Source organism: Aedes albopictus, chromosome 3, assembly GCF_035046485.1.
Source record: "Aedes albopictus strain Foshan chromosome 3, AalbF5, whole genome shotgun sequence".
NCBI classification, from domain to species: Eukaryota; Metazoa; Arthropoda; class Insecta; order Diptera; family Culicidae; genus Aedes; species Aedes albopictus.
In genome coordinates, this window is record NC_085138.1 from 154827574 (window position 1) to 154971752 (window position 144179).

Sequence of the window (144179 nt, forward strand, 5' to 3'; positions counted from 1 at the left end):
GCGTGGGTTATATGATTCCTTGCCTAATTTGATGCTGTTTGAGCAAAAGTTTGGGTAACTGTGTTGTTGAAGTTGCAAGAAATAAATAATACAACAACACAGTTACCCAAACTTTTGCTCAAACAGCATTAAATTAGGCAAAAAATCATATAACCCAAGCTGTTTGCACCATTTTATTGCAGAAACGAAGAACTGATTATCTCACCATACAAAAATCCAGCTCACTACTTTCAATCTAGTACTTCACTGATTGCTTCCTATTAACAGTAACTGTTAATTACAAAATATGGGAAACTGTTGAAAGATAGAAATGTGCGAAAATCTTGGAATATTCTTACGAGTACTGAAAATGCTTGTGATTGCGCCACACACTTTAAATAGTTTTCCAAAGCAACACCCACTTTGAGCGCTGCATTTCGAGCGTGCGCTCGTGACTCGTGGAAGCCTCTCTCACCCTAATCGAATCCCATCAGCAGCTGGCTCCGTCATGTGAGATATTTTCCTTCTTTTCATTTGGAACAGCTCGTAGTTACTCGCGTAATCACCATCAGCAGTCAGCCACAGCAATTTTCTTAGTAGTGAAGGAGAACGGCCGACGAGCGGAGTTGCACCAACAGCAGCAGCAGCAGTAGCAGCAAGTGGATACACTTTTTCCTCCGGTGCGTATCGGTTCCAGACTTTTTCTTGGGACATTCCTTGGGATGTTTAGTGGGAGATTCTCCGGAATCAGAAAGCTAATCTGGCTGTTTTTCTCTGTTCTGAATATTTGCAGTTGAACATTTGTCATACAATCCCGCTGCCAAAATGGCCCTGAGCGACGCAGATGTCCAGAAGCAGGTAAGTGGCCATACGCCGGACCGTCGTCCCATCGAATCCGGGCACCGTGCCGTGGGTTGCATAATGCTAGATCCTTTCTTGGTGATAGGGGAAGGATGTGAAGGGATACCTTTTTACGCGACTGAGAAAAGACATTTTTCTCAAATCTGTTCGCAGAAACGTCAATCCGATAGTGAATGGGAGCCCCAAGGGCACGGGGCCAACATTTGGGTTGGACATTTTACGTTGTCGGATAGTTGGGAGGAAGGATCGTTTGTAGTCATCGATAGGAGGTGAATTTAGGGGGTGAAATTGATCGGAATCGGAAGTTTTCCTCTCGGTCGAGTCCCGAGGGGTCACGGGACCTGTCATGTGAAGCAAGTGGTATACGAGTGTTGTGTCGTCCGGAGGCCCCGTGAGTGATGTGTATGTGTGATTAAAAATTTTGTCTGCTTTGTGGAAAGATAAAAATGATTATTTTTGCATCGCGCTGTTCGACCTGGCATGGTTGGATGCTTATTTTTCCCCCGAGACGAGGAAAGGGACGACTCCTGCGCATATGCAAAAGGGAATCGATGATAGCCGATGATGGAACCGACCGTGGATGATTGCCACGATCTTGGCAGGAATGAAGAAGCAATAGGCATTGTGATGATCTTTGGTGAGTTAGGACTCGCCAACCGTGAATATTGAAAAAAGTGAAAACAAAAAGTGTCACATGACCACTAACCCGACGTCTCCACTAGACAGAAATGTCTTGCCATTTTGCTGGACAGATGTGTCATGACAGAAATGTTCTCTCGCTGTTTGCATGGAAAGCAGCGGTGTTGATCATTTCTGTTACGTTTTCTCTTTCTGGCAGCAAAATTGCAAGACATTTCTGTCTAGTGGAGACGTGGGGTAATGCCGAACATCAGCAGGCGGGTTGACTGAGCGACACACAGCGCCATCATGATGTTTTGTGAACTAAACGAACGAGGCTCGTTTCCAATGCACATGAAGTTTATTTTCATTTTTGTCTTGCATTGGTCAGAGAAAAAGTATGTGGTTGGCCTTTCTGAGTTTTTAAATACTCTTAAAAATATGAATGCAATTAAATTACGTTGGATAATTTGGTAATATGCATTCTTGTACTATGGTAGGAGGGATCAGTATTTTCTTACCACTTTAGACTGAGAGAGATTAAGCCTGAGTATAATAACATGAGCATAAGGAGAAAAAGCCTGTATATTGTATAAACTAAAGATCAAAAAAGTGACAATAATCTTCTCAGAAAGATCACATCCACCGTTCACATTCTTGCTTATTTGCTCATTTGTTGTCTGTTTCAGTAAAATCCCTCGCGACCCCCTGGATGAAGGCCGGCGACCCCCCTAGGGGGTCGCGACCCACAGTTTGGGAAACTATGGCTTAGGTGATACACGTGGGAAGATAATCTGGAATAGCATTTTATTGGCGGCATTCAAAATGATGATCGCTACAAAGTTCTCACTCATTAAAATGTCGCCTTTCTTGTAGAAGGTTCCTGACACACCTCCGGTAGCTGTTCGGTTTCCAAGATCTTGACTACTAACCGGTGTCAATTTGTTTTGTTATTTTAAGCAGGCATGCAAGTGTTCGTCGAAGTGCTCCTTTCACCTTTCGATCACCTCACGTTTGTGGGTCACATTTAGGCTTGCAGCCAGAAGCATACGTATATTATGTTTCCAGTTCAAAACCGAATTAGCGACATTTTTTCTTTTACTTCCGCTGCTTTTGCCTTGCGTTAAACACTATGTCGGAAGTGGGGCGCTGTATACAGTACCAGGTGTACAATACAGCGCCCCACTTCCGACATTGTGTTTAACGTAAGGCAAAAGCAGCGGAAGTAAAAGAAAAAATGTCGCTAATTCGGTTTTGAACTGGAAACATAATATCTTGAGCACAGCATTTCTTCGCAATCCGCCTTTTCCAGGCGTTATTTTTTCTCCCGAAAGATGCGGGTCTGCTGCTTCCGCTTCTGTAGGTATATATCACGCTACATTCTGTCGGGTTCCATGCTGCAGCATTACCGCTCGCGGTGCTCTCTCTTCTCTTTCAGTCTTGAGCACCCACGGTGGTGCAGAGGGCCGAGTTGAAAGATCTCCATCCTGGCCCTGGGTGATCTCGCGCCATCGCCTTGACATGTGACCAAGTGAAATTTCTGTTGACTCGCTTGATTTCGATGTTGAGGCTGCGCCGCCATGAGCCTTTGGGTCTGCCTCTGCTGCGATGTCCTGCTAGGTTCCAATCTAATGCTTATTTTCAGATTTCGTTTGCGCCCCTGCGTAGAGTGTGGCCAACCGACCTCCACGTTCGCTCCCGAATTTCTGTCGCTATCGGCTTTTGATGACATCGACGATGGAGATCCAATTGTGAGGCCACCATGTACGAATTATATTCCGCAGACATCTATTGATAAAGACCTGCAACAGTTTAGTGTTCTCCACTGTTACACACCAGGTTTCACTGGCATATAGCAGCACAAATTTCACGTTCGAGTTAAAAATTCGGATTTTATTTCGTCGACTGATGAAAAGCAGCCCTCGCATTCTTGATCCATGCACTCATGTCGATCTTGGTGCCGCCATCGGCCGCTCTTTGGCTACCAAGATATTGGAAGCTTTCAATATTCTCCACTGATTGCCCAGCTTCAGTGAAGCTGGAAGGGTTGACCGTGTTTACATCTAACGATTTGGTTTTGTTGACGTTGATGGTAAAACCTGCCGCTGAGGAGCATCGAGCTTGCTCTGCATATCAGAGCGCCGTTGATCTAGGAGAGCAACGTTATCAGCCAGTTCGAAGTCATTTAGGTGCTCCATGATAATGAGCTGCCACAGCACCTAGGGTATCGCGCCACTTGGGCGGAGGCTTCTATATTCGTCTGTTTTCCACTATAACTCAGTCAATTTCGAACCAATTGACTTGAAATGTTGTACACGGGTAGATACTATACCTATCTCACCACATTCCAAAAGTTGTGTCTGGTTCAAATTTGACTGAGTTACAGTGGAAAACAGACGAATATAGAAGCCACCGCCCAAGTGGCGCGATTCCATACCACGATCTCGTCGATTATGATGAGGAACAGTAGCGGTGATAGTGTACATCGTTGCCTCACTCCAGCAACGACCCGGATGGGATCGGACAAAACACCGCTGTGCAGTACTCTGCACGAAAATGCTCTCAACTGTTCTTCAATGAGATCGAAAATTTTTTCAAGGAGACCCTTGCTCCCGCGGGCTTCTCACATGTTTCCGTGATTGAAACGGCCGAAAGCTTTTTCGTCATCATTGAACGCCAGAGAGACTCTTGGAATTCATTGATTTGCTCCAGACAATGATGTTTTCGATCACCTGGCAACCATTTGACTCATTTGTCTATAACTCAGTCCAGAAGCACAATATTACAATGTGGTGTTCGGCAAACTTGTGGATTAGGGGGCATCCATTTAGTACGTCACGCGAAAAATGGGAATTTTCAACCCCCCCTCCCCCCTTCGTACTGGTTTTTCCTATACTTAATACATTGCTTGTCACACTTTTCGGAACCCCCACTCCCCCCCTCTAAGCGTGACGTACTTTATGGATACCCCCTTAGAGTTTTTCCTACAATGGATCATTGAAGCCGACTTTTCCGCTACTCACCGCATCAAAACAAAAGCGCCACCGTATATGGACGGTAACACAGTGACAGCAGTCGAGTTACGTCAAACACACAAGGCAACGGTGGCGCTATCTATTCATTTCATAGCGGCCGATTTAGTTATTTTAGTGATCCATTATCACTAAAGACGCCATATTCTAACTCAGATATTTACGGCATACCACATACTCATAGGGTAACCAATATAATTTGGACCCCCATATATTTTGGACCCACATAGCCGAGGCGGTAAACGCACGGGTATTCAGCATGACCATGCTGAGGGTGACGGGTTCGATTCCCGGTCGGTCCAGGATCTTTTCGTAAAGGAAATTTCCTTGACTTCCTTGGGCATATAGAGTATCTTCGTGCCTGCCACACGATATACACATGCAAAATGGTCATTGGCAGAGGAAGCTCTCAGTTAATAACTGTGGAAGTGCTCATAGAACACTAAGCTGAGAAGCAGGCTTTGTCCCAGTGAGGACGTTACGCCAAGAAGAAGAAGAAGATATTTTGGACCCCCTGTGTCCTTTGATCACAACTTACACAGGTTTTATGATGAGATGACGGAAATTTTAGGATCATTCGCTAAATAAGATCCCTCTGCACGGGAAGCAATTATTTCCTCACTGGAAATAGGGAATCGCGCTACTTGGGCGGTGGCTTCTATATTCGTCTGTTTTCCACTATAACTCAGTCAATTTTGAACCAATTAACACAATTTTTGGAATGCGGTGAGATAGGTATAGTATCTACCCGTGTACTAAATTTCAAGTCAATTGGTTCAAAATTGACTGAGTTATAGTGGAAAACAGACGAATATAGACGCCACCGCCCAAGTAGCGCGATACCCTATCCTTAATTGCCTTGAAATTATTTTTTGCCAATCTCGTCATCCGAGCGAGTGTCGCATCATGTTTACAAAAAGAGATTGCTGTGCTGAGGAAACTTGCAGATGTAAACAAAAACGTTTATCATTCTAGCGCATTAAATTCGCAAAGTTCGTCTAATCAGCCTTTGTCAATCAAGTTAATAGGATGTGATCCAGCATATTCAAGCGGCAAATTCTTCCAAAATAGTTTCAAACGAATTTAAACACCGGGTGTCCAAAATATATACTGAAGAGGGTCCAAAATATATTGGGGTGTCCAAAACAGTGAAAACCAATGTTTCAAAAATCAGTTATTTTCATCAAATTTTCAGCCAGAAATGACCTTGTTGTTATTTTTAACGGACAATAGAGACTTTTACGAACATACTAACATTATGTGTAAATACCCTCTGAATCTGTTTGATTTTGAATTAAATTCAAACCGCTGTCCTCTAGGGGTCCAAAATTCAACCGTTACCCTACTAAACGATCGGATTTTTGGATCTTTTAGTATGAGTAGGTCACTAGTGCTCTACATTAATCCACGAGTTTGCCGAACACTACATTGTAATATTGGACTTCTGAACTGAGTTATATACAAATGAGTCAAATGATTGCCAGGTGATCGAAAACATCCTTGGCTCCAGAATGATACGGAGCGTGAAAATATGGTCCACACAGGATCGTCTGGCACGGAATCCTGCTTGCTGCCGTCGGAGAGGTGCGTCAATCTTTTCCTGTATCCGGTTCAGGATCACTTTGCAGAGGACTTTGAGACCGATACACAGTAACATGATGCCCCGCTATCGCAAACAGTCCTTTTGGGTACCTTTACTAATGTCGAATTCGTTTATTTGCACCGCCTGCACCGCTTTGCCACCGGGTGTAGCAAACTTGCACCGAAACCGTTCGTTTATTCGCAGGTACTGTTCTGTTTTGACACCCGATTGGCACCGGTGCAAGAAAATGCTACACCCAGTTTGAGCGCGGTGTAGCACGTACAAAGCTAGTTTTACCAATACATGCATATCGCTGAACTTGTATCGTGATTTTGTTTTGGTAGGAATGATGATTTTCTCTTCGGCATTAGGTAAACAGTTTTCTTGGATATTCGTTTATTTTGAGATGTTTTAATTACCAAACAGCAAATCTGTGCGTTTATAAATTATTGAAACTTGATCGATGATTACCACGTATTTCAACTGCTGAGGAATCTTAAAACTTTATCGGTAACATGAAATTTCAAAGAGTTGATTCAACGTATATTTTTTCCATCACTTTTTTATTATTATTGCAAATATGTGGATTAATTTAATGATTTTAATCATTAGAATTTTCTGTCACAAGGTGATCTATGATGTATGAAAAAAATACGTAATAAAGATTTGATAAGCCCAGAATAAAATAAAAATCTATTTATTCAAATTGGACTGATATATTACTGAAGTAACATTTTGTAGGTAAAAACAGTTTCAAAAACCGAAAATTCTATTTTTTTTCTTACAACCAATATTGAAACTTTTGAATTACATTGAAAGTCAAACAAATGTCACTAAAGGGTTGTTAAAGCGTTTTTAATATGACTTACTTACCTTACCGGTCAGGCTAAGGCCGGGGTGGCCTCTGCTGTACATAGTAGCCGCCTCCATTCCACTCGGTCCATGGCTGTTTGTCTCCAGTTCCGCACTCTGCGCAGGGTCCGCAGATCGTCCTCTACTTGGTCGACCCACCTAGCTCGCTGCGCTCCACGTCTTCTTGTACCGGTCGGATGACTCTCGAGAACCATTTTAGTCGGGTTGCTATCCGACATCCTGATGACGTGACCCGCCCACCGTAGCCTCCCGATTTTCGCGGTATGGACGATGGTTGGTTCTCCCAGCAGCTGATGCAGCTCGTGGTTCATTCGCCTTCTCCAAGTCCCGTCTTCCATCTGCACTCCGCCGTAGATGGTACGCAACACCTTCCGTTCGAAAACTCCAAGGGCGCGTTGGTCCTCTACACGTAGGGTCCATGTTTCGTGCCCATAGAGGACGACCGAGTTGCGTTTCAATAACGTTATGTTTTAAAAAACATTTATTTATTTTCCTTTTTATGTTGTAGCTAAACGTTTTCTATTGAACTGCCTTTAAGAGGAAACAAACCATCATCGTTTAGCAAAAACTCAAAAGCAGTTTTCTCACTGAAATCTCAACCAATGTCAATGAAAATTTATCACTGCACTCTGACCACCATCTGGATAACAGTGAAATAGTTTTCAATTACGGTTATGAATGATGGTTATTTGAGCCTTAACATTTTTTGTGTTAAATTTGTGCACGTAGATCGTTTACAATTGTATGTTAGCATATTTTTTTATTGGACAACGGAAATTGTTAAATTCTAAAAAGTAGCTTTTAATTAAAAACTTTTGATATTACAAGAATTTGAAGAAGATAAATAATGTAGGAGTGTTAAAACATTGGATAACAATTTTCAAGTAACACTTATCATTACAAGTTTATCATGTACAAGAGGATTACTGAAAACTTTTAAAATTGTTCAATTGTATATAGAAAGTAAACAATAAAAATAAATAAAAATAATTTTGTTCATCACGGAAATCATGAAAACATTGATTATGTTTATTTTTGATATCCTTTATTGTTGTCATTGACGCGCTCACGCGCTCTTACTAATACCATCATAAGCTGTCAACAAATTGCACCGAAACCGTTCGTTTTTCCGGTGTCAATTGCTACACCGGTGCAGTGCACCGTCGGGAATAAACGAATTCGACATAAGACGCCTTGTACCCAGTCGGCCGGAAATGTTGCGGTTTCCCATATGTTGCAGAATAATTGATGCAGTAGTTGTGCGGACACTACGGAGTCAGCTTTGAGCATCTCAGCTGATATGCGATCGACCCCTGGGGCCCTGTTCGATTTCATGCTACGGATGGCTGTTTCTATCTCCTGCGCTGATGGAGCTTCGATGTTGACACGGGTAATGCGTCGAACCCTTGGCGGATCATGCTGAGGTGTTGATGACGTGGCGACGTGAAACATCGTAGGGAAGACGCATTTCGCCGGTGTTTGCGGCTTTTTCGCTTTCGTCGGCTTTGGCACCTCGTGTTTTCGCTCGCTCTATAGCGGCTTTGGCGTTCCTTTGCTGCTCTGTCTTACTCCAGGTATTAACTGTAATCACTGTTCTCTCCGGGTGCGTAGCTCACCTAAATTATTCTCGCCGGTGGCGATGAAGGCGTTCTTGAGGGCGCTCCATTGATATTATGCGCTTCCACCTTCCGAGATATCCGCCATACGGTTCTCTAGCTCCTCGACGAAGGACATTTTCACCGCAGCGTTTTCCAGTCGGCGTATGTTGAACCGGCGCCTGATTTTCTGCTCCTGTTGATGGATCCTAGCAATGCGCAGCTGGATCTCGACGATTAGGATAGCATGGTCGGACGCAATTTCGGTGCTACGTTTGTCCCGCACATCAAAAAGGCTCCATTTTCGGTGGATGCAGATGTGGCTTGGGGCACTGGTCGATGAGGAACGAGTGATCCCCCAATCACTATGCCATTGTTGCTAAAAAAAAAACTGCAAACAGCTCACCGTTCTCGCTCATTTTTCCAAGCCCATGGCGTCCGATGAAGTGCTCATAGTCCGGGTTTTCGGAAGCAATCTTCGCGTTGAAGGCGCCCTTGAGGATCTTGATATCACCTTTCAGAATTTTGTCCACGATAGCATTCAACTGAATTTGACGCCAATCTGTGTCTTATTCAACTCCTGAATTCCCATAGGGAGGCGGGCCCAAAAGCTGGCTGACAACCATCAATATGCCAGTCTCATCGGATCTTTGCTGTACGTGGCTGTAAACACTCGCCCGGATATTGCAGTAAGTGTTTCCATTCTGGGCAGATCAATGAGCGCACCGACACAGGCAGATTGGACCGAAGCAAAAAGAATACTCCACTACCTCAAGCAAACCATGGACCACGAACTCGTTTTGGGGAAAACCGATTCCAACCTGGTGATGTACGTGGATGCAGATGGGCAAGTGATGCAAAGACTCGTAAGTCCAACTCCGGGTACTTATTCCTGTTAGGCGGTGGACCAATATGCTGGGGATCACGAAAACAGACGTGTATTGCTTTTAGCAGTACGGAGGCAGTACGTGGCGGTTGCAGAAAGTTGCCAGGAACTGCTATAGATCGACCGGTTACTAGCGGACTTCTCTAATACAGCCAAGCCGATCATCATCCATGAAGACAACCAATCTTGTATTAAACAATTGGAGTCTGGACGTTCAACAAATTGTTCAAAACATGTGGATACCAAGTACCATTTCGTATACCAGCTCAAGGAAGATGGGATCGTCCGAATGGAGTACTGTTCCACTGAGGAGATGGTGGCCGACATGCTGACGAAACCCCTGACCAATGTGAAACTATCAATATTCAGGGAAGCAGCAGGAGTTCACCCGAGGAGAAGTGATGGAAGCTAAGCGGCGACTCTGATGAACTCTAAGGCGAAGCTTCCCGTCGAAGTGAAGTATAGCAACGCGGCTACTACAATTCCATCTTAATGCCTATGATTAGTTTTAGACATGTATATATGTCAGTCCTCTAGAATAAATTGTCCATTCTGCTTTTGACCACTACTGAAGAAGGAAGTTTCATTACAACCTACAGTCTTATTCAACTCCCGGAATCCCATAGGGAGAACTGGAGGAACATCGCCCAGGATGGACAATGATGGTGCTCTACTATACGCTTGGCATTGGAGTAAAGCTACTTTATAACCAACAAGTTATCATGGTAGGAAACGGCGCTGACCCAATTCCTACAATCATTTGAGAAAGGGAAAGTATGTTAGAGTGTGATCCTTGTTGCTAGTAAGTAGAGGCCTAGAGTGCTAGAGTACCTCTGTAAACCCACAACCACCATGGGAAGAGCATTTGTTACACCTCGGAATAATCTTATTCAGAGGATGTGAACCCAAGTAACAATTATACTTTTGTGGCAATCCTGAAGTAATTTCTAAGATAGAATAATAAAACCTAGCAATAAAGCTCTTTGTTCTGCAAATCTGAGATAAAATAGGTATAAAACAACCATAAGACTAATCTGGCCCACTCTTCAGGAGATCTTCAAAGCTGCTTTTGAAGACTGCTTTGAAACTCGTTGTATTTATGTACATGCGCTGATGATTGATTATGAGAACTTCATGAAACTATAACAAGAATATCTTGAGGCATGTTGATCTTTTAGCTGTCTTTCTCAAAAGTGTCAACAGTGCATAATAAATTAAATCTTTTACCTAAGCATTATGCAGATGCAAACAAGATTTGTTTCATGGATGAAATAATAATTGAACTGCGAATTAATTTTCATCAAATTGAAATGGCTAAAACATTTAAATTGCCTGACAGATCATTGATGACAGGGAATCGAAATTTTCCGTGCCATACCCACTTTTTCGTTGATATGCCACCCAAAACATACGAAAATTACAAAGCGCCTCAAAAATAACATCAATCATTAATATACGAAGACATAAATTTCATTTAAAAACAAAAGGCTACGCCACTTTTGCAATTCTTTCTAAGCATGGCTGCCGTTCCAAGCGAACAAAACTCATGCAGCCGCCATCAATTGTTATTACCTTTAATGCAAACCCCCTCAAAACAATGATGGAACCAAGTCACCTTGCATGAACGCTACAGCCTTTATTGAAGATTGTTTTTACTAGTTATGATCTTAAGGCAGATTTGTTCGTCTTAAATGAAACTTATTCGTTTTATACAAGAGTAACAGCCTTTGACAATTGTTTGTTTACGTTTTCGATGCTAGAAAGTTGTCTCTGTACATTTCGCGGTGTTTCGCGTCAAGATGTGCCAGTTCTATTTTGTTTCTCTGTATTTTTGCTATTAATAATGAAGTGCAACTTACTACAATTAAACTATTTGGCATGAGCTTGAGCAGAGTCACAGTAAGTACCCATTTCGTTTTCGATTCGCATAGCTATGGCCTGTGTGAGAAACTGATTGAAGGCAGGACGACAGCAGCCAGCTACTCGCATTTTTGATTGGCCGTAAAATCATTATTTCGTTGACATGATTACTTTTTAGCACAAGAATGGCTAAATTATCAGTGAGAAAACATGTTTATGTGTTAATATTTGCATGAGAACGCGGTTTTTCAACCAATTTGTTACATTCATTATTTGGATTGAAAAATAGTTCGTTGTCTTATCATTATTTCGCATAGTTCTTGTTCCAGAGTAATGGCTCTAGCTCAAGAATAGAAGGCTTCAAGAAGTTTTTAAAGGAGGATTAGCCAGATGAAATGCACTTGAATAAACGAAGCATGAACTTTTAATAAAATATGTTGATGTTATGTGTTGAAAATAACTTCAAATACACCTTAAAACTTATTATAAGATTTAATGCTCTTGTAAATTCAGTTGTTTTATGCGCGAATTTCAAAATTAACTTGAAGACAACTTAAAAACCGCAAACGAACGAAGATTGTTTTCTCTTGATAAAAACAACTACAAATGTTCCATGAATTGGTCATGCTGTGATAAAGCCTCCATAAAAATAATCAAATCTAAAAGGAATTCAAATTGTTACTTGGGAAGAGACGTGCTGATCGGAACGCTGTTTCATTGGCTAACGTATATATCGTCTCGAATCTACAGAGTAGAAGTGAGGTCAGTCGCAACCAAAAGGTGGTGCCAGGTTTGGGGAGTCAGCAACGCCAGTTATCACCGTGTTTTGGGTCAAACTCCAACGTTTTTATGGATCAGTTGATCGAGCGGAACATTCCCTGGTATGTCGGAGTAATGTTCAACGGTGGTTTAATTTGGGGATTAATAAAGTAGTTTTCAGATTACTCAAAACAAAGGTTGAGAATAAACTGATATATACCTCCAGGTTGGCGTTCGGGATATGTACCTCGGCTGAAACTGAATATGGGCCTCGGGGAAAGTAGCAAAATCGTACCTCCATATAGGAAGGATCTAGCTGCATGCATGTTTTAAAAAAAAATCTACAGAAACTCAAATTATAACAATTTGCTAATTTCCAACCTTTCTCATCACACAGATCAAGCACATGATGGCCTTCATCGAGCAGGAGGCCAACGAAAAGGCGGAAGAAATCGACGCCAAGGCCGAGGAGGAGTTCAACATCGAGAAGGGTCGCCTGGTGCAGCAGCAGCGCCTGAAGATCATGGAGTACTACGAGAAGAAGGAAAAGCAGGTCGAGCTGCAGAAGAAGATCCAGTCTTCGAACATGTTGAACCAGGCCCGTCTGAAGGTGCGTGTTTCATTCACTGGAAATATTGATTGTAATAATCGTTTCGTTCGATTTCTCTCGCGATGGTAGGTGCTCAAAGTACGTGAAGATCACGTAGGCAGCGTGCTCGAGGAATGCAGACGTCGGCTGGGAGAGGTCACCCGCGACCCAGCTCGCTACGGTGAGATTCTCTCCGCTCTCATCACTCAGGGACTGCTGCAGGTATGGATCGCCGTTCGCGTTATGCTTACCTTCCAAGCTAATGTGTGATCTTTTTTGTTCTTCCCTTGTGTAGCTCATGGAAGCCAACGTGGTCGTTCGTGGTCGCCAGGCCGATGCCCAGCTGATCCAGAACATCCTGCCATCGGCGGTGGAGGCTTACAAGAGCACTTCCGGAAAGGATGTCGTTGTCACCCTGGACACCGACTTCTATCTGCCAGCTGATGCCACCGGAGGAGTCGAACTTGTTACGCAGTCGTCTCGCATCAAGGTATGGTGGAGGATTTGATATAATTTATCAGTTTTTCTTGTTTTGTCACCACAATGTACTTTTTCGAAGATACTGGGAAAAGTAGTGATATTACTTACCTTCCTCTTTGCGTATCTTTGAGACCCTAAAGCTTTTAAGTCAACAGAATTACTGGTCACTTCCTTACGCATATCGAGGAAGGGAAGGAATGTTAGTGAGGCATCACTTATGTGTGGAGACAGTATAACAGATTACAATAACTACTCACCTTATTGAAACCATTCTCCCTCTCCCTCTCTGTTGCAGGTCTCCAACACCTTGGAGTCCCGGTTGGAGCTGATCGCCCAGCAGCTGATACCGGAGATCCGTAACGCTCTGTTCGGTCGTAACCTGAACCGCAAGTTTACCGACTAAGCAGAGCTTGCAGCAGCAGTTCGCTTTATGTTCGCTTCACCCACACACAGACGCCCCCCGTTTTTGTCTTTATATTTTCGCCATTTTTCGCTCCGAAGAATTTTCAGCTAACCTACAAGGAAAAAGAAAACAAAAAAAAAACACATGTTCAACGGTAAGATCTTTGAACTACTCTCATTCTCCACAACACACATTGTTATGTGACGTTATATATGGTCCAGGGTCAGTGTTCCACCAGACTTAAAGCTTATACAACAGTTTGGAATGCTAATTTAGGCGGCAATCGGGCCTCGAGGACTCCACGAGAAGGTCGCCTATGTGTCCCTGAGGATGACGCCTACTCAAAACCGTTTACTGTTGATCGTACCCCAGAACCACATCTGCTGGGATTCTTCGTGACCTATATGGCGACTTTCTCGAGGTGCTCGAGGCGATATTTTTTCGCTGATGACATCAACGAAAAAATTGAGTCTCGGTCCAAATGCCATCCTTTCATCTGGTGCCGATAGTAGGTTTCTGCAATTCTTGTAACTTCTTTTTTTGTTTTTGTGAGTTATTTTTCCTGATTTTTTCATTCAACTAGTTTGTATTCATTTGTTATCTTTTTAATTGAAAATACTTTTATTAGTGCTCTTGAGACAAGTTACAGAAAAAGAAATGTTGTTTAGTAAGGGTATTCAATTACGAAAATCGTGTTCGCATAAAACAATGTTATGGAAAAACAAATTGATCGTTTTACATTTAATACTATTTAGAGCAAAATCAAGGTGAAAACATTCCTTCGTCAGGTTTAAATTTGGCACGGTTGCAATACAAACAAAATGATTTCTTTATTTTCTACTAAGCAAGACTTCGGTTTGATTATGCTTCCATTCCTCTAATTCAGTGCGAAAACAGTGAATTTATTGAACTTCTCGTCATGTCGACACTGGAAAAAAATACTTTTTTTCAGTGTAATCGGTAGATTTCAGCATCTGTTAAAAGTAGTAAAGTGTTTTAAGACCTTCTGCCGCAGCATCTTGCTTTGCTTACACCAAATTTCCAAAACGGATAGGTCAAATACAATCACGATAATCGCCAAACGGATATTTGCTGAATGCTGAAGCAATGGCAAAGTATGAAACATTAAACTACTTTTCAGTTGTCGTATTAAAACAAACAAGTGTGTGTGTCGTTTAAAAAGATCCTCAATGTATCGGTGTGTTAGTGTCGACCAACAACACCATCTGTTGGTTTAAGGAAGGATGAAAAAAAACGTGAATTAAAGGATGGAACTGCACAAAACAATACAATCCATGTGATCAAACCGATTCTTCTCAATTGATTTTGCAATTTTCTGCTCCTTTCTCGTTTTCTTCTTTACACACAAAAAAACAAACAATAGAGAAATCAGTATTTGTTTCAATCAACGGCTTCTATCTTTTTTCTCGGATTCGGATAAGGAAATAGAAGCAAACAAAGTTTTAAATCATGAATTAATTAGACTTAAACTAAGATAATGCTAGCGACAAGGAAAGTATATAAAAGATAATATAATATATAGATATTGTTGTAATCGTAATGAATATAAATATTAGTTAAAATATGGAACTTAAAATTGAACAAAAAAACACTTGATCAATAATACATCATTAAAGGACAAAAGAAAAAACGTAGCTTATCAACAGCTGAAGCTATTCGAAGTCGTAGTTTGGGAGATGCTTTCCAACACAGAGTTTACAAACTATACCCACACACACACACTCATTCAGACCGGAACATTTCCTGTATAGCCGAACGTCGTCGGTCGTTTTAGGTATTTACACATTTCTGTCACAGGTAACACAAATGTCTACATCTAGCCACCAGTGTAAGCCACCAACGAACGAATCTGTAGAACCACCCTTCTGGTGATGAATTGAAATTGTTGATGAAATCGAACAAAATTCGAGTTTGACCTTTGAAAACTGACAACTTAGAAGAACCTATACTTTTCACACCCGCAAAAAAAAATCAACCACCATCAGAAAACAAAATGAACAACATATTTAATCGAGCTATTGTATGGAAGAATGAACCAGCTGTGTAACACTATGTAACAGGACAAACATCAATAAAAATAAAGAAAATCAGTGGTATGGGATAAAGAACCGATAGGCTGCGAGTTGTGTGTTGTGCTTTTCTGTTTCGCCGAAAAACCATGCTATGGCCACCAACGTCCTCTGAACCCTGTCTCTGTCGCTGGTTACAACAACGTCCCTTGATTTTGTTCCGATGGAACTTGAAAACAATGCTTCGAAACAGAACCAAGGTTGTAGATCGTATCTATTGAGTTGTTTAGTAGTTCTCTTTGACGCTGCCCCACTACACTTTCTTCTCAAACAAGAAGTAGTTTCTTGCACTTACCGTCTATGGGTATTCGGTTTACTAGAGGAAACTCCTGTGAACCGCAGTTCAACACACATTTCGTTGTTTCCCCTTTTGGTGAATTGGGACAAAGTTGTCCTTGCTCCAAGGGATCTTACAATTGCTTGTAATTTTCCATATTGGACATTTTCCACGAAATTGCCTTCCCGGGAAGAGTGGACATCTGGTTATCTGGAGAGAAGTTTTTCAGACGGCATCGTATGTTACACTGATGGCTCCTTTCTCGAAGGTCGAGCAGGTGCTGGTGTTTGTTCTCGTGAGCTAAGGCTGCATCAGTCTTATTCACTTCACACCAAAATTTTTGAAATGCTTCCAGCACGCCAAAAATCAGCAAAAGAAATTGCTGAATTTCAGCAACATTTTTGCTGAATTTCAGCACAACTTTGCTGATCAACTGTCAAAATTGCTGGATGGTTCAGCAAGTAGAAACATCATTGCTGATATTCAGTAATTTGTATTGCTGAATGCAATCAGCACGCCAAAAATCAGCAAAGTTTGCTGATTACCAGCAAAAATATTTTGCAGTGTTGGTAGACACTGCACCGTTTTTCAGGCCGAAATCTTTGCTCTTATGTGCGGATTGCAATCAGCAAAGTAATATACTTTTGTTCAGATAGCCAGACTGCTATTAAGGCACTTGCTTCGGCCAACTCCAGGTCGAAGATAGTTATCGCTTGTCGAACTCACATCGAGGAGCTGAATTCAGCAAATGCTGTTCACCTTGTATGGATATCTGGCCATTCTTCCATTGCTGGAAATGAATTGGCCAATGAGTTAGCTCACACTGGAGCATCACATGACTTCATTGGCCCTGAGCCAGCTATTCCGATATCGAAGTGTTGGGTAAAGCTTCAGATTCACACCTGGGCTGCTACTCAACACAGACAATACTGGAATAGTTTCGAGTCATGTCGTCAAACAAAATTGTATTGTACTGAGCCATCTCTAGGGGTGGCATAGTATCTAACAAATCTGTCAAAGCAGAATTGCAGCATGCTGGTCAAAGCACTGACTGGTCACTGTCGACTCAGCTATCACATGGCGAATATTCAGCAAGCTGATTCATTTGCATGTGATAGCTGTGAATCTGATTATGGAACTTCGTATCATTTAATATGTAACTGTCCAGTTTTTGCGCAACTGCGTTTCCGAGTACCTAATCGGAAAACACTTATTAAATGAAACTGACTTCAGAAACCTGAATCTTCAGGACGTTCTGCTGTTCTTGACCCGCTGTGGTAAAGAGCTATAGGCCTTCTGTACGCTTTATGCGTTATCACAGTGCCCTTCTCAGGGCGCTGTTTGAACCCATTCTGGTACGCTTATGTGTGTATGACGATCCTATTCCCTTACCTGTCCTTTCCCCTGTCCCATCCTTTTTTCCTTCCCTTCTCCCTCAGGTAAATGATGAATAGGCTCGTGTTCATGGCGATGGCACAAATTTCCCAAATGAAGCCGACCTACTGATACCTAATGTATAGCAGCCGTCTGGTCTGGTATAGAACCTGACCGCTTCGGTGAGTGTTTCGAATTAAGTCCAGAAATCAAATTGCCCCACACAACAAGACTGGGCAAAGGCGAAACGAGTTTTAAGAAACCTTCATTATCAACAAAAGACTACAAACTGAATCTCGGATCATCTGAATCTGAAGCTGGTTTGTCGATGCATGTTGATGAGAACAGGGCCGGAGACCGAACTCTGGTTACCTCGTGCATTTCGGCGGTGGGATCAAGAAAGCAGACATGCGTTTCATTGAGCTCCACGGAAGTAGAGTTCATTGTGTCAGCTGAAGGTTGTCAAGAACTCATTTGGATCAAGAATCTTCTAGAAGAAATGGGAGAAAAACTTCAATATCCTCCGATAAAGGTAAGTGAAGATAATTAAAATTGTATTAGGGGTAGGCGGGGTATAATGAGCAGGTGGGGCATAATGAGCACCTTGTATTTTCACTGTAAATTTCCAAATTTTCAAAGCAAATTGCTTGATTGTAGTTTAATTACCTCAAATCCAATGAATTGATGACGAAACATTTGTCAAAAAAGCCGTTTGCTTTGAAAAAATAGTCAAAATGCGTGAAGTGGTCATGTACTGGGGAAATATTATAAGAATCAGCTGACCTAAAATAAGGTTTTGGAATCAAAATAAGAACGTAATGGGTATCTATCAAATTTCTTGATGTTTACTGGGTCAATGAAATGTATTTGTAACACTTTCAAAATATTTGTATAATTATTTTGTTAAAAAAATATACTTTAAAAAGTTGATAGTAGGGTGGGGCAAAATGAGCAACTGATGGAAAAATGATGAAAATTTTTAACATTTTAAACAAACGATTTTCACTTTTGGTTTTCTCTGATACGATGCGTATAGTAAGATTTTATCATTAATTTTCAATTTATTATCTTTAAAAAATCAGTATCTGTAAATTATCACCGTTTAAAAATGCTTTAATAGTAAACTCCATGGAACCCCACCGTTCCCTACTAATTAAACCCCATAATCCCCTCAAATTCTTATTGGTTGTTGCCGGTATGCTTTATCATTGACAAGAACAGTCAGTTAATATTTCGACACTGATTTTTAATTTGGGCCTAACTGACATTTTCGAGTTCTCTTCATCGATCCTCTCTTTGTGTTTTCACAGAATGTATATTGAGTTTTCCAAAGATTTTATAGTTGAAATGCGAAGAAGACGACTACATGTTGTTATAGAAACAAAAAGAATAATGATTTTGTTTGTTTTGATCAAGTTATTAGCGAAAGAGAGAGTCGACGAAGAGAAATCGATCAAGTCAGTTAGGCCCTTATGAAGAATCATTGTCGATTTGATTGTGTACAAAACAGGGATTGATTATCCTGCCTCACCTAGGGTGCTCATTATGCCCCACCTCTAACACGCAATCCACGATTTTATACGTTTTTTAAAACATTAAATTTTGCAACATTTATAGCTATAGGGTGGAAGCTTCAGTTTTGGCCAGTCCGGAGTTTTGGCCATAGTGCGGTATTGAGCCTGTTGCGATCTAAATCGGCGTAAATTTATTTTTTACTAGTAGATCCTAATACAATATGATGATTACAGCTGTGAAAACCACACATTTTGATTAAAAACTGGAAGAAAAAAATATATTTCCTTAAAAAATCTGCTCCCATATATCTATTTTGGCCAGGGTGCTTCTAATTTGGCCACTCCCATCAGAAATACACGTGATTGGCCAAAATAGAAACCAAACTTAAGAATATGGCCAAAACTGCGGCAGAGCTTCTATTTTGGCCAGTGCCACTTTTAATACAAAAAACAAGTATTGGCATGATTTCTGCATTTTTCCTTCAAAATATAGATTGAAACCTTTCTTCTGACGCATTGGTTGTTTTCATAGGATTATTGGTTATTTTTATAAAAATTACTTCCCTTAGACTGGCCAAAACCGGTGCCCGCACCCTATTCGAAATTTCAACGATTAGTTTTTGTCAGATAAGGTTCAAATGAGGATTATACGTCAAAATTACACATTGATTGCGCTTAAGGCTCAATCATCCGTCATCATTTTTCAGAAAATAAAAAGCAGTTTTCTCGCTGCAAATCAAAACAAGGATCATGAAAATATATTCACTGCATTATATTCCTCATGTGGAGTAGTGAATATATTTTCATAGCATAAACTTTTGTTGTGAACGAAAAAACTGCTTTCAAATGTTTGATGATGACGATGATTTCAATGACGAAAAGTTCAACGTTAATTTACTGGATTTGGTGGCAAAATGCTTAAGCTGCTCATTATGCCCCGCCTACCCCTAAGTCGAGAGCGAAACAAGATACTTCTTCGTTCGGGACTTACAAGCAAAGAGTATAATTAACCTGCAATACTGTCCAACGGAGGAAATGCTGGCAGATATACTCACGAATGTGTTACAACGTGAACGTCTGGAGAAGCTACGTAGCTGCCTAGGAATAAAGCCCGATTCGTTCGGGGAGAAGTGTTGCGAAGTAACCGTCCGAATTGGAAGATAACGATAGTTATTATTACTTTATACGGCAGTTTCCTATTAATTATATGTACATTCCAACTGCTTACTCCTCTGTCATAGCAGTTCGACTACTTAACTGTCCTATATTGGCTATTGAACAGCTACTCAAAATCTCTCAAAATATGACAGCTATAGTGTAGCATTTGAAATGCAAAATTTTTGGGGTTTTCAAGCAAAAAATACTGTTCAGCACATCCCGTTTTGAAGCGATGAGTGGGAAAAAGATAAAAAAGGGAGAATTAGAAAAGCCAGCGGGGAAAAAGTATGGAATTTTCAACATAATTTTGTTTCCATTTTCGATAGACTGAAGGATAAGCATTTAATCAGCCGTATATTGGGCTAAACCCATACCTACGCGGCTGATTTTTATGTAATGGAAAAAAGCGCATTCTAGCTGCTTATTGGTTACCTACTTGCACATTTTCAAGAAAGCGCTCGCTCAAATGTAGGTTATGCCTGGGTACTTTCTTGGATTTTGAAGATGGTCCCTCCCTTATCACTATCCTATATGCAACTTTCTCTCAAGTGGATGACGATGTAGGCTCAAATAAATTGCGCGTCTCTAGGTTCGGCATTCTGATACCTGATCTGAGACTGTGAAAATCATGATAATATGGCCCCAATGTATAGATTATGTTGAATACCTGAGAAGCCATTGCCAATGGACAGTGATATCTGCGTTACTTAAAAGCCCACGACTGTTCTAACATTCTCTCGATTATTAACACGAACCACACTTACATTGGCCGCTGCTCCTGCAAGCCTCATCAAGCACTAGCCGTGGCCACCTTTTCCGGCTCGGCCTCAGCAGCCGTAACTTCTTTGCTGCTCTCCTCCTCCTTCGGAGCCGGTGGCTCATCGTCCACCCGGTAGGTAATGTAGGCCGGCGCCTTTGGCGGCATCCAGTCCGGAATGATCTTCTCATGCAGTCGCCAGACCCCGTACTCGTTCGATAAGTGTTTTTCAAACACCACGTACTCCAGGCAATCCTTTTCAACGAGTTCGCTCCCGTGCATCAATCGCCCAAAGCGATCGTAAATAACCAGCACCTGCTGGGTGTGGAAACGTACCGTAACCTGCCCGAAAATATTATCCTTACTGATGACATCCGTGCAACGGGCATGAACAACTCGCGGAGGTTCCAACGATTTGATGAATTTCCACCGAATGGTCTTATCGTTTACGTTATGCATCAACTCCGGGTAGGCCCTTTCCGTGACGATTTCCCGCAGCTTGTATTTACTCTTCTCCATCAGCAAGTTGTGCGCCTGAATGTAAATCTCCTGCGCTTGGGCGGCAAACTCCGGCGGTTCAAAATCATCATCGAAGCTTCGAATCTTCCGGACAGCCATCATCGATTTGGTTTTCTTTTCTAGCAGTTCAAACTTTTGCTTTGCACCCTCCTTTGATACGGCGGACATTTTTCCATCGCCCTCCGGAGGAATGTACGCTTCAAACACTCCGCCGGTACAGCTGATGTGAAACGGACGCTCCATCCACGGTCGCGGCGGTAGAATGCCCCGTTCCTTCATTCGGGTCTTCATCTGTTCCTGGCTGAATTCCTCCGCTTTTTCGTTCAGGTTCGGAATGTCTACCTTGACGTACTTCTCTTTACGCAATCGTTTCCACTTCGGGTCGAAATGTTTGGTGCGCCGGTGGCGGACTTGGCTCTGCTGTATGGCCGCATTCTGGAGACATGGAGCCAGAAAGCCTGCTCGTGGAAGCTGTTAATAAATAAGGACATTGTTTTACACTTATTTTGCTTGCAATAATATGATTTTACCTGTAGAAATTTTAATCCAACGCGGCCGATTGCCGAAATCGATGCCATGATTATGAATGCGAATTCCCGTGTTTTTCGAGCTTTGACAGTTCACCGTCGATGTTTTGGTTGCTGAAAAACGTCTAACAGCGAACCGGTTCGTGATCTAAATTAAGGATAGGGGTGGAACGGAAATATTTAATGCACGGAAAGCAAAATAGAATTGGAAAGTGATCCCCACAGTACACGCTAACCCTCAGTTACCCAGATTGGTGTCAAAGCGACCCAGATTGAGCAAAACTGCAGTTACTCTAATCTGAGTAAAGGCACCTTTACTCTAATCTGGGTTACCGATGTTGGTGGCAAAATCTGGGTAACCGGTACCCAGCTCCTCCTGGACCTTGATTTTGTTAATTTATTTCCAATTTAGATTTTTGATAAAAAGCTCCCAATTCCCGTGTGCTGTTCACTTACCTGATGCAGGAAAATAGTTCCCTGGAAGAATTTAACTGTTTTCCCGTCATTTATCTTCATATTTTTCGAGGAAACACCCATAATTGCCAGCGTTCGCCTGACCGCTACCATATTCTCAAGCCGGAAAGTGACAAAGTGCCGATTACCCAGATCTTTACCCAGATTCAACCTATCTGGGTTTTCGGGTTACCCGGATTTTGACAACTGCTAACAACATGAAAATCCGGGTAGAAACGACCCAGGCGATGGGTAGTTTCAGGTTAGCGTGTAGTGAAAAGAAATATTTCATATTCACCATCGATCCACGGTTGTTTGTGAACCATTAATGGGTGAAAAAACACCCATTTTCTCTAGAACTGCCTCTCCCCATTTAATGGGTAAAGGCTGTTTACCCATTAACGGGTAAAGATGGTTTATGTCAAATGATGGGTATTTATTTACCCATTATTGAAAACCAAATCTCTCAGCGAAATGGGTAAAAATTTACCCATTTTTATTCATGCAATGGGGAGGAAATCCAAAATATATTGTTAGCATGTTAGTAATGGCTCATTAGATAATATTAAAGAATAAATAAATTCTATCTTTATTCACTCTTCACTGAAATATTACATAATAAGTTATTTTAACACTGAATTTTATTTGTCTGTATGAGTTCCATCAGCGGGGTACGCTTTCTTCCGGAACTCTCCGGATTTTCGGGCATTATCCGACGACAACTTTCTTCTTCATTCTCTGGGGCTCGGCTCCTTGTGTGTCTTCTTAAATTTGATCAAAATCGGCTTCCTTATTCCAATGAAAAGGCTCACCGCGTTTCCCTGCCTGGTGCGAAGTAGGAAGATTGTGTAGTTAATTATGTTGCGATACGTGTCTGGAATGTGAAACCAAAGAATCTGTTAACATTCATGGACTTTTGCACTTACATAATTGATACATACCGGTGGTGATAATCAAAAAAGTTTTTAGTTTAAATAAAACAGCACAGCAGCACTATTGAAGATTTCCTCCTCCTTGCGATTCCCACTCCGATACAAATTTATTTCCAACTATTTGTTCACCCATCAACGGGTGAAAAAACACCCATTTAAATGCCAAATAGGACTACAAAAAGCGGGTATTTTTTTACTCAGTTTACATTTTCAATTTTACTCCTTTTGTGACAGAAACATGTTTTATTCCAAAATGGGTATTTTTTTACCCATCAATGGGTTTTCGCAAACAACCGTGAAGCTATTTCTGGAGCAACATTTGAAAAGGGCATACAAGCATTGGTAAACAATGACTTCACACGTCGCTCCTGAGCCCCCCTCAGCTTATTCACAAAAACTAAGACCGTTATCCACTTATCCGCGAACGGTAATGGCGGCGGCGGGCATAATCAACCGATTCGAATTTTGACGTTTCTTGGGGATCGCAATCGGTTGGCGCCACCGAACGGTGGGTGAAGGGGTGAGGAGGAGAATGAAACTGTTTTGACTTTCCCCCAAGAAACGTCAACATCCGAATCGGTTAGTTATGCCCGCCGCCGCCATTACCGGTCGCGGATAAGTGGATTAGATAGAGCAAACATCGATCTTTCGAATAATGCCCAAGTAACCATTAAGCCGTAAAAATGGCATTATGTCGGCTCTATAGTCGAATGTAGAACCTGGCTAACAGAGCTAATTGGTTCTATATCCTCTTATAGAGCTGCTCAAAAGCCACTTTTGGCGAATTATTCGGCTGATATACGGCCAACTTTGAAATATCGTACCAAGTCTCTGGAGCGAAAGTTGTCAAAAGTGAGACAAGAAAACAAGAAAAAAAATTGTTTATCCTCTGTTCTTTTCTAACTTCCTTCGCTTCCATTAAAGTTGCTTTTTTGCTACTTCATCCAGATTCTAGCTGTTGTCCTCCGAGTTCCTGATCAAGTCCAAATCCGTTGCCTTTCTCATCTGCTCCACCAATGCACCATGGGAATGGTGTGATCAAACTAGTATTTAAAGCATGAAAAACAAAATAGTTTGGGCATTTCGAGGGTTGAAAATGATACGGGATGAGGATGATTCAGTGGTAAGGTTGGTGGTGACGAACACAGGAATTGATGCAGGAGAAGCAATGTTTATATAAATGGTCGGGAAACGTCCCGCATAGAAATTTACAGTTTGTCTTAGATTCCAAACAGTAAAATTCTTCTAACTGTTAATGTTGACATATCACAGACTGTTCTTTTCATGTTGAACAATGCAAAGCCTGATGCTTTGTATTATAAAAAATGGTTTAAGCAATTCATATCAAACTGTTACAATATATCATAGAGTACAATCACTGTTAAATTATACGGAAATAAAAACATGTCATGTACTGTTGAAAAACAGCGGCACCTTTTGACAAACGGTCGATTGGCTTGCTTACGCTTTTCACATACACACGCGTTCATTACTATACATAACAATTTTTGAACAATTTGTCAAATGGTTGCACGCATTGGTATTTGTGTGCAAAACGTGAAACGAAAATTTTGGCAGCTTCGTTTGTTTTTTTTTTAGTTGCTCTATTTATTTTTGGGGTAAGAAGTCCTGCAGCCTTGTCCTTGGATCCAGAACCGCGTGTAGTACCGGAACCCGATCGTTATTTGCCGCAACTCGGTGATCACCCGCGCAACGGAACCCAGCAACAATCGCAGTTCTACGGCAACGACGGCAGCTCCTCCTGTAAGGCAGATTCAGCTGCCAGAAGCACTCCGAGAGGCATATCAGGATTCAGCAACATCCTTCCTTTCACTGGACACTGGCACTGGGGGTGATGGAACGGGTGGACTTGTGGGTGAGTCATAACACCATCCACCGCAAGCTGCATCTTCATACTACCCAAAAGTTGCAGAGTTGCAGATGATTGGCCAGGCTAACTGAAGCCACTCGAGGTCTGTACGGCACAACTGACCATGCTTCCTACCAACCGTACAACATCAACACGGCGAAAAGTGCTGCCTGAAAGTAGATTGCTGGAAATATGGATCTGGTCAGTCGCTGTTATTAATAGCCAAATCCTTACAGATGGAATAGAATCCGGATGGGCTACGTGTGGCAGTCGAGCTGGATTTAGATGATGGCGTTGGAATGGATAATGCAAATTCAGGTAATATTTTCTTCCTCAGTCCTCTTTATTTTACTGATAATCCATGAACATTTCCAGATATTCAAGATGCCTGCGTGCGTGTGCATTCGATTGAAATGAGAAAGATTTAACGAGTGACACCGGTGCAGAAACTCATGACGACACCGGTACCGAATTCTGGCTCGGTTTTGTTCTGCCGACCATTACCGAACCGAAATCCCCAGGTGGACGAACTTCGACGCCCTTGTATAGCATCATCACACCGCAAATCAGCAGTAAATAAAATGTAATTAAAAGCGCAATATTGGAGTTTTATTGCTCAAAAAATATTACAAACGCAACAGAACCGATAACAACACGGTACAACTGTATGAGAACTGTATACCATAAGACTTTGGAACTATGTTGCAATATAAAGTAATTATCACGCATACTGTATATTTTATTTCGATTTTATATGTCAACTGAACTAGAACTGTTTGCTTAACTGTGAACTGAGCAAAAAATGGACAGTATATTGACCTTCTGGCAAACTGTAAACGGAAAATTTTGTTCGAGAAAATTGGCGATTTTTTATTGTAACATAACTTAACCGCCTATTCCACATACTGTTATTTGCTCGATAACCATCTGTCACACTGTTAAAACCGTTCATGGTACTGTTGATATATTGTTGCTTCGGATGTTATACGGTACTATTGAGATACTGTAATAAACAGTTGTGAACAGTATGATAAACAGTACTAGTACGGTTCATAGTTATGCGGGGTTTCACAGGAAGAGGGAAACGAGCTGGAGTTTGTCTTGATTAAAAAAAAATGGAATAATCAAGATAACCGAATTCCATTATCTATTTAACAACACCATTCCGATAAACATGCCAACAACAAAAATAATCCCGTTTCGTCAATCCCGTCCGACATGGATGTTTAAAATGTATTGATCATGACCGACTCGAGTCTGTTTTGGTCGAAATCTATTTGGATTGATTTAAACGTCATGTGCTCCAAGCCCTGTGACAGCACTGACAAACTTCTTTACAGCTTGTAGGCTTTATATAGGCTTACAGGGCTTAATTTAGTTCTTACTGGTTATAGTAAGCATTAGGAATGCTTATATAGAGCTACTTAGCACTGAAAAGCTGTTTAATGGCCGTTATAATGCTCAGAACAGTGCTTAGTGGTTACCTGGGTTCGACCTGGGTGGTGTTCATTTGCGTGGGCGGGCTGCTGTTATGCCCTACGGAGCGTTTTAGAAAAAAGACACAAGACCTTTTGGGCCCTTTTCAAATGTTGCTCCAGATTTTACGAGACGTGCTACCGATGGGCCGCTCATTGTTATTGTTTACATTTGATGTTTTTGTTTTCACGAAAAGTAGCATAACATGTGGTGAGCGCCAATCAGATTTTTGCTGACAGAAATGTTTTGATTTCTAATGTGGCATGTATCAATCCCCCGAGGTGCATGATATCACTAGCAGATAAAAAAAACCTCCCCACGGTCTACGGATATTGATTATAGTGGGCGGATTGACGCATTTTTGCAGATGAATGAACTCCGTTTATTTGATGGGCCTGTGCAAGGGGTAGTCACTCTACACACTTCATTTGTGCCGACGTTTTTTTAATGTGCCTACCAGTGTGCTTTGGTGTGCTCTAGTGTGCCTAGGTGATGAGGTGCCGAGGATCATGCACTGAACTGAAAACATGATAAACTTATCTCAGCAAACATTGAATCCAAGGAAAAAAATGTCCATTGTCATGAAAATCGCTTCCGCAAGTTTTTCTGGTTATTTATATTTTGGATTTCTTAATTAAAATTATTTATTTTATATTTTAGGTTTAGAAGCGGAGCATATATCTACAGCATGATGCCCATAGATTGATTCCTCAATAATATACGTATGGAAACTGCCAAAATCGTCACTTTCTTTTACGGATTTGCCCAAATCTGTTGTTCTCATGCCACGACAGTCCGGTTAAATACCGTAGTCCTAGGGCGTACTTATCGGGTGGAAAGAACTTGAGTATTTTCGGTAGTTTTGATTAATTTCTCATGATGGATTTTGTCGGCCAAATTTTCTGTAAGCCGTGTAATTCAGTTCAGTTGGAAATATTTTTAAGTTTAATTTCGATCCCCATGACCTACATGTCAAAGAGAACAAAACTGGCGAAACTTAAGGTCTCGTACGTTGAACAAAGTACGAAATACGGAACAGGTTTCTATGACAGATGTTGAGTTACTACTTTTACTATGACCCTAAAGGGTAGTAGGGGTAACGGGTAAAGACATGTAAAGATAGAACAGATGGTGGTCCTTCGAGGTGAACCTTAAACCTGATGATGAAATGATATTGTATTTCGGGGTTTAGACTTGATTGGTATTACGAATAAATGTTCTCTAAATTCAAAAAATCCCGACCATCGTTTCTGAGATCAATACGATTTAATTCTTGAAATTAAGGACACATCAGGGGTTGATCAAACAAAGGCTCTTGTGGGAGTTACGAGCCTCTCGTGGGGATCAAGTGTAATGCTGCTACGACGTAGTCTCCATATGATGGCCGATTGACAAATTCATATCACCAAACCATTAAAAAAGACAACAGTCCGTAATGTGGATTTACGTTTTTGAACCTAAAACATGAAGTAATTTAAAATGGCCAATGGAAATGAAAAAAAAGACAAATTCTTGCCGAAACGATTTTTACGTTTTGACAGCTGGACATTTTTTCCTGGTTTCAAAGTTTGCTGAGATGGTTTTCTCATAATTTCAGTTCAATGTTAATCTGTGCCAGCCGGTGCCTCTGGTGTGCCCTATGTGCCCAAGGCACACTGTGTAGAGTGACTACCCCTTGGGCCTGTGTCACATGTTATGCTAGCGAAAATGTAAATAAATGGTGTTGAGAGTGTACTGTTGCACTGCTCCACATCAGCGCGCCCCTCGGTGCGCCACGCATAGAGAATTCATCTCCACCCGACTGCAGACCCCATCGAGCCGACGCCGACGCCGCCGACATCGACAGCGAGTCTCTGTACCGTTATTTTTCACTGCATAACCAAGTACGACATCGTCGCGTTCAAACGTGTTTTTCATTCGCTAAATAAAGTTTATATCGAAAGTATTCTCGCGGGTGTTTTTCATTTCGCGCTTCCTATCCCGATTCCCGCACGCTGTTCTCTGCTGCCGTTTTGTCCACCTGCGCCATCAGGTTATGGTCCCGGCTGTGGAACGGAATAGAAAGTGCGAAAAGTGTTCCGGCCAAGAAGGCCGAAGGGCGTAAGCCAGTGATTATCCGCTCCCGGTGAACATTTTGTGGTTGGAGCGAGGACTGAACCGCGAAAGAGCGAAGAAGAAGAAAAGTGTTTTTCTGAAAAGTGGACGATAGAACGAAAACAAAAACAATGAGTGATGCCAAGTTCCAGATCCCAAAATTAAACGGGACAAATTGGCAAACGTGGTGTCATCGAGGACGACGCCCCGGACGCCGACGAAGTGGATGAGGACGAATTCGCCGAGTGGAAGGCCGCCGATCGGAAGGCGCGGGCCACGCTGGTGCTCCTGCTGGAGGACAGCCAGCTAGCGCTGGTGAAAGGCAAGTCGACCGCCAGGGGTGTATTCGAGGCGCTTCGGAATTTTCACCAGAAAACTTCCCGCTCGGTCCGTGTGAGTTTGCTAAAGAAGCTTTGCTCGACCAATCTCCCGGAGAATGGTGATCTCGAGCAGCATCTGATGACGATTGACGAAACCCTCGATCGTCTCACCGCTGCCGGAACGGACCTGGACAAGGACACGCAAATTTGCATGCTGCTCCGCAGTTTGCCCCCGTCGTTCGACAGCATCGTTTCAGCGCTCGATTCCCGATCGGACGACGACATCTCCCTGGACGTTGTGAAGGCGAAGCTGATGGATGAATACCATCGTCGGCTCGAGCGAGGGGATGTGAAGGTCAAGCCGGAGAAAGCGATGCGGTCAACGGAAACCAAGCCAAACAGTGGTAAGGAGACGCGTGTATGCCACCACTGTAAGAAGCCCGGCCATCTCCGCCGGAATTGTCGGAAGCTGATTGCCTCCAAGGTGGGAGGTGAAGGTAACTCCAGGAATGTGCCGAAAAACGAAGGAGCCAAAGCCGCCCACAGCGACAGCCGCAGCGTAGCGTTCACTGTCGGAGAAAAGTGTTCGTCGTGGGTCATCGACAGCGGGGCGAGTGCCCACATGACCGGCGATAGGTCGTTTTTCGAGGAGCTGCGGGAATTTCCCGGCGGCTGGATCACAGTAGCGGACGGCAAGAAGGTACAAATCCAAGGTGAAGGAAGCGGAGTGCTGATGGGCGTCGATGCCGACAACAAGACGGTGCGGATCACCATGGGGGACGTCAAGTACGTGCCAGGGCTGTCCACCAGCCTGATATCCGTCGGCAAGCTGGCGCAGAAGCAGCTGACGGTGTGTTTCGACGAAACGAGTTGCCGGGTGGTTGATGCTACCGGCGATATTGTTGCCATGGGCGGTCGGTGTGGCAGCCTGTACTACCTGCGATGCGGTGAGTCTTCGTTGAAGGTGAGTGATGGCCATCTGGTGAACTGCCAACATCAGTGGCATCGCCGGCTGGGCCACCGCGACTGGGCGGCCATCGAGCGACTCAACAAAGAGCAGCTGGCAAGCGGCGTACAGGTGAGTGACTGTAACCTTAAATTAGTATGCGAGTGCTGCTTGGAGGGCAAGTCTGCCCGTAGTCCCTTTCCTCCGGTAACTGACCGGAAGTCTTCAGCCGTCCTGGATATCGTGCACACAGACTTGTGTGGCCCGATGAAGCACACGACGCCGAGCGGCAATCGGTACGTGATGCACATTGTGGACGACTACAGCAGATTCACCGTGACGTATCTGCTACGAAACAAGAGCGATGCTGCGCAGAACCTGAAGGACTATGTTCGCTGGACCGAGAACATTTTTGGCCGCAAACCGAAGGTTATCCGTTCGGACGGTGGCGGCGAATTTGACAACGGCGAACTTCGTAGATTCTACAAGGAGGAAGGCATCAAACCGCAATTCACCACGCCCTACACGCCCCAGCAGAATGGAGTGGCCGAACGGAAGAACCGTTCCATTACGGAGATGGCCACCTGCATGCTGCTGGACGCTGACCTCGACAAGCGTTATTGGGGCGAAGCGGTGTTGACAGCGACCTATCTCCAGAACCGTTTGCCCTCCAGGTCTGTACCCAAGACACCGCACGAGCTTTGGTGGGGCCGCAAGCCGGATTTGAGTCATCTTCGGGTGTTCGGTTCCCACGCCTACGTGCATGTTCCGGATGTCAAGCGCAGCAAAATGGACGGAAAAGCAACGAAGCTGGTGTTCGTCGGTTATTCGATCGAGCACAAGGGTTACCGTTTTCTAGATCCGGAAACGGACCTCATCACCATTAGCCGAGACGCAAAGTTCTTGGAACTCGGGAATGGTACGTCTTCCGTCGAGATACCGATAGTTCCGTCGGATCCTGGCAAGCGACCGACGGCGGACAGCGAAATCAAGCTGATACCCTTCAAGGAGGAGGTGAAGGAGCATCCGGCCAGTGACAACTCAGAGGCTAACGACTCTTTCGAATCTGCGAATGACGAAGCTGTGGAGGACGTCCGACGATCCCGTCGGGAAACGCGCGGTAAGGCCCCGCGACGCTTCGATGATTATGTTCTGGATTATGACGCTGGAATCGCTGCTTGTGCCATGGAAGAGCCGGCGACATTCCGTGAAGCTGTGCAGAGCCCGCAATGGCGGCGAGCAATGAACGATGAAATAGAATCCCATGATCAGTGCGGAACCTGGGAGCTCGTTCCGTTGCCACCTGGGAGAAAGACGGTAGGTTCGAAGTGGGTTTATCGTCTGAAGCGGAACGAGCATGGTGAGGTGGTGAAACATAAGGCACGAATAGTCGCCCAGGGGTTCTCCCAACGTCCTGGCGTTGACTTTCAGCAGACGTTTGCTCCGGTTACGTGCCATGCTACCCTGCGTACGTTCCTGACTGTAGCGGCCAAGAGAGGGTTGATCGTCCAGCACTTCGACGTTAAAACCGCTTATCTCTACGGATCGCTTGAAGAGGAAGTATACATGCGCCAGCCTGTTGGATACGAAGCAAAGGGAAAGGAGGAGCTGGTGTGCCGGCTCAGGCGCAGCATATACGGCCTGCGACAGTCGGCAAGATGCTGGCACCGTAAGCTGAAGGAAACCCTGACGAAGTACGGATTCAAGCCGGCAGAATCGGACCCGTGCCTCTACATTAAGCAAACAGCAACGGCTACAATCTTCCTGTTGGTCTACGTTGATGACCTGCTCATCGCATCATCGAAAGAAGAAGAGATTGCAAAGCTGTTCCAGAGTCTGCAGCAGGAATTCCAGATGACTCGCCTGGGTCAAGTGCGCCATTTCCTTGGCCTGGAAGTAGAGCACGACAGCGGTCGGTACAAGATACGTCTCGGAACCTATATCGACAATTTGATCAAGAAGCACGGCATGGCGGATGCGAAGACAGCGAGATCCCCGATGGACGTCGGCTACCTAAAGGCCGAGGATACAAGCCAGCCTTTGGAGGATGTAACGAGATACCGGAGCCTAGTAGGAGCGCTTCTCTACCTAGGTGTTGTGGCTAGACCGGATATCGTGGCGAGTACGGCGATTCTGGGGCGGAAGTTCTGTTCGCCCACTGAGAAAGACTGGAGCGCAGCAAAGCGATTGTTGCGTTATCTGAAGGGGACTCGAGACTACAGCGTACAGTTAGGAGGAGATTCGAAGGAGAGCCTGATCGGTTACTTCGATTCCGATTGGGCAGGAGATACTGGCACCAGAAGATCGACTTCGGGGTTCGTGTTCCTGTTCGCCGGCGGAACCATTTCTTGGGCGAGCCGAAGGCAATCCAGCGTCACCCTATCGACCATGGAGGCCGAATACGTGGCGCTCAGCGAGGCCTGCCAAGAGGCCATCTGGCTGAGGCAGCTGCTTCGTGAGTTCGGCGAGGGACAAGTGAAGCCTACAACGATTATGGAAGACAACCAGTCCTGTCTAACGTTCGTGGAAAGCGAGAGGCAGAGCCGCCGATCAAAGCATATTGACACGAAGCAGCGGTTCGTGTACGAGCTGTGCGTTGCGAAGGAGATAACCCTACAGTACTGCCCGACTGAGGAGATGCTGGCGGACGTATTCACAAAGCCGCTGGGTCCATTGAAGCATAAGAGGTGTTGCGAGCTGCTGCGATTGGGAGACCCCCAGTGAAGCATTTACACAGTAAGGAGGAGTGTTGAGAGTGTACTGTTGCACTGCTCCACATCAGCGCGCCCCTCGGTGCGCCACGCATAGAGAATTCATCTCCACCCGACTGCAGACCCCATCGAGCCGACGCCGACGCCGCCGACATCGACAGCGAGTCTCTGTACCGTTATTTTTCACTGCATAACCAAGTACGACATCGTCGCGTTCAAACGTGTTTTTCATTCGCTAAATAAAGTTTATATCGAAAGTATTCTCGCGGGTGTTTTTCATTTCGCGCTTCCTATCCCGATTCCCGCACGCTGTTCTCTGCTGCCGTTTTGTCCACCTGCGCCATCAAATGGGCCCAGCGGTTGGACTTCAAAACTGGAAAACATTCAAAAAACAGATGATTTGAAACGTCTCATAAAATGCCTTATTCAAGTCCACGGAGTGGACTTACCTTAGGGTCTTCTTTTTCATCGGATTACTTTTTCTTTTTGTGGGTACACCGTTTACACAAAACAAATGTATTCTAATTAATTTTCTTTGTAATTTTTCACTAGCGTTATAACGGTCACGTGTTTTCGGCCGCTCACTGGATATATGATCCAGCTCACCACCCACCGGAAAATGAAAAGAAAACTGCACTGTCAGAATTATTCCCGCATCTTAGTGTTCTTACACAGAGAACATAGAGACACGCAAAGACAACTTCTTTTGAGTGTTGTTCTTCTTCTTCGCCCGACTTTGTTTTCATAATTTTGCTGGCGTGCTCGATAGGTAGCCGATTTGACAGTTCGATAGGTACACTGAAATAAATTTTGTTGTGGAAACTACCGATTCCATAGTAAAATTACTAACCGTACCTATGATTCTCAACCGACAACAATTTCCAGTTAATTCCACTAAAACACTGTCAACTCAACTAGCAGTGCAGTTAACATTACCAAAAATAATCTTAATTTAACAAATGAGCATTGTATTTTTAACCACACTGTGTTGTAAAATTCGTGTCCTGGAAAAATTAACAATGTTTTGTTGTTGAGACGACTATGGTTTTAGTTGAATTTACTACAATGCATTGTAATTTCAAGCATATTTCAGTTACCTTAACAGATTTTGTTGTCGGTTGAGAATCATAGGTACGGTTAGTAATTTTACTATGGAATTGGTAGTTTCCACAACAAAATTTATATTTATATATGTGTTATAAACAGACTGTAAGAGAACAGACATCCAAGCTAGAACAAATTTCATTCAGAAAGCTGTGTAAGGATTTGAATCTTCACTTGAGTAAGGTTGCAAACCAACACACGATGAAAACAGTAATACCCCAGACAGACATGTGATACGAGTGTGATTCCTGTACAACGGTACGCAGTGTCAAGAAAATTCTAACAAGACTGACTTGAACTGAGAGAATTTTCAGTATGGCACTCATTTCAAGCGCAATTGTACAGTGATTCTTGTATCACATGTGTGTCATAAGTATAACGCCGCCAAACACCGTATATTGCCACAGTCAGTGGTGAATTAAAACATTTCAAGTGGTGAATTAAATTTGTATTAGAAATTAACCGATGGCAGCGCTACGATGTTGCCACTTGTTTTGCCGATTTCAAATGGCCGTTAAATTCCTTACACAGTTTCGGAACTGGACTTGGATGTCTGTTCTCTGTGGTTCAAATGGCATTCACCGTTGAAAGTTTCTTACAGGAATCGCTAAAGAAGTTTCTTGAGCAATTCCCTTGGCAATTCCTTTCGAACACGAAACTGGGCTTAAATGACAATCCAAATGGAAGTCAGTTCCTGCCAGAAATCATTCAAGAAGTTTCTTGAGCGATTCCTTCTGACCACGAAACTGGGCTTAAGTAGGCCTTTTCAGTTGACAGATCCACGCAGATCCGTTTATAGTGCCGTTTGTAATTCAGAAGGTATTTCTCAGCCTAGTTTAAATGACATTCACCGTAGAAATCTGCCAGGAATCGCTCAGGAAGTTTCTTGCGTGATTCCTTTCAAACACGACACTGGACTTATGCCACTGTTAACAACTGTTGCACAAAGGCGCAAACGCTGAACTATCATTTTCATAGGAGAACTGTCAAAGGACCCCGAAATCAGCTGTTTTAAACGTCTTCTAATAAGGCTGTTTTGGCCGAAGGAACAACGTTTCTCCCAGTGTGGTGAAACGTTTCACAGATAAGGCCATAAATTCACCACTTCTGCAGAAAAATTTCATTCCCGACAAAATTTGCAAGCAAATTAGATCTCATTCACACCGATCGACACACCCCTGACTACTTCCGTCCGGTTGCGCCAGTGTGCGTCCGGTTATTTGAACCGTTTTGTGTTCATACGAGCCCGGTTCACCAACCCATCGAAAGAAATTCACACACATCCGTAAAAACACACGCACACACCCTCTCGACTTCCAATTCCGCCTTCGTGTGACTGGGCTGGTGACTGCGCCATCTTCTACCAACGTCGTCGTTGGTCGGTCGGTCGTCCATTCATTCATCGCGTGTGGTGTCAAGCAAACGGTTGTGTCGCGTGTGGAACTCTCCCCTGATAAATTCTTTCTGGTACATATACCTGATCAATTTTTTTCTGTGTGGTGTTTTAATTCGCGGATTTGTTCTGGGTTTGGCTTTGATTGTGGCGAAGAAAACGTGCGAAAATGTCGGTCGGATGGAAATACGGTCGATTTCGTAATCGCGGGAGGCTTTTTGAGCCCGAAAAATGACGGCGGAAGTCACCATACTTGAAGTGATGGGCAACGACAAGGACAGCTCCCACAGTGGATGACGAATCGGATTACAGCACAAAGGGATTTTCCATCGGAACGGATTGGTCATCGCTTTTTGTGTGTGAAGAAAATGCGTGCTCGCGTCGGATGTTTCCCCGAAATGTTCGGTGTGAAAGTTCCGTTTCGAAGGTTCCATCGTGGCACGGGAAAATCGGGCAAAAGGAATAAGAAGTGGAAGAATCGCCCGTTTGGGCGATCGCATGCTCTTCCGATTTCTTTTTTTTTCTCGTCACGATGGCGACGGACGATGGGATCGTTTCGCAGTGAACGGTTTTTTTTTGTCGATTTCGGTTCGGTTGTACGCGGCGGCGGCGGGTAGGCGCGGTGAAACGGTTGAATGTGTGCGTGCGATGGCCCTCGGTGTGAGTGTGTTGGTGCGAACCGGTTCGATTGTTTTGTTTGTGATGTTTGTCAGTACAGTGGGCTGTCAGCAGCGCGCACACAGCGGAACTTTTTGTAGTGATAAAAGAAGAGGGAGAAATTCTCTGGGTATAACATAGGTGGAGCGGAGCAGTAGGAAAGTGGAATAACGGCACGACCGCGACGACGACGACGACAGATTCCACGTTTTTCGGGCGCCCCGTTTTGACGTGTTCGGTTATTCGCGAAAGGAAGTTTCACCCGTGTTCGTCGCACTTCGCGGAATTTTAGTCTAGTTTTTGCCCAAACAGATCCGCATTTCTTTACTAGTCGAAGCATAGCATTTCTTACCGTTGGAAATTAATTTAAATTTTTCTTTTGTTTTCGTTTAGTGCTACCAAAATTGTGATATTTTAGTTTTTTTTATTTGAGTTAAGTTTATTTTTGTACCGAATCCGGAAGCCAATAGAAAGCGTTACATTTTAAGTTTTACTTGAATTCGGTCCGGTGTATTTTGAGGAAACCCAGTTACTAAGTAAGATTTCGTTTAAAATTTATTTTTCCCTCTAGTGTTAAGTCGATCGCCGCCTAAAGTGTCGTAGTTATAAATTTGCTTATTTCAGCTTCATTTGGGTGCCCTTATCCTCTTTGTGCTGTGGTGCGTACTGATGGGACAGCAGCACATGCTGTCCTTCGTAGAAGTTGGTCACCATTTTATTTGCGTTTTACTTTCGTGTCTTATTTTTCCCCCTTTGTAGCTCGCTCGCTCTCAGGCAGCTGTGCACCGTTGGAAGTTGCTTTTTGTCTATAAAATCGGAAAACCCACGGGTACTTTAACGCGGGGTGACCATCTATGGGGATGGTTTGAAGGTTTAGCAAACACACGTGCGCTCCAGGAGCCGAACAAAGCCGTTGCTCGGTGATTTATTATTTACTTGCGTTCATTGCATTGTGGGTGCAGATATTGCCGCCGCCAGTTACTAACTTCCGCGTGTCGATTGTTGAACTAGCCGATCGTGAGGAAGTCGACTTCCGATCGTGTGAAGGTCAGTTGTCTTGATCGTGCATATAGGGGGAATCGGTTTAATGTGAGCCGTACTGCAGTAACACAGAGCAGAAAATCAGAACCTTTCAAATGTGCATTAATTCCTTTGAGTGGCAGCTAACAACATTGGGTGCAGTCGCCGTGATGTATGCAAAACGCGTATTTCAGGGTCCACAGTCGTGAACACCCTTGGGGCAAAATGCGCCGTATCTACAAGCGTTTGAATCTGCAGTAACAGATCTGAAAATCAGAACCTTTCAAATGTGTATTATTTCCTATTATCCGCAGCCCACGTCCTGTGGACGCCGTGATGCATGCAACACTCAAACCACATAATTTCTTGGCGTACTGCATTTGGCGGCGCATTTTTTCTCCGTCCTAAGGGTGAGAAGGCGAGACTATGGCAAGAAGTGCCAAAAACAGGTTCTCCTGGTCAAATGATCCCAGGCTTTATCTTTCCAACGATTTTTCAAAAATCATTTTCCTCTACTAAGTTATTTATTTATTGTCAATCAAACGTAGACCAACTTGACTGACTTTTGGGTGACTGACTTGAGAGCCCGATTAGCTTGTGGTCCCGCAGTTGTGAATCAGCTGGCAATGAAAAAGTACAGGCTGGTCGATCGCCAATGTTAGCGTGGCGCTCTGAAATTAAAATTCTACACTGAACAAAAACGCCATCCTGCTTTGTCAGACTATCCAGTCCAAATTATCAAAATCACGAATCAATCGAATGTAAACCAACCTAAATTCGAATGACGATCATCTCATCCGTGTATGAGTCGATCGGTGCACGCTGTGTGCATTTAACTATATGGGAGCTCTTTGGAAAGTGGTACCCCTAGGGTTATCCTCACCCCGGCCTTCGCTTAAAACCCCTGTTTATAAAGCATATCGGTAACATTTTAAGTTATCCACTAGAAAACAAGGTTGGCCGATCATTAGTTTGACTTAATTAGATGACATCATACAGTCGATTAACCGTTTGGTTTCCGGCTTAGTAGTCCATGTCGGGGTGGATTTTCTTTCAGCGAGGGCAACAGACATGAACGTTCATTATATAGAAGATAGACGTCCAAGATGAAAAGTGAACTTACTGTATTTTGATATTCTTTCGGAATTTTCTAACGCACAATCGCCGATTTGCCTGTTGCCGTTGGAATTGCCCCAATGTGTGAGCCCTTCCAGCCCAAACAAGTATACTTTCTACGCTTCCGATTGTGACGGGTTGGAAATTTCGCCTGGTTGGGCAAACAATCTTCTGTTTGTGTTAGTATGCTTAAATTTGCAAACTCAAACATAAATAGCAACCAAGTCCGTCTTGGAACTCTCGAGCAACGAGCGATGGTCATGAATGTGTCCACGCCGTGGAGTGCATCATTACAACTTCGGCGAGGCCAGCCAGCAAAGTAGGTAGCCTTCGTTAAAATTTACGACGACTTTGGACTCAACCTTAATGGCATTAAATATTGGCGTCCGTTTATGGTGGGTACCTGCTGCCAAGTTTAACTACTTCAACTTGATAAACATTCGTCGACACTTACCCGTGTCTTTCCTTTGATCTCTTCTCTAGACGCTTAGGAGGAGTGCTTAGTACGCTCAGTCACATCGGTCGTCGAGTGTGTCCACTCGGGTGCGATGATGCGTCATCACCGCTTTCTGCTCTTTATGTCCGGCTTATTTGGCCGCATCCAGTCAGTGAAACGATGACTTTTGCTATAATAGTGTCTTGTTGGCATTAATGACAGAGCTACGTGCGAATTGCAACGTGTGAATTTCATCATTAGCAACAAGCAGCTCAGACGGAGGAAGTGGAAAAGGGCTTAAAATTTTGACAGTAAATCAACCACTGGTTGAATACTTGTCATGATTGTCGAATGATGTTCATGTATTTCCATGGTAAAATGATGAAAAAGTACGCTTCGTATTTCCATCTTCCGAGGCGTAGTTCTTAACTGATAATGTCTTCCTTAAATATGTAATATCAATGAGTTCGGAAAATCATACCTGTTAGACCCATATTTTAAATTACGACTTCGGCTTCGGCATTTTCTGAACATATGATAATCGTCACGAGATAAATGAAGCCATGGAGCTTTAAGTCTTGGCATAGCAATGTGTTGAACAGTGGGAAAAGATACGATATGATACGCAAATAAATTCAATATTTCAGCTATTGTGTTGTCCATAAACAAAGTAGACTCATTTTTCATCACCTCAATCATCATCATAGAAAGAATTTAATGAAATTTTGTCAACAATTTTACATGGTTTATAAACAATCTCTTCATAGCAATGGGGCACGTTCGGTGTAGTACTAGATTTGCATTAACGAGTAGAATTTCTATAAGGTGAGAAAGTAAGTTTTCAGATTCTGCCATGAAATGGTGGCAAAAGCGTGGGTAATTATGATTCCTTGCCTAATTTGATGCTGTTTGCCGTGACGCATGCAACACTCAAACCACATAACTTTTTGGTGTACTGCTTTTGGCGCCGCATTTTCTCTCCGTCCTATGGTGAAACGGCGAGACTATGGCAAGAAGTGCAAAAAACAGGTTCTCCTGTCTAAATGATCCCAGGTTTTATCTTTCCAACGATTTTTCAAAAATTATTTTCCTCTACAAAGTTATTTGACTTGACTTTTGAGTGCTGGTAACTAAAATGGCCATTTTTGTGCGTATCATGGCTAAAATCGAGTCAATCTTTAGGGTGCGCGTGTTAGCCCGATTAGTTTGCGGTCCCGCAGTTGTGAATCAGCTGGCAATAAAACAGTAGGGTGGGGCGGGGCAAGATGGGTCACGGGGCAAGATGGGTCAGTGCCATTTTTGGGCGCATTACTCATGTTTTGTTTAGATTAATAATTTTGTTAGATGACCAGCATGAATATACAAAAGTTTGGGGCATTGATTGAAAAATTATTCACTCTCATTGGAAATAAAAAATAAAATGGTTTTTAGCCATTTTTCTTATGCGATACATTCCATATAATCTCCATATAAACGGCCGCGGGGCAAGATGGGTCACCTTCAATTTTGAACGTATTTTTGGAGCATTCAAAAGTTATTTATTTTTTATTACAAGACTATCTCATAAATGACTTCAAACAAGCGGAATGAACACTCAAAATTATAACATAAAATTATGATAAGTTTTTAGTGAAAACATCGATTTTCAAGACGCCTTAGGACCACTCAAATCGTAAAGTTTTTAATATTCCAAATAAATCTATAAAATGTTTACTAGTAGCTCTTGTTTATTCAGTATGGATATGGAGCATATATGAATGCGGAACAAATCTTATATTTTGACGTTTTTCGTTGAGAAAATGTGAATTACTTAAAAGGTGACCCATCTTGCCCCGCACTTTTTTCACGGTGCAAAATCGATCACTTTTTAAAACTGCTCGTTTAACATCATATTTTGTATTTAATGAACTTTTTATCGACTTTTAGCATAGCTAACTAGTGTATTAAAGAGTAGCGGTCGAATACAAACCAATACGATTTGTATTTACAAAGTTATGGTGATCCATCCTTATGCGACCCATCTTGCCCCGCCCCACCCTATACAGGCTGGTCGATCGCCAATGTTTAGCGTGGCGCTCTGAAATTAAAATTCTACACTGAACGAAAACGCCATCCTGCTTTGTCAGACCATCCAGTCCAAATTATCAAAATCACGAATGTAAACCAACCTAAAATCGAATGATGATCATCTCATCCGTGTATGAGTCGATCGGTGCACGCTGTGTGCATTTAACTATATGGGAGCTCTTTGGAAAGTGGTATCCATAGGGTTATCCTCACCCCGGCCTTCGCTTAAGGTGGAACATCAAGAAATCCCATTGAAATTTTGCATACAAACTTTAGAGGCACAAATCTGACGAACGAAGCTTCGAACAAAGCCACACTTGTTTATCCTGGCTTTACTCACTTGCAAAAAGAGGCAGCTTTTCCAAATCGGGCACATTTGTTTACGCATTTTCAAGACTGGTGCTTTTGAAAACGTGAGTAGGGGTCCAAGTCGGCCATTGTGGCAGCCATATTTGTATTCTCGAAAGTTTCTCCTTAAAACCCCTGTTTATGAAGCATATAGGTAACATTTTAAGTTATCCATCGCTAGAAAACAAGGTTGGTCGATCATTAGTTTGACTTAATTTTTTCATATGACTCATCCAATTTTTGGATGACATCATACAGTCGATTAACCGTTTGGTTTCCGGCTTAGTAGTCCATGTTAGGGTGGATTTTCTTTCAGCGAGGGCAATAGACATTAACGTTCATTGTATATAGAAGATAGACGTCCAAGATGAAAAGTGAACTTACTGTATTTACCTTTTTGAAATTCTTTCGGAATTTTCTAACGCACAACCGCCAATTTGCCTGTTGCCGTTGGAATTTCTCCAATGGAGCCCTACCAGCCCAAACAAGTATACTTTCTACGCTTCCGATTGTGACGGGTTGGATATTTCGCCTGGCTGGGCAAACCATCTTCTGTTTGTGTTTGTGTGCTTAAATTTGCAAACTTAAACATAAATAGAAACCAAGTCCGTCTTGAACACTCCCGAGCAACGAGTGATGGTCATGAATGTGTCCAAGCCGCGGAGTGCATCATTACAACTTCGGCGAGGACAGCTAGCTAGTAGGTAGCCTTCGTTAAAATTTACGACGACTTTGGACTCAACCTTAAGGACAGACTTGTTAAAATCCCAAAATGGCCGCCACAATGGCCGACTTTGGCACCTACTCACGATTTCGAGGGCACAAATCTCTTCGTAAACAAAACCTGATCTTCTTATTTTAAGCTTATTACAAGTGAGCAAGAACATAATAATGAATTTCTTTGTTGTGTAACGCTTGCTTCTTGAGATTTGTGCGTTTGAAGTTTTGATGCAATGTTGAAGCGGGATGTCAAGACGTTTGTCCTTAATGGCATTAAATATTGGCGTCCGTTTATGATGGGTACCTCTGCTGCCAAGTTTAACTACTTCAACTTGATAAACATTCGTCGACAATTTACCCGTGTCTTTCCTTTGATCTCCTCTCTGGACGCTTAGGGGTGCTTAGAGTGAACAGTCACATCGGTCGTCGAGTGTGTCCACTCGGGTGCGATGATGTGTCATCATCGCTTTCTGTTCTTTACGTCCGGCTTATTTGGCCGCATTCAGTCAGTGGAACGATGACGTGTCTTTTGCTATAATAGTGTCTTGTTGGCATTAATGACAAAGCTACGTGCGGATTGCAACGTGTGAATTTCGTCATTAACAACAAGCAGCTCAGACGGAGGAAGTGGAAAAGGGCTTAAAATTTTGACAGTAAATCAACCACTGGTTGAATACTTGTCATAATTGTCAAATGATTCCATGGTAGAATGATGAAAAAGTACGCTTCGTATTTCCATCTTTCGAGGCGTAGTTCTTAACTGATAATGTCTTCTTTAAATATGTAATATCAATGAGTTCGGAAAGTCATACCTATTAGACCCATATTTTAAATAGGAGTAATGACGACTTCGGCATTTTCTGAACATATGATCATCGTCACGAGATAAATGAAGCCATGGAGCTTAAAGTCTTGGCATAGCAATGTGTTGAACAGTGGGAAAAGATACGATATGAAACGCAAATAAATTCAATATTTCAGCTATACTGCCGTGAATCGCATATCTGTCCCATTAGCATAGGAAATCCAGCAAAGATGGGACTGATATGCGATTCACGGCAGTATAGTGTTGTCCATAAACAAAGTAGACTCATTTTTCATCACCTCAATCATCATCATAGAAAGAATTTAATGAAATTTTGTCAACAATTTTACATGGTTTATAAACAATCTCTTCATAGCAATGGGGCACGTTCGGTGTAGTACTAGATTTGCATTAACGAGTAGAATTTCTATAAGGTGAGAAAGTAAGTTTTCAGATTCTGCCATGAAATGGTGGCAAAAGCGTGGGTAATAGGAGGCAATCTGTGAAGAACTAGATTGAAAGTAGTGAGCTGGATTTTTGTATGGTGAGATGATCAATTCTCCTTTTCTGCAATGAAATGGTGCAAACAGCGTGGGTATTATGATTTCTTGACTAATTATATGCTGTTTCGAGCAAAAGTTTGGGTAACTGTGTTGTTGAAGTTGCATGAAATAAATAATACAACAACAAAGTTACCCAAACTTTTGCTCAAACAGCATCAAATTAGCCAAGAAATCATATAACCCACGCTGTTTTCACCAATTCATTGCAGAAATGAAGAATTGAACATCTCACCATACAAAAATCCAGCTCACTACTTTCAATCTAGTACTTCACTGATTGCCTCCTATTATGATTCCTTGCCTAATTTGATGCTGTTTGAGCAAAACTTTGGGGAACAGTGTTGTCGATTTCTTGCAACTTATAAACAACACAGTTGTCCAAAGTTTTGTTCAAGCTTCATCAAATTGGCAAGGAATCATAATACCCACGCCTTTCTCACCATTTTATTGCAGAAACGGAGAATTTACCTTCTCACCAAACAAAAATTCAGCTCATTACTACATACAAATCTAGTACTACATCGAACGTACCCCATTGTAGTGATACTACTAATGACAGTCGTGGTCCACGGATTGAACATCCAAACCAGTTCCTTGCGTGGTTGTCCCCATTTTCCAGTCGGGAAACTGTCAGAGCAAACCAAAAGGCCTGTGCTTAGCTATGTTATGCGAGCGATTCGACCCCGCTCGGTTGTAACACGCAGCCTCGCCACAAAAGATCATCATCATCACGCCATCAATCATCAGAGTAACAACAGTGATCGGTATTGATCAACAGATTTGCAACGGAATCATTTGGTTTCAGACTGAGTGTCGAACAAGTGTGCGATCGTATCATTTCCTTCAGTGTACCTAGTGCAACAATAGGGCATGTCCGGTAGAGACACAAATCTCCCATTTGCTGGAGAATGTGCCGCCTGAGCCAATGTTCTGATGCCTGGCTCTGATGTACTAGATTTAAAGTAATAAGTTGGATTTGTGTATGACGAGTTGATAAATTATCAATAGGACAGATCGATGAAGTACTAGATTTGTAATGAGCTGAATTTTAGTATGGTGAGAAGGTCAATTTTCCTTTTCTGCAATGAAATGTGCAAAAAGCGTGGGTATTATGATTCCTTGCCTAATTTGATGCTGTTTGAGCAAAACTTTAGGCAACGGTGTTGTTGTTTTCTCCATTTCTTGCAACATAAACAACATAGTTATCCAAATTTTTGCTCAAACAGCATCAAGTTGGGTAAGGAATCATAATACCCACGTTTTTTGTATCATTTCATTACAGAAAAGAAGAATAGGAAGCAATCAGTGAAGTACTAGATTGAAAGTAGTGAGCTGGATTTTTGTATGGTGAGATGATCAATTCTCCATTTCTGCAATGCAATGGTGCAAACAGCGTGGGTTATATGATTTATTGACTAATTTGATGCTGTTTGAGCAAAAGTTTGGGTACTGTGTTGTTGAAGTTGCAAGAAATAAATAATACAACAATGCAGTTACCCAAACTTTTGCTCAAACAGCATCAAATTAGTCAAGAAATCATATAACCCACGCTGTTTGCGCCATTTCATTGCAGAAATGGAGAATTGATCATCTCACCATACAAAAATCCAGCTCACTACTTTCAATCTAGTACTTCACTGATTGCTTCCTATTGACCTTCTCACCATACTAAAATTCAGACTATTACTACACATCTAGTACTACACCGATCGTGTCCCATTGGACACAATCAGCGAAGTACTAGATTTGTAATAACGAGCTGAATTGTTGTATAATGAGAAGGTAAATTCTCCGTTTCTGCAATGAAATGGTGCTAAAAGCGTGGGTTTTGTTTTCTTGTCTAATTTAATGCTGTTTGAGCAAAACTTTGGGCAACATTTCTTGCAACATAAACAATACAGTTACCGAAAGTTTTGCTCAAACAGCATCAAATTAGACAAGAAATCATAATACCCACACTTTTTGTGCCATTTCATTGCCGAAACGGTGAATTTAGCTTCATTAATACAAAAATTAGCTTATTACTACAACTCTAGTACTTCACCGAACGTGTTCTATAGGGCAGATCGATGAAGTACTAGATGTGTAGTAATGAGCTGAATTTTAGTATGGTGAGAAGGTCAATAGGAAGCAATCAGTGAAGTACTAAATTGAAAGTAGTGAGCTGGATTTTTGTATGGTGAGATGATCAATTCTCCATTTCTGCAATAAAACGGTGCAAACAGCGTGGGTTATACGATTTCTTGCCTAATTTGATGATGTTCGAGCAAAAGTTTGAGTAACTGTGTTGTTCAAGTTGCAAGAAATAAATAATACAACAACACAGTTACCCAAACTTTTGCTCAAACAGCATCAAATTAGCGAAGAAATCATATAACCCACGCTGTTTGCACCGTTTTATTGCAGAAATGGAGAATTGATCATCTCACCATAAAAAAATCCAGCTCACTACTATCAACCTAGTACTTCACTGATTGCTTCCTATTCTCCGTTTCTGCAATTAAATGGTGCAAAAAGCGTGGGTATTATGATTCCTTGCCTAACTTGATGCTGTTTGAGCAAAACTTTGGGTAACAGTGTTGTTGTTTTCTCTATTTCTTGCAACATAAACAACATAGTTATCCAAGGTTCTGCTCAAACAGCATCAAATTAGGCAAGGAATCATTATACCCACGCTTTTTGCACCATTCCATTGCAGAAACGTAGAATTAACTTTCTCACCATACAAAAATTCAGCCCATTACTACAAATCTAGTACTACACCGAACGTGCCCCATTGCAGAATGGAGAATTTATTAACTCATCATGTACAATTATCCAGCTTATTACTTCAACTCCTGTAACTCATAAATCATGCCCTATTACCTCGCTCATCTAGTAGATAGATCCTTCGCATATCTAAGGTTTTTTTTAATTCTAGCCAAGTTAGTACATCAAAAGTCAGTATCGTTGCAAATCTATTAATCAACACTGTTACATCTCCCACCATGCCACAGAACAAACCGGAAACCCTCCTAGAAATCAACAAAACCCAATGACAGTCGTGGTCCACGGATTGAACATCCCAAACCAGTTCCTTGCGTGGTTATCCCCATTTTCCAGTCGGGAAACTGTCAGATCAAACCTAAAAAAAGACCTGTGCTTAGCTATGTTATGCGAGCGATCCTATCCCGCTCGGTTGTAACACGCAGCCTCGCCACATTGTTCCAATCTCTCCGGTTATCATCAGCAGACCTTGGTCGCAATCGGTCGTTGTTTCAAGTTTGTTCTGTGCCGCATGGTCAGGGATTATTTATCTGAGTTTTACGATTGTTTAACGTGAATCGTGTGGCGCCCGCGCCAAGGTGACACACAAAAATTATCTTATAATAATGCACACGAAGAGGATTGGGGCCAATGAAGCTGATGACGCGCGACATAAGTCATACAAAATAATAGGCGGAATTACGGTGCAACCTTTCTTGGTTCGTTTTTCTTTTTGTCCTGTTATTTTTGAATATTGATTATATCCTTCACACGAAAACACGATGGCAATGTGTGTGTGTGTGTGTCTGACGAAAGTTGTACACGCCGCCATCAATTAGAAACTGATTTTAGTTTCCGTTTAAGTGCGTTTACTAATGCGAAGTTTTGTTTTTCGTTTTATTTTTCTTCCTTCTCATCGGTTTCCATCGGACGACGCACGTTGGCTCCGTATCGACAAGCAGTAATTTGTTGTATGAGTCAGAAAGCCGAAAGACCAGTACTATCAGGTCAACGCATCAAGACCAGGAAAAGGGGTAAGTTTTTGTAACGTTTTATTGACCTAAAAAGATTGCAAAATCATGTTTTCAAAGACTTCTTAATTTACGTAGTTAGCCTCCAAACTTGCATGCAAATTACTATGTAAATCTTGATTTTCGATTGTGTATTGCAAATTTGGAAGAAAATTCAATGTTTTTATGTCTTCCGATTGGAAATTGACTGATCTTTTGATAGGTTTGTCTCACAACGCCCCTAAATGTTAGCCGCTCAGGATTTGTAGTTAGCCTCCGAAGAACCTTACAACAGCAAATAAATATAGATTTGTTCGAGTTAGACGTTTCTACACCACCCGAAACCTAATTCATGGTTATCCGAACCCAAAGGATTTAGATATTCAATAGGACAGATCGGTGAAGTACTAGATTTGTAGTAATGAGCTGAATTTTAGTATGGTGAGAAGGTCAATTCTTCGTTTATGCAATAAAATTGTGCAAAAGCGTGGGTATGGGGCACGTTCGGTGTAGTACTAGATTTGTAGTAATGAGCTGAATTTTAGTATGGTGAGAAGGTCAATTCTCCGTTTCTGCAATGAAATGGTGCAAAAAGCGTGGGTATTATGATTCCTTGCCTAATTTGATGCTGTTTGAGCAAAACTTTGGATAACTATGTTGTTTATGTTGCAAGAAATGGAGAAAACAACAACATAGTTATCCAAAGTTTTGCTCAAACAGCATCAAATTATACAAGGAATCATAATACCCACGCTTTTTGCACCATTTCATTGCAGAAACGGAGAATTAACCTTCTCACCATACCAAAATTCAGCTCATTACTACAAATCTAGTACTTCACCTATCTGTCCTATTATGAATCCTTGCCTAATTTGATGCTGTTTGAGCAAAACTTTGGACAACAGTGTTTTTGTTTTCTCCATTTCTTGCAACATTAACAACATAGTTATCCAAAGTTTTGCTCAAACAGCATCAAATTAGGATAGAAATCATAATACCCACGCTTTTTGCACCATTTCATTGCAGAAACAGAGAATGGACCTTCTCACCATACTAAAATTCAGCTCATTACTACAAATCTAGTACTACACCGAACGTGCCCCATAGGACACAATCGGTGAAGTACTAGAATTGGAATGATGAGCTGAATTTTTGTATGATGAGAAGGTCAATTCTCCGTTTCTGCAATGAAATGGTTCAAAAAGCATGGGTATTTATGATTCCTTGCCTAATTAGATGCTGTTTGAGCAAAACTTTGAGTAATTGTGTTGTTTTCTCCGATTCTCTTGCAGCATAAACAATACAGTTGTTACCCAAAGTTTTGTTCAAACAGCATCAAAATCGGCAAGGAATCATAATACCCACGTTTTTTGAACCATTTCATTGCAGAAACGGAGACTTGACCTTCTCACCATACAAAAATTCAGCTCATCGCTTCAATTCTAGTACTTTATCTATTGTGTATAGGACGCAATCAGTGAAGTACTTGATTTGAAGTAGTGAGCTGAATTTTTGATTGGTGAGATGATTAATTCTCCATTTTTGCAATAAAATGGTGCAAGCCACGTAGGTATTATGATTTCCAGTCTAATGTGATGCTATTTGAGCAAAAGTTTGGTAACTGTGTTGTATTATTTATTTCTTGCAACTTTCACAAAACAGTTATCCAAACTTTTGCTCAAATAGCTTCAAATTAGCCAAGAATTCATAATATCCACTCTGCTTTCACCGTTTCATTGCAAAGATGGAGAATTTATCATCTCACCATACAACCAGCTCACTACTTCCAATCTAGTACTTCACTGATTGCGCCATGTACAAAAACAAGACGCTTTAACCCAGATAGACGGCAGAAGGACATTGCATCAAAACACATTCGTAAAACTCAACTCGTCCGGAGACGACAGACAGCCATAACCCGGTTCATTGCCAATGGATCACTAAAATAACTAAAACGGCCGCTATGAAATGAACAGATAGCGCCACCGTAGCCTTGTGTGTTTGACGTAACTCGACTGCTGTCACTGTGTTACCGTCCATATACGGTGGCGCTTTTGTTTTGATGCGATGAGTAGCGGAGAAGTTGGCTTCAATGATCCATTCCATCAATAATTTATTGAAACCATCGACAAAAATACCACCACTTGCATACATGGTAGTCGTCATTAAACGTGAGCTGGTGTTTCGAGGAGACTGTTGATGTTCACTGACTGGCGGCATCGCCTGGTGAGATGGGGGTGCTGAACGCGATCAAGTAAGGACGAGCAAATATACTCGCGAGGGACTTCTCCGTATAGCTAAATCAGCACCCACCATCAGGCAATGTAATAGTGGGGCGCGCACTACCATATGTTTGTGTAGTACTCGCCGCAGCTGAGCAATAATATCGCGGTATAGGAAGAGGGGGTAACCACGTGACCTTGTTTCGCAAATCCAATCAATGGCAATAACACGATGACGATGACGACGACAACGACTGCGACTGGGACGAACGGGTTGAAGGCGATTAAAACGGTGTCATTGGCAATCGTCGGAATAGAGGCCACCACACCACTTGGCTTCTGTTTCTGGTTGTTGCCAGAAAGAGCATCGACTCTATCCATATCCGACTAGTATGCTACAGCGATCCTATCTGTAGTAGCACTGTAAGTTATGGTACATTGAAGTAGGTGAGTTGGAGGTGTTGTTTATTCTGCTCGCCGGTACCTCAAGGTGACAGTAAACATCTTCCTCATCACAGTAGAAAAAAAAAACAAACAAACGACACCTTAACGAGAGACTAAATACTGTAACTAATGACTCTAATCCATTCGTGGCATTTCGCTAGCTATGAGTCGAGATCCCCAAAATCAGCATATTCTACCGTTGCTTTCTGCGATCCCTAGAAAGAAACGTTTTCACCATGCTGAGATCGAACGCCATCTTCTAGCACCCACCAATTCTCGACTGATCAAGGGGAAAATGGTTTTAAAGATAGAAGAACACTGGACCGAAAATTCTTGGCTCAAAGCTAGCGAAAAACTGCAAACTGGATTGGCGAAATGTGACTACCGTACAGCATATTCTACCGGGCTGCCCTGTGATCCCTGGGGCATCACGTTTTCACCATGCTGAGAGCAAAAGCATCTTGTCACCCGCCACTGGCAAAAAATGAAGCATTTTGCTTGTGGCTGAATAACTCGATGAACATTAACTTTTGTAGTAGCATTGATTGGACTTGCGAAACAATGAGGCAACGTGCGTAATAACCTTGGACGGAATTGTTGAACTCGTACCACATACCTACAACTATCCTGAACCAACGACAATCTATCCAGGCAAAACAAAAACTGCAACTCTGATCCATTCGTGACATTTCGCTAGTTGTGTTGCGGGTTTGTTCATCGGCTTTTTTCGGTGAAAATGATTAAAATTCAGCATTTCCCGAACGTTTCGACCCAGTAGTAGTGATAAAACTAATATCTTAGATGAATTATCTAGAACAGACACTCGTCTAATAGCTGAAACATTTTATATAAAAATCAAAGGGGACGACAACACTGTAAATTTACAAAGAGACTCTGTTAAGTTCAGGTCCGCATACAACGGCCTGATCGAAAAACTAAAAACACAAAACACTAGCACCAATATAACACCGAACGAATGAACAGAAGTAAACAAAAAAAGCAATGGTTATATTTCTGCCCCATAGCATGTAAGTTGTTGATAATATTTTATATAAATTACTGATTAAATAAACATTTAAGGAACCGCTGAGGATGACCGAAAACAGTAGTAGGTCGAAACGTTCGGGAAATGCTGAATTTTAATCATTTTCACCGAAAAAAGCCGATGAACAAACCCGCAACATAATCAACAACGGTGATGATCCATATAGAACATTTCGCTAGTTATGAGTTGATATAAGAATATTCCAGACAGTAGAACAATAGACCGACAACTCCAGATTCATAGCTAGCAAAAAACGGCGAACTGGATTGGTAGAGAAACTTGAACAGCATATTCTACCGGGGTGCCCTGTGATCCCTGGGGCATCACGTTTTCACCATGCTGAGAGCAAAAGCATCTTGTCACCCGCCACTGGCAAAAAATGAAGCATTTTGCTTGTGGCTGAATAACTCGATGTACAATGACCTAGACAAGACTACAGAGAATCGTTGATTGGACTTACGAAATAATGATACAAAGCGCTCAAACCTCTCTTACGCATGGTTGTCCTGGAACATCATCACTGTAGCTTTGATGACAGGATAAGTTACAAACATGTTAAGTTGACTATTTTTTGCAGCATTTACTTAGGATCTTTTGTTTTGGGTATAAAGGCGAATACTTAGTGTTGCTTATATCCTTGGACAGACTAGTGATACGTGGAGCCTGGAGTTCATAGTCACAAATGTGTTGAGAATTAGACAAATTTAAATGAAGAAATCTCGAAAAAAAATACGTTCTGGTGGGATTTGAACTCACGTCACCTCAATTCGCTAGATAGCTCGCGTTATCCAACTTTGCCACAGAACAGGTAACGATTCTTCGAAGTAAATTCTCTTCTCAACTCTCCATTTCTTTAGGTTTTTAGATGTTAGGGTATAAATCAAACAATTCGCTTGTATTTTTTTTTTTTTTGTAAAAAAAAAAGTTAATATACAGGGAGTTTTCGAAAAAAAATATCCTACGTAAATTGCAGAAGCAAATTCTGAAGCAATTTCACATTGACCAAGTCAATTTTGAGGAGAATCTAGGGTATGTGTGCCATCAGTAATCTCACGCTCCCATATTCATCCTATTCGAAAACAAGCAATTACGGCACCGATTGATTCCGTTCTTTTTGTTTTCATGGGTGCTCACTTCTAACAAAAAATACAAAAATAAGAAACAAAACAAATAGCGCCTCAATCCTTCGTTTTTTGTAGGATGAAAATGGGAGCCACATGCTTAATAAAGGAACCAATACCCTATATAGGAAACCTTGAAACATTTCAACATTGGCCTTCTGATATTTGCTCAGAGGCTACAGTAGTTGTTCATCCAGTGAATCCATTGGGAGTTCTTCCAAAGTCTAACTGTGAAGGTTTGTTAAGGCATTTTCCCAGCAATAGGACAGATTGGTGAAGTACTAGATTTGTAGTAATGAGCTGAATTTTAGTATGGTGAGAAGGTCAATTCTCCGTTTCTGCAATGAAATGGTGCGAAAAGCGTGGGTATTATGATTCCTTGCCTAGTTTGATGCTGTTTGAGCAAAACTTTGGGTAACAGTGTTGATGTTTTCTCAATTTCTTGCAACATAAACAACATAGTTATCCAAAGTTTTGCTCAAACAGCATCAAATTAAGCAAGGAATCATAATACCCACGCTTTTTGCACCATTTCATTGCAGAAACGGAGAATTGACCTTCTCACCATACTAAAATTCAGCTCATTACTACAAATCTAGTACTACACCGAGCGTGCCCCATTCCGCCATGCATTTGTAGGGGAAAAGCGGGTAACACCGTCAGGGTGGGTAAGCCCGTCACCCCAATGATTTTACCAGAAAACAGTGATTTAGTAGCTTTTTGGCCACACGCCTCATTTGTTTTTACCATTTTTACTCTTTCGAGACAAATGATACCAAAATTGACCTGTCATACACGAAGAAAATAAACAAAACAAACGCACGCGTCATTGTACCAACGGCGGATGTAATATTTCCTCGGTAGAATTTAGCTTCTGAAATACAAAAGAAGTGCAAAAAATAACTTTCATCAATCATGTATTCTCATCTGTACTATTCTTTAGTGCCAAGATTCATTGAATGGTCAGTTTCAATAATTATTCAGAAATTACGGTGTAATTTAAGAAAAGTGGCCTTTTCGGGTAAGCCCGTCACTCATCGGCGGGGGTAACACCGTCATGCTCTTCGGATGACCGGATGTTTGTTGAACTGGCTAGGCATTTCTATTAGATGCCACGCAACTCAATTTGATGACCAACCAGGGAAATTTCTATAGGCGTCGCTCATAAATGACGTAGCATTTTATGGGGGGGATGAGTTGGAGTCCCAAATTATGCTACTAGCTATGTACGTATTGGAAAGTAGACTACGAGGGGTAGAAAGGGGTGTAAAAAATCGTCAAAAAATGCTACGTCATTTTTGGACGACCCCATATGGGTTTCTCCTGGAATTCCTGCGGGTTTGTTTTCTAAGGCTTCTTTCAGTATATCCTACGATTTATCCAACTAAATCTACTAGGATTTCTCCAGGAGTTCCTGCTTGGACTCTTCCTGTTCCTTTCTGGACCTTCTAAGGGCATAATTTGTGGATTATTTTTTCAGCGATTGCATATTCACTAGTGCCGCCTAGTGGCAGAATTCTGAACCACGTGTCCCGTTTTATGTAAGTCTATGTCATACTGATCAACTTTGCCGAAGACACCAAATCATTGGATTCTGAGATATGAACATTGGAAAATTTACATGCCCATTAGCGCCGGCTAGTGGAGGAATTTCGAACTTTGTAACTCATCATCTGTAAGTTATTAGCGTATCCAATATTTTTTTCGAAGACACTATTTCTAATTATCAGGGTCTTGAGCTGTCGCACATCGTAACGTTTGCTTGACAACCTAATGGTTCTTGTAGTGCAATTTAGTATCAAACTGTTGGTGGCGCCTCTGGCGGCCAAGTTACCAACTAATTATATGAACCTAAGTTCTAAATGGTAGATCTTTTCAAACCCTAAAACTTTGCCGAAGAAAGTATTGCGCTCTCTGTTAACACACCCGGGATAATTGGCCACACCCCCATAAGCCCAAATCCCATAAGCTTAGTCCCCTATTAGGCGAATTCCAATTGCGCCCCCGACCATTGATTTTACAAGAGTATCGACTGTAGAATGATTGGTAAACCATCACTGCACTTCAAAAATGTATTGAAAATATTTTAAAATTGAAATCTTCAAAAGTATTACTATAAAAATATATATGACGGACTTACCCCATAGGGGTGACGGTCTTACCCGCACTGAATTAAAAACATGAATATTTATTATGGTTGTGTTATGTGCATTGTTCGCCAGAGTTAACATAATTTGACAATTCCAATGCACAAGTCTTATAAAAAACTAATGAATCAAATAAACTGCGTACTGAAAATATCAATTTTTGCCCTACATTTATTTCGAAAAATCCAAATGCTTAAGGTGACGGGGTTACCCCTTCCTCCCCTACAGTACTTTCTGCATGATGCATGATTTTTCCTTGACAAACATTCTTTCTAGAAAGCCTCAGTGAACTTTTCCAGACATTACTTGAACATATCTCAAAGTTCTAAGATTTTTTCCAAAGTAGATATTCTACAATGTCGTGGACGTGCAACCATTCTTACTGACAGTTATTTCACTCTCCCATCAGTCACCGCCTGGTTTACTACCAGTCGTCTAATCTACCACGTCTCTTTTTGTGGTATAAGAGACGTCTCTACTAAAAAAAATTCTAGCAGCATATTTGGATGTCCTGTTTCACTCCCACAACAAGAAATGTTTCATCCATCTAGTTTCATCTAAAATGAACGGAAGTTTCGCCAAACAATACGAGCCGACTCTAGAGTTGTTATTGAAACTTTGTAGCTTCGATTGAGGTCTTCCCGACGTCTCCACTAGACAGAAATGTCTTGCCATTTTGCTGCCAGAAAGAGAAAACGTTACAGAAATGATCAACACCGCTGCTTTCCATGCAAACTGCGAGAGAACATTTCCGTCATGACACATCTGTCCAGCAAAATGGCAAGACATTTCTGTCTTGTGGGGACGTCGGGTTAGTCCCATTGATATATCCATAGCTGCATTGCAATATCGTGTTGAAAACATGTGTAATCAACTCCCGTTACCATAGATACAAATTTGGAATTGTAATTGTCCAGATTTGACCCAAACATTTTAATTTAGAAACATATTCTGTTCCAACTTAGATGTAATGTAAAGTCCTGTAGATGACGAAGCAATAGAATATGTAGTCTTAAAACTGGCGAGACATGTTTCATGTATGAAGACCTGCTACAACGATAAGCCTGCAATCTCTTCAGTTATATTGCAGTGAGGTTAAAGCTCTTATCACCTTCCGCATGGTAATAGCGAAGTTATTCGTGTCGTATCTTTGTAACCTTGCTCGTGCCATGGGTTGATGGATTGTACATCTTCTTATCGATTTACCCAAATTAGGATTGTACGCTACATCCACTTGTAGCCAGATCACCTTGAACGGTACATATTTTCGGCCAAGTTATTTCTGACGAAAAGTGTGTCGCCCTTCGCCTGTTTTGACGTAGGACTACGTCTCTGTTTTCTATACCCGGTGTCATTTCAAAATTTATGAAACCAAGAGCGTTACGTTTGAGTGAAAGATTTTAAACGCTCACAGTACCTTTCCCAATGAACGAAATGATAAACAAATCCCGTTATCCGAGAGATGAAACTCCCGCGTTCAATTTGAAATATTCGGTGAACCTAAAAATCATTGATAAATAGTTGAAAAGTTGTTTTAAAGTTAGACATTGAAATCGCTGAAATCTATAAATATGGGTAGCGGACAAATTTTCTCGTTCAGTATACCAACGCTCTCTGATTGGTGCGCATCGTGGGGGGCAACTACGATGCAGGAAGGAATGCGATCATGCGAGAGCTGATCGTCAGTTCCATTTCGACCACCGTCGAGGTGACACCTCGAGCTGGGCAGCGGCACATCGACACAGCGACGACACTTGGCTATCGTACTGATAGCACCAGGAATCTCATTCACAACAGCAAGCGGCGGGCCAGTTTTCGATTGCGTCTAGCGTTGAGCGCGGAGAAAACCAACACGAATTGCGTGGCATTGTAAATTCATCAAAATCGTTCATTATTTAAACGGTTCTTTTCAGGACCATCGAAAAAGATTTCTCAAGAGTTAATTGGATGAATTTCCACTCTCGATCGAGAAAGGTGTAGTGCAAAGCAAGGACAGAGCGGCGTTTCTCAGCAAAAGCAAAGCCGGTCATTAATCGCATGCACGGCAGCAAGCGGCGGGCCAGTCTTCGGTGGCGTTCAGCATTTAGTGCGGAGAAAACAAACACGCATAGTGGCATAGTGAATTCATTTAATTTTCTTCCTAAAATTATTCATTATCCAAACGGTCCTTTTAAGGACCATCGAAAATGATTTTTCAAGAGCTGTGAATCGGATAATTCCATTCCAACGAACGGGAAAAGTGTAGTACAACCGAAAAGTGAATGATTTTGAATGCTTGGGGACTCAGCCAGCAACAATTATGACGTCTAATTGTTCCACCCGGACTTTGGCAACGCATTATCATATCCGGACCATTTTGCGTGAAAAATGTTTCAATTCTAACATTTTCCGAATTAAAATGATCTGAATCATCTAATATTTTGGTTACATTATCCGTTCAATGGAAATTTTCTCATTTCTCGGTTGATTAATCGTTTGATGCGTCTGGAGCATAAGAGGCGGGTCATGCAAACGAAATTAACTGAAAAGCCAGCCGAATGGGAGGAGCTTCATCTGCCAATCTAGGGGTATAAAAGCAGTTTTCTCTGTTTTCTTTCGTCATTTTCGTTGGATCAGTCAAGGAGGTTGGAGGTGGATGTCACCTCCAGCAAGGCAGCAGCACAACAACCTAGCGACTACTCTCGGCTATCGTGCTGATGATAGCACTTGGAATCGCATCCATGGCAGCGGCGGTGGGCCAATTTTCGACGGCGTCCAGCATTCTCCGCACTCCGCAGCGAAAACCAACACGCATTGCATGGCATGGTGAATGCATCAAAATCGTCCATTATTCAAACCGGTCCTTTTCAGGACCATCGAAAATGATTCCTCAAGAGTTAATTGGATAATTTCCAACATCGATCGAGATGCAACCAACCAGTGCAACCAAAAAGCAAAAGACAGAGCAGCGTTGCCAGCAATAGTGAAACTGGTCATTATTCAGGCCAAACATTTCAATAGGTCCTATCTGCATATGAGAGACTCTCTTTGTTCACTTTCTCTTTCAATTATTGCAATGTAACGGTACACTTTTCAACTATTTTTGCAGTACAAATCAAAAGACGATTGTTTTGACCATCGTTCAATGCAAGGAGACAATCATAATACAAATAAACAGCTGAGATATTAACGAAAGAGAGGGAATCCAAAGAGAGCCTCTCTTCTGCAGATTGGACCTTTAGACATGTTTGGCCTGTATTGTAATCCACGGCGGTCCAGTTTTCGGTGGCGTTTATCATTCAGCACGGAGAAAACCAACACGCATTGCGTGACATGGTGAATTCATGCCATTTCGTTCCTAAAATCGTCAATTAATCAAACGGTCGTGTTCAGGACCACCGTTAATTATTCTTTAAGAGTTTGTGAATCAGCTAATTTCGTTCCATCGAACGAGAAAAGTGTGGTGCAATTGAGAAGTGAAAGATTGAATACTTTGTGGCGCAGCAATAGTGATGAAGCCGGCCACTAATGGCCTAATGGTTCCACCCGGAATTTAACAACGCATTATTCTATCCGAACTATTTTGCGTGAAACATTGTTTAATTAAAATTAAGTTTAAACATTTTTCGAAAATGTTCGAAGGTGAATATATCGTCGGTTTCCTGCAATAGGGGCACAACTCAAAATTTGTCATTTTTGAGATTTTGATGGCAAATGATGAAAAACTATGTAAAATTTCATCTCACAAAGACCCGTTCCAAAATTCGTTGTGAAACGCGAGATTTGGGCATTTTCACCAATTTTCCGCAGTAAGGGCACAACTCAAAATCAGTCAACTTTTTCAATAGTCGTTGAAAAATAGTTGTCAAAAATTCATGAAACAGATAGTCCTTCAGCCCCTTTCAATGATACAACAATCAAAATTTGTTTACTTTTGTCAAATGATGAGAGAAATAAGTGAATTTGCAGGAGGTGCTTCATGATTGCCAATTTTCAAACGCTTATTCTGAAAATTCACATTTTTTTAGTTGTGCCCCTATTGCAGGAAACCGACGATATGACGGAGCCACACGTAGAATTTTCTAGAGCACAAATCTGAAGAACCGAATGTCGGTTTGCGCTTAAAAGTTGATCGTTTTGTTACCCGCTGGTGGTGAATTGATTAGTTGCTTGATGCGTCTGGAGCATTCGGGGCGGGTCATGCAAACGAAATAAACTGGAAAGCCAGCCAAATGGGAGGAGCCTAATCTACTAATCAAGGGGAATAAAAGCAGTGACCTCTTTTTTCTTCCGTCATTTTCGTTGGATCAGTCAAAGGGAATGGATGTCACCTCCGTAGCTGCGCACCAATCCTGCGATGACTCTCGGCTATTTAGCTGATAGAACCAGGAATCTCATCCACGGCAGTAAGCGATGGCAGTTTTCGATGGCTTCCAGCATTCAGTGCGGATAATTTTCAATTGTCTTGCCGAAATCTCCTGTTATTTAAAAGGTCCTTTTCAGGACCAGTGAAAATTATTCCTCCAGAGTTATGAATCGGATAATTAAAAGCGATAGACTGAAAACTTAGCAACAGTATAGCCGGCCTCTAATTGTTCTTCGCGTAACTATACAACGTATTGTTGAATCTAGAATATTTCACGAAACTGCAATCAAAATTATCTAAAATTTCGTTAACAGCAATTGAGTTGTGTCAAATACACATGGCTACTGTTTGGGAAGCTATGGCTTAACGCCTTTCAATAATGTAATCATTCTTTCCTTTCGACGAAAATTCTTTCAAACAACGGTTGAACATTTATCTTCAAAATAAAATAATACTCAACCCTCAAGTGATGGCCTACCGCGCGAGTTACGGAAGGTTTAACTAATTAACATCTTATGAATGCGTTCAGTGAAATGGATCACATAGGTAACAACTTTAATCAACACATCACTCCGCTGATTTGAATTTTGCCAGCATACATTGTGTAGGACTTTTATGTGATAAATCCGTTGTGCATTTATTTACGAAGGTCGGACAACAATGACACGAAAAATCAGCTGATTTAAGACTTCAAATTAAAGGGCCCATTTGAATATATAAAAGTCGGAACCTCATTCCAGCCTTTGTCCTACGTCAGCATTGCGGTTATGTCTCAGACATTACCCACCCCTAGTTTTTCGTTTTGTCACTCTCGTCCGTTCGGTGACGTCCTCGGAACAACAGCCAACAACCAGTAAAATGCGTAGTATCGAAGACTTACTCGCTTCTGACACCCACACACAATCTGCCATTCGCAGAAGACACGTGGACCGAACGGAAAAGTGGGATTCGTTCGAAGTTGTTTCTTCTTTCTAAGCACTCACGTGGTGCTGACAGACTCTGCTTTCAATCGTTGCTAGCAAGCTCTGTTGTAGGACGGTGCTACCTACCTACTTGCATTGAGGTCACCACTTCTGTCTCTGTCTGCACCAGCTGCTGCAGTAACGATGATAGCATAATTTCACTATTCTTGGCTCGTTTGTCACTCCATCACAGATGAGATGAGTTGCGTTGCGGCGGATGCGACAAGCGAGGATGATGACAGCGGGAAAAAATCCATTGTTTCCATTTTCCACGTTGGTCGGTCGGTCGGTGGTAGATTGGTTGGGTGCTGCTGAATTATGACGCAATTGGTTGGTTGAACGATGGAGTGGGAGGTGATATCTTCCAGCGCGCAAACTGCATCTCCAGAGGCTGCTTTTGGTCCTTTATTTCTTCTTCAAGCCATGTGACGATTGTTCACATGGCTAATAGGAACATGCATAGGCATAAGAAAAGTATCCGTGTTCTGTGATGTAAATGGTAAAGTTCATCCGTTCAGATGAGATTTCCAAGCGAAAACTTTCAACTGCTTGAGTATGTATAGTATCGTTCAAGGTTTTATTGCTCTGCTCTATAAATTATTCACGATACTGTTCAAGTATCATATGGCTTATAGTCTAGATACATTCAACGCTCTTTTTTTTCGTTTTACTTTTACGAATAACAAATGATTTATGTCAATACAGCCACAAGATGTGTTTTCACGAGTGAAAATATATCATTAATGGTTACGATAAAATTTTAAAACTTTGAGAACGATTGTCTCTATCGTCAGTATGATTTGTGGTATCATTAGTTTATAATCCATGAATAATTTGAATAGGTTTGCCCTTAAAATTGTTGAACAATACTGTAGTTTTCAACTGTGCAGTAAATTAATCGTAATTACAACGTTATTTATTCATTCATTTATCAATAATCACACATGGTTTTGCAGTTTTATTATAAACCTTACAATAATGTTAAGTCTTAAGCAGCTCTTCGTGTTACTAATTTCATGTTCCCGTTTTCTTTCCCCTTTTCCCTCGGTAACAGATGAGAGAGAGAAAAATGACCCCACGGGATTCCGTGACGCGGTCATTGCAGGTCTTGAAGCAGCTGATGATCTAGAGCAAATTTCCAAGTTTCTTGATAGTGCTGGCAATAAGCTCGACTACCGTCGCTACGGAGAAGTATTATTCGATATTCTGATTGCTGGAGGATTACTTGGTAAGTTTTACGCGAGCGACGGTGCTGTAATATGTGCGTGCAGATTTTGACGTAGATTTTCTCTCCTGTCAACAGTTCCCGGAGGTTCTATCTCACAAGATGGCGAGAAACCACGTACCGATCGCTGTCTATTCGCAGCACCGGAAGACATGGAATCGATGCGGAACCATGAGCAGGTAAGATTAGTTCCATCTGTAGGAAAGATCATTTTGCACATAATATGCTAGAGCCAGCTAATGCGATACCCAAATTTTCTGGTGTGGACAAGTGTGCAAAAGTAAATCGGAATCCTCTTGCTTGACACCAATCCCCAACCTTTGCGATGGGTTTGGTTCCTTTCTCGGATTCCAACATTCACTTCCTCAAAACTGCTGAAATTCTGATCCCCAACTAACGCCGCACTCTTGACCGTGTTCCAATTTCACAGATTTTCACTCGGCTCATGCGTCGATACAAGTACCTCGAGAAAATGTTTGAAGAGGAAATGAAGAAGGTCCTGATCTTCATCAAGGGTTTTACTCCACTGGAAAGGATCAAGCTTGCGCGTATGACGGCTCTCTGGATTGGTAAGTGTTACGTTTTCTGCTTCTTTGTTGAACAAACAAGATTAGGCACCTGGATCCCCGGATATTTGAAAATTTCCACAAATTGAAGGTTTTACACGTAAACAAGAGTGCCAATAGTAAAATTATTCTAGTTTTTTGCTTACATCATTTCTCTTCCCCCTTTGAACGAGGTTGGAAATGGGATTTGATGTCAATGAGAACTAGAACAGTTCTTCATTTTGACGTTGCTAAAATGACAAGACTTCATGTCATTTTTAGCTTCTTTGAGAAACCTGTAATTTTACATCCAACTCTTCCCCTTTCTCCCAAACAGCCAACAATTCCGTGCCGCCGCACGTGTTGCTCGTCCTGAACAACGAGCACCTGACCAAGGATGGCCTGGCGCTCGAGTTTCTGCTGGAGGTGTTCGTCACCTTCAAGCAGGAAAAGGGTACGGCCCCGCTGGTAGCGACACTACGCAAGGGTGGCCTCGATAACCGTCTGCTGGACTTCCTGCCCATCAACAAGCGCAGCGAGGAGCACCTGAAGACCGTTTTCATCGAGAAGGATCTGGCGGATATCTTCAAGCTTCACAAGGCTCAGGCGAGCCAGGAGGCGAAGCGCGAGTTGACGCAGGTAGGTTCACGTCTTTGGAACTCTCGTTTATTGTTGCTTTGATGGGAAGAGGAAATAACGTTTGTTGGACGTCTAGCAGTTGCGCCACGTAATTCATCAAGCAAGGATGTTCACTTCAATTAACTTGTAATTAATTGTATATGGATAATCGGCTCCGTTATGCCTAGTGCGCCTGAGCCTATAAAAAAATGAAAAGTAAAAAAAAAGTTCCATCTCGTCAGACCATCGCAACTACGTCCACGTCAAGGACGTTTATATACGCTGTAGAAAGCCTAGATAGGAGCTATAATTGAGATCATATCGAAAAAAATAAGACCAAACAACTTTTAGTCAGAAAAATCAATGTTCAAACAAAAATGTCTAGACGTTATTTCCCTCCACATCATCATCACCCTTACGCACCTAATTAGAGCCTATCGGATTTGGCTTTACCCGTCCGCCGATAGGTGTCGTCTGTGTGCAATAGTAAATCGGTGGTATTTTTAGTGCAACGCGTTTTTCCTTTTTCCATCTCGGAGAACGGGGAAACGTGTGGCAGTCTCCCGAAGGCGGCAGACTGCGAGATCTGATGCCACTGGCGCAGGTTTTCTTCTGTCGGATGCAGGAGATTTAAAAATATCACCAACAACAGCATGATAAGGCAGGCAGATGACCACGAACGCGAATGGGAAATATGTGTGCAAAACAAACAAAAGTCAAACGACGACGATATCGTCTGTCTTTTCACTTTTGTTGTTGTTTTTTCGTGAATCTCAGTCGCGCTCAAGTTGAATGCTTAGCTGAAATAGAGGAAACTCTATGCCACCAAGCGCCAAGAATTACAAAGCAAGGATTGCCAATTATGCCGAATGTGAAACGCATGCAGACGTCAGCAAGCGAACGCGTGACAAGACTGATGGGGTTCTTCAATGTGAGCCGAGCACAATGCTAGCGCGTGCTCGGTGTTGTAATCAACGGCACAGCCATAATGACAATCTCAAAGAGGTTGTTTCCTCGGCAAAGACGCCAAGTCTCGAGTAAACAACTTTTTTGGTCTTGTCAATCATAAGTGAACGGTGATTACACACTGTAATGCCATGACCGATTTCCATCGAAGCTGGTATTTCGCTGTAGATTGTACGGTCCCCTATTAAGCAGGACAAACGCACCACCACCCGTGCCTTGTTCAGTCCGGTGACCTAGAGAAAATTGTTCCTGTCATAGTGCCTGTCGGGAGATTCCCCTTTCCCGTGCAGGTCTCTAATGGTTCAGACAAATGCCACTCCCTCACATGGAAAACCCCCAAGAAGTTTTGCACAAACGTGGCACTTTAGTAGAACTGGTTGCTCATCCTTACCATATGGAGCGATCAGCGTGGAATCTGGTGCCAGATCAATGTAAAGTCAAACTGTTTCAGTGGATGATCCCTCTGTCAGCACGACAGAGACATGGAGCATTCACCAGCCTAAAGTTTGATACAAATGCTTTCACATTCTCGAAAAAACTGCAATCTTTGCTAGGGAATTCAACGCCGTTCCAGAATTTTGGTTTGCACGTCAAGGTCCCATTGTGACAGATGCGCTTTTGCTAATTCTGGAAGAGAAATCACTAGATCATACTGAATTCAACGGTCCAATTGTACCGTTGAATGCATCAAGATTTAGGACAGCTTTCACTGGTTGAACTCTTGAACTACCTAAGAAAGCGACTTTTTTCCGACTCACCAAACTAATTCATAACAACGTTTTTTATTCAACCTCTTCCACAGCTACTGATCGATGACATCAATGACAACAAGACAACAAAAGATATTATTGCCGACGTCAAGGACATGGCGACAAAATCAAACATTCCTGAACATGAAGTTATCGGTCTCGTAAGTATTGAATCACACTACATTGCGCTCTACACTAGTTTCAAACGGCACCTAGACAAATCCGTGATTGGAGATTCCGCAACTCCAGGATGGTTCAAATGGCTGCTAGAGCAAATTCGGCCGCCGCGAAGGACGTGTTGTGCACTACTCGCCGCAGGACTTGGGTTCTGTGGCCTGTACCACAACACCGGCATGGAGATTCCAACTCAAGCCGGAACGGTCCTTCGGGTTGCTACATGTTCGCTCATAAAATGGCGAAGGTTTACTACCAAGAAACTGATCGCAGCCGTTTTGAGATTACAAAGTATTGTGTTAGCAGTGTTGCCAGTTTTCTTGTTACATAATCTTCGCCTGCTTCTAGTCGTGCCGTAAATGCCGACCACTTATGTATTGCTCTGAGCACTAAACGCTCAAAATCGACTGCATTGTGCTGATAAATAGTTAATGGAAAGCTTCAATGAAGCAGTATATAATCGATGTGTCAATATACTGCCAAATTAAAGCCGATAAAATGCTAATAAATCGTGAAATAGCTCTGTTTTAGCACTAAGGGTCAATTTTCCAAGTGCTTACTGTTCAGGATGATTACCCTACAATCATATTTTACTCTTTTTCGCACAGATCTGGGGCACCATAATGTCACTAGCCGAATGGAACAAAAAGGAGGAACTGGTCGCCGAGCAAGCGATGAAACATCTGCGCAACTACACGCAGCTGTTCGGTGCCTTCTCCACCACACAGAAGGCGGAGATGGCCCTGCTGCTCAAGGTGCAGGAGTTCTGCTACGAAAACATGAACTTCATGAAGGCGTTCCAGAAGATCGTGCTGATGTTCTACAAAAGTGAGTTTGTTTTTTCTTTGTCCCGGTAACAACGACAACTAATTTCGATTTGTTTTTTTTTTTTCTTTCCATCAGCCGAGGTTGTTTCCGAGGATTCCATCCTCAAGTGGTACAAGGAGGGACACTCAAACAAGGGCAAGATGCACTTCTTGGATCAGATGAAGCAATTCATCGAATGGCTGCAAAATGCCGAAGAAGGTAGGTTTTGCGCTGGATAGTAGAATTAGAAGGGGTGCATGGGTGGCATCACGTAAACCCCGGATCTTGAGCCGTATCAACTGCTGCTTTCCGGTCGTAAGCTGATGCTAGACAAAGCTTTGCGATTCTGTTTCACCGCCAGTACAGCTGCAATCGTGCTTACTGGTGGTTAAAGGAGTCGATACACAAATCTGACAAAATACTGTAAAATGTGAATCTTGGTTGATTATGAGGGTATGATATGTGATTGATATTGAGCCAGCGTTGCAAGTATCAGCTTCATTAGTTTCGTCGGAAAACCATATTCTGGCATCTTTACGTCAACAAGTTGTATTCTGTAATTTGCTCAGGATACCCTGCAGGGTAAACATTTGGACTTTCGTTGACTCACGAAAACCAGCTTGGTATTTGCCAGTGTTTCTCCAAGTGGTCTTATGTCTGTAGAACAGCACACGTAACATTCCCACCTTAAACATTTTAGGGGTAAAAAAAATTTCACCGGAAATCTTCTCACTTCTAGCAGCTTATTGTTTTTAGCCACCTTTTGTGTCAGAAAATTTTCTTCCTGATCATTGTACATGGCAGGTACAGGCGCAGTGTTGTACCTCGCATCATTGAAAATTGCATGAATCCTCCGCATAGCGTTCCGATCCATATATTTTATTGTGCACAATTCTGTATGTTATCCTTTCATGAATTCACGAAATTTGTGAAAGCAGTTTCTTTTCCTTTTCTAAAATCACGATAGCCTGGTTATAAAGAAATGTCATATCTCATATAAACTATTCTATTCTATTCTATTCTAGTGCTTGCACAGCCAGTATTGAAAAGCATCCTGGAAATATCAAAACTTCTTTTGATATTTTCTTGTCAGCATTAATATTTGCAGCAATGTCATATCTCATATAAACTGATTCAATAATGGAAACTATTGTGCATCATTAGGCAAACACAGTCGATGCGGAAACATTCTCGTTAGGCTGTCTTAAAACTGATGCAAAAGTGATCTGATAACACTGGTTTGACCATTGAGCTCACCCCTGGATGGTACTCAATGACTAATTGGGTTATCACAGATTGTATTTAATTATTATTGCACTCTTAGTTATATCTTATCAGTCCTATAGAGCTATTACTCATAATGTTTTCTTGTTATTATTATTTTTTTTTTCTTGCAGAAACCGAATCTGAAGAGGAAGATTAAGTTATGCCCTAGAAATAAAAAAAAAAACTAAAAATGACGTTTCATCGTTGAACGACGATGGGAGAGTATATCACAGACACTGGACAAACACCCATACATAAAACACACATTATATTAGCAAATGAAATGCAACATATTTATTCTATACACCAATAATAGTTCTCACGTAAAACTATACAGAGACAAAGAGGAGTTCAACACACACACCGAAGACCTCAAATGGAACCCTCTCGCGAGATTTTGAGACCCTCATATAGATCATCGAAACCAACACGCGCGATTGTGCAAGTGAAAAAAAGGGACAGAAAGCAGAGATTCTAGATAGCGGAGTAAAACATTCGAGAAGATTAAGCAACAACAGGAAAGCCCTTAAGAATTAGTTCATCTCTAAATTAATATATAAAGAAAACAGGAAGCTAAACGGTAAACACAAATTTATACAAAACAAGAAACGTAATAAAAAAACTGCTACAAATCAACCAAATCAGGAAAATATGTGACCATTCACTCAAGAGAAAACAAATTCTCCCAAGTCGAACGAAAAAGAAATCGCACATCACAAGAGGAAAACAATTAAAAAGAAACACCCCCCAAAACACGCGAGCAATCCCGGTTTACCCTTCCTCCAGTTTGGAAGAAAGGTTGCTCCACTCACGACAATGCATCCCTTGCCGAAACAATTCTAAACTAGAACCACTCAACCACGTGCGGTAGTCATTTTTTTGCTACTAGCTGCAGGTTCCGCGAAACGTGAATCACCTTTCGTTTCGTGTGTTGAACGATAACAAATACACTCACCACAGCGCAATTGAAATATAAACTCGTGTTTCAATTAAGAAAAACTAGGGGTGGGTAATGTCTGAGACATAACCGCAATGTTGACGTAGGACAAAGGCTGGAATGAGGTTCCGACTTTTATATATCAAAATAGGCCCTTCATTTGAAGTCTTAAATCAGCAGATTTTTCGGGACATTGTTGTCCGACCTTCGTAAATAAATGCTTCCAGATCGATGGATTAAAATTATCCGATTCACAACTCTTGAGAAATCATTTTCGGTATTTCTGAAAAAGACAGTTTAGGTAATGGACGATTTTAGAAAGAAAATTATACATAAATTCATCATGGCACGCTATGTGTGTTGGTTTTCTCTGCTCTGCCATCAAAAATTGACCCGCCACTTGCTGCCGTGGATGAGAATAATAATATCTTGCTTTACTTTTGCTGAGCAATGTAGCTCTCAATATCCTAGCACTCAATCTTTCACTTTTTGATTGCACTAAACTTTTATCGATTGAGGAGGAATATAATCCAATTCATTACCCTTGATTAATGGAATGATATTTTTGGTGGTTCTGAAAAGGATCATTTGAATAATGGATGGTTTTGATGAATTTTCAATGTCACGCAATGCGTGTTGGTTTTATCCGTGCTCAATGCTAGGTGCCGTCGAAAACTGGCCTGCTGCTTGTTGCCGTGGTCTGAGGATGAGATTCCTGATGCTATCAGCCGAGAATCGACGCAGTTGATGTGCTGCTGCTCAGCGGTGGAGGTGACCACCTCCACCCTCCTAGACTGATCCAATGAAAATGACGAAAGACATCAGAGGGAACAGCTTTTATAACTTTAGATTTGCAGATGCAGCTCCTCCCATTCGGCTGGCTTTCCAGTTTATTTCGTTTGCATGACCCGTCCCGTATGCAACGGACACTGGAAACAATCAATCAACCAAGAAATGAGAAAATTTTCATAGAACGAGTAAACATTGGAAGATCCAGATTATTTCAATTCGAAAAATATTAGAAATAAACAGTGTTTTACGAAACATGGTCCTGATACGGTAATCCGTTGCTCAATTCAGTGTGGAATCTTAAGTGGCCGGCTTCATCATTGTTTCTAAGCAACCAAGCATTCAATTTTTCACATCTCGGTTACACCACACTTTTCGCGATTGATGGAATTAATTATCTGATTTACAACTCTATAATAATATAATTATCGGTGGCCCTGAAAAGGACCGTTTCATTTATTGGCGATTTAAGGAAGGAAATGGCATGAATCCATTCAACAAATGCGAATTGAATGAATCCACCATGCCACAAATGCATGTTAGTTTTTTTCGCACTAAATGTAAGATTCCACCAGAAACTGACCCGCTGCTTGCTGCCGTCGATGAGACTCCTGGTGCTATCAGCACAATAGCCGTGTGCCACTGCCCAGCTGTGGAGGTGACGTCCACCCTCCTTGACTGATTCAAGAAAAATGATGAAAGAAAATTGAGGGAACAGTTTTTATACCCCTAGATAATCAGTTCAAGCTCCTCCCATTTGACTGGCATTCCAGTTTATTTCGTTTGCATGCCCCGCCCCGCATGCACCAGACGCTTGAAACGGTTAATCAAACGAGAAATTTTCTCTTATGTAAAATTTTTCATTTAACGAATGAAGTAACCAAAATATTAGATGATTTAGAGCGTTTTAATTTGAATATATTTAGAATTTAACAATATAAAATCAGAGGGGTGTGTACAAGACACAACCGCATGACGTAAACTACGTAAAGCAGTTTGTTATGAACGACAAAGGACTACTGTGCAATTTATTTGAATCAATAATAGAATTTGTAGTGGCTAATAGTTTTGAAAATCGTTAATTTTAACAAGGTATATTCTGCAAGATTCTGGTGAATTCTAAGGATTTGTGTTGGGAATATTTATAACAAAGTTTGAAGCATAAGCAAAGCCTGAAGAAATTCCTTTATAACTATACACTGTACACTCAAGAAGGAAGCATACTCACCAGATTCGGTGACACGGCCAGATGATAAGACAAGCTGTTGCATTTAGTTTAGGAGTAGGTTTCAAAATTCGTCGGTTTTGACACTAATGTGACCAGCGTCACTTTGTCAGAAAATCTACCGTTTACTCTTTCTTAAAACTGCTCTCAAAAGGGCTGTTTGAACAAGAATTTGTTAAAAATATTGCATGTGTCATCAATAATTTCGTTGTTCTGCCAGCAAATGTCAGAACAGCGACATTGATAGGCTTTGTAAGAATAATTGGTTTGATAGCCTCAATTTTCAAACACTTGTTATGATGAAAAGGAATGCAATAGTGCAAAGGGCGCACAAAAGAAATGTTGCCTTTTCTGCGACAAGATGCGGTTTGATTTCCACAGAATGCTTTTGATGTAGTTGGTTTCAAATTCTTGGCGGTAGCAACTTTCTCGGAAAATTCACCGTACCCTCTTTCAGAAAATTGTTGGCCCTCTAAAGAACTGTTCGAACCAATTTTACAGAAAATTGAGCTCCTATACGGCAAAACGCCAAATGCTTTCGAATAATTATCTCATTGAATATTTGTATAATTTCGATAAATCATGCAAATGTTTAGGCAAAATTGTAAAGATTTACGAAATTTGCGAAAACTTACACACATTGAAATATGGCAACACTAAGTAATACATTTCATCAAAATAAAATTTTCTTCATCATCTGAAAAGAAGAAAATGTTGTCAAAATTGCCAATCAACTAGCACAGTTTAAACAAATTTGTATTGAATATCTCATGGTTGCGACGGAGCTCTATTCAATTTTCACACAGCGCTCATAGTGATTGGGATTTCGTCCTAAGAAAATTATTCTTTCACTCTTTTCGGACATTTTCGTAGCCCTTACAAGGGCTGTTTTACTACAAGCGCGATTCAGCGGTGTAATTTTGTTGGCTTCTGCAAAGCTGCCCGGACGCCCGATAAAACCAGAATGAAGAAAGTTTTCGCTCCTGCCGCACCATAGATCTGATCCGGTGTGAACTGGTTAGCAGCCCCACTGGTACAGCGTACCTACTGAAGGGAGAAGCAAACGGAGAAGTCTTCCGATGCGTTCCCCTCGAGGTGTGATTCACACCGTGTGAAAGAATGATGAAAGATAAGAAGAAGTTTGTGTGACCCGGCGTCTTTCTTGGAAAATAATTCGATTCTCTCTTGTGGAAAACATTTACGAAGCCCTTAGAAGGGCTGTTTAAATCTATATGCTTATGCTGAACAATAACAATTATTGTTCAATTATTGCGTACATGAGGTAAAATCCGGTAGTTATGACAATCAAATCCAGAACGGCAGCGTTTGCTTTGCGTGACGGGACAGCAAGCCCTCGCTGCTGCCGTGTCGTGTCAGTTTTGCCGTGCACCAGTGTGAACCGGTTGGTGGTGGCTCCAGTAGCGACGATGCGAAGGTGAACACACAAGAGCGCAACCACCGACCGACCACCACCGCGCTTGGCTTGCCAAAGCATACTGAAGGGAAAAGCAAACGGAGAAACTAGCTAGCTGTCCTCTGATGCGTTCCCCTCGAGGTGTCACGAAAGAATGATGGAAGATGAGAAGAAGACAATAACTTATATACTAGACGGCTGGACGGCAAAGAGGTTCAAATTCCCCTCTCGCACGTGATTGGTTAGATGAAAGAGGGGTGAAAATTAGTGATGCCATACAGATTTTTGCACAATGCATACCAATTGCTTTCGAATTATAATTATCTCATTGAACTTTTGCAAATCGATCAGCACAATTATAATGTTTAACAAATAATTTCTATAAATCATGCAAATTTTTCGGCAAAATTGTAAAGAACATTTAAGAATTTTGCGAAGACTTACACACATTGAAATATGGCAACACTGAGTAATACATTTCATCAAAATGAAAATTTCTTCATCATCTGAGTTGAAGAAAATGTTTCCCAATTACCAAACAACTAGCACAGTTTTCGCACATTAAATTTTGAATTGGATATCTCATTGTTGCGACAAAGCGCAGTTCAATTTTCACACAGCGCTCATAGTGATTGACACTTATGTGTCCCGGGCTTTCCTCCTGAGAAAATTATTTGGTTCACTTCCGTGGGACATTTTCGTAGCCTTTACAATGGCTGTTTTAATTTACTTGCAGTATTACTGCAAGCGCGTTTCATGATTATGTTAATTCCGATGTTGGCTTGTGCTGCCCGGACGCCCGATGAAGAAAATTTTAGCAGAGATCCGATCCGGTGTGAACTGGCTGGCGGCCCACTGGTACCGCGCACAGCGTTGCCATGACGACTAGCATCAGTCAGCCGACGACCACCGCGCACGCATAGACAAAACATGCCGAAATTATTCGGTTCACTCCCGTGGGACATTTTCGTAGCCCTTTCAAGGGCTGTTTTAATTTACTTGCAGTATTACTACAAGCGCGTTCCATAATTGTATTAATTCCGATGTTGGCTTGCGCTGCCCAGACGCCCGATGAAGCCAGAATGAAGAAAATTTTCGCAGAGCTGATCCGGTCTAGTTTGGCGGCCCCACTGGTACCGCGCACGGCGACGCGACGACGACTGGTAAAGCGAGTGGCAACAGCCGACGGCGACGACCACCACGCTCGGCTAGCCAAAGCATAACTGAAGGGAGAAGCAAACGGAGAAACTGGCTAGCAGTCCTCCGATGCGTTCCCCTCTAGGTGTCGCGGAAGAATGATGGAAGATGAGAAGAAGACAATAACTTATATACTGAGCGACCAAGCCCAAAAATGTGCTCGCACGTGATTGGTTGAATTAAATGAAAACATGGGTTCACAATTTCCAAATTTTCAATAGTTTAGAATTGAAAATAGTAACTTTTGTGTATTGTAGAAAATTGTTGTGCAGTTTTCCCATCGATTCGAGCTGTAATCCGGAAAATCGATCGATTACTTTTTGAGTTATTAGCGTTTGAAATCTGTTGCAATTTCGTGACGGTCGCAAAATTTAGATTTTTATTTTGCACCCGGTACCGTGGTACAGTACCGTACCTTCCCCATAGACGTAGTTTACGTCAATACGTGGCCGACATCCTCATTGTTGCTGAGCCGAAAAGCATTCATTCTTTCACTTTTCGGTTGCACCACACTTTTCCGGATCGATGGAATGAAATAATTTTTCGATTTATAGGACTGTTTGAAAAATGGACGATATTAGACAGAAAATGACATGAATTCATCATGTCACGCAATGCACCTATTTCGCCACGCAAAATGCTAGGCTACCGAAGTCTGACCCACTGCTTGGTGCGCTGGATCAAATTAATGAGTCGACCATCACTTTTGCTGAAAACCGGAGCTGTCTTTCACTTTTGATTGCACTAAGCTTTTCTCGATCGATGGAGGTTCAATCATAACTCTGTTAGAAAGATTTTCTGTGGTCCTGAAAAGGACCCTTTGTATAATGTACGATTTTGATGATCTCACCATGCCACGAAATGCGTGTTGGTTTTCTTCGCGTTGAATTCTGGATGCTCTCCAAAATTAACCGGCAGCTTGCTGCCGTGGATGAGATTCCTGGCCGAGGAGAAAGTCGTCACTGGGTTGGTGTGTGCTTCTGCCGGACTGGAGGTGACACCAACTTCCTTGACTGATGCAACGAAAATGACGAAAGAAAACAAAGGGCACAGCTTGTATACCCCTAGATTAGCAGATGAAGCTCCTCCCATTTGGCTGGCTTCCAATTTATTTCGTTTGCATGACCCGCCCCGCATGCACCAGATGCTTGAAACGGTTAATCAACCAAGAAATGAGAAAAGTTTCATTGACCGAAAAAAGTAACCAAAATATTGGAAGATTTAGATCATTTTAACTCGAAAAATGCTTTAATTAAATAATGATTCACGAAAAATGGTCCGGATAGGATAAAGCGTTGCTAAATTCGCATGAAACCATTAGTGGCCGGCATCAGTATTGTTGCAGGGCCACCAAGCATTCAATCTTTCACTTTTCGGTTGCACACTTTTCCCGTTCGAAATAATTATCTGATTCACAACTCTTGAGTAATAGTTTTCGATGGTCCCGAAAAGAACCGTTTGAATATTGGTCGATTTTAGACAGAAATTGACATGGATTCATCATGCCACGCAATGCGTGTTGGATTTCTCCGTGCTGTTTGCTGGACGCCGTCGAAAATTGGCCCGCCGCTTGCTGTCGTGGGTGCGATTCCGGATTTTGCTGTTGCCTCTGCCACCACCGTCGATCAATCGGATGTTGAAACACTTCCTTGGTCTGCCGCGTTGGACGGTTAGAAGGTGAATGTGCAACAGCACCGTTGCCGAAAACCACCGCCACTGAGTCGACACGGCCGTCAAAGAAGAATGAGCGAAAACGCAAACGAAGAAAATGGTCAGCTCTCGTTCGATGCGTTCACCTCGAGACGACAAAGACAAATGAGGGAAGATGCGAAGAAGCAGTAGCTTTTATATTCGACGGGAGCCTGCAAAATGTGCTCGATCGTGATTGGCTGGAATAAACATGGGTTCACTTTTCCCAATTTTTCAATAGTTTGTTATTGAAAAACAGCTAATGTTATTATTGGACATAATTGGTGTAAAGATTTGCAATCGATCGGTGCCAAAATTTTGAAAATTCAACAAGAAATGGCTGAGTTATTAAAGCTCAAAATCTCCACTTTAAACGTAACGCGGCCGATTTCTGAAAATTCAGAATGACACCCGGTATAGAAAAGAGAGACGTAGTCCTACGTCAAAAAAGATAACATAAAATACCGAAATCACTTGATATAAACAGCGACGCAAAACAGAGTTTGGAGTCTTCCACTTTTTTGCTACATAAAAGAAATTAGAAACCAAGTGAAATAAAATGATACCATTAAAGAAACCGCAGAAGAACCTAAATGACCCGTAAGACCAGCAGCAAGACTTACTCAAGACACATTCGATGGTGACGATGAGAGCGAACAAAAAGAAAACAAGATTGAAGAAATCGAGACAGTTAATTGAACATGATGAAAATCTCACGACACAGTTGGACTAGAATTGCTAAATAAATTATTTAACGTAATCTAATCGGGTTCGAATGGTGGCTTTTCTTCTGAAAGAAATTCTTGTCGGGAGTTTGTTCGGTAGCGTTGACACTCCGTCGTATTTTGTCGGCACTATAATATGTACAGGATTAATCGATTCCGCTCAATTGTTCACCGTAGCTTCTGGAAGTCCACTGAAACCTCAAAGTCCGTCCAAAATCATGACGTATTTACTGTCAATCTACGCATAGATCGCCCAGATCGCCTTCCTAGCTCTTTAACCCTTTGGGTACGGATGGGTCATATGTGCCCAGCCGAGAAAATCGACCGTAACAAACGTGTTCTAGACCGGCGAGGTTGCATCCAGATAGGTGAAAATTCCGTCTCCAAAGGGTTAAGCAGTATTCGCGGAGTTATGCAATTTATGGACACCACCAGTATACCGACCTAGGAATCGCCTTGGCATTGCGGCATCGCATGCACGGTTTAGGATTTCGACTAGGTTGTCGCTAGACAGATCGTCGATGTTACCCTCCATAAGCAATCGCTGCACAAACGCCGGCTTATCGAAGCGCTAGGTCAGCCATTCTCGATGGATGTTCAATGACCCTCGGTTGCGGCCGTCTACATCCGTGTTTCACCCTGTATCGAATCGCCAGATGGTCATTGCGCGTATGACGATAGTCGACCTGGGCTCCAGAAGGTCACATCGATGATGGACTCTGCACCATTCCTATTGTAGGTTTTTTGTCGCCTCCTTTGGAGAACTCTTGAATCACGGTTGAAAAAAGGTATCGAGAAAAGCCAAGGCTAAATCATCTCGCAGGTGCGAGAAAAGCGACGCGCTGGTCTTCAAGGTTGAGAAGATTACATACAGGGGATACTCAAAATAACTGGGACAGGTAAAATTTTCACTTTTCAAAAAATGTTCAAATCGCTGTAACTTTTCGAAAAAGGCATCAAATATTCTAAAATTTTTACTGTAAGTTCATCAACTAGTTGTGTATCAGTGGTCAAAATTTGGAAAAGATCTGGTCATTCTACACAAAGTTATAAAGATTCTAGAAAAAGGTATAATTATCCGATTGCCAGTGTTACGTCCTGGAGTTCGAGGTGGCCGGGAGACATAGCAGTCTATTGAAACTCCCAGGCGTAGCGAATAACAGATTAAAACATACTTTATTACACTATAAAATACATTTACAAGACGACACGTATGTACGACACGGCGACTACATTACTTCTATTCTATCTATCTGCGATTGTGCATCGAACGAAGGCATAACGAAATGCTATCGTCGAGCACGCAGAACGACGAGAGCATGAGAGCCAATCCAGTGGTTCTCAACATCTCCCCCCTCTAATTGGTTTGGCGGTAAACCATTACAGCGGTCTTCTGGCGCAGGAAGAGCGATGATGGTGGACAGTGGTGAAAGCGTGGCCGGTGATCATGTTATCGAAGAGGACTGTGGTGCGCACACGCAGTTTGACTCTCACTCCACCATGGTTGATCATCCACTCAAAGACGTCGCTGAACACTGAGGCACGTCCACGTGCCAAATCCATTCGATGCCCATGTCGATCTACAAAGTACTGCACGAACATTGAATCCGATTTAACGCTGATCGGCGGGTGCTTATCGGAAACAATTTCTGCTCCCCGAAGTGATCCGACATTGCACGACTTGAACACCTCTGCTGCACACTCGTTCTGCTGAGCGTGTTCGAAAACTTCACTACTGCCATCGGGTTGTGCAGGTATGGCAATACAGTTTTTTTATTTCTTGCTTCTGGTGCTGTTGCTCCTCACAATGAAGCGTCGACACTGGAATAATCAGCTGATCCACTCGTGGCTGCCGCGGTTGCACTTCATTTATTACCGCCGCCGTAGTGTCGACATCATTTGAATACGAAGCCTTGTGTTGTGTTCCCTCTTGTTGTGTGCTGGCCGGGGAAGACTCGTATGTTGGCTGTGGTACTCGAGCAGCCCAACATAGAGAAAACATCAACTGCGTCTGCTGGTTGATTGTTTTCATCCGCTCCACATAAGCTTGATATTGGAGCTCCATCAGCCGATTCATACTATCAAAGTATTTCTCGCTGGCTTCTCGCATCTGCCGAAACTGCCCATCGAGGTATTCTTCTCGATCGAGTGGAAACCGGCCTGACGATGATGGCGGCGGTGGTGCTTGTACCGCTGACTGCCCATCATGTGATAGCGAATCAATGGGCCATTCATTGATTCCAGCTGGGGTTTGATGCGAGGGTTGATTGTTGCACTGGTGCTGCTGCTGAGGACGCATTTCCACGGGCACTGATGGGAATGGAGCATTTTGGTTCTGGTATACTGGCCTCAGAACCGGCGAGTGTTGCCACTGATCCACCTGATGCTGGTGCAGATCCTGTCCAGCCATTGAAGCCGAATGCTGGCGCTGTGCTTGATCACTCCGCCCGATGTCCATCGTGTCGCCGTCGCCCATCTTCTCCTCCGCGGAAAACTTAACGCGTCGCGGTTCCTCACTGCACGCACGGATTTCTCGTCGCCACTGTTACGACCTGGAGTTCGAGGTGGCCGGGAGACATAGCAGTCTATTGAAACTCCCAGGCGTAGCGAATAACAGATTAAAACATACTTTATTACACTATAAAATACATTTACAAGACGACACGTATGTACGACACGGCGACTACATTACTTCTATTCTATCTATCTGCGATTGTGCATCGAACGAAGGCATAACGAAATGCTATCGTCGAGCACGCAGAACGACGAGAGCATGAGAGCCAATCCAGTGGTTCTCAACAGCCAGTTTTGAGCTGTTATATCTCCGGATTCAATGATCCTAATGCAATGAAATTTTGATCATTTATGACGTATATAATGAGCTATTAAAAACATTTGACTAAACTTAAAATTCTTCACACGAAAGAAAATTATTTCGATTAGATTTTTTTTTCTAATGTAACACCAATTTGTCTAAAACTTCATCATCGTTTCAAAATTCGAGATAGTAATTATAGTTCAATAAAATTCCCTCTAATTGAATTGAATATATTTATGTTTCAAAGGAAAGCAATCAAATAGCCTTCATTAAATTGAAAAAGTAATGGGATGCATATAAAAAATAGATAAATTTACTGAAAAAACATGGAATAAATGAAATTGCCATAACTTTTTTCCGAGGTGTTGAAGGCCATACGGGGCGAAAATCGTCTCTCGTCACTGGGCGCGAATTTAAAACACATAAGGCGCCACCTGGACTAAGGAGGTGATTAATTACTTACCTTACCGATCAAACTAAGGCCTGAGTGTCCTCTGCTGTACGTAGGAGTCGTCTCCATTCTACTCGGCCCATGACTATGCGTCTCCAGTTCCGCACTCTGCGAAGGGTGCTTCAACTGATGCTGCAGGCAAGGACACAAGTCGTCGGTGGGCTCCGATAGAAGTTAATTCTGCAGGAAGTGCGGTGTAGAATGTCACATCGCCAGGTACTCAGAACCAATATGCCTGATTTGCACGGCAAACGAAAGTCACGCCTCTTGGGTCACACACAAGGAGCGGGCCAAAATATTCGCGTGGAGAACAAAATAGCCGACGATAAGGCCAGGTAAGGTACATAGCTGAGCCTGAACCACTGTAAAGCCCACCACAAGTTGATACGGAAATCGACTAGTTCTCGTCTATGCAAGAGATTGGCTATCAAGCATGGGATTGAGTCTCGTGGTCATCGGAGAAGACTTCAAAGCCTAAGCCACAGACAAACAGACGTAACACTTCGAACATTTTTCGATTCAAATCATAGTCACGAAAACCTATTCGCCCAATGCTAAAAGGCCTATGTTTGGCCGACCACCAACTAGGTGGCGGTAGTGAGCAAACGTCAAACTCGAACAAAAATGATGCGAGCGCCACGGTTGGGCAGTTGGCCAACTATCAAATTTTGAAAAAGACCGTTAAATCGGTGTACGATGTGAATTATCAGAGTGTTACGTCTGTTTGTCTGTGCCTAAGCGGTCGAATAGGGTATCAGAAGGCCGGCTCCAGAGGCACGTTATCTTCCATTTGGGACATTTGTGCCATCGCCATACATATAGGCCTATTTCATCATTTACCTGAGGGAATGGGACAAGGGATGGAATGGGATTATCAATTTCAATTCAATTCAACATTTATTTCTATCTTAACAAATACAATTAGTGATTTACATTCAACAATTGAGATATGGAACTCCTTACAGCAATGACATAGAACAAAAACTTATTCAAAGACAACTAATCAACAACTAACAAAAATTCGACGAAAAAGGAAAAATTTGGAAAAAAAAAACCTTTAAATTAGCTTAGGAAAATTGATAGAAAGAAAAGCTTAAATCTAATATCACATGTCTAAACGGCCAGCTCTTGTAGAAGAGGATTAACAGATGAGGCGCAGCTCTGCAGGAATTTAGGAATAAGTCTCCGGAACCAGTTGTCGATTTTCTCCACTCCAGCAAGCCGATGTACTTCTTCAGTCGGGTGGAAAGGACTCAGGTCCAGCATCATTTTCAGCAAACGATTTTGTTTGACTTGGATTTTATTCCGGTGCGATTGTGCACAATCGTACCGGACAGGAAATCCATACGCAACCGTAGGCCGAAAAACGGTTTTGTACAGAAGGACCTTCAGGTTGCGATCCAGTCGAGATCGCCTTTTGACGAGCGGAACAGATGGAATGGGATTAGGAAAGGGAAAGGTGATGAAATAGGAAGGGGTGCCCTAGAAGAGGGAATGAATGCATAAGCGCAAGGAGAGCTCATAGCCCATACCACAACGGGTTGAATCAGTGCCCTGAAAACGACATTGTAAAACGCATAAGCGTAAAGAGAGCCTATAGCTCATTGGAGGTAGCTTGTGACGTCTTGCAACTTTCAATATGACATTGAAAGGCACATCATCGAAAGCATCCTCAATATTCAAGAAATCACTCAAGCAAAAACTACGTTTGAGTGAGTACTTTCTTGAAAACGTATACAACTTTGTGTAAAAGAGTCACTGTGGACATCCCAAATTGGGACGCATGTGAGTTCACATGAAAAGGCATATCAGCCAGACGAACATCACAGATGTGATAATCGACAATGCGTTTCAAGCATTTCAGAAAGAACGAGGTAACCAGATGAATCTGGAACTCATTCCTTCTTTATACAACGCACGCACCCTTTCGGGATAAAACTATGGAGTAATTTTACGCCATGAAAATACCCAATAGCAAACTACAAGAGTTCCAAACATGTTTGAAATACTCAAATCCTTTTGGAGAAAAATAGGACAAACCCCCATTTGCACCTGGAGATTTGAAGTAAGCAGAGCTTTTTAGGGCCCACTAAGTCGATTATATAGCTATAATTCTCAAGCGAAAACTAGATACAGAATAATGATTTATCCGAAGATATATTGGACTTGAACAGATCAGAGTTGCAATGAACACAGGAATACCTCTTGCAGTCCGCACAGACCGCAGAGGACAAGCTTCTTTTAAAACAATAGTTATGGTATACCATAATGGAGGGCATTGTAGGTACAAAATCACAGTGAAACTCTCTTAGAGTAGCAATGGAAGCGAGTTATCCATAAAATGTGGTTGCAACCAATTAGTACAGGTTCCCTAGTTTGTTGAGCAGGGTCGCCTGAATACGCACATTTTGCGAAAGAACACTCAAAAGTGCAAAGGTCACATGGAGATTTTATACCTACAGGAGTAAAATGTCTTTTTGTGTCCCACGCTAATGTACATCACCATCGTCGGTCCTTAACCACTAAAGGCGGGGTTGATTGTAATCACTACATATCAAAACCTGGTCATCATAGGATGCGCGATAACAAAGTTCACGAACAGAGCGGAGGCAACGTGTTCCTCGATCAAATTCACGTTACGACTGCGCTCGGGTGGGATGTATATAGAGAAGAGAGAGAAAAAGTAGTTAGAAAGCTACAAAGCATGAGGAAAGGGACGTGTCAGGGATTGAACCCAGGACCTTCTGCATATGAATCAGAAGCGGTAGCCACCAGGCCACCTAGCCCGTCTTCGTGGCATTTAACCCTCTAATACCCAAATTTTTGAATTTGATCTAAATATCATTTTTCGTCATCTAAAATTGATTTAAACATGTTTTGGAAGGTGATTCTTTTTAATTCTCGATTTCGTGAATTCAGTTTTTGATTTTTCTAATTTTTATTTTTGAACATCCCCACACTTTTATATTTTTCCTGGAAGCCTATTTGGGGTACGGATTTTTTGAGATGAAAACATTTTGAGATTTTACGATAATTGTTGAAATATTTTTATTTTTAATTTTTTTCATAGAAAATTTTATTTTCCGTGTAATTTTAAGGAAAATAATTTTAGAGTGTATTCGATTCCCTTAAACTATTAAACTAGGGTAGAATGATTTGGGAAAAATTTAAAATATGTTAATTGTAGCGATTAAATACAAAATAAGCAATGACTTCTAAAAGGTGACTAAAACATCAATTTTTCAATGATTTTTTAAAAAATGTAAATACGCTTTGAAATACACCAAAAAACATTTTGAGATATACAAAACAGGCCTAAATATCAGCCAAAAATATAAAAATTTTGATTTTCCACGAAACAAAAATTACAAAAATGCTCAAACTATACCCCGTCTAAAGGCGGGGTTGGGTATTAGAGGGTTAACTGCAAATAATTCCAGGAAAAGTAAAATTTCTCATAGAAAACAAAAAGAAATAGAATATTTTCTACTGATTTTATTTCAAGTGCTAAAACTACATTATCAAGCCGAAAAAAAATACGATGGTGTGGTTAAAATCAAACAGGCCTATTATGCGAGTCGTTTGAGAAGAAAATTTTCCACTCGTTACAGCACAACCAACTCGCAGACTAAACCTGATTAACAGTTCAGCGCCATTGTTGACTTAGCTGAAACTGCTACGGGGTTTTCTACATAATTCAAAGAGAACTTTACTTTAAATAGGCCAAACGAACAAAGTTTCAGCTAAGATCCAAGAACAACACTGAGAATGTTACTTATTCACTAGTAATTACAATAAATCGGTATTCTTTGAAAAGATTTTGATTGCCTCTGCGGACATGACGCAACTACAAACAGCGAGAACAAGGTTGAAGCTTAATCAGAATTGTTTTAACAATAATTATAACTGATGATGGTTTAACATTTCCCGGAATGCCATTTCTCGCAAGAGGATTTTTTTGCTTAATTATGTTGAGAAATTTCTATTAGTGTTTGACTAACTGATTATGGTGGAACCGTGGAACGCAGTATCGATCCGAGAAATGACATCCCAGTCAATGTGAACCCACCTTACAAACGCATGTGTTAGTCACATATTACTTACAATTCTTGGTATGGATATAATTTTTTACCTTACAACTATCACAATTATAGATTTGGAACAAGATGAGCGCACAATCAATCATTAACGTGGCACACGCTGTCTCCATTCGGTCGTCCCCAGTATTTTTGTCGGAGAAAACGCCGCCCACGAACTAACAGAGAGGCAGCAATCGATCAGTCAGAGTAGCCGCAGCCGCAGACATTCCGCATGGCCTGCAGCAGCAGAAAGGTCGCCAGCGGAAAGCCAATTCGTCGCTATTTCAGCTTCTTCTGTTCGTTCCCCTTGTTCACCAGATCGGTCACAACGTTGTCCAGTTTGGTGCTGAAAGCCTCGAATGCAAAGCGCTGCTGGACGCGCTTCCGGCCCATCTCGCCCATCCGTTCGCAGTTCCGGTCGTCCTTGACGCATTTGGCCATGGCAGCGGCGAAACTTTCTGGGAGCGGATCGCACAGATATCCCGTTTGGTCGTGGATGATGGTTTCCGTGGGTCCTCCGCTGTTAGCTGCGATGACCGGCTTGGCCAGGTACATTCCCTCCAGCGGAACTATGCCGAAGTGTTCGTTTTCCGGGGTGTAGACCAGGACTTGGGCCCGCTGAAGCAGGAAGAGTTTCTCCCGATCGGTCGGCGAGCGGAGGAATTTTATCTTACTGCGGAGGCCCATGTCCTCGGCTAGGTCTTCCAGCTCGTCGAAATGTTCGACGTTCTCCAGGACGCGGTCGTCGTATCCGCCGGCCACTATGAGCAACAGTTTGTTCCATTCGTGGGGCGAGATCAGCTTTTGAAGCTTCTCAAAAGCTAGGAGGGCGAGTGGAAGGTTTTTCTTTCTCTCGTATCGGTTTATGGACAGGAAAACGAAGCTATCCGGAGGGATTCCTGCGATATGGTCCTGTTCCTCCAGAACGGTGTCGTCAAAGTATTTGGTGTTCAGGGAAGGGTACAGAATGTCCGGGTCCACCGAGATTCGTTTGAACGTTTCCTTGAACACCCGGCTGGTGAATTTGCTGTTGACCAGGATTCCGTCGGCTTGTCCGGTCGTGGCTTCTTCCAGGAAGTTCAACGGCATCCGGTAGTACTTCTTTAGCAAGCTGCCCGGCTTGGAGAGCAACTGATCCGGATAGTGGCAGTAGAATAGCACCTTCGGATTGGGTCGGGCCAACCGCAGGATTGGAATTCCCAGGGAGATCAGATCGCAAAACACCACATCGAAGCGTTCCTTCTTCGAGAGGAAAAAGGTAAAGTAGAACGCCGCATAGACCATTCTGACGTAAGCGCAAAGTGCGTAACACCGGCCGAAAATATCTCTTGGAATCCAGTCGCCTACCGTCTTGACGGCCAGTTTTCCATCCCTCGTTTCCTCGAAGCAGTGGTCCGGATCGTGGTGGTTGGTCAGGAAGCTGACCGTGTGGCCTTTGTTTTGCAGGGCGAGGGCCGCATCAACTACCAGCCGCTCGGCACCGCCGATACCCAGGTCCGGGTGGACGAAGAGAATGCGTACCATGTCCTGTTTAGGGAAATGGCATTGAAATCGTGTGATTTTTTGGGGGAAAACAAAACCAACTTACCTTTAATCCTTGTTGCTTTTCACCAAAATTGGAAAATCGGAAGTGAATCTACGATTTACGTGCAATGAACGAAGAATCTCCTGCGCGGATGCTGCATACGCAAAATTAGAGGTACGTGGGAGTGCCAGCAAAACAAGAGGAGATCTGTCAGAGGAGCGATCAAAACAGAATAGTGGTTTCGCAGCGCGGCGTCACGAACACTAATGCAAATCTACTGGTTGAAAATATGCCCATTTGATTTTGCCGGGAACAGCTGATTTTTGTTTACTATTTTCAACCAGTAACTCAGGTTGTGTTCGTGTAATGTAACGTGTACGTACACGCAACACCACTAAAAGCAGAAACCACTATGATAAAAGCACGCCTCAGTGGCAAATTTCAATTACTGCGTGAACGAGTGCTGACGTTCAGATCAAAATAATTTTGTCAAATTATTTGTTAAAATTCATTAGTGATATAAAATTCATGGACCCCTCGTTCGAAAAACAATCACAAGTTTTTGTTTTTATCGTGACAACGGTGATTAATTTTGTGCAAACTCCCAGCAATTTTTGCGATTTTCTCGTGCATTTGCGATTGAAATCGCCCAAAAATGGAATCCAAAGACGACGACTACTGGAACGACTCGGCCAACAAATCGTTCAACTTTGACGAGGATGACGTGAGTTGATTTTTGTATTTTTAAACTTCCCTCGAATCATCCACAAAATTTCTCACTGTTCTAACAGGTGGCCATTCTGGAGCTGCCCACTGGGGCCGGTAACCGCCGCAGCCTGTTTGGAGAGGATACGGCCTCGGAAGCCAACTTTGCCAGCGTCCAAAGTGAACTGCCGCTGCACATGATCATCTCGGAGGCCGATCTCACGTCCATCCTGGAGGATCAGTCCCGAAACGAGATGCCTCTTCTGTCGCCGAAAGGGATCAGCGTGGAGGAGGAAGTGAAATTGCTTCGCAAGAAGCTGCAGGAATTTAGTTTTGCTCCGTCGGCGGCGTCCGTCGTGGCGAAGCTTATTTTGGGTAAATGTTGCTCCCTGGAAATGTTCCGCTCGCTGCAGGAAAAGGAAGCCCTCCTGGACGAGGCCGTGGCCTGTGGCAATGGGAATGGGATATTGAAAGTGGTTCTCTTTTTGGAGAAGACTTTGAAGAAAAAGCTGCTGTATCGATTGCTTCAAACGAGGCCGGAGGCGGTTAATCATTATGTGAATTATATGGCACTGAGGCTGCAGGTCACCGAATGTACGGACCTATTAACGTAAGATAGTATTAAATCCGGTGTTTGTCTGTAATAAGTTGATGTTCTTGTTTCAGGTACCTCGGAAGACATCACGAAGCCAGCGTATGTGATTGTTACAAAAAGCTGAACTATATTTTAATGTTGGTTTAAATCTTTTCAGTTACTTCAATTTTCCATCTATGTACGAAGCACATCGAACATCGAATTCAAACGACAACGGTTGAAAAAGATCTACTCGGACTACTTTTCTCAACCAGGAGCAAATAGCTTCTACGCTCAACTAGTCGCCAATTACATCAATTTACTAGGTAGGTATACTGAGAGCTTATATTGAACATGTAAAACAGTATTTGGCTTTTGTTTGCAATTATCGCCTTGTCCGTCTGATGGAAAAGCTAGGAACGCCGTTATGCTTGTTCTACGAACTTAACCACAAGACTTTTATCAAACCTGCATTCCCATTTCAGAGCTCCAGGTAGTGGAACAACACTCGAACAGCTCAACAGCCGGCTCCATTCTAGACCGATCCGTGCTGGAAACCCTGTACTACATCTGCGGCCGCCACAAATGGGGAGATACCTCCCACCAACACAGCAACGAGAACCCCTTCAAACTGGCCGAAGCCCACCAGGTGGCGCAGTCGCAGTTCGAGTGGGTGGCCCTGAACGAGCGAGCCAAGCGCCAGGCGTGGATGGACTTCGATCACATATTCGAGAAGAAGGCGTGGCTCAATCTCACAAAGCAGAAATCTCTCAACATTCACATTCCCATCGATCGGACAATCCTAAGGCTGTTCGCGCTGCACGCACCGGATCCGGTGCTGAACAACTTTCTCGACAAAGTGGAAGATCCTCAGCGAAGGCTTGCCCTGGCACGGCGAGTCAACGCCCGGAGAGGGATTGTGGATGCACTGGTGGCCTTGAAGGATCGCCCGGAGTTGGAAAACTTTGCACGGTCGCTCGAGGGCGGAACCGAGGAGAGGTACTACGCGGACAAAGCTTTGAAGTCATTGGTGAGTAGTCGTTTTGGAAGGCTGGGTGATCGATGATTCAATCGTTTTTTGACTTTTTAGAACAACAAGTGGAAAAGTGATGCCATCAAGTTGATCAAATAATTTGCCTTCTTGAAGTATTAATAGTTTCGGATTTTTTTTAATAATCATGGCATTTTCCGCTTCCACCGTAACTTATATATCACGTCCCTTTAAGTCAGGAAGTCGAACTTTTCTACTGCAGTATATATTGTTGGATGTACCTAATATGGTATTCGTCAACTGCGAGTTGTTCCGCCTACCAGCATCTACTTCAGCATTGGCTTTCGCGTTTCAGGCTGAACCATACCACTGTTCCGTCAGAGGAACAGCTTAAGACCGGTAGCTCGATAGGAAGGTGGAGAACACTAGCCTTCAAAAAAGCTGTGGCTTCACTGGGGAGGAAAAGGCGGTTTTATAAAACTACTAAACTAGATAGGTTCCTATACATATTTCACTTCTGTACAGGTCTACACTCGTAATCGTAACAGTAGCCATATCTGCTATACTGATTAACGTTGCATATTCAACCGCACTTACTGAACCAAACTGAAGTCTACTATATATTTTTATGAACCTTTGGTACGTTAAGGGTCGTCCAAACTGTCCTGAAGTTTAGTTCTTGGCAGAAACACTGAATTGTAACATTACACATCCAACTGTAATCTGTAATCCCCCTGGAATTTGATGAGTCATCCCAAGATAGTTTTGAGTTATTCCAGATCATCCAAACTACTTCATAGACCTTAGCTTCAGGTCTCCACTTGTGATTATAGCTTTTGCCACTACGTTAAGTAGTGTTACATAATCCACTGTATTTAGCAAAGTACATTCGAGTCGACTATCGGAATCAAAACAAAGAGTTCATTCGAGAGCTAAGTGAGAATTCTCGATTGCTCTCACTCCACTCGTGGAATGAGCACAAATAATTGTTGTTATATATTCCCGGGATAGTATTAGCACAGAGAAACAGACGTCACACTCCACTCGCTTCCCATCGATCACCTTTTTAACGCCCAAGTAACCACAAGCATTATATCATAACATTAATTCAATCGTATTATAGTTTAGCTAATGCAAGATAACTTTTATTTTACATCTGCCAAGTAATGAAGCGTTTAATCTACATTATGAAAGCATTGAAGCATTACGAGATTTTGACAGTTCTGTAAAGTTCTATGGCAGTTGTTTATTGCTTCATTGCATTACCATGATAAAAGTTTTATAACAATCAATAATGCAAGCATTTATTACTTTATATATGCCTTTACTAAAGCTTCTATCGAGTAGTGTACGGTAGTTCGGCAGCAGCAAAGTTTCGCGCGCTCGCTTTGCTAGATTTTTGCGATTTTTTTTTTCTTCTCTGTGGGGCACCGACGACGGGACGCCAAGCAGTCAGTAGTGTGCGGTAGGGTAGGACGGGGCAAGATGACCACCCGGGGCAAGATGAGCACCCCTCCGTTTTACTACTTTTATGATGAATTTTGCCCAAACAACTTCATAACCCGTTAGAATAATGATCATCCTGTTTGTAAACCTGATAAAAGGTACTTCATAATGAACGAATTATGCAATATTGTCAAATAAGTCGATAGCATGGAATTTAGCATTTTCTTATAAGAAATCATCAGAATAAAATAAGGTTTTTATGTCAGAATCAAATTTTTACCATAATTCTAGTTATCAGCCAACATTACTAGCTTACTGCAAAGCATTTTAATTTACATTAGAAAATATTTTCTAAAAACAAACATTAAAATTTATTCAATTTTAGTTATTTACCTATAGTGGGGCAAGATGAGCACGCCTGATGGTAATATAGAAAATATTTTGAAATTATTGTAATCCACTCAATAGTGCCGAACATAGGTTTCCGTAACCTCTGCAACTATTTGGCTGAGTAAATTTCTAAAAATAAGCAACCTAATAATCGTTTATTGTTTTCGGGTCATTTTGTATAAAGTATTATAAAACCGCATTTTTTTCAATAATCGAAAAAAAAATGATAATTTTAGAACGTGATACCATAGCTATACACAAGGTTCACTATATCAATCAGTGTATGACCAATTTATTGTTAAAATATTGGGATTTTAATGAAGTGCTCTTCTTGCCCCGTAGGGGTGCTCGTCTTGCCCCGTAGCATGTTCGAACTGACCTTAAATCATCTTTTTTGTTTAGTCAAATAAATCATCCTTATTGTGAATTTTTAACCCTCTCATGTTTATGGGTGATAGAAAACAAGATATAGAAGAGAACTACTGAGAGGTACTTTGAAAAATTGTGTTAACTTTCAATAAACTCAACGTGATCCTTAGGGTGCTCATCTTGCCCCGCCCTACCCTAGTTCGGCAGCAGCAAAGCTTCGCGCGCTGGCTTTGCTAGATTTTTGCGATTTTTTTTTCTCTTCTCTCTGCGGGGCTCCGACGACGGGACGAGTGTGCGCACGCCGTGGTTCGAGTCGGTTCCGAATTTTTCGCTTCCCATCGGCGCTAGTTTCCAATACACTTTTAGTTGATAATAAATATTTTCTTTCATTTTTTTGCATTTACACAAAAGAGTGGAAGTGCTAGTTCGGGTTCGCCGGTCGAGAAAAAATCCGGGCGCCGACAAGTGAGTCGCGTTCAGTGTATTTCTGTGTGGAATAGACTAAAGGTTTCTGCTCCCTAGTGGAGTGGAGACGCGCGATAGAATTTTCTTTTTGGCTAGATTTTGCGTCGAAAAGTGGTCGGTTGTTAACGGCGGTATGTGTATATTGATCCATTGTCAAATCATATCACCAACCATAGGTGACTCCCGGACTGACAATGTACCTTACCCTACTAACAAAAAATTCCTTCCTGAGACAAACGTGGAGATGCAGCGAGTCGCGGTCTTTTTAACAACGTTTGTCTTACTAACATTCCCTTCCATCCTCGATGACCGTAAGGACGTGGCCGGCGCCGTTATTGACCTTATTAAAGTTGAGAGCTCTCGACCTATGTACATTTCCTCCGGATAATGCCAGGACATCAACATATGAAAAGTTTTTCAATACTGCAGAAAATATTATTAGTGGCTTACCCCCGGAAGTAAAAGTACATATTTATGGCGATTTTAATCAGCGTGACATTGACTTTATTGCAGATATTGACAATGAGAGCATTTTGCTCCCAATTGTTGGTGAAAACGAAACGCTTCAGTTCATTTGTGATAAATCAGCAAGCCTTGGGCTTAATCATATTAATCATGTGAGAAATCAGCAAGATTGTTTTTTAGATTTATTAATGACAAATATTGATGAAGATTTTTGTGTGGCAGAATCACTGACCCCATTATGGAAAAATGAAGTTTTTCACACAGCTCTTGAGTTTTCTATATTCGTATATGCCAACAACAGACCTGATGATTGTGAATTTGAAGAAGTTTTTGACTATCGTTCTGCTAACTATGAAAGTTTGAGGAAAAAACTTAGTGATATTGATTGGCAAACACTATCGAGAAATGAAGACAATATCGATGTTGCAGTTGACATATTCTACGAGAAAATGTTTGAGATAATACAGACTGAAGTACCATTAAAAAAGAAAAGACGTCATGGCAACTCAAAACATCCTGTATGGTTCAATAAAGAAATAAAAATTAAAAAAATCGCAAGCAGAAAGCTCATAAAATTTATAAGAAAAATAGCAACAATGAAAATTTATCAAACTATTTAAATATTTGCGATCAATTAAATCTGGCCATTAATTTTGCGTTCGAAGAATACAATACAAAAACGGAGCTCGAAATAAAGTCATGCCCAAAAAATTTTTATCATGTCGTGAATGGCAAACTAAAATCAGACAACTTTCCTTCGGAAATGCAACTTGACGAAAAAACAGATGACAACGCGGAAAAAATCTGCAAACTTTTTGCAACCTTTTTCCAAGAAGTTTATACCACTTTTTCGGAAGAAGATCGAAAGCGTGAATACTTTTCATTAATTCCAGAATATTCAAGAGACATTCGCGTTGATCAAGTTAAAGTACATGAAATTACAGACGCTCTCAACAATTTAGATGCCTCTAAAGGACCTGGACCTGACGGGATCCCACCTTTATTTTTGAAGTCTTTGTCATTGGAATTGACGGCGCCATTATTTTGGCTTTTCAACACTTCACTTAAAACAGGTAATTTTCCATCAACATGGAAAAAGTCTTTCTTAATACCCATATTCAAAAGCGGCAAGAAATCTGACGTGCGTAACTACCGAGGTATCGCTATTATTTCATGCATTCCCAAATTGTTCGAAGCAATAATTAATGGAAATTTATTTCAGCAAATCAAAAACAGGATAACTCATAATCAACATGGCTTCTTCAAAGGGCGTTCCACCAGTACAAATCTGGTGGAATTCATTAACTACTCATTGAATGCCATGGATAATGGGAAATACGTAGAGGCTATCTATACAGATTTCAGTAAAGCTTTTGACCGTATCGATATACCCATGCTACTCTTTAAATTGGAAAAAATAGGGTTCGAACCAGGTCTTCTTAAATGGGTTGAATCATACCTCACGAATCGTCAACAAATAGTTAAATTCAAAAGTGCTAAATCAAGTCCAATACATGTAACTTCAGGAGTTCCTCAAGGATCTCATTTAGGCCCACTTTTGTTTATCTTGTATGTCAATGATGTTTCTTTTATACTTAGTAAGACTAATATTCTCATATATGCTGACGACATGAAACTGTACTTCGAAATAAGAAACAATGAAGATTTTATGTTATTCCAAAATGAAATAAATGTATTTTACACATGGTGTCAGAAAAGCCTATTGAAACTTAATGTAAAAAAATGTAACTCCATTTGCATTAGCAGGAAGTTAAACACGCCAAACACAACAGTTTTGTTGGGAGGTCAACCAGTACAAAAATGTGAAAGAATAAGAGACCTTGGTGTACTAGTAGATTCTAAAGTGACATTTATAGATCATTATAATACAATCATTAACAAGGCCAATAAGATGCTTGGGTTCATAAAACGTTTTAGTTACAATTTCCACGACCCATACACAATAAAAACATTATATATTTCCTATGTTCGTTCAATACTAGAATATTGTTGTATAGTATGGTCGCCATTTTCAGATAATCACGTCAGCCGAATAGAATCTGTTTTTATTATTCGCTCTTCGCAAACTAGGTTGGAGATGTGGGCAGCCTCTGCCACCTTATGAAGCACGGTGCAAGCTGTTAGATATCCAAACATTAAAAGAACGTCGAAAATTCGCCATGATTTCATTTATAAATGACGTCGTATCCAACCGAGTTGATTCACAGGAAATTTTATCAAAATTGAATTTTTATGCACCTACTCGTCAATTACGGAATCGCAGCATTTTTTCTACTAATCACTATCGTACTAATTATGCCATGTTTGGACCTATAAATCAAATGATGAGGTTATATAATGAACAATGTGAGTCCATTGACTTCGGTATGTCGAAAGCTAAGCTTAAGAGACAATTGAATGTAATTCGTTACTAAAAAAATAATGTTAGGTTAAGAAAACATAGTTGTAACAAATGGTCTACATATAATTGACGACGAATAAATAAATAAATTGAGAATAGTAAGCTAGTCCCAAGCCCTATTCATTGGTTCCTTGTGCAATTTCGATTGCTCTGGTCAATCACGGAGTAGCAACTACGAATTATGCGGTCATCTATGCTCATGCTATGCTCATGCCTTTACTAAAGCTTCTATCGTTGTAAACAGAAAAATACCCCTCAGTTCGAAAAAAAAAACTGTAAAACATTTTTAGAAACAGAACCATTCGGAACAAAAGAAAAACAAACCAAAACTTCATGGATTGCTGCGTAGCACTTAGATTATCATGCTCAGATGTTGCTGTTTGAAAATTTATATTATGTATGGTTTCTGGTTGGGATATGAAAACAATCAGATGCTGAGGGAACAAAAATTATGTGGGGTATTGGTTTCCTTATTTAACATATCACCCCGATTTCATAAAATGAAGGATTAAAGCGCTGTTTGTATTGTTTCTTATTTAGATAACTGATGGCATTCAGATCCCAGCACATTGTTTTAGAGTTGCTGAAAACACAACTCAATAAGGCACGAGCTAAGTATACGTTACCTTATGTTGCACATTTTTTCAGGTGCAAAATACATGGCATCGTAGCACACAGCGTTAGCGCGTCCGAATTTCGTCGTGGTCCAGTTTCAGCAGCCTAGGTTCAATTCCCGAAATACAATAAAAAACATCAAAGTGAGAGTATCGGAACAAGTATGAGAAGATAAAAATAGATAGAAAAATGAAAAACATACACTCGCTGCGCTGGCGTCGTTTTTGCTCCTGTTTGACGTTTTCTCATTACTGCCACCTAGCACAGTACGTTTAGCATTGGGCAGTTATGTTTCATGCGACGTATGCATTTCAAACGGAATCGCTCAAGTAATTTCCGTTCACCCAACTAACATTTATTGTGAATGTAAACGTCAACAAAGCGTCCTCAATACGGCTTGATGCTGAGTTACTGTGTTGTACATATGGACGGAAGCTTCTATGCAAGCCCTATACCAATGAATCTGGCGAACTTAATCCACTTGTACATGCTGTGCGATCAGCTTCTATGCCACCTAGTCATAGCTCTTTTCTCGGCTCCTATGTAACCCCTAACTGAATAACATCTTGAGAAGGCGCTTTTTCAGCATTTTCGCAGTTGTTAAATAATAGTTTTACGGCATCCCCAAATTAAACGATTAAATATAATTAGGTTATGGATACCATGACGCAATACATGTGGAACTGGAATTATCACTTTTAAAATTGAATAATTAAAGTACTTGCCGCTACTTGAAATCGAACTCCCGATCTCCATATCCACTGGTCCCGATGATGTCCTCGCTGCCACACTGCTATATATAAATAACATAGAAAATAGCCCGTTTTGTTTTACTCCAGACAAGGCTTCATAATTGTGCCACAAGAAACCTTACCCAACTTCATCTTGCTGCAAAAGCTTGTGAAACGTCAAACGCAATAATGTTTACATTGAACAAGCTGTGTAGTTGCGCCGACAGATTCTTCTTCACAGCTTCTAGCTGAAAGAGTGTTCTTTAAACGGCTACGAAGCGCTGCTGTTCTGTGTTTTGGCAACATTACAAAACGTACTGTATAAAAGCAGCTGTTGTAGTGGCTGGGACTCTTACTCGATTTGTGTGAAGAATTAGCAATAAGTTAAAATTCACAAATACAAAGAAATTAAAAAAAAAAAAAAAAAAAAAAAAAATCTTACTCGATTTACACATCTTCCGGCAAATCATCCGGCATTGAATTAAAGTGCAATAAAAGCAACCCAAATAATTTCACAGCACAGACATGGATAGCTGTAAAGAATTTGTGTAGTAGCCATATATCCCGCTTAAAGTTTGTTTTGACAATAATGTTTATATCCGACAAAGCCGTGTTGGTAAACCAACGATTTCTTTATCACAGCTTCTAGCCGTAATGAAATCGCATAACGGCCTTTAAAGCGCTGCTGGTTTGGGGATTTGTCAGTATAACGAATTGTACTGTATAGTAGCAGCTGTTTTGTTAGTGGGGACTCCTATTCGATGTGTTCAAGTTTTCACATCTTCCGGGAAATCTCCCGGAGTTGGAATAGAGTGGAGTAAAGGCAGCACCAGTGACAAGCAATGGATTTCTGAAAACCGAGTTTGGTAGCTGTATGGTGCTTGTTTTGCAGTCGTGTATTAGCCTATGATTTATATTTGACTAGCTTTCCTTTTATTCAGCGTTGACTGCTTTTACTCGATGGTTACACAACAGAAAGCAAATGACTGAAGCTTATAGCGCTGAAAATGTTAGTTGGGCAGTGCATTATTTTTCCGTGACCGGAATGGTCAAGAAATTTAGCACAGCAAGCCCCATTTGATGTAACGTTTCGTTTCAGCTCCGTACTAGGATCCGGAATAAAGCGACGCTTTCTCATTTCTTGAGCAATTCCTTGCCTGAATTTTACAAGCATCAATATAGGCCAAGAAATTTCTTGCGATCAGCGTAACCCATTAACAGCGATGTTTTTCAATGAAATTTGTACTAATGCCTGGTTTAGACTGTTCAACTGAGATGAGCATCTGATTTGCAAACTTCTCAAACATGTTCAATCCAACGACGTGTTTAGACTTGTTGTAACCCGTCTGCAAGTGTACCTCAAATGAGAGCCAGTGCAAGTAGAGAGTACACGATCTGAATAAATAAAGATAACGAGTCGTATCGTAACAGCTGACTGAACAGCATGTCTTTTACTGTCGCTCCCGTCCTCCCTATAGTTGCCTTCGTCTTAGACCATTTTGATGGTTACTTCAAGACTGAGAAAATGACTTGAGTGTTCACTTGCAAGATCTTGAATGCATCTCAGTTGAAGCAAGTGTTAACATTGTTCAACTCTTGCGGTTCGTAAGCAAACTGAATTGAATTCAGCTCATTTGACAGATGACTTAAATTCAACTCACATGAATCGCGGGTTCAGACGGGGCAAGCGAGATGATTTCATTTGACTTGAACCGAAAAGTTCAACATGTTCAACATTCGTTCAAGTCAAGTTAGTTGCTCAAGTGAGATGAATGGTGGTGTTTACACATTCAATTCACATTCAATTGGGCACTTTCCATTGACTTGAATCAAGTCACTTGCACCATGTAAACCAGGCATAAGGGTTACGTCTGTTTCTCTGTGGTATTAGTATGGGTTATCCTTACTGTTCTTATAGGGCTTAGTTTTGGTGAAAACAACCACAAACCACTATAACATGACTTACCTTACTTTACTTAGCCTGATCTAAGGCCGGGGTGGCCTCTGCTGTACATAGTAGCCGTCTCCATTCCACTCGGTCCATGGCTGTTTGTCTCCAGTTCCGAGGTGATTTCGTTTTAGATAGTCACGTTACACAACCAAATAGGATCCATACCCATAGACCTCTTAACTCTTTAGGGTCACTTCATGATAGTTTTGTGATAATTTAGGTCATCCAATCTTTCATGGACTGCACAGCTTTATTTCTACATTTGCAATGCTAGCCTGTTTCACTGAATATCGCAGTTTAACAAAGTACATGATGACAAAGGGCTCCAGGGAAGAAACACCGCGTTCGCCTATCCGAATTTCTATCGACGGTGATGGAATCGAGGCGGTTGAAGAATTCGTGTACTTGGGCTCACTGATGACCGCCGACAACGACACCAGCAGATAAATTCAGAGGCGCATTGTGGCAGGAAATTGAGCATACTTTGGACTCCGCAGAACTCTACGATTGAAGCACGAAGCATGGACTCTACGTGCAGTGGGCTAACGCGCCCATGGGGTTTTCGAACGGAAGGTGCCGCGTACCATCTACGGCGGAGTGCAGATGGAAGACGGGAATTGGAGAAGGCGAATGAACCACGAAGCATCAGCTGTTGCGAGAATCAACCATCGTCAACACCGCGAAAATCGGGAGGCTAGAGTGGGTGAGTCAAGTCATCAGGATGTCGGATAGCAACCCGACTAAAATGGTTCTCGAGAGTCATCCGACCGGTACAAGAAGACGTGGTGAGCAGCGAGCTAGGTGGGTCGATCAAGTGGAGCACGATCTGCGGACCCTTCGCAGAGTGCGGAACTGGAGACACGCAGCTATGGACCGAACAGAGTGGAGACGACTTCTATATGTACAGCAGAGGTCACTCAGGTCTTTGTCTGACCGGTATGCTAAGGTTATGAACCATATTTACTAATACTCTTCAAAGACTAATAGGCATTGTTCTGTTTCTAGCTGTAGGCTCCATGTAATATATTGCAGGGCAGTGTGTACGATTTTGAATATCCCGAAGTTATGGCATAGTCTCTGATTGTATTCTGTGAGCTCCAGTAAGTACAATAGATTATACAACATAACTCTATATAGTTAAAACAGAAACTTCAATTGCTGTAGAGGCTAGATTTTAAACATCATAATACCCCATGATGATGATGACTTCAGCTGATCTGATGTTGTCCATTGAACATTTAGAAGATTTGCTGGACATGATAGATTCCATATTGTAGCTTTGTAAAAACAAATTTATTGGACATACACCCGTAGACTTTGGGAACAAAGCTCAAGAATAGTTTGGAAGACCTAGGATATCCCGACTGATCTGATTCTGTCTTTTGAACTTTCAGAAGACTAACTGGACATGATAGAATACAAATCGTAGCTTAGTATAATGAAGTTACCGTTACATCCGTAGACTTTAGTATCTATTACTCAAGAACTACAGTTTGGATGACCTAGGATATCCAGAAAAAATATTCTGCATCATATTCCACCCTTTTTATGTTGTTGAGCACTAAAACCCAGAGGCGCCTCGTCCACATGTTCGACCTGTTCTTGGAACGGGTATAGGCTGAGAATAAAACTCGCAAAATAATCTTTAAGTAGATAATATTATACAAAAAGAATAAACTAAATTTAAAACTCCCACCACACATACCCCATAACAACTTGCACACAAGGCGCTAACATCGTTCCCAGTTTATGAAGAACGAAAGACGACTCCAAGTCATCCACCGGCAGAAACCAACAAGAGCATGCGAGAGCCAGCCCTGCGCAGCTCTCTCTTGCTCGACTCTTCGAAACTACATGCCACCGGTTCCCCGATTCATGCGAACGATGGATGCTGTTCCCAAACCAACAGTTTTCTCACTTTTTTTGCCTCCGAACGGCAGTGTTCATTCGAATTCATTTCATTTTACTCTGTCGCTCATACGTTCCCTACTCGTCTAGAACCAGCAGCAGCGTTGTCAACGTTTCTTCCCATTTTTCACTTCCCGCCTGCTTCTCACGCGAACACGCACGCTAAGCGCAACCGGCTAAAGTCTTTAAAATCATGTTGAAAATTTACAGTTTTAGAATGCTAAAAAATGTATGTTGTATCGTTGTTGGAAATTAAAGGATTATTTAACAATATCTACAAAAATGGAATAACGAACATTGATTGCACAGTATTTATATAAATACTTTGCCAGCTATGCTTACCGATCAGGTTCTCAAATGTGTGTAAATGATTGTTAGCATGCTGGTCGGTATACTCTTTAGAGAAAAAAGCGATGGATACCAGAGGCACACAGCTAAACGCAAAGAGCTTCTTCAGTGGAAAGTTTACATGTGTGTAGCAAAACCAGAAATGAATGAAAGTTTAGACTGTGGTTTCTCGGTTTGTCGTTCTACGTAGGCTGAGAACAACTTGCGCAGCTAGAGCACATTTTGGCACACCCAATGTCGTGCGCGCTTGTTATGCATTACATCCAGCGTGGATGAAGCTGGGGGCCGAATGTTCTCTAGCTCGTTGGCAACGGTTTCTAAATTTTAACTTCGAGGCCATTACGTGCTAAAACAATTTATAGAGGTGGAAATTTCTAACATTTGCGGAAAAGAGAGCATGTTGGACATGATTGAAAAAAAAAAACAAGTATCGTCGGTGTGTGAAGAACGTTAGAAAATGACTTCCACCGAAAATGGATTTTTCTAAAAGTATGTTAGATACCAAACTTCGGAAGTCGCTCAAAGGCGCATCTGAATGCGAATCGCATCTTTATTCACGATGAAAATGCGAAAGATATTTTTCAGAAAATGGTTAACAAACAAGAAGATAAAAATCAGCTTATGTTAAAAACCACAATACTAAAACAAAAAAAAAAACAGCAAGCATAAATAGTATAAAATAACTCTAATGTGTTTTCATTTAGTAAAATAGTAATCTGTAGAACAGGTCAGTCTGCTAGTCACGAGACGCCTCTGCTAAAACCACTGAAATACGTAGGGAAAACTCTCTAATATCGCTATAAATAAATCCGGCTTCAAAGGGTTAAGTCATTATTGCTCAATATTTAATATATCATAATTTTATTGCAGGTACCATAATAACGTTTATGTTGAATAATTGAAAGTTTTGTTTGTTTTACAACTACACATCTCATCCCTTTAACTTGTGAGTAGATTTTTGATTTCCCTCACGATTGTCTCGTCACAAACCAGCAGTCCTTCGCCATCAGCTGCATTTCCTCCCATCGAAATAGAGCCTCCTTTGGGGCCCTTTCTCAGCGAGCGAGCTGAAGCATGAACTGCTCGGCATCCAGTTTTTTGAACTATCTCTTGTACGTTCCTCGGAGAAACACCCGACCCAGGCATTACCGTTAGTTGCATACGTTCGCTCTGAAATAGAAGATTATTGATTGGGATATCAAAATTAGTGCTATTCGCCAGCAAGCCGGACTTACCTCTGAAACAAATTTGACCATTTCCGTGAGATTCTGGATTCCTTCCATGGCCGTACCCTCCAGTCCACTGCTCAGCAGCGTCGTGAATCCCAACGATGCCACCAGCTCCGAGTTTTCCAACATCTTGCTCCGGTCCGTACAGTCGAACGCCCTGTGGAATGTGACCGGCTTTTTGTGCTTCGACGCTTCCGCCACCACCAACCCGCAGTGCTCCCGGTGCACATTTCCGGTCTCATCCAGCGCTCCAAACACGAATCCATCGGCTCCATTCTGCGCCAGCAGTTCCAAATCGTGTAGCATGATCCGCATTTCGGGTTCACTGTAGCAGAAGTCGCTTCCCCGGCGACATCGCACCATAGCATATAGCTTTACCTCCCGATGTTGAACGACATTCTCCAGGGTGAATCTACGTATCTCGCGAAGCAATCCCACGGATGGTGTTAGGCCACCTTCGCTCAGCGCGGCGCACAATTCCAGGCGATCTGCTCCACCGCGGATTGCTGCCACGGCTGAAGCGAACGAATCGATACAGATTTCCAGCAGTGGGGAGGACATGGTCGGGCAGTAATTATTTTAAAGATTATTATGAAAATCCAGGTGAAAATAAAGCAAGCATATATTCTATACATATATGTAGGTAGATGTGCAAGCTATGTCGTCGGCTATGAAAACAGAAAGTTGATAACGAGTGTGTCATGTATAAATATCGTCGCTTCAGTAACATATTGTCCTATGCGTTCATTTTGTCTGGAAGACAAGATTATTTTACTTAATTTATTTTACAAATTTTACCTACACGACCGTTCAAGTATATATGGCTGATGTCGCAGGCATTTTTTCTCAGCCACGGAACCATTAGTTCATGATATATTTTTTCCATCTCCTCTGCACGTATAGTCCATGTTTCGTGCCCATAGAGAACTACCGGTCTAAATCAGCGTTTTGTAGATAGTTAACTTCGTGTGATGGGAAACTTTGTTCGATCGTAGAGTTCTACGAAATCCATAGTAAGCTCGATTTCCTGCCACAAAGCTTCTCTGAATTCCATTGGGCCAGCCAGCACCAACCAACCCACCTCCCCCCCCCTCCAAGAATTTTTAATGACAATATATGGGAATAAGAAAAAATCTGTAAACCACTGTCTTAATGACAAACATAGACCTATAATAGACACTTATTTGGAATAATATTTGTTAAAATTGATAGTTATTGTAGATTATTTTAATCCAAAATAGTATATGTAATTTACTCCGTTAGTTTTTGTTTGGAAATATAGTAAAACCAGAATTATATAAGTAGCAATGCTTTAGAGACGAACAAGCCTAGGGCTAAGAGTCTCTATAATAAAAACAAATCAATCAATCAAATCAATACTTCGAACAACTTTTTTTTTAAATCGCCGAGAAATGAAATCTCAATGATAGTTTTCAAAGGAATTCTTTGACGGGTATCCCAAAGAGCCTTTGAATTTTCTAGCAGCATTACTGCAAAACACTCTTATGTGCTTCCTTGTTCAAGTTATGTTAAGTAATGTTGAGGATTTTTATTTACTCGTGCATTGTTTCTTCTGGCGCTTATAATATTTTTTATGCAATTCGGTATCACTGAAATGTGTTGCATAATGAAAAAAGTAGCATAATGTTAATAATGCAACTCATTTGGGTTGCATTATGAATATTATGCAACTCAAATGAGTTCTATAATGGAAAAATCATTGCATAAAATTCTGTATGGAACTCGTTGCAAAACTCGATTTTTTTCAGCACTCTTCGTATTTATCCAACTCGGCAAGCCTCGTTGGTTAACCCTTTATAAGGCCGAGAAAACTAGAAGAGTTGTCAACGCATACTATTATGGAAATGATTGTATACATGATTACATGTATAAAACAATTTTGGTTTAAAAGAAACTAAAATCTAGGTGGCAATATAGTTGCCACTGCCCGTTTACCCCAAAAACGAGCTTTTGAGGTGGCAATGTAGTTTCCACTGCCTGTTTAGGTCACCAGCACTGGTGGCAATATTCTTGCTATCGCCCGTTTAGGGTACTTTTCTTCTTTTGACTTCGACAAAAAGCCGGAAAAGAGACTTTAGAGTGGATTAGGGCTTAACCCATAATATAAACTGTGTAATTCAGCTCATGTCAACCCATAATTTGATTATTTCTTAAAATATTTACCAAATCTATGATTTTTCAATAAGTTTGAGCTAATTTTCTTCACGCGGTCAAATTTAGCCATTTTTGGGACTACAAATGACTCCCAAAGTCCCAAATTGTTGTTGAAGCTTTGTTTAGTACCAAAAAAATACCAGACGTTGTTAGTAATCCCAATTTTACGTAAACCAAAAGAAAAAGTTCGAAATAAATTGTTATAAAACAGAAAAAAATACAAACAGTAGGTGGCAATATAGTTGCCACTGCCTTATAAAGGGTTAAATGTGCGCCTCGTGCTGAAAAAAAAAAACAAATTTTTGCAACTCGTTACATAAATAACTATTTTGCAACTCCATATTATAATATCTATTTTTATACTTGCTTTTTTGGTATCGTAACGGCCTACTTTTCTTCTTCAAATCAAAGATTTGCATTATGGTTCATAATGCAACTTATTTCGGTTGTATTATGAATCATAATGCGATTGTTTGATTGGAAACCTGAGTCTCCACGGTAAGAGCTTGAAATATTGTGACGATTGTGACGGTTATAGCACGGCTTGCTTGATTTAAGTTTTGCGCCTAGCTTGATGGAACACATGAGCATGATGAAACTGATGGAAATGATCATGTTACAATTTTTATTTTTTCTCATTGCAAAACCCGCAGCTCCTATCCTTTCCCATGTTAAAAAATTTCACGCACAGCGCAATTCTCTCAGAGTGCCTCCGTCGAGGCGAATACAGTCCAAGTACTGATCGTGTGAGCGAGAGTAATTGAGATGACGATCGGGCCCTAAGTTGGCTTACGAGCACGCTCCACAGCGATGATCGCGAGAGAGTGAGAGAGTGCACTTCCCGAATGCTCTCCTTGTACGTTGTGATGTACCACTCTTCATCGTGTCGGCCTCGGCACCTCTTTTCTCATTTCCTTCGATTCCACAACTCTTTCGGCAGGATGGTGAATTCGTGCTTGGAGATGTGTGTATGTCCCACAATTGCCGCATGGTGCCATAGTTTCTGGATGGAGGCGATCGAGTATATAAGTTGATTGAGCAGAGGTTTCCAATACACGTTACTTGTGTTCCACTTCTCTTAGCATTTGTATGCTAAATGGTTCTACTTATTATTCATTTGAACTAACATCAAAATTTACATCCATCCAAAATCTAACCTAAACGTGACAAGCTCCTTAAAGATTTCTCGGAGATAATTGAAAAAGAACTCCTGCATGACTTCTTGGAGAATTTCCTGCCTCCTGCATCCCTCTAAAATTATCTTGAAGTATTCCAATACAAATCGCTGGAGGAATACATCTAGGATCCTTCAATTAATTTAATAAATATTCAGAGAATTCTGGAAAAAAATTGGGTGAGTCTCTGAAAAATATGATATACGGATTTCTGAAATTTCTGACCGAGCCCTTGAATAAATTTTTGATAAGAACCAGAGATGATTTTCTGAAGAAAATTCAGGAATTCCTGGACTGCCCATAACTGCATAATTGTAACATTTGCATTTTTTGCCAATACTGAGTTAATACCGGGGAACATCTCCCAATTATCAGTACTTTCATCCACCCAAATGAACTTCATAAGTTTGATCTGCAAAATGTGGAACAAATACCAAGTCGTTTTGTCTCATTAGCTAAAATTAATTAATGTAACCGCATGACAGTCACACTGGAAATGCACACTGGTGTCAAAGCCTAATATCAATCATATTTGGTTCTGATTATTTTTTAACTATTCGTTCAGCATACAAGAAGAGCTGTAGAAAATTTCATTGCAAAAGGATGAATTTTGAATTATTGACAAATTTTTGAAATTTCGTATCGTCTCCATACTAGCGCATGTTGCAAACTTTAAACTCCATTTTCTCCAATGCCTACTTTTGTCGAATGTGACTGTTATGCAGTTATGGGCAGTGGAGCAAACCCTGAAAGAATTCCCGGAGAAATCACTACAGGAATTTCTGCAGGTATGCCTGGAGTAAACCTTAATGGAATCCTTGGAGGAATTTCTGAAAGTATACCTGGAGGAATCCCTGAATAAATACCTGGAGGAATCCTTTAAGTTAATATGGGAGCAATCTTTGGAGAAATTTCTGAAGCAATCGCTTGAAGAATCCCGGGAAATTTTCCTAGAAAAAATCTGGAGGAATCCTTGGAGGAAGTTTTGGACGAATTTCTTAAGTAATTTCTAGAGAAGTTCTCGGAGAAGGTATTCCAGCAGGAATACATGGAGCAAACCCTGGAGGAATTTCAAGAGAAATTCCTGGAGGACTTACTGCCAAGAATACTGGAGCAAACTCTTGGAGAAATCCAGAAGGAATCGTTAATAATTCCAGGAGGATTCCTTAGAGGAATTCTTGGAGGTATCTCTCGAGAAATTTGTGAAGAAATTCCGGGAGAGAAATTTATGCAAAAAATCTTGGAAGAATCTCTGGGGAATTCTTGGAAAAATTCCTGAAGAAATCACAGTAGCAATTTCTAGAGAAACCACTGGAGGAATGCCTGGAGGAACTTCTGGACAAATTCCAGGCGGAATTCCAGGAGGAATTCCTGGAGAAACTCCTAGAGGAATTCTTAGTGTATTTCCGAGGAACTAACCCTGGAAGAATTCTTGGAGGAATCCCTGAATAAAATTGTGGAAGAAACTCTATAGGAATTCTGGGAGGAATCCCTGGAAATTTTTTTGAAGAAATTCCTAGAGAAAATTATGAAGGAATTCCAGGAAGAATTCTTGGAGGAATATCAGGATGAATCACTGGTGGAATCATCGGAGGAATTCCTGCAGGAATCTCTTGGAACTTCTGGAGGAATCCCTTGAAGCAATTCCTAGAGAAATCTCTGGAGGATTCCTTGGAAGAATCTGTGGAGGAGAAATTTCTGGATAAACTCCTCAACGAAACCCTGGATGAATTCCCGGAGGAATCCCTGAAAAAATTATTATTGAAAAAATACTTGAAAGAATTTCAAAACGGAATTCCTGGAGGAATTGTTGTAGGAATTTCCGAAGAAATTCATGGAGGAATTGCTGAATCAATTCCTGGAGAAATTCTTGGGGTAATTCCTGGAGGTTTTCTTGGTGGCATTTCTGGAGGAATCTGGGGATATGCCTGGGTAAAATCCTGGAGGAATGCCTGGAGGAATACCTGGAATAATTCCTGGATAAGTTACTGGAGAATTTCTGAAGGAATCATTGGAGGATTTCCTGGGGGACTCCGACTCCTGAAGAAATCTTGAAGGAATTCCTAGAGAAATCTCAAGAGGAATTCATGTAGGAATCCTTGAAGGATTTCTTGGAATAATGCCTGTATAAACTCCGAAAGGATGATTTCCTGGAGAAATTGCCGTAGCAATTTCTAAAGGAATGCCTGGAAGAATTCTTCGATCACTTCCTGGAGGAATTTCTGGTGGTATTCTTAAGGAGTCCCAGAACTAAATGCTGAAGGGAAGTGTAGAATTAGCTATAAGTTAAAATACACAAAACAAAATAAATAAATAATAAAAACAAAAAAAAAATGCTGAAGGAATGCCTGGATGGATCCCTGGAGAAATCCTTATAGAAATCTTTGGAGGAATGCCTGGAGTTATTCCTAAAAGAATTCCTGGAAAAATTCCGGGAGATATGCCTGTGAGGAATCTCTAGATAAATTTCTTGAGAAATCTTCGGAGAAACTCCTGGCGGAAATTTTGAAGAATCGATGGAGAATTTTCAGGTACAATCCCTGGAGGAATCCTTTAAAAAAATCCTGGAGGAAATCCTCGAGGAATCCCTGATGGAATCTCTAGAGGCATCCTTGAGAAATCTCCTGGAGGGAACTTTGTATAAATTCTATTAGGAATCCTTGTAGAAATCCCTGGAAAAAATCTGAATATCACTGGAGAACTTTCATGCAGAACCTCTGGAGGAATTCTTGGAGAAATCCCTGAAAGAATTCCTAGAGGAATCTCTGATGAAATCTCTAGAAGAATTCCTCGAGACACCTTCAGAGGAATTCATAGAGGAATCTCTAGCAGATTTTTTAGAGGCATTCCTGAACGAATCCACGAACGAATTTTTAGACGAATCCCTGAAGGAATTCACAGAGGAATCTTTGAACAATTCCTGAAGGAATTTCTGGAGGGATCGAAGAAACTCCTGGAAGAACCTCTGGGAGAATCTTTAGAGGAATACCTGAAGGAATTTCTGGTAAACTCCTGGAAGAATTCCTGAAGAAATTCCTGGTGGAATTTTTCGAGGAATCCCTTGAACTAATTCCTGGAGAAATCTCTGGAGGAATCCCTGGAAAAACTCCTGAAGGAATTATTGAAGAAATTCTTGAACGAATTTCAAAAAAAAAATCCTGGAGAAATTCCTAAAGGAAAAGCTGTAAGTATTTGCGAAGGAATTTCAGAATCAATTCCTGGAGAAATTCTTGGGGTAATTCATGGAGGTATTCTTAGTGGCATTCCTGGAGGAGTCCCTGGAGAAATACCTGTATGAAATCCTGCAGCAATGCATGGAAGAATACCTGGAATCATTCCTGAATAAATTCTTGGGGGAATTTCTGAAGGAATCCTTGGAGGATTTTCTGGGAGATTCTTGAAGAAATCCTTCAAGGAATTTCAAGAGGAATCTTAGGAGAAATTCATGCAGGAATCCCTGAAGGAATTCTTGGAATAATGCCTGTACACACTCCGAGAAGATCATTTCCTGGAGAAATTCCTGGATAAATAGTCGTAATAATTTTTGAAGGAATTAACCCTTTATCCAGCTTTCCACGCTCGCCATAATGTCGGATGCCATAAAAAATTTTGACAGTATCTGTGCCCCAGTTGAACTGAAATTGTTAAACAATATTCTTAGCAACCCTTGACTACCATGGAAAATGTTTTGTTGACCGGTAACTACCGAGAAAAATGGCATGAAATCAAAAAGTGTCCAAAAAATAAAATTTCTGGTTTTATTGTCCTAATTAAACTATTTTCTATTTTAAGTTTTGTAATATTTATAAGAAATGGGAATACATGACTGAGTTAAATCTTCATTCTTTCTACCTTGATTACGATCGACCACCAAGGATCCCACTTTAATCATTGAGTTAACCCAGATCCTAATTGGTGACTCCGGAGCAGTTGCGCAGTCCTAGACGAGGACTGGTCTTCCGGGGTGGATACTCAAGACCTTCTACCTCCCTGGTCCCAGGACGTATTAGTAGGGGAGAGCTTCAGATGTGGGAGTCCTAAAAACAAATATTGGAGATTCTCAACGGCGGGCGGTAATGGTGTGCGGCAGTGCACCACAGGCTAATGTAGAGGAGGGCGCCGACGAATGGGCCGTAAACACCGGTAGGCACCGGTTTTGAACCAGTGTTGAATGTTGGAGTTCGTAGAGGAGTGCCGGGCGACATAGTGGGGAATTTCGTAAATAATTTTGCAGTTACGGAAGGAGCATAGGTTTTTGAACCCTCGTTTTTTGCTGACTTTCTTGCAGCAAATTGTTTCCATTTTAAACTACAGCTTTGAATTTAATAATCCCTTATTGTCTCGTGGGAGAATTCTGGCGCTTAATTCCGGGTACGGGTCGGGTTCGGGCATAGATATTTTAAAAAACTCGGGTTCGGGTCATAATTTCAAAATTTTCGGGTACGGGTCGGGTCGGGTTTGAAAAACGTTGGGCTCAAATCGGGTTTGGTACCAGTGTAGATAAATCAGTATTCAGAAAAATGCTTTATTTGTTATATCCGATACATTTAACAATTACTTTTAACTCGGGTTTTGATCGGGTTTATTGACAAAAATTTTCTCGGGTTCGGGTCGGGTTCGGGTTTGACCGACGAAAATTTTTCGGGTTCGGGTCGGGTCCGGGTTTGACGGAACAAAAAATGCTCGGGTTCGGGTCGGGTCCGGGTTTTGAAATTAAAAATTGTTCGGGTACGGGTCGGGTTCGGGTCTGTTAAATCTGAAACCCGACCATCTCTACTAGGTACCTGCACGTTCATCGAGTGTGGTGATTCGAAACCGTTGCTTCACTGTGTCGCCCGGCCCATCCATCTATGCACTCCTCTACGGACTCCCACATACGAGACTGGTTCAAAACCAATGTTTTTAGGACTTCCACATCTGAAGCTCTCCCCTACTAACACGACCTGGGACCCGGGAGGTAGTAGGTCTTGAGTATCCACCCCGGAAGGCCAGTCCTCGTCTAGGACTGCGCAACTCCTCCGGAGTCACCAATTTGGATCTGGGTTAACTCAATAATTGAAGTGGGATCCTTGGTGGTCGATCGGAATCAAGGTAGAACTCAGTCATGTATTCCCCTTTCTTATATTACAAAACCTAAAATAGAAAATAGTTTAATTAGGACAATAAAATCATAAATTTATGATTTCTTGCCATTTTTCTCGGTAACAACATTTTCCATGGTAGTCAAGGGTTGCTAAGAATATTGTTTAATAATTTCAGTTCAACTGGGGCACAGATACTGTCAAATTTTTTATGGCATCCGCCATTATGGCGAGCGTGGAAAGCTGGATAAGGCCGAGAGAACCAGGCACGAATTCCACTCGTTCTACATTGGAATATAAAGTACATGTGGTGTAATGAACAAAAACGTTTTTATTTTCAAAAAATTCGATGGTCGATTTTGTATGAAAAAAAAAAATGGTCTAAATTTCAACTTTTTGTCAACAAAGTTTAAAATGTTGTTATTTTGTGATGCGTTTATCAATCATGCTGATTTTTTGACAGGTTATTCCTCTAATATTCATGAGTTACTTGTGAGTATTTGAACTCGATTGGTCAATTATTTTGGACAATATGGCAATTTTAGTACATGTTCATTTATTATAGTACATTTTTTCAAAAGGCTGAGTTTCTAAAAGTAATGAAGCAATCAAGTTGAAATTTTGTCCACAAGTAAAAGGAACATAGGCCTTTCATTCCCCATCATTCGATTTTCAATTCGCTCACCATAACAGAATTTCGAGCTTATTAACCTTCATGCACTCAAAAATGGCAGTTTTTGGGGAGACATTTTGTTCTAAAAAAGCCCATTCATATTTGTTATGGCTAAAAAAAATCATGAGTGTTCACAAAGGCCTAATGTGTCCATCAGTTAAAACATAAGTTGTAAAAATTTTCTAAACGAACAGAAAAAAATATGTGTATAAGGTGGCAATATAGTTGCCACTGCCTTATAAAGGGTTAATGGAAGACTTCTTCGATCAATTCCTGGAGGAATTTCTGCAGGAATTCCTGAGGAAATTACTGAAGAAATTCCTGAGATAGTTTTTGCAGGAATTCCTTGGGTAATTCCTGGTGGAATTCTTAAAGGTATTCCTGGAGGAGTCCTAGAATTAAATCCTGTAAGAGTGCCTTGTTGAATCCCTGGAAGAATCCCTATAGAAATCCCTGGAGGGCTCCAGGGATTCTTTTAGGAGTTATTCTCAAAGAATTCCTTGAGAAATCCCTATAAGATTTCCAAGAGGAAATAGTGAAGGAATGCCTGGAGTAACTCCTGAGGGAATTTCTGGAGACATGCCTGTGAGCCCAGTCAACCAGTGATCGTATAAGATGTTGAATAAGATGTTAAAGTGGAGGCGATATGCGTACATTTTACATGCGCCTAAATGGAGGCATGCACGCATATGGCATCCACTTTTTCATGTTATGCAACATCTTATACGATTACTGGTTGTCTGGGAGAATTCCTAGAGGAATCTCTAGAGAAATTCCTTGAAAAATCTTCAGAGGAATTCCTGGAAGAATCCCTAGAGAAATCGCTGGAAGTATTTCTGGAGAATTTACTTATAGAATCGCTGTAGAACTTTCAGGTAGAATTCCTGGAGGAATTTCTCTAGAAATCCCTGGTGGAATCTCTGGAGAAATTCTTTGAGGTATCCTTGAGAAATCTCCAGAGGAACTCCTGGAGGAATCCCTGCATAAATTCCATTAGGAATACTTGTAGAAATCCATGGAGGAATTTGTGGAGGATTTTCTTGAAGAAACACTGGAGAACTTGCAGGAAGGATACCTGGAGGAATTCTCGGAGAAATCCCTGAAAGAATTCCTGATGGAATCTCTAGAGGAATTTCTTGAGGTATCTTCAGAGGAATACCTGGAGGGATTCCTAGAGAAATCTCTAGTAGAATTTTTAGAGGAATTCCTGGATGAATCCTTGCAGGAATTTTCAGACGAATCCCCGAAGGAATTCACGGAGAAATCTTGGCCGAATCAAAAGAAGAGCGCTTGGAGGCATTTTTAAAATAATCTTGGAAGTTGTTCCTGAAAGAATCACAGAAGGAAATCCCGCGTGAATCCCTGGAGGAATTCTTGGAAAAATTTCTGAAGAAACCCAACGAGGAATCCCGGAAGCATCCCCATGAAGAATTCCTTAAGGAATCGCAGGAGAGTTTTCTTAGAGAAATCTTGGAAGAACTTCTGTGAGAATCCCTGTTTAAAAACTCTGAAGAAATCCATGTCTGCAGTAATTTCTAAATGAATTATTGAAGGAATAATTAGATGGACTCCTACAGGATTTTTCGTGCAAAATTTTTAAGCAATATCTGGATTAATTTTGGAATTATCTGTAGTAAAACTTTCTGAAAGTATTTCTGGGAGACATTCCTGTAGAAATACTTCGAATTAATCTAGATGGAATTATTGGAGCAATCTCTAGTGAAATTCTGGAAGGAACATATGCGAAAATCCATGAAGAAATCTCTGAAGGAATACCTGCAGATATAGATATAGATATAGATATATGTATACGGACACGAGACATGCACCATGCTTGAAAAGGACCTGCAAGTACTCGGAGTTTTCAGGCGGAGAAAGATAAACCACGAGCTCGTTGCACTTTACGGCGAACCCAGCATACAGAAGGTGGTCAAAGCCGGAAGGATACGATGGGCAGGGCAAGTTGCAAGTATGCCGGACAACAACCCTGCAAAATTGGTGTTCGCGACAGATCCGGTTGGCACAAGAAGGCGTGGAGAGCAGAGATCACGATAGGCGAACCAGGTGGAGCGCGACCTGGCGAGTATTGAGCGTGACCGAGGCGAGGATGGAGAGCGACAACCACGAACCGTGTATTATGGAGAAATTTTGTTGATTCAGTATTATCTTGAATTTGATGTAATACTAAAAAAATGAATGAACAATCTGAGATAATCTACGATATATAAATTAAATAAAATTTCAGTCTAATCCTGCAGGATTTTTTTTTCAAACAGAAGACATGCTTCCATATAGGCGCAATATCTCATATAATATGGGACAATTATGCGTAGAACGGTAGCACATGGAACGAACGTGCCATTTTTCGAGCGCATCACTGAAACTATCCATAATTTGCTTCCCAAAACAGCGGCCCAACAACCAAAAGAAGTAGAATAAACCGCCTATATCCGGTCCGTTGTTGGTCAGATTTTCTATTTCCATCGTTGATGTCCCATCGCCGCTACTACTAAAACCCACCTCATTTATGCGATGCGTGTGTTTTGTATTTCTTCCATTTCCGAAGGTCTCTGTTATTGACTGTGGCGCGATGTTTATGTATATGGATTGATGGAGGATTATCGAATTTCATCTTTAGTGTTTATCGTTCAGTTTGGAAGATTATGCATTGTCATCCGATCGTTTGTTTAATCAAACTGTGCCACCGTGAGAAGCGTTGCGCAGTCAGCAAGCCACAGACATTCCTTTGGATCCGTTGGGATATCATGTCAAAGTTATGATTGCAAAATATTTGCACTAATCAAGTTCGCAGAATAATGATATGAATGTGATACCTAGCTTATTTTTTCTTACGAGACTTTGATACTTGCATTTCAAAAGTCTCTGTGTGTGACGCCGGAGCTTTACGGTTTTCGGATGTAGAAAACATACACTGTAGAACTGTGGTCTAGAACTAACTTTATTACTAATGCTAAGCCTTATATATATGAATGAATGTACAATACATTCTACCTGATTTGACTCATTATCTTTTGGGTCCCTTTCTTATTATCTCTACTTTGTTATCGCCGCCACTATCGGTGCGTCACTATTTTCATTACAATTTATGGGTCTCTTTCTTGGTCCTTCGTAGAAGATTAGTTTATGACGTAATTGTCTTAGGTAGCAGAGAATTATCAACTATGCGCATATTGCAACTAACAATATGCCATGCGGTGCGCTGTATAACTTAAGGAAAATGACAACTTGAGTTTGAAATGCAAATTGATTGATTCGCGTTCGTTACATTCCGGACCCCGTAAATCTACTAGATTTACAATAATAATTGTCGATAAGCGATTTATTACTTATTATATGAAATGATATTAATATTGTCTTTTTACTTAGGACTAGACATTTGTGTTGAATTTTGGATACACATTGCTGGTCGTGGTAAACGACTACCATACTGCTTCAGCATTTTATATAGCGATAACTTTATGATTTTAATAAGCCTCTCCCATACTCCGCCGAAATGGGATGCCGCGGGAGGATTGAATGTCCATTTTAAGGCTAATGCTGCCGCATCACCGTTTCTCATTCTTTTATCAATATTCACAATTAGTTCTTTTAATTCATTGTCAGCTCCAACAAAGTTGGTGCCATTATCGCTGTAAAGGTGCTTAATTTTTCCTCTTCTGTTTTGAAAATTACGCAAACAGACAATAAAAGAATCTGTATCTAATTTCTCAGCCATTTCGATGTGAACTGCTCTACTAGACATACATGTAAAAATCACACCCCAACGTTTTTCTCTTGATCGTTTTACTGCAACTTCAAATGGACCAAAGTAATCCACTCCAGTATGCGTAAATGGATACAAGAAAGATTCGGTCCGATAATCTGGTAAGGGTGCCATCATGGGTGGTACTGGTTTTGCGTTAGCAATAATGCATTCTTGGCAATATTTCTTGACCTTTTTCAAAAGTGACCTTTGTTTAATAATCCAAAACTTTTGAAGAATAGCTGCAATCACGACATTGTCATTCTGATGCAAATACCGTTCATGATATGTCTTTACAATTAAAAAAGAAATATTATGTTCATATGGTAATATAATTGGCTTTCTTGCTGATTCGGGTATGCTTCTTGCGTGTTCCAATCTTCCTCTTGCTCTGAGTACTCCATGATTATCAAGCATTGGACTCAATTTTCGTAAGTTGCTGGATTTTTCAATTTCTTTACCTTCTTTCAGTAATGTTACTTCCTCTGCGAAACAATCCCATTGAGCTTTTTTGAATATCGCGTTTTCAACCCATTTTACATCATCATAATTAGTGCTACGATCAAAATCTGTTTTATTTTTAATCCAATCGGTAAACTTTTTTATTATTAGAGTTCGCTTAACCAAACGCCACCAGTCCAAAAAATAATCGTCCTGAATAAAAGAGTAAGGATGTATTCTTTGATGAATGTTTACATAGTTTCTCAGCTCTTCATCAGTTTCCATACTTACTGTCCAGTTTGGCCAATAACTTTCTGATTTTCTTAAAAACGATGGTCCATTGAGCCATAATGATGCTCCCTTTTTAATTTTTGTACCTTCATCAGCAGGGTTTAATGATGATTTTATATATCTCCATTGATCCATTGAAGTTGTTTCTAAGATTTCAGCAACTCGATGAGCTACGAATTGCTTATACCGCCTATGCTGACTATTAATCCAGGCTAGGACAGTTTGACTGTCTGACCACATGACGCATTTTGAAATCGAAATTCTTAATTCTTTCTTTACGGTATTCAACAATCTTATCCCTAATATTGCTGCTTGCAACTCTAAACGTGGTATGGATAACATTTTATTCGGTGAAACTCTTGCCTTTGCTGATACTATATTCACATCAGTGCCATTTGCAGTAACACTTCTCAGATACACAACGGCAGCAAAAGCATTTTCCGAAGCATCTCCGAACATATGCAACTCATAAAACAATGCATTTCTCAAGGTCATACATCTTGGAATCTTAAAATGGGTGACAAGTTTAAGCATATCTATCCAAGAGTTCCAAAAATTTGATAAACTATCTGGTAACTGGCTATCCCAATCAGAAGATTCTTTATGCCATTTTTGTAAAAGAATTCTACCATGAATTGTGAAGTTCGAAATTAACCCTAAGGGATCGTAAATACTCATTACAAACGAGAGAGTTTCTCTCTTTGTAATCAACCTTGTGAATTCCAATCGATCAAGTTTTAATTGAAATTCGATCAAATCAGTTGTTGTATTCCAATAGATACCCAATACTTTATCAGTTGGTATTTCTTTATTCTCGAACCATTTTATTTCTGAAACATGAAGTCTTTCTGAAGGAATAACGTTGGCAAGCTGTTGCGAATTTGTAATAAAATTTCTTAGATGAAATCCAGCATACTGTTGAATATTTATAACACCCTGAACAACTTCAGATGCTTCTTTAATTTCATCAAAGCTATCCAAATAATCATCAACATAAAAGTTATTTTCAGAAGCCTCAGAAGCCTTTGGAAAATCATCCTTAAAAAGCTGTGCATTATAATTTTTCACTGCTTGAGCACAAGCAGGAGAACACGTTGATCCAAAAATCATTGATTCCATCACATATACGCTCGGATCCCTATCGGCCTCACATTGTCTCCAAAGGTATCTTTGTGCAGGCTGATCTTCCATAACAATTTTTATTTGCTGAAACATTTCTTGTATATCCCCTGTAACAGCGATTTTGAACTCTCTGAATCTTAGCAAAACACCGAACAAAGATTTTACTGTGTCAGGACCGGAAAGCAGTGCTGAGTTAAAAGATACTCCTTCTACTGCTGCAGCTGCATCAAAAACAATTCTTGATTTAGGTGGGACTTTGTTTTTATTTGTCACAATAAAATGAGGCAAATAATAGGTGTTTGGATGTTCCTGTAGTAGCTCACGTGGGCTAAGCTTACGGGCATAACCCTTTTTAACAAATCCTTCAAATGACTCAATTGCCCATTTTCTTAGCTCTGGTTTCCTAGCTAATGTCTTCTCCAGTATTTCCAAACGTTTGAAAGCATTATTAAAACTTGGAGGGAAACTCATGCTTTCAGTTTTCCACAATAATCCTATTGAGTAATGTCCGTTTTCATATTTAATTGTATTTTTAATAATTGATTCAGCTCTTTCTACTTCTGCTGATTTTGGTAATTTATTAACGACGTTGACTCCAAAGTTTTCAGTAGAACAATAATTTTCAAAAATTGCTCTTAAATCTGTACTTTCATGCTCTCTAATGCAAAAAGAATATGAAGGCTCACCTCTATATACCTTACCGAAAATCAACCATCCTAGTTTGGTACGCGCTGCCATCGGCGAGTTCTCGTCACTTATCCTTCTGTCGGTCGTCAACAACAAATGAGCGTGCTCCATACCAATTAAAATCGTGGGCTTGGCGTTGACGTATCCCTGAACTGGAACATCAGCTAAATAAGTGAACTCCTTCTTCATGTGTTTAATATCCAATGTTTGCGTTGGAAGTTCAATGTCCTCGATGGTCCTGACATCCTTCATTGAATAAGTTTTTCCTCCATGTCCGCGTATCCACAGCTGTACTCTTCGGCTAGGTGATTCCTTTGAAACGTTCTGCGTCCAGGTTAATTCCAGTGGTTCTGACCGTCCATGGAGCCCAAGTTTATCCGCTACCGATTGATCCAAAAGGCTTAATGACGAGCCGGGATCAAGGAAAGCGAATGTTTCCAAAGAGAGGTTTCCATTCTGCAACGTTACTGGTACTATTTGATAATATACCGTTGATTTTCGACTTCCATGATGATTATTGTTAGTTTTGTCCTTCTCCAGATTTTGATTTTCCTTGGGTTTCTCGACGGCTGCTTTATGCAATAAACGATTGTGCATTCCCTTGCAACCGTCTATTTTGCATTCTCGCTTGCTTCTGCAAAACTTACTACCGTGTCCTTTGTTCAGGCAAGAAAAACACAGTTTCAATTGTTGAATTCGTTGTTGCCTTTGCTCAACATTGAGGTTTTTCAATATGTTGCACTTGAACGTTTGATGCTCATGCTTACAAATGTTGCACTGCATTTTTGAAGGATTGTTATGAATATTGATTCTGGGCTTTTGTTCCTTTCTTGTAGGTGGTGCTAATCTCCGTAATGTCGTTGCGTGAGTTTGCAGCCACTTATTCAAATCATGGAGAGTTGGCTGACTGACATTTCTTTGAAGCGCTTCTGTCCATGTTATCTGCATACTAAATGGTAGCTTTGATACTATGTCAGTAATTAACCGATAATCATGAAGGAATTCTGGCTTGGCCAATGTTTCCATTGTCACAACCAAATCGTCCAATGCGTTAGCAATATCGATAGTATGGAGTTTGGGTTGATTCAATGTTTTTATCAGCTCGTTCAATAATTGCTGATAAATAGCCTCCGGTCTCCCATAAATTTCTTCAAGCCGTTGCATTATTCTAGGAACATTAGCAGCCCCTATCATCAAATTTGACACGCTCTTGGCAGCTTGGCCATACAGAGCTTCTTCCAATCTTGATAAATTTTCGAGATTGGTAAATCTACCTTCGGCAGATGTGTCCTTAAAAATGCTTTTGAATTTCGGCCATTCACGAGCCTCTCCACTAAATTTTGGAAGCTTGATTAATGCTTGCCTCGTCGCATTTAAAGAACCTTCAGACTGACGTCTGTTTGCCACATCTTGTTGAATTTTCAGCGATTCATTTAGCTGGTTCGCTAAATCAAACTTCACTTTTACGTCCAATAATGTCGCTCGTTCGATTTCCAGATATTCGCATTTGGCGCAAAGGAATCGCTCTTCTTGTGACGGCGTATGCTTAAGGTGCACACAACTAAGGTGGAACCACCTATCACAATCGTCACAAGACACCATATTATCCTTGGTGTCAGCTTCCTTGCATAAACGGCAGTTTCCGTTCTTATTTTCCACGAATTGGAACATAGCTTTTGATTTTGCCATCGCAAATGTTCACTTTACTCTCACCTGGTTGTTTGCTGCTACTTTGCTTCTCTGTTTCCTTTTGCCGGATCTGCGCGTTCACTTCTGATGACAGCTTCTAAAGGTATTTCCAAACCTTTTTGTTAATTCACACACTGCAGTTTCACTATTTTCAAAAAATGTCCAATGTCCTAGTTTCACTTGAATTACCACTCTGGGTTTTAATATTCAACACACAAGGTATTTTTAGACACGATTCGTGAATATCTATTCACAACTTTCGAATGTTTGCCACTATTGGCTCAAGATTTGTAACAGTTAAATTTTGTGACAATGCACAACACTCAGACTGCACTCCTGGCGACAGTAAACCACGTTACAAAATCAATCACTGTAGCTATTTATTACGACAACTTTTTATATTGTCGGAGTCCTTTCCACTTATTCTAGTTGATCTCCGCGCGCCGGTATCACTGCACAATTTCAACACAACGTCGCGAGTACTTTCCTCTCTGGTAGTTCACCAAAATGTGACGCCGGAGCTTTACGGTTTTCGGATGTAGAAAACATACACTGTAGAACTGTGGTCTAGAACTAACTTTATTACTAATGCTAAGCCTTATATATATGAATGAATGTACAATACATTCTACCTGATTTGACTCATTATCTTTTGGGTCCCTTTCTTATTATCTCTACTTTGTTATCGCCGCCACTATCGGTGCGTCACTATTTTCATTACAATTTATGGGTCTCTTTCTTGGTCCTTCGTAGAAGATTAGTTTATGACGTAATTGTCTTAGGTAGCAGAGAATTATCAACTATGCGCATATTGCAACTAACAATATGCCATGCGGTGCGCTGTATAACTTAAGGAAAATGACAACTTGAGTTTGAAATGCAAATTGATTGATTCGCGTTCGTTACACTGTGTGCTCTGCATTACGAAAACATTGCAATAAAAATAATCGTAATGTTAACTATTTGCTTCAGAATAATATATGGGAGCTTAATAATAACACAGTTTCAAAACATTTATCTCACAAAAATGTTTTTGTACAAGTGCAAAAAAAATCACAATAGAAACCACTCAACGTTGTCAGGGAGAAGGGATGCATTCTCAATGAGGGTTGTTAAACTTTTACGAGTGAGTGGATGAACGATGATCAATAAATCAACGATCCTCACCGTTTAAATGCGGTACGGCTTCAGAATGGTGGTTCCCATTCGATTCGCTAAAACCCCCGCATGGCCACATAGTGCTTGATTGACTAGAATTGATGGAAATATCTTTGCCAATTGAAACGTCTCCAGTAGACAAAAGCGTGAGTGTGTGATCGAATAGACGCTTAAACACTTGTTAATCACGCTACATACGATGGGCAAAGAACCTTTCCATTGATGTTTACAGATTTATAAGATAAGGTGTGTCGTACGCTTTTATCAATACATGCACGAGCCATAATGATTTCAGCTGAACCTGTTGAAAAGGAAACCGATTCGATTGATAATTTCTAGCAGCAAAAAATGGAACAATGTCTTCAATGGTTGACATGCGGGATCAGTTTCCATAATACCCAGATAATATTATGCCTAACTGATACCGAAGATATTGCGAGTCTTTGAGTAAAACGGTTGACGTTTTGCGAACCTTATCTTAGTTGGAATCTTCCGATTGTCAACACGTGTTTTTCGAACAAGCACAACTCTAAATCCAGACTGAACCGGCTCATTTGACGAAAACACATTTCACAAAGGTTGCAAAATAGTTGCAACACGTGCTGCAGCACCGCAGACAGGTGCACGGTGCACCTATCTAACCTATTTACATCAAATGCGGCGTCTCGGTCTCGTCAGCTGCCAGTTGCGCTGTGATCAACTAGTTTGCTCATATTTTAGAATTTCAGCTGACTCGCCAAATGCCGCGTTGATTCATCATAATCAACATCCGCACAGCATTACCCGCATTCTAGCATCATTCAAAATAGTGTGTATACTACAGATGCAGTTATTTTTAGCCAGGACCCGTCGGGACTCGGACGCACTCATCAGCGCTCCATTGATATATTTACTCACCACTAACGGTATTTGTATTATTATTTATGTATTTTTGCGTAGCATATTGTCGCGTAGCCTTATATACCGCCAGATTCATTTACCAATGTTCATATTTATGCGTACATAAACAACGGGTTCACTTCAGCACACACCAGTGCTGCTTAGTTCATTTAATGAATTTTCATCGGTCGCTGTCAGAAATGAACTCTTCAACCTTGATTAGAGCAGTTGCATCGGATTGCTGAACGCGGTTACTGTTATACAGGAATAGCGTTGAACAAGCAAGTAATATTGAAGTAATTGAATATTGCGATTTTTTTCGACTTAGACTTTGATGCCATAAATTTCGTCTTACTCATATTTCGCTTTCGATTTCGCTGTCACTCTCAGTCGCAGGGGTTTTGCAACTCGCCCGATAATGTGACAGTTTTCGCCGGCCGTCTCAATGTTTACCATTAAGGTCTTTTGTTCTCGGTCCACCAGCTGGTCATGGTTACACAACAAAACCAGCTGGTTCACCGATGTTTAGGTTCATCCTTATAGAGATAAGTGACATTTCAACACACGAACACTAGCGCAAATTTTTCCTCACACAAAAGTGCACGCCGATTGAAAGGCTATTCAGATTGCATATGCAAATATTACCCAATCGAATTGGGTAAAACGGGTAAATAATGATAAAACCAACGTCCGGGGCAAGAGTGCAAATATTTTCCTCGCAGTTTCACAACTACATCTACAAAAAAGGCACGCATACATTTGAACGTGATTACCTCTATTGTTCTCAGCTACGAGCTGTTTATGTTTTCATCAGAGAAAATAGGTAGAGAAGCGAAGAGTGTGAAGCCAAAAATACCTTATCGAACCGTCAAACTGGTATCCTATCGAGCAAAATCAACAAACCTTGACGATTACCGCATAAGTATTGCAATCATTTGAAACATATTTTTACCAAAGTTTTTAAATACCATGGATAACAGTATAAATAACATTGATTCCTTGAATTAATGAAAATTGTTCCATTTTGGATCATCAGTTTGATAATGCCTAGTTAATAAAACAACAGTATAAATAGTTTTCAAATGCGGTATGCGAGATAGGCACTACCTTCGATGGGTGGATTAATCTACTTTGCTGCAGTTGCCAGCATCCGAGTGATGAAATCAAAACAGAAAAAGTGTTGCCGTTCTGGCGGCTGTTCACTCTTCGCTTCTCTACCTATTTTCTCTGGTTTTCATAACAAAATCAGTTGGTTTCGCCTGAATCGGAGAAAGAAGGATTTTCGCCTGTTAGGTTAGTACCATATTAGGGCGAGTTCAATTTCGTTGCTTAAGTCTGGTAATTCGTAAAAAATCAATAAATCTACTGCAATTCAAAGACATTTTGTGTTAGCGCATTTCTCGCGTTACATTTGAAAAGGGCCTATCCCTAAAATGTGAACAAATCGATTTTGATACCATTACATAGCAACAGGCCCCAACAGTAACCTACTGTGCAAAGATCATCCACCTAATCAGAATAAATTTTCAAAACGGCCTATCCCTGCTTTTTTCTCAATCATTCATTAGCCCGTGCTTCAAATGGGCCAGTAACGGTAAAATTTTGTTTACATTGGTAGGCCTTCTCGTTTAACCCTTTATAAGACAAAGAAAACTAAACGAGATGTCAACCAAGGGGTGGTCACTCTACACAGTGTGCCAAACACATACTGGGCACATCTTTGGCACAATATATCACAATCATAGGCACCGTTGGAAAAACAAACCTTCTTTGATTAAAAACAAAGCTGACAGCCGTTTAGTCAAAACAGTTACCGCAAATGCAAACGGGACATTCGCGTCACGCTCTGCCGATGATCTGTATTGGACGTATGTTTTTGGAATCGGTATTGAGACTTCCATAGATCTGGTGAGTCATTTCAGAAGGTAATGGAAGTTCGATACTTGGTGATCCCGAGTGTCATTAGACCCTTAGGAGAACCATCCATATACCGTGGACTTTGTTTTTTTTTTAAGATACTTTGAAAAGATCATTATATTTTTCAGACATACTTTCTGAGCAAACTAGAAGCTGAGTATGGAACCATAAGCAAGCACCTAAAACATATTTTAAGGATTCAAAATTTATTCAACCAATCACTTGCACGGCTTACCGACGAAAGGATTAACAAGATAGCTTATGTTTCGAAACATAATGCTTGTATGCCCTTTTCAAATGTTGCTCCAGAATTGTGATTAAAGCTTTATTTAGTACCAAAAAATACCCAAGCGTTGTTAGTACAGTAGACGTTCGATAAGTGCAACATGTTTACGTTCAAGGGGCTAGCCGCTTGGAACATTGTGCCAAGAGGTGCCAAGCATACCGTCTTATACGCTGTGTGGCACACCGAGGCACTCTGAGGCATAATTTTGACACTTGAATTTGGGTGAAAAAACTAGGCAACCATGTGCATTTGACCTGCAAAATGAAAACAAACAGTTGGTTGTCTTGGTTGTTGCCAAGCAAAATCTGAATCATCAAGCAGTGGCACTTCGGGGTACACTGAGGCACAATTCAATACCCGGTGGCACACTGAAAATAATTGGCGCAAGTAAAGATGTGCTCAGCGACTCCCCCTTGTTTACGTTTCAGTTACCGAATGAAATTCGCTAACTGCAACAACTGACAGCCGTCAAACAGTTGTCAATTGCTGTTGGACGCAGCCAGAATGCACTCAAAAACATCCCATTGCAGTTGTAGTGCAACTGAAAAACATCGCAACTCTGTTGACGTTTCGTTTTTGACAGATAGTTGTGCGATAACTGCAAAATTGTTGCACTTAGCGGACTTGCAGTTAAAAAGCATTGCAGTTAAACCGTTTGCACCGAGCGAACGTCTACTGTAATCCCATTTTTGTGTAAACCGAAAAAGAAGTTCGAAATAGGTTTATCGAGCCGAAAAATAAAAATGTTAGGTGGCAATATAGTTAAACTCGAGGGGTGGATCACTACCAAAACAACTGAATCGAAAATGCGTTAGAAAATTCATGATTTAGACTAATGCGTTGAAAAATGCTTTGAAAATGCACCAAAAGATTCAATGCGTTGAAAAAATGCACGAAATAGGGTTTTTGACCCCATTTCCGGCACAACATGTATACAAAATTGTGCAATACTTAAATTCACAACGAAACGACCATTTTCGTCCATTTTTCCATCTGAATCAGATACCGTCTTACCCCTCTGGTTCGACACGTTTTAATACGACACTTTTTAATTCGTACCCCGCTTATACGACACATGTCGAATTAAAAAGTGTTCAAATGTCACAGCGATGTACACTGTAAATGCAAAACAGTTTGATATTGCGCTTATACTCGCACCCACAGCAACTCCTCTTGCAGCCGCAAATTTCGGAAGTTCTGAGTTGGTGCTATTCAACAACCAAACCGCTTGGAGACCAACCGGAATGAACTGAGGATGGCAACGATCGTAGAAAGAAGGAGCTTTTCATTCGCGCCACCGCAATATTTGATAAAATTATGTTTCATAACAAATCCGGAAATCAAAACAAAAACATAAATAGAGTTGCCAAATTTCAATGAGCATGGTGGTGTAGGGTGGCCAGTTTGTCGAATTAAAAGTTTACCCCGGTTATACGACAACAGTCGGTGTCGTATTAGCGGGGTAATACGGTACCTTATTGCATGGTCATGGTCGTTTACAGTGATTGTTGTGAACATTTTCTGCCAGAAAGTTGATTTTGAACGAGTTTGGTGCACCTAGTCCAGCACAAATTCCCGGCACCAGTGCCAAACTTCCAGCCACATCAAATGGGACATCACTTCAGCACCCATCTTTGTGCTGCCGAAGTGCACCCGTCTGCGTGTAATAGTTGTTTTGAGCACTTGTGCGGTTTCATAGTGAAAGTGTAGCTCATTGACTGTGGATCCCGTTGCGGGAGATGATTACCTACGGAAGTGCGTTTGGAAAATATGCGGCAAGTGATATTTTGATTTGTTTTGCTGTGAGTGCCGAGAATTGGTGCTGGTGCCCAAGTAGTTCGAAACCCTACCCACGTATGTTTAAACCTTAATTCGCCAATGCGCAACAAAATGCACCAATGCGTAATGTCAATACAAAAGACTGAATCGAAAATGCGCTAGTGATGCGCATGTGCTAGTGATCCGCCCCTCGGTTAAACTGTTATCTAACCATTTGCTATGCAGTGCATTGTCTAAAAAACTGGATAGTTTCTTGACCATATCCTTTACTGTATTGCAGTATATTTGTTCGAGAAAACTAGCAATTTTTTATGGTAACCAATATTAACCGCCTATCCCACATACTGTAAATTGGCGGATTACCATTTGTCAAACTAGCAGATCTGTACATGGTATGGTTATCTTACTATTATCTCGCACAGTTCGAGAAATGGTTCAATGACAATTGCTAATGGTTATCTACAATATGAGATACGTTGCGTTTACAGTGATTGTGCCTCAAATCTTTCCCAACCAAGTTGAATTACACGACCAAGTTTCAAGAAATTTGGCCGACAAAAAAAACCTCATGACGAGGAGAACATACCTGCCGATAAAACCCCACGCCACCCTATTGACTTTCTGGCAAACTATAATAATTATCAATTATTGATCAAATGATTCGAGTGTCAAGAAACTCGGTTGTTGAAATTTCTTCAGAAAATCAGAAGAATTTTCCATACCTGCTTTTTCTCCTAACAGTATGTAGAACATTCTGGAAACTGTTTCGAGAAAAATCTAGAAGCTTCTAGAAATATTTTTCATTGTTTGTTCCTCATACTTCGCATGTAGTATATAAAAGCAATTCAGCCGAATGCAGTGGAGTAGTATGGATTGAGCTTCTAAAACGTACGTTACAGAGTAAATGGTGTGACACCTGAAAAATAAAGTTTATGGTTCTGAATGAAAAGTTGCTTAAATTTCGATTGAGAAAACTGATAAGAAGTGTAAAGGTTGTTTCATTGCTATCAAGTAGAAATTTTCTGATAAGTGGAGATTCTGCAACACATTACCATGTCCATCGACATGCAGAAGGAATTTTGAGGAAAAACAATTTCAAATCAAGTGCGGAACAATTCAGGCCAAACATTTCAATAGGTCCTATCTGCAATTGAGAGGCTCTCTTTGTTCACTTTCTCTTTCAATTATTGCAATGTAATGGTACACTTTTCAACTATTTTTGCAGTACAAATCAAAAGACGATTGTTTTGACCATCGTTCAATGCAAGGATAATACATAATACAAATAAACAGCTGAGATATTAACGAAAGAGAGGGAGCCCAAAGAGAGCCTCTCTTTTGCAGATTGGACCTTTAGACATGTTTGGCCTGAATTGGAATTTGACTTGATTGGCATTATAGCTAAAACTGTTCTACACATTGAATTGCCACGTTTGGAACCGACGGTGGAGTTGCTCTAAAGGCGGTGAACGCGCGTGAACTCAGTCCCGAAGTGACAACAAAAGTGAGTCATTCTCCGATCATCCTCCGCAGTTGTGCTAGCAGCCAGCTAGTCAGCAGCAGCAAGAACAAAAATATAGATCGGTATCGGTATCGAACGGTGGAGGAACGGAACATGCACGGATTCGACGACGGCAGCAATCAACAAATTTTAGCCTCAGTTTAGTAGTGTTTTGCCATCGGTGAAAAATTGTAAAAATATGCCGAAGGCCGGTGTCGTTTCGTCGCGAAAAATTCTTAGTAATCGGTCCGTCGTCGTCGTCGCGGTGGCATTTGTGCTAGTGGCTTTGGCCGTAGTGTCGCAATCGTTCGGTGTATGTGCAGCAGCAGCGGTAGCAGGGCCTGAAAATGAGCAGAAGCAGCAGCAGCAGAGCAGTGATTTGTTTTTCTGGCTGCCGAAGACAAATGAGATACCGCGACTGCAGCGTAGTATCGCTGATGGGAGTGATGGGGGAGGTGGGGGGAAGAACAGTGTGGAAGAAACGGCGGCTGCGGCGGTAATTACGTCGAGCCAGAACCTAATGCTGCATGGCATTCGGGTTGAGCACGCCGAGAAGGAACCGATCATAGACGAGGATGCTGTTCCGTCTGTGTTGGCGCACTCTTCCGTGACGCTCCGGCTGTACGGCACTGGGCTGACCGAAAACACGGTGGTGATTTTTACACAGGAACACAATGTGTATGGTGGTTCGTGTCTGGTTCCGGTAACAAACAAATTCCGCGTCAGCCGGGACTCGATTAGTGAACATAGTGCTTTGGTGAGGATTGAGCTCCCCCCGGGGACAAGTGGAAAGTATTTCTACGTGTGTGCAAAGTATGAAGCCTCGAATGAAACTACTTCGGAACAATTGGCCCGTTCGGTGGAACCATTTATCCATCAGGGATCCGATCCGTGGATGCGGATGACCAGCCATGAGCCGATGCTGCCGCTTTGGTGCTCGCTGGTCATCATCGGAGTGTGTTTGATGTTTTCCGCGTTGTTCTCCGGTTTGAATCTGGGGCTGATGTCACTGGATAGGACCGATCTGAAAATTCTTTGCAACACCGGAACGGACGAAGAAAAGCGCTACGCCCGTGCCATCCAGCCCGTTCGCGATCACGGCAACTATTTGCTGTGTAGTATTTTGCTGGGTAACGTGCTGGTCAACTCGACGTTCACCATTCTTTTGGACAGTTTAACATCCGGGGTGGTGGCGGTCATCTGCTCGACAATTGCGATCGTAATCTTCGGTGAGATTACTCCGCAAGCTATCTGCTCTCGCCATGGCCTTGCCGTCGGTGCTAAAACGATAATCATCACCAAGGCGGTCATGCTGATAACGTTTCCGTTGTCCTACCCCACGTCCAAAATATTGGACTATTTGCTTGGTGAAGAAATCGGAAACTTCTACAATCGCGAGCGCCTGAAGGAGCTGGTCAAGGTCACGACCGATATCAACGACCTGGACAAGGACGAGGTGAACGTTATCTCCGGTGTGCTGGAACTGCGGAAGAAAACGGTGGAAGAGGTAATGTAGATTTATTATTATTATTAATTCGCAACGAACAGATTTTTGCGTATAAATACTTACGCTTTGGGTGTCCCTTTTTCCGACGACCTTTGTGGATGTTGGCTTCGATCACCTAAGATGGGACTTCAAATGAAGGGTTTATGTGAAGGAGATTGAGAGACTTAAGTAGTTCATTAACTTAACGAATTGCTCAAGATATTTAAATTCTCTCAACGGAAGAAAACAAAGATTGGCGATTGGTATGTAAACGGGAGTTTTCCAATATGAAACGATACCTTTAATTCTGGTCGTGAAGTTGTATCAATGCTAAGATCTCACTACACAGGATCAAATATATAAGCAGGGAAAGAAAAGAGCTTTGAGTGAGTGTTCAGAGACAAGAATAAATTAGATTTTTCAACCCTCTACTTCCCCTGGCTGCTCTAGAGCACAATCGATTTTCAACGAACTTGGAACTAACGGAATTAGATAAATATGATTCAATATTTTAAGAATATTACTGTAACCTCACTTGTTTCAATAGAGGAACTATTGATAAACAATCAAACACCTATTGATTTACAACAAAAAAGTTTCTCATTGATTTCGAAAAAAATAGCCCATTTTCAATTTTTTTCATTCAAGCACTTTTTTTGGAAACACTTTTTTGAAATAGAAATAATCGTTTAAAGTCGTGGGAAGGAAAAAGTTAAATGAATGATGCTCTAGTATAAGAAATTGCTCTTTAAAACAAATTCATACTGCCTAAACCGGCTCCGTTTCCACTGTTTTACTTGAACTTTCAAAGTGTTCCAATCCATAAAAAAATGAATTAATCCCTGGAAGAGTTCATAGAGGTCTGAAATAATCTTTGGAAGAGTCCTTAGAGAAATCCCTACAGGAATTATGGAGTATGCTGAGAAATCCCTAGAGGAATCTCCGAAAAAATATCTCAAGAAATCCTTAGAGAAATCCCTGAAGAAACATTTAGAATAATTCCTGGATGAATCCTTAGAAGAATTCCTCAACAAATACCAACACGAAATAATGATTTGTTAATTTCCTGGAGAAATTGTTGGAAGATTATCAAGGAAAATTCTAAGCGAAATTCCTGAAGGAATTGTCGAATAAAACCAATGAAAATAATGGATAAATTTACAAAGGAATCACTGGAAAAAATCTTAAAAAATCCTGGAAAATGAAGAGTTTCTAAATAAATCCTTGGTGAAATTCCTGCAAGAATCACAGAGGAATCCCCGCCGGAATTCCCGAAAAAAAAATCCCAGGGGAATTCCAAATTAAATTCTTGAAACAAATGCTGGGGTAATATTTGGGCCATTTTTTAAGCAATCGCAGTAGAAGCGTTGAAGAATTCGAAGAAAAAATCCTGGAAAAATATATGGATAAATTTCTGGTGAAGACCCACGTGTTTCATAGAGGAATTCCTGAAAAAATCTATTAGAATTCCTGGATAAACCCGTAAAATAATTATCGACAAACACCTGAAATCCTCCAGAAGTATTCTTGGTTAAATCCATTAAAGGAATTAATGAATAAATTCCTGAAGGAATCAATGTAGAAATGCCTGGATAAATCCTAGATTGAATTCCTACAACAATCCCGGAGAAATCTCTGGGGAATATCCGGAAAAAAATCTGGAGACACCCCAAAAGAATTCCTGGAACAAATCCTAGGGCATGTTGTTCCTATACGTTTGGCTCTTTGTGGAACTGGCAATCCTGAAACAATGACGATGTGCGCTACAGTGGCTGCCTATAGGGTGCGGGCACCGGTTTTGGCCAGTCTAAGAGAAATAATTTTTATAAAAATAACCAATAATCCTATGGGAAAAACCAATGCGTCAAATGAAAGATTTATATCTGTACTTTATAAGAAAAATGCAGAAATCAAGTTAATACTTGATTTTTGTATTAAAAGTGGCATTGGCCAAAATAGAAGCATTGCAGCAGTTTTGGCCATATTCTCAACTTTGGTTTCTAATTTGGCTAATCACGTGTATTTCTTATGGGAGTGGCCAAATTAGAAGCATCCTAGCCAAAATAGACATATGGGAGCTGATTTTTTAAGGAAAATTATTTTTTTCTTCTAGTTTTTAATCAAAATGTATGATTTTTACAGCTTTAATCACCATATTACATTAGAATCTTTTAATAAAAAATAAATTTATGCCGATTTAGATCGTAACAGGTTGAATACCGCACTATGGCCAAAACTCCGGGCTGGTCAAAACTGAAGCTTCTACCCTAGATGAATTGGAACGATAGGGCAGTGCATTTTAGTTCGTGATAAGAAGAACTACGACAAGTCGTGTACCGCTGGTAGGAGATTGGCCGGAGAACTGATACTACAATGTAAAATGGCTTTGTATTATATGTAATTATTTACCTATTAACGTTCAATAAATTTGCAGTTGTTGAAGCCCCTAAACTAGAAGAGTTGTCAACGCATACTATTATGATTAAATATATAAATGATTACATGTACAAAACAATTATTGTTTGAAAGAAACTCTTAAGCTGGAAATATAGTTGCCAATGCCCGTTTACCGCAAAAACGAGCCTTTGAGGTGGCAATATTCTTGCCACTGCCCGTTTAGGGTACTTTTTTTTCTTTTCTTCGACAAAAAGCCGGAAATAAACTGTGTAGTTCAGCTCATGTCAGCCCAGAATTTAATTAATTCTTAAAATATTAACCAAATCTATAATTTTACAATAAGTTTGTGCTAATTTTCTTCACGCGGTGAAATTTAGCCATTTTTGAGACTACAAATGGCTCCTAAATTGTTGTTAAAGCTTTGTTTAGTACCAAAAAATACCAGGCATTGTTAGTAATCCCAATTTTGCGTAAACCAAAAAAAAAAGTTCGAAATAAACTGTTATAAAACAGAAAAACATACAAACAGTAGGTGGCAATAGGGGAGACTGGGGAGACTTGATCCCTTTTTCTTAATTTACCTGAAACTTTAAGAAAAACACAAAACTAGATCAAATCTCCGAGCAAAATGACAGGTAAACATCTATTGCAAGTTAATACATAACAGAAGGCCTTTAAAGTATTGTTAAAGTTTTCAAAACTGTGTTTTTATGAAGGCATGTCTTATGATGCATTTTTCAAAAATAGGTGACACTTGATCCCCCTTTGAGCACATGGTTTATTTAAAGGGAAAATAATCCCAGAGTCTTCCTATTCATTTTCTTTTCGAGATTTCTTGTATTTTAGATGAATATGGAGTGTTTGAAATTGTAAGATTTCCTTAAATTTTTAAGGATATGCCGTATTTTCAAAATGGGGAGACTTGATCCCCCTTTTCTTGGTTTGTACTAAAGTTATAATTATCTGACACATTTTATCGTTGAATAGACTAGAATTCCAAGTAAATAGAGGCTTCCGAATAGAATTTTATTTTTCACATGTAAAATGTGTGTGTAATCCTCGAGGGATAAAGTCTCCCCATGTCACTGTTGTGTATACTAAACTGAATTAATTAAAATGTGTTAACAACAGCCTTATTTGGATAAATAAGTTTGGAAGAATTTTATTCAAACTAGGGTGACAATGGGTATTATCGGCAGGTTTGTTCTCTTCGTCATGGGGGGTTTTTGTCAGCCAAATTGCCTGAAACTTGGCCATATAATTCAGTTAAGTTGGGAAGGATTTGAGACCAACTCTGAGTTCAATAGGTTTCAAAAAACCCCCAAAGACGAAGAGAACAGAACGGCCGAGAATAGGTAATTTCCCCTATGTACTGTGAAATTTAGACATGATTTGGTTCAATTTTCACAAAGTTATTGAGATTTTTCGGAATTGCCTAAAAGATTTCTGAAGGACTGAAAACAAACTATCAGCCGTTAAAAAATAATGCAATGTACAATCGAAATCACGTATAGCCAAAACATAGTCGTTTGTTCAGGAGTAGTTTTGGAAAAATTATGCTAGAAGAAAAATGTTTTTGATTCCGAGCAAATATGGGGGGAACAAGTCTCCCCAGGGATCAAGTCTCCTCAGCCTCCCCTATAGTTGCCACTGCCTTATGAAGGGTTAAATAGTAGTGGCTCTCAATATGGTATCCTGGCTCCGAACTGCCACAGGTCCTAACAATCTGAGAGAATTCTTTCAGTAATCCCAACAGAAACTGCCAGAGGAATGTAAAGATAAGATTTTAGTAGAAGCCATTTGAAATTCATGGGGGAATACCTGAAAAAAAAAATCTTAGGGGGATTTCTTACCCATAATCACAGACAATAGGCCATATATGAATAAAGTTGAGGAAATACTCTTTACTCGGATCTCTGTGAAGTTTCACAGAGATTTGCTCCACGGCTTCACATAGATTTAGTAAAGAGCATTTACTCAACTTTATTCATATGGCCTAATGTTTGACGTTTGATTGATCACTTAATAGCTTTGCTCCCTGTGGTAGTTTCGTGTACCACCTAGTAGGCCGTGCCATTGATGAAAATTATTATTACATGATCTGTCAAGCTGGAGAGTACCACAGTGGCGACGAGGAAGAACCCATTTAATAAGCAAAAGCAGATTGTGGCCGAGTGAAATCTACTACGACTCATTTTGTAACGTAATGGACGGATACGAGAAGGAAAAGGATCAGCGGAAATTTGATGGCATTATTTTCAATTGGATATTTCGAGAACGAGGACAAACAAAGGAAGGACAAGAACGCTGAATGAAACTGGGATAGCCGGAACTTGAGGTAATTATAGTCTGTTTTCCGACGGATAGCATCTGATCGGATCAGACATGAGGGAAGTCGGAAAATCTCGCCTCGAAAGAGGGAGATGCCGAAACGGCGGATGAAAATCCGGTCGTAGACGGCAATAATGTCTCGCCTCAGAGAAGGGGGACACCAAAGCGGCAGATGAAAATCTGGCCGGGGCTGGCAATAATGTCTCGCCTCAGAGAAGGGGGACGCCAAAGCGGCAGATGAAAATCTGGCCGGGGCTGGCAATAATGTCTCGCCTCAGAGAAGGGGGACGCCAAAGCGGCAGATGAAAATCTGGCCGGTGCTGGCAATAATGTCTCGCCTCAAAGAAGGGGGACGCCAAAGCGGCAGATGAAAATCTGGCCGGTGCTGGCAATAATGTCTCGCTTCAAAGAAGGGAGATGCCAAAGCGGCTGATAATAAACTAGCCAATACAGACCTGAAGATATACTCAAAAAGAGGGGTCCAGGTTGCAAAATAGATTCGATTCAAAAGAAGAGATACAATAACACAGAACGGTCCAATATTCACATGTATGATTTAACAAAAAGCATGATTCCAATTTTTTAGAAAAGAAATGAACTGTTTGTTCCTATTGACAAAACTTAAAAAACAATGTAAATAAAATAATTCGCGCAGTACCACTAAAAATAATTTTGAATGTATTTTTGTAATGATTTCTACTAGAGATAACACAAAATTCTATTTGATACTTTATTGATTGCAATACAAGTGCAAAATTAATGATTTAATATTTTACTTATTTGAAGTAGGAAAAAAAATGCAATTTTCTTTAAACAAAAGGAGATGTGGTAGTTTCGTGTACCACCTAGTAGGCCGTGCCATTGATGAAAATTATTATTACATGATCTGTCAAGCTGGAGAGTACCACACTCCCTAATAAACTTCAGAAACAGATGGGATTCAGAGTATTGGTTCCCTTGTAAAGCATGTGGCTCCTATTTTCATCCTACGAAAAAGTAAGGATTGAAATGCTGTTTATTTTGTTTCATATTTTTGTATTTTTTGTTAGAAGTGAATACGCATGAAAACGAAAAGAACGGAATCAATCGGTGCCATAATCGCTTGTTTTCGATTAGGATGAAAATGGGAGCATGAGATAACTTACGGCACTCATACTCTATGTTATTTTGCTTCAGAAGAAATTTGATTATTTCGGTTAAAAAAAACTACTTGTTTACGTTTTGTACTGACTTTTCGAACCCTCTAAGCAGAATACCCTCTACGAGTGAGTGTAATCAGTTTTGTACCTTTTAATTCCACCCTGTTATGTTTATCCTTCGACATATACGCGTATTTCGTGCAAGTAGTCGACTTGTAATCGTGTAAGTTGTAGTCGAAATACGCGTAGTGGTTGAATCGTTCCTGATAGTCTTTTTTGTGAAAGCCGTTTTACCGGTAAATTTACCCAAAAAATGATTGTTAAGCTGAAGAGATGTTGTGGTGACGACATTCGTCCTTTAGTTTATTAACTCTAGGATTTGTGAAAGTTGTTGAAGGCCCATGACATATCCATCCCTGTGTCCGATGATGATGTGCTCCTATTTCTGAAGAAATTCCCGGAGAAGTTCCTTAATGAATCACAGGATCAATTGCTACAGGAATCTCTGGAAGAATTCCTGGAGAAATCCCAAGAGAAATACCCGGATCGATTTCTATATTAATCTCCGGAGGGATGCCTGAAGAAATTCCTGGAGGAACTCTTTGAGGAGTTTATTGAGGAATCCAAGGAGAAAATGCTGTCGGGTTCCCCGGAGGTATTTCTTGAGGATCCTCCGGAAGAATTCTTGGAAAATTCCCCGGAGGAAATCCTGGAAAATTCCCCGGAGGAATCCCTGGATGATTCCCCGGAGGAATTCCTGAATGAATCCCCGGAGGAATTCCTGAATGAATCCCCGGAGGAATTCCTGAATGAATCCCCGGAGGAATTCCTGAATGAATCCCCGGAGGAATTCCTGAATGAATCCCCAGAGGAATTCCTGAATGAATCCCCGGAGGAATTCCTGAATGAATCCCCGGAGGAATTACTGAATGAATCCCCGGAGGAGTTCCCGGAGGAGTTCCCGGAGGAATCCTCGGAGGAGTTTCTGGAGGAATCCTCGGAGGAGTTTCTGGAGGAATTCCCAGAGGAATTTCTGGAGAGATTCCCGGAGGAATTCCTAGAGGAATTCTCGGAGGAATTCCCGAAGGAATTCTTGGAGGAATTACCGAAGGAATTCTTGGAGGAAATACCGACGAAATTCTTGGAGGAATTCCCGAAGGAATTCTTGGAGGAATTCCCGAAGGAATTCTTGGAGGAATTCCCGAAGGAATTCTTGGAGGAATTCCCGAAGGAATTCTTGGAGGAATTCCCGGAGGAGTTTCTGGAGGAATCCTCGGATGAGTTTCTGGAGGAATTCCCGGAAGAATTTGTGGTGGAATTTTTGGAGGAATTTGTGGAGGAACTTCTTGAGAAATTCCCGGAGGATTCCCTGAAGGAATCCTCGGAGGAATTTCTGGAGGATTCCCCGGAGGAATTCCCGTAGGTATTTTCGGAGGAACCAGTGATCTACACAGTTACCGAACCATTATTCACCGAAATCCCCTCGACGCGCAGAGCGAGATTTTCCGTTTCTCGCTCACGCCCCGGGAGACATCCCACAGCTGTGACACTCATTTCTTCCGGCTTGTTCTCCGGTGACTCTTTCGGTGGTCGTACTCGGCCCCGCTTTGGTGGATAGGCTTCCACTCCTCCTCCTCTATTGCGGTGTCGTGCTTCCTTCGTGGAGGCTGTCCCTTCCGTTCGCGAGTGATATTTTCTTTTGATTCTTCCAACACTTCACTCACCCGAACGCTGCGACGGGTACTCCTGGACATTTTCGCTTGTGATATTCGCAGCACATTTTCTCTAACTGCAAGTGTTTACAAAATTTGTTGCTTACCACTGGTGCGTTTTGTTCGAAACAAACAAATAAAAAGAACACAACACTTTTGACATATATGAAATAGCAATCGTTTCCTGCGCAACTATCGGGCGCCTAAATTTGTGCGCTCGATGTTTCCCGAAAGCCTCGCTGCTATTTTACTAGCCCGGTTAGTAGCCCCCGATAAGGTATAGCGCTATGATACTGCGCTATGTAATTTAGTTTAGTCGCGCACCGGTAAAGGTGCTCTAATCGACGCTGACATAAGCGGCTATTATCATTCTTATCAGGAGAAAATAGGCCTAATCAGAAGACGTTTGAAATCAACTGATTTCGGGGGCCTTTGACAGTTCTTCTAAGAAAATGACAGTTCAGCGTTTGAGCCTTTGTTCGGCAGTTAGAAACACCTATATACTAGCCTGGTACACGGTTTATATGGGAAAATATAAAAAAATGGAAAAACTCTCCAACTCCTGTATACTTTTTAAGTTTCATTTTGGTCCCATATCAACTGTGCAAAATTTCAGATCGATCGAAGAAACTATATATATATATATAGCGCCAGCAATCCACAGTGGTTGAAATCGCGAAAAACACGATCGTGGGCATTTTGAGTGTGATAATGTGAAAATAATATAATGTGATGTTCTGCAAAGTTGTTACATATTTTAAGGAGCAACTTTTGATAACTTTTGTTTTTTGATAAATTTACCCAAAAGTTAGATGAAAAATCTATTTTCTACAAAAGCAAAGAAAACCAAATGGTGTCTTCGGCAAAGTTATAGATAATATCATGCAGAAAAATATTGCCGAAGATACTTTTGCTCTATCTTTTGAAATGAGCGATATATAATAAATTTAGTATAAAAAACCCCTTAAAACCTTGAAAAGCCACTAAATGCTTTATATCTCTTTTGGATTAGGTTTTCGAGGCTTCCGATGTTCTGAAGACTTCTTCATTATGTTATTGTGCATCTTTTTTTCTTAAGACAGTGTTGCCATATTTTCGTTGTTTCTATGTGATTTTTTAATTTTCCTATAAAAAATGACTGTTTTTAATAATGAGATATCTCGAAAAGTTGCAAAAAGTTGCAGAAAATTCAAAGCATGATGAAAAGTTGAATAAAATTGCTATCTTATACAGGTCAACTGATGAGTTGCTCTCTGTCTCTTCGATGCTTAAAATCTGTTTGAAAATTGTCACTTTCACACTTTTTAATGCTGGAATAAATACTTTTTCCATGTGTTAATCTAAAAAATGTGCTATACAATGTTCAGCAAAGATGTTGCATATTTTTAGAACAAACTTCTCACAAAATTACTTTTTTAAAAAAATTTTAAAAAATTAGATAAAAAAAATATTTTGGTTCAAAAATGTGCCTTTTTTTCTTTGAAAACGCATGTTATCAAGAGAAATATTTTAGATAACTTCTTGATGTCTTCGACAAAATTGTGCATTTATTGAATACAAATAAGTTCCTAAAACATTCCATGTCAAGGAAATCAAATATAAAAAAGTTAAGTGAAATTTTCATGTTTTTCTAAACTTTTTAGGGGTTTTTTTCATAAAATCATCTCTAAAATGGTCATTTTTGAAGATAGAGTCATGGTGTCTTCGACAAAGTTTTTCCATTTAACATTTAGAACAACTTTTCTGAAGACGCCATTTTGATTTGCGGATTCCTAAGAAAAATATTTTTTTATCTAATCTTAAGGCAATTTTTTTAAAAAAGTAATTTTGTCAAAAGTTTGCTCTAAAAATATGCAACAACTTTGCTGAACATTGTATAGCACATTTTTTAGATTAACACATGGAAAAAGTATTTATTCCAGCATTAAAAAGTGTGAAAGTGACAATTTTCAAACAGATTTTAAGCATCGAAGAGACAGAGAGCAACTCATCAGTTGACCTGTATAAGATAGCAATTTTATTCAACTTTTCATCATGCTTTGAATTTTTTGCAACTTTTTGCAACTTTTCGAGATATCTCATTATTAAAAACAGTCATTTTTTATAGGAAAATTAAAAAATCACATATAAACAATGAAAAAATGGCAACACTGTCTTAAGAAAAAAGATGCACAATAGCAAAATGAAAAAGTCTTCAGAACATCGGAAGCCTCGAAAACCTAATCCAAAAGAGATATAAAGCATTTAGTGGCTTTTCAAGGTTTTAAAGGGTTTTTTATACTAAATTTATTATATATCGCTCATTTCAAAAGATAGAGCAAAAGTCTCTTCGGCAATATTTTTCTGCATGATATTATCCATAACTTTGCCGAAGACACCATTTAGTTTTCTTTGCTTTTGTAGAAAATAGATTTTTCATCTAACTTTTGGGTAAATTTATCAAAAAACAAAAGTTATCAAAAGTTGCTCCTTAAAATATGTAACAACTTTGCAGAACATCACATTATATTATTTTCACATTATCACACTCAAAATGCCCACGATCGTGTTTTTCGCGATTTCAACCACTGTGCAATCCTAGTTTTTCATACGATTTACTATGGGGAAAATTTACTTCTTCAAAGAAAAATCGCTTGAGGTCACCCATTGATTCCTAAAAATAAGTCGTTGAATGATTTCTGTAGATAACTTCACGCGGAATCAGACCTTCGAAGACCGCAAAGCGATGCGACATGCGTGGAAAAAGTTATTAAGCCTTTCCCGATCGATAAAATGACGAGATTTTATTATTTATTGTTATTCCTTACATGTTAAACAGCGTTGGCATGCACTTCGGTTTTCAATCAATAATAGTTTCCACATGCCTTAGATCGTTTTGCGGTCTTTGGAGGGTTAGTTCCTTGTAAAATTTCCAACAGAAATCATTCGTCGATTTATTTTTAGGGGTTAAGGGGCAACCTGTGGCGATTTTTCTTTGAAAAAGTGATTTTCTCCATAAGAAATCGAATGAAAACTTAAAAGCTGAAATTTTGCACAGTTGATATGGGGGCAAAATGGAACTCAGAAAATGTACAGGAGTAAAATGCCCTTCCCATCGTATCTTTCCGGCTTTGGCCACCTTCTGAATGCTGGGTTCGCCGTAAAGTGCAGCGAGCTCGTGGTTCATCCTTTTTCGCCACACTCCGTTCTCCTGCACACCACCGAAGATTGTCCTTGGCACGCGTCGCTCGAAAACTCCGAGTGCTTGCAGGTCCTCCTCGAGCATGGTCCATGTCTCGTGCCCGTAGAGGATTACCGGTCTTATTAGCGTTTTGTACATGGTGCATTTGGTCAGTAAGCCGTCAGTAAGGATCCGAGGTAGACGAATTCCTCCACCACCTCGAAAGTATCCCCTTCTATCGTAACATTACTACCCAGATGGATCCGGTCGTGTTCGGTTCCGCCTACCAGCATGTACTTTGTTTTTGAGGCATTCACCACCAGTCCGACCTTTGCTGCTTCGCGTTTCAGGCGGATGTACAGTAGGCCGTCCCTTATTTTGCAAAAATTAGAAATGTTACAAGTTCGTTAGTGGAAAATGATCGTTTTAGCTAAGAAATGATCGTGTCAAAATTTGAAGTCCGTATCTCAAGGCTAAGTGGTCCCTCAAGGGGCCCAAAGTTGTCAAAAATTGTATGGGACCAAAAAAACATGAAATTTTTTTCGACAAAAAGGTACGCTATTCTACTAAAACCGGTGATTTTAGGACCCTAACGGGCCAAAAATGTGCTTAGATTTGCGATATCTCTACTCGTTTTTGAGTTATTGAACAAAATAGAATAAGTTTCCTTCGGAATCTAAAAAAATGGTCAAAAATGCTGATTTTTCAGTTGTTTTTTGTCAATATCTTGGAAACGAGTAGAGATATCGCAAATCTAAGCACATTTTTGGCCCTTTAGGGCCCTAAAATCACCGGTTTTAGTGGAATAGCGTATTTGTTTTGTCGAAAAAAATTTCATGTTTTTTCGGTCCCATACAATTTTTGACAACTTTAGGCCCCTTGAGGGACCACTTAGCCTTGAGATACGGACTTCAAATTTTGACACGATCATTTTTTAGCTAAAACGATCATTTTCCACTAACGAACTTATAACATTTCTAAATTTTGCAAAATAAGGGACGGCCTAATGTACAGCTCTGCCACCGTTCCAAATGTTCTGGCAATAATGTCCATGTCGTCCGCAAAGCACACAAATTGTCCGGATTTTGTGAAAATCGTTCCCCGGCTGTTGAGCCCGGCTCGTCGCATTACACCTTCCAGAGCGATGTTGAAGAGTAGGCATGAGAGTCCATCACCTTGTCGCAGTTCCCGGCGAGATTCGAATGAACTGGATAGTTCACCCGAAACCCTTACGCAGTTTTGCACACCGTCCATCGTTGCTTTAATCAGTCTAGTCAGCTTCCCCGGAAAGGAAATTTTGGCGAAAAAATAATGCAAATGATAAATGCTACTTCACTCATCGTTATGCCTAATATGCCCAATGAGATTATGTCAAATGATCATTATGCCAAACGACTTTATGCCAAACGGGGTAAATCCGCGAAGGTCTGCGAATAATCCTATTACGTCTGTTCGCCTTTCATTTGACAGAAAAACACTTATTCAACTTGATTAACCGGTTTTATGTATTATAATTCTCCACTCAACAGGTAATGACCCGCATTGAGGATGCATTTATGCTGTCGATGGATGCCGTGCTGGACTTTGAAACCATCACCGAGATCATGAAGTCTGGATTCTCCCGGATACCGGTGTACGAGGGCGAACGAAAAAACATAGTCACCCTGCTGTACATCAAGGACTTGGCCTTCGTGGACCCGGACGATAATACCCAGCTGAAAACGCTGTGTGAGTTCTACCAGAATCCGTGCCATTTCGTGTTCGAGGACACAACCCTGGATGTGATGTTCAAAGGGTTCAAGGAGGGCCACAAGGGTCACATGGCATTCGTCCATCGGGTCAACAACGAAGGCGAAGGAGATCCGTTCTACGAAACCGTCGGGTTGATCACCCTCGAGGATGTCATTGAGGAGCTAATCCAGGCGGAGATTATGGACGAAACGGACGTCTTCACGGACAATCGCCGGAAGGTGCGTCGGGATCGGTCCAAACTTCGCCAGGACTTTACAGTATTCGCACAAGGGCGAGACACAAACTCGCAGCGCTTGCGCATTTCGCCACAGCTCACGCTGGCCACGTTCCAGTACCTGAGCACCTCGGTGGACGCATTTAAGCAGGAGATGGTTTCAGAAACGATTCTCCGCCGTTTGCTAAATCAGGACATTGTGCACCATGTCAAGCTCAAAGGAAAGGACCGAAATGACCCGAGCATGTTCATCGTCACCCGTGGAAAGCCGGTGGACTATTTTGCGCTTATATTGGAAGGTCGCGTTGAAGTGACCGTCGGCAGGGAGAACTTAATTTTCGAGAGTGGCCCATTTACTTACTTCGGAACGCAGGCCCTGATCCAGAACGTGGGCGTGGATGTACCGGTGGATTCGCCCCAGCAGATCATGGGTTCACTGCAGTCGCTCAACATGGATGCCATGCTGCGCCACACCTTCATCCCGGATTACACCGTCAAGGCGGTGACCGAGGTGGTCTACATTCAAATCAAGCGCAACCTGTACTTAGCGGCCAAACGTGCTACCCTGATGGAGCGTTCGCAACGCTTCGGCGATCAATCGATGGACCCGATTGACGACGAAGTCGAGAAGCTGCTGCATTCCCTCGATGAAGATGACCGCAGCTACGGGGCAGACACCGTGGCGAACCTCCACACCCCGAGGGCCAGCAAACCGACGAGCAATGCGCCCTCGCCAACGACGGTGCTGTTTTCGTCGGATCACAACAATGGACCAGTGCCGGCACCGCCGTCGGGGAGCCTCGGGGTTGGTCCGAACGTACGCAGCAACAGCCTCGCGGTCACGTTCGACGACTCGGAGAAACCCCTGCTGACCCGTTCCAAATCTTGAATGTTCTCTGTCTCCCTCTCATATGATGCTACTGAAACTGTTTTTTCGCCAAGTAAGTTGATAGTAATGTTTGTAGTCCTGGTTGTAGTCAAAGATTAATATTATCATATTATGAAAAATCAAATCAAAGCTATTACTATTTAAGATGAATTAATAAAAAGATGAAAGTTTTATTATTTTTGCCCTAAAAAAGTTGAAAACGAACCTTTAAAAATGATACTAGATTATAGGAGGGTCATGCCACGTCACAATTGACATCGATGATATTTTAAAGATAAGGTACTTAAACAATGTTCTAAAGTGCGAAACAGGCTGAATTACTTCTGAACGATAAGTTGCGTTCAACGCTTTTTTATGATAAACATAAGTCCTGTTTGTTGCAGTTTGAAAGCAAAATTTTCAGTGTATATGTTCATTTTTTAAATGATTAAATAGGGTCACGGTGCTATTAGCAATCCCAAATGCATCATATTCGAAGACAAAGCGATTATGGCACCGATTGATTTCGTTCTTTTTGTTATACCTACATATGTACGAGGGCATCCTTCTAAAAAATAAGATACAAAATAAACAACACTGTCTTTTATTTTATAATTCAGTCAAATTTGAACCAATTGACATAATTTCTTATATGTACCGTGATTTGTTTCGTTTTGGAATGATTTAAAATGTTATCGTTTCGACAAGGCATGACCCGAAGGAGGAATTTCATCACTACCCCATAAAGTTGGTTAGTGGCCTTCCCCGCGCGCGTGCTGCGAGGGAATCGCGTGTTCAAAAGAGGTGTGTTCATTTTGCATACTACACATATTCGGGAAACCCCCAAAAACATCGAACATCGCTTCCTATACTCAGAACCCCCCAAATTGTAACCAACTATATATGTAGGTATGTATGTATCTAGTGGCAGGAAAGAACTACACAGTACCTAGAAAGCGTAGGTGAAATCACGAATTAAGTTCCTTTTTCGTAGTAGAAGAGACGGGCAAAAAAAAAAACGCGTCGCGATTTGTTTCGGGATATTCCCCCTCCCACTCCTCCCATAAACTCACACAAACACACACTGCTGGATAGCGCGCATTGAACACTGAAGTATAACTTAGTAATGGAGGAAAAGCAGGTATTAGTTTATTTTATGATGTTACACAGTTTATACATTTATATAACACGAATCGTCCCAGAGCATTTCATTGCTGCAATTTAGAAAGAGAAAATAAATACATTTGTTGTGCATTATCAGTACGAATCAATGCAGGAGATTATGCGAATAAAACCTAGTTTTCACACAATCGAATTGAATGTGCTTTTGGCGTTTTTATTTTCTTCGAACGTTGGCCATACTACCTTTAACCCTAGTAGGATGTTGGGGTCAATATGACCCCGACAGGCACGCTGAACGTGCACTGCGCCATCGTGGTTCAAAAAACCTAACATCTTGGGAGGGTTAATTTCTTTTAGAAATTGCGACAGACGCTGCATGTTGGCTAGTGCACTTTCAGCGTGTTCGTTTGGGTCAACACTCTATCAAGGTTTAGTTTTGTCCTTCTATTCCCATCTTAAATAGTTCATAAAGAAAACAATGCAGAGGCGATACTCAATAACGAAATCAGTTATTGATATTCAAGTGAGAAAAAGGCACAACTGTGGACCCACAGGCGGTAATGCTGACTATCGAGATAGAGATTTAAATGAAGATGCATTTAAGAACGACTTCTAGTCGAACATCCAATTACGCGGTACTGCATCCATGGATATCTTATTTGATCAATTCAAAATACTTTAGCAATGTGCACAGCCCATAAGGGGCCGTTCATAAACCACGTAGACTTTTTGGGGGGAGGGGGGGGTCTGGCCAAAGTCTACGCTCCATACAAATTTCAAAATTTTTGTATGGACAAAAGTCTACGAGGGGGGAGGGGGGGGTCTGAGATAACCAAATTTTGGTCTACGTGGTTTATGAACAGCCCCTAAACGTTACCTCATGATCAAGCTGGTAGTGGATCTGCAGTAAGTTAACCATAGGAGACTCTGCTGTTTACTTATTAATAATGACATGCCTCACCATTGCGCTTTGCTTTACACATCATTGCACTGCTAATTAGTAGGTATGCCATTTCTGTGCGCAGCGAATTTAGTTAACTCTGTTTGTTTGGTTGGTTTTCGCTTATTTTTCTCACCTTTTCCTATACATATCCAAAAACCTCTTCCAAAGGTCGGAACAATAACCGAATAACAAATTACAGCCATGAATCATCATTGGCTCACACTCACTCATTCCACTGGACGTCGTGGGACAGTATTTATCACCATTCTCAGTTCTGTACGTATCTCTGTGGGCCATAAAATGGGACGTCTCGTCGTCGCTTACAAACGAACGACCGAACGGATGCGGACAAAGTTGTCGCAAAAGGCGAGGAATAAATTGATAAGACCAATTAAGTTATCGCTTTCTGCGTGCACTGATTTGTTTTAAACTTGAAGGTGATTGACTAAATCTAGATAAATGTGCCACTCAAGACGTGTCGTTGGTTGTACCATAGCGCCCGCAACCGGTACCTACGGCATTGGTTGGGGTTTATCTGGAAGATTGTAAAGCGTACATTGTGCGCCGGATTTGATACTCTTTTTATCTTTTTGATGTTGACCAAAGAGTAGCTCGTAATGAGCACTGCATCGAAAAAAAATATGATTAAATCGCCAGGTCAAAATGGTAATCCTAAAGAATACTTGATTATATTAAGCCTTTCAGGCCTGAATTTTTCCAAGCGTTGTTATACAGTTTTTCCAACGTATTTCTATAGTTTTGGTGCCCTCAAGCATGAACATGTCAAAATAGGTGAAAAATGTTTTTTTGGATGTGTTAGGTCATCCAAACTATCCTTGAGCTTATAACATATAGTCTACGGATGTAATTGTAACTTTTTACATCATAAATACAATGCTGCGATATGTAATCGACCATGTTCAGTAAATCTTCTGAAAGCTTGACAAACATTTAAATACCAGACCAGATGCGATGTTCTAGGTCCTCTATTAGTTAGTTTTTGGTCATCTCAGACTCTCTTCGTAGACTTTTATCCATACAAACTTTTCGAGATTTTTATGGAGCGTAGACTTTGGTCAGAACCCTCCTCTCCTCTAATAATCTCCGTTGTTTATGGACGGGCCCTAACAGAGACTATTAGATACTTTCGAAATCTGCTTCATGTTAATTGAGTTATTGAGATGAAGATACTTATGAGAACATTTGAGATGTTGTAAATCTTCAAAGACATCACAACATTCACTATACATTTTATTTTTAATTACCGAGTTCGATAAATTTTTGATAAAATTAGAACAGCTAAACACTGTAAAAATGGATTCTTTACCGCAATTCAGGATTGAGTGTGTATGCTTAGGTTAGGCTAGAATATAAAAAAAACAGGACATAGATCAACAGTAACAAGTAACTAGTGTCCTATGACCACTTCCGAAGTTATTAATTGAAAGCATCTTTTGCCAATGATCATTTTGCCATGTGTACATCGTGTGGAAAAAAATACATTCGTTGTTCAATAACTTTTGCTTCTTTCTATGAAAAAGTTCTTTGATCACTGGAATATGATCTTTGGTAATACATCTACGCGGTAAAAACTCTGCACGCTGGATGTAAGGGGAAAATCCCTTAACTATTCAACGTCCCAATCGACATGATTAGAAATTATTTTCCTTTTAAATCGCAATGCTGTCAGTATTGATTTGAGAACCAAAACAAACCCACCGAAGAAATTAACTGAAAATCACTTCGATTTGCACTAATGTACAAAGCAATACAATCCAAAGTGAAAAACTGTTGATTTGGTAATGATTGGTTTGGGCATGAAAGTAAATAAAAATGACAGGTGGTAGAAAGTGTTTCGCGTGGATTCGCACCTCATTATCAGATGCGAAGTAGTGTAGTGGTAAAGCAGAAGATTGTGACTCTCAAGGTCCTGATGTCGAATCTTGATGTTGCGGGGGTACACTTTTTTATTTTTTATTTTAAATTCAAAACATTGTCAACAGTGAATTGAAGTGCACTTCCAGTAAAACTGAAGAGGCATTGGATGTTCTTTTTCAAATGATATTTAGATAATAACAAACTGTTTGGACAGTAGTGCGAATTCAAGTGCCAATCTGTTCATATCAGAGTGCAGATTTTTTACCGTGTACAAGTGATAAAAAATAGGTAGAGACTGTATATATAGAGACAACTTCTTTTGAGTGTTGTTCTTCTTCTTCGCACGACTTTGTTTTCACAATTTTGCTGGCGTGCTCGATAGGTAGCCGATTTGACAGTTCGATAGGTAGATTTGGTTTCACTCTTTGCGGGACTGTGTTATAAACAGACTGTAAAAATAAGGTATGTGTGCCATCACGCTCCCATATTCGATTGTATATCATTTCGCGGTAAACCACTTCGCGGTAACCCATTTCGCGGTGTCCCATTTGGCGGTATTCCTCCTCTTCTTGGCGTAACGTCCTCACTGGGACAAAGCCTGCTTCTCAGCTTAGTGTTCTATGAGCACTTCCACAGTTATTAACTGAGAGCTTCCTCTGCCAATGACCATTTTGCATGCGTATATCGTGTGGCAGGCACGAAGATACTCTATGCCCAAGGAAGTCAAGGAAATTTCCTTTACGAAAAGATCCTGGACCGACCGGGAATCGAACCCGTCACCCTCAGCATGGTCATGCTGAATACCCGTGCGTTTACCGCCTCGGCTATATGGGCCCATTTGGCGGTATTACATTTCGCGGTTTGTACCATTTTGCGGTACGTCATTTCGCGGTTTGGACCATTTCGCGGTTAATAATTTCGCGGTCGGTATCATTTCGCGGTCGGTACCATCTCGCGGTACTGTTGAGAATCGCTGGATTGAATAGTATCGTCTTTCTGCATACTCGCCGATAGCACTGTAGGGGAGACTGAGGAGACTTGATCCCTGGGGAGACTTGTTCCCCCATATTTGCTCGGAATCAAAAACATTTTTCTTCTAGCATAATTTTTCCAAAACTACTCCTGGACAAACGACTATGTTTTGGCTACAAGTGATTTCGATTGTACATTGCATTATTTTTTAACGGCTGATGGTTTGTTTTCAGTCCTTTAGAAATCTTTTAGGCGATTCCGAAAAATCTCAATAACTCTGTGAAAATTGAACAAAATCGTGTCAAAATTTCACAGCACATAGTTTAAATAAAATACTTTCAAACTTATTTATCCAAATAAGGCTGTTGTTAACATATTTTAATTAATTCAGCTTAGTATACGCAACAGTGACATGGGGAGACTTGATCCCTTGAGGATTACACACACATTATACATGTGAAAAATAAAATTCAATTCGGAAGCCTCTATTTACTTGGAATTCCAGTCTTTTCAGGGGGTGGAAGCTCAGGTAAAATATTATCTCCTGGGCGCCCATTAAAAACACCACCCCCGGCGAAGACTGGCGCTCGAGCCTAGCTATTTAGCACTGTAGTTGGAGGAAATGCCAATGCAGAACCCGTAGCTTCCGGGAAGGTAAGCCCAGCTCCCTGGGTTAGTGGGTTGGTGTCAGGCCCTGCGAGCCAGCCGTAAAAAAGACTAGCACCGGAAAATCAACAAGAGAAGAATGCGAACCGATACCAATGGCGACGACCACAGCGACGAAAAGGGACTTGCGATTGGAAGCTCGGTACGTGGAACTGCAGATCTCTCAACTTCATCGGGAGCACCCGCATACTCGCCGATATACTGAAGGACCGCGGGTTCGGAATCGTAGAGCTGCAGGAGGTGTGTTGGACAGGATCTATGGTGCGAACGTTTAGAGGTAATCATACCATCTACCAGAGTTGCGGCAACACACGCGAGCTGGGAACAGCTTTTATAGTGATGGGCGACATGCAGAGGCGCGTGATCGGTTGGTGGCCGATCGACGAAAGAATGTGCAGGTTGAGGATCAAGGGCCGATTCTTCAACATTAGCATAATAAACGTGCACAGTCCTCACTCCGGAAGCACTGATGATGACAAAGACGCATTTTACGCGCAGCTCGAACGCGAGTACGACCGCTGCCCAAACCACGACGTCAAGATCATCATAGGGGATCTAAACGCTCAGGTAGGCCAGGAGGAGGAATTCAGACCGACGATTGGAAAGTTCAGCGCCCACCAGCTGACGAACGAAAATGGCCTACGCCTCATCGATTTCGCCGCCTCCAAGAACATGGCCATTCGTAGCACCTTCTTCCAGCACAGCCTCCCTTATCGTTACACCTGGAGATCACCACAACAAACGGAATCGCAAATCGACCACGTTCTGATTGATGGACGGCACTTCTCCGACATTATCGACGTCAGGACCTATCGTGGCGCTAATATCGACTCCGATCACTACCTGGTGATGGTTAAACTGCGCCCAAAACTCTCCGTTATTAACAACGTACATTACCGGCGGCCGCCCCGGTACGATCTAGAGCGACTGAAGCAACCGAATGTCGCCACCGCATACGCGCAGAATCTCGAGGCAGCGTTGCCGGACGAGGGTGTGCTCGATGTGGCCCCTCTAGAGGACTGCTGGAGTACAATCAAAGCAGCCATCAACAACGCAGCTGAGAGCACTATCGGGTACGTAGAACGGAGTCGACGAAACGATTGGTTCGACGAGGAGTGCAGAGCGGTTCTGGAGGAGAAGGATGCAGCGCGGGCGGTAATGCTGCAGCATGGAACCCGACAGAATGTGGAGCGATACAGACAGAAGCGGAAGCAGCAGACCCGTCTCTTCCGGGAGAAAACGCGCCGCCTGGAAGAAGCGGAGTGCGAGGAAATGGAACTGCTATGCCGTTCACAGGAAACACGCAAGTTCTACCAGAAGCTCAACGCATCCCGCAAAGGCTACGTGCCGCAAGCCGAAATCTGCAGGGATAAGGACGGGAGCCTCCTGACGGACAAACGTGAGGTGATCGAAAGGTGGAAGCAGCACTTCGACGAGCACCTGAATGGCGAAGAGAATGTAGGCACGGAGGACCAAGGCAGCGGAGGAAATGACTATGTTGGTGCAGCAGAGGACGGGAACGAACCAACTCCCACGCTGAGGGAAGTTAAGGATGCCATCCACCAGCTCAAAAACAACAAAGCGGCTGGTAAGGACGGTATCGCAGCGGAACTCATCAAGATGGGCCCGGAAAAGTTGGCCACCTGTCTGCACCAGTTAGTAGTCAAGATCTGGGAAACCGAACAGCTACCGGAGGAGTGGAAGGAAGGGATAATCTGTCCCATCCACAAGAAAGGCGACAAGTTAATGTGTGAGAACTTTCGAGCGATCACCATTTTGAATGCCGCCTACAAAGTGCTATCCCAGATCATCTTCCGTCGTCTTTCACCTAAAGTAAATGAGTTCGTGGGAAGTTACCAAGCCGGTTTCATCGACGGCCGGTCGACAACGGACCAGATCTTCACCGTACGGCAAATCCTCCAGAAATGCCGTGAATACCAGGCCCCAACGCATCACCTGTTCATCGACTTCAAAGCGGCATACGACAGTATCGACCGCACAGAGCTATGGAAAATTATGGACGAGAACAGCTTTCCCGGGAAGCTGACTAGACTGATAAGAGCAACGATGGACGGTGTGCAGAACAGCGTAAGGATTTCGGGTGAACTATCCAGTTCATTCGAATCTCGACGGGGAATATGACAAGGTGATGGACTTTCCTGCCTACTATTCAACATCGCCCTGGAAGGTGTTATGCGACGAGCCGGGCTCAACAGCCGGGGTACGATCTTCACGAAATCCAGCCAATTTGTATGTTTTGCGGATGACATGGATATTATTGCTAGGACATTTGGAACGGTGGCAGAACA

General features: G+C 41.3%; 7 protein-coding genes across 10 annotated transcripts; 4 read left to right on the plus strand and 3 right to left on the minus strand.

Moving 5' to 3' along the window:
* The first annotated feature begins 496 nt into the window (after positions 1 to 496).
* LOC109431782 (V-type proton ATPase subunit E) lies at positions 497 to 15650 on the plus strand. Of its 2 annotated transcripts, XR_009999199.1 has the most exons (7): positions 498 to 659; positions 773 to 837; positions 12443 to 12655; positions 12725 to 12856; positions 12930 to 13124; positions 13410 to 13671; positions 13739 to 15650. XR_009999199.1 is itself a non-coding variant. In XM_019708046.3 (6 exons), the coding sequence occupies exons 2-6, from the start codon at positions 805 to 807 to the stop codon at positions 13515 to 13517; spliced, it is 681 nt and encodes a 226-aa protein (XP_019563591.1). In that variant the 5' UTR covers positions 497 to 659; positions 773 to 804; the 3' UTR covers positions 13518 to 15650. The 2 variants fall into 2 exon arrangements, 1 of the variants encoding a protein (XP_019563591.1); XM_019708046.3 differs by having other exon boundaries at positions 497 to 659; positions 13410 to 15650.
* A 5002-nt stretch (positions 15651 to 20652) lies between these two features.
* LOC109431779 (large ribosomal subunit protein mL45) lies at positions 20653 to 21882 on the minus strand. The gene is made up of 2 exons (XM_019708043.3): positions 21737 to 21882; positions 20653 to 21677 (listed from the first exon to the last, which is right to left on the minus strand). The coding sequence occupies exons 1-2, from the start codon at positions 21782 to 21784 to the stop codon at positions 20721 to 20723; spliced, it is 1005 nt and encodes a 334-aa protein (XP_019563588.3). The 5' UTR covers positions 21785 to 21882; the 3' UTR covers positions 20653 to 20720.
* A 13065-nt stretch (positions 21883 to 34947) lies between these two features.
* LOC109431784 (protein krasavietz) lies at positions 34948 to 65796 on the plus strand. Of its 3 annotated transcripts, XM_029871988.2 has the most exons (11): positions 34948 to 35106; positions 36083 to 36225; positions 46472 to 46543; positions 59860 to 60033; positions 60109 to 60209; positions 60461 to 60599; positions 60913 to 61214; positions 62962 to 63069; positions 63691 to 63910; positions 63986 to 64108; positions 65287 to 65796. In XM_029871988.2, the coding sequence occupies exons 3-11, from the start codon at positions 46483 to 46485 to the stop codon at positions 65310 to 65312; spliced, it is 1254 nt and encodes a 417-aa protein (XP_029727848.1). In that variant the 5' UTR covers positions 34948 to 35106; positions 36083 to 36225; positions 46472 to 46482; the 3' UTR covers positions 65313 to 65796. The 3 variants fall into 3 exon arrangements, with proteins under 3 accessions (XP_029727848.1, XP_029727849.1, XP_062711568.1); XM_029871989.2 differs by lacking the exon at positions 36083 to 36225 and having other exon boundaries at positions 35024 to 35106; XM_062855584.1 differs by lacking the exons at positions 34948 to 35106; positions 36083 to 36225 and adding an exon at positions 36669 to 36674.
* Positions 65797 to 80539: 14743 nt separating this feature from the next.
* On the minus strand, positions 80540 to 82217 carry LOC109431792 (alpha-1,3/1,6-mannosyltransferase ALG2). The gene is made up of 2 exons (XM_019708057.3): positions 82068 to 82217; positions 80540 to 82006 (listed from the first exon to the last, which is right to left on the minus strand). Exon 2 carries the CDS (start codon positions 82001 to 82003, stop codon positions 80759 to 80761), a length of 1245 nt encoding a protein of 414 aa, XP_019563602.3. The 5' UTR covers positions 82004 to 82006; positions 82068 to 82217; the 3' UTR covers positions 80540 to 80758.
* Positions 82218 to 82512: 295 nt separating this feature from the next.
* LOC109431791 (vacuolar protein sorting-associated protein 16B) lies at positions 82513 to 84459 on the plus strand. Its single transcript, XM_019708056.3, has 6 exons — positions 82513 to 82728; positions 82796 to 83319; positions 83376 to 83403; positions 83462 to 83609; positions 83769 to 84313; positions 84374 to 84459. Exons 1-6 carry the CDS (start codon positions 82660 to 82662, stop codon positions 84413 to 84415), a joined length of 1356 nt encoding a protein of 451 aa, XP_019563601.3. The 5' UTR covers positions 82513 to 82659; the 3' UTR covers positions 84416 to 84459.
* Positions 84460 to 96218: 11759 nt separating this feature from the next.
* Positions 96219 to 97183, minus strand: LOC109431839 (copper homeostasis protein cutC homolog). Its single transcript, XM_062860188.1, has 2 exons — positions 96620 to 97183; positions 96219 to 96554 (listed from the first exon to the last, which is right to left on the minus strand). The coding sequence occupies exons 1-2, from the start codon at positions 97172 to 97174 to the stop codon at positions 96324 to 96326; spliced, it is 786 nt and encodes a 261-aa protein (XP_062716172.1). The 5' UTR covers positions 97175 to 97183; the 3' UTR covers positions 96219 to 96323.
* A 24052-nt stretch (positions 97184 to 121235) lies between these two features.
* LOC134292118 (unextended protein-like) lies at positions 121236 to 137609 on the plus strand. The gene is made up of 2 exons (XM_062860880.1): positions 121236 to 122737; positions 134985 to 137609. The coding sequence occupies exons 1-2, from the start codon at positions 121430 to 121432 to the stop codon at positions 136308 to 136310; spliced, it is 2634 nt and encodes an 877-aa protein (XP_062716864.1). The 5' UTR covers positions 121236 to 121429; the 3' UTR covers positions 136311 to 137609.
* Positions 137610 to 144179: the final 6570 nt, after the last annotated feature.

Bases quoted from the DNA above. Each gene is read 5' to 3' on its own strand.
- LOC109431839 (XM_062860188.1), bottom strand. From the start codon at position 97,174: ATGTCCTCCCCACTGCTGGAAATCTGTATCGATTCGTTCGCTTCAGCC. The intron at 96,555-96,619 runs GTAAGTCCGGCT...CTTCTATTTCAG, and splicing joins TGGTCAAATTTGTTTCAGAG to AGCGAACGTATGCAACTAAC.
- LOC109431782 (XM_019708046.3), top strand. From the start codon at position 805: ATGGCCCTGAGCGACGCAGATGTCCAGAAGCAG. The intron at 838-12,442 runs GTAAGTGGCCAT...CTCATCACACAG, and splicing joins ACGCAGATGTCCAGAAGCAG to ATCAAGCACATGATGGCCTT. The intron at 13,125-13,409 runs GTATGGTGGAGG...TCTCTGTTGCAG, and splicing joins CGCAGTCGTCTCGCATCAAG to GTCTCCAACACCTTGGAGTC.
- LOC134292118 (XM_062860880.1), top strand. From the start codon at position 121,430: ATGCCGAAGGCCGGTGTCGTTTCGTCGCGAAAAATTCTTAGTAATCGG. The intron at 122,738-134,984 runs GTAATGTAGATT...TCCACTCAACAG, and splicing joins GGAAGAAAACGGTGGAAGAG to GTAATGACCCGCATTGAGGA.
- LOC109431791 (XM_019708056.3), top strand. From the start codon at position 82,660: ATGGAATCCAAAGACGACGACTACTGGAACGACTCGGCCAACAAATCG. The intron at 83,320-83,375 runs GTAAGATAGTAT...TTCTTGTTTCAG, and splicing joins GAATGTACGGACCTATTAAC to GTACCTCGGAAGACATCACG. The intron at 83,404-83,461 runs GTATGTGATTGT...AAATCTTTTCAG, and splicing joins GAAGACATCACGAAGCCAGC to TTACTTCAATTTTCCATCTA.
- LOC109431779 (XM_019708043.3), bottom strand. From the start codon at position 21,784: ATGGCATCGATTTCGGCAATCGGCCGCGTTGGATTAAAATTTCTACAG. The intron at 21,678-21,736 runs GTAAAATCATAT...ATTTATTAACAG, and splicing joins TTGGATTAAAATTTCTACAG to CTTCCACGAGCAGGCTTTCT.
- LOC109431784 (XM_029871988.2), top strand. From the start codon at position 46,483: ATGAGTCAGAAAGCCGAAAGACCAGTACTATCAGGTCAACGCATCAAG. The intron at 46,544-59,859 runs GTAAGTTTTTGT...CCTCGGTAACAG, and splicing joins CATCAAGACCAGGAAAAGGG to ATGAGAGAGAGAAAAATGAC. The intron at 61,215-62,961 runs GTAGGTTCACGT...CCTCTTCCACAG, and splicing joins CGAAGCGCGAGTTGACGCAG to CTACTGATCGATGACATCAA.
- LOC109431792 (XM_019708057.3), bottom strand. From the start codon at position 82,003: ATGGTACGCATTCTCTTCGTCCACCCGGACCTGGGTATCGGCGGTGCC.